The sequence below is a fragment of the Gavia stellata genome, chromosome 4, assembly GCF_030936135.1.
Source record: "Gavia stellata isolate bGavSte3 chromosome 4, bGavSte3.hap2, whole genome shotgun sequence".
In the NCBI taxonomy this organism is placed as follows: Eukaryota; Metazoa; Chordata; class Aves; order Gaviiformes; family Gaviidae; genus Gavia; species Gavia stellata.
Window position 1 is genome coordinate 84893600 of NC_082597.1, and position 129385 is coordinate 85022984.

The following is a 129385-nucleotide window of genomic DNA, read 5'->3' on the forward strand; positions in this document are numbered from 1 at the left end:
GAAGAAAGTTTAAATAGTGGATATTCCCAGGGATGCTGTGTTCCCACGGTCTTGTTTTCTTGCCTCTAGGTTGTCATGATTCCTGATTTACATGCACTTTTGTAGCCTCACTGAGCATCCTCTGAGTCTTGTTATCAAGTCCTTTCACCATCCTCATAAGCCAGTACTGAATCACACACCTCTACTCTCACACAAGGCCCTGTTTCCCCTCCTGCAGACTGTGGCTACCTTGGCAGGCCAGCCTTGACAAGGCAGCTCTGCTTCTGCTGGCAGCAATGGCAGTGCCAATTTTCTTAAAGCCTCAGAACAGACCTTAAAACTATAAAGTAGAACAGAACGTCTTGGGACCAGATCCCCTACAGTCCCTACCTTGCAACCTATGGGCAGAGTTACGCAGTTGCTGATGAGATCATCTCCCACTTTGGCTGCGCGTGTGGGCCCAAAGAGGAGAGACTGCTCAGAGTTCCCAGTCCCAGTTCCTCCTTGCAGCTAGCCACCCTTTATTATTTGTTCTTGTCCCACACTTTGGCAAAGCCCAATCAAAATTGGTTTGCCTTGCGGTGTGCTGGAGCCATTGCTGAGTAGTCCTGCTTTAGGGTCTGACCAGCTAATCCAGGCCCATAACTCCCAAAATATTTCTCTCCTAGTGCCTCAAAGGGGAGAATTCTTCAAATTGCATTTAAAGCTTTCTCCCCTCCTTCATCCCTTCCGTTCCAAGGAGCAGGTCACTTAACTCTTTATATCCTGTGATGTGTTAGGTCCCAGACCTGGCAAAAAACCCTCCTATTTTGATGGAGGTGGAGTCAGCTAAGATACTATCGTCTCCCTTCAGGGGCATGCTGGGTTCTGGTTCACTGTTTTTTTCTAGTCAGCTATTACTTTTCCATCCTGTTCTTCTTAAACAGAGCCCATTTACTAAGTAGGTTAGGTGCTTTCAGGTTTTTTGCAGAATGGACACTCTCAAAGGTTTTCTAATGGAGCAACAGACGACAGTGCAGCAAATTTAAGTTTATTTCCAGCAGCTATGCCTTTCCCAGTCATCTTTTGTAGGTCCTGCAAAATAGTGTATGATTTACCAACAGCCTGTTGGAAAAATATAACTGATTTAGATAAAAACATCATACACAACCCCATACATACTGAGAAATTATTTTCCTTCTTTGATCCAGTCACATGCAATAATCATAACCCGTTATACCTCACTATTCTCCACCCTTCATACAGAAATTCTTACGGGATGTGTAACAGAGCTATTCAGGCAATGGAAGCACCACTCCGTCTCCACGGAAGATAAAAGCCCTTCTCCCTGCTCCTGCTAGCGGCTTGGCCTTCTAGCTCAAGCAGTTACGGGTCAGTGAGAGCTCTGGGGCAAAAGAGTCCAGCATCCAACCACAAAGCCACAGCACTGTGTCTGTGTTGGTGGCTGTCGGTCCCCGGTGCTGACCCCCTCCATGTCTGAGACGTGCTGAAGAATTCAGAACCAGTGCCCATTTTTCTGAGGAAAGGCACTGAAAAGCGGCGTTTCCCAGTAGTCAGTTTGCCCAGCCAAGAAACAGGAGAGGGTCAATATTCCAGCCAGCTATTCCTTTGTTGAAGGACTTCATGAACAGTACCTGAAGTGGTGAAGGGGAGGAATGGGAAAGAAGTAACGCCCAGATTAAAGAACATGAGACAAAGTAAAGATTTTGCCTCCCTCTGTCAGGAGCATTAGGGAGTATCCCAGCTGTTTGAGGAGCTGCTCTGTTGAAGGCTTTCACTGGTTTGACTTTAAATTCACAAGCTGAGGTTCTTTCATCACAGATTTTCCTCGTACCTCACTTCTGGGAAGCTTTACCTAACCTAATCATTCCTCTTTAAAATACTCTCCCACTACTTTTGCAACTTCTAATACTTGTTCCCTTCTTAAAGAATTCTCTTCAGCTTTGAATTTTTCTCTCTTTCAACAGTTTGGAAAGTATTATGTTGTCCTCTTGTAGAGCCAACACAGTGCAGGTGGGAGGGTGGAATGTAGATAAAGAGCTTTTCATTTCTTTTGTGTCAAGCTGGGCTGTTACAGAGCTCAGCAATAGCCTTCACGTAATGTAACCAGCCCAGAGGCTGTTTCTCCATTACACCGGTTTCCGAGGCACCGTCTTGGTTTGGTAGAACAAGTTTCAAGTGGCTGTAAAAGTGCGTCTCGGTGTCACACCTGTGTCAAGACCAGGAGATTCCTTGCGGTGGCCCAGTGCTGGATCGCTACGAGAGGACTTTCTGCTTATCCTCTTGCATTCTCACAGCCTGTGCACAGTCTGTGGATGCACAGATGGTGCAGAGGAGGGATGAGAGGCCAAACCTTACTCAGGCAAACTATGCATGCTTCTCTCTCCCCTTCCATCTCTAGAAAAAAAATTCTTTGGGAAAAAAGCTTCCTCTGCTTTGAATTCCCTCCAGTTTTTCTATTTGGATAACAAAATATATTCCTAGTCTTCAAATAATAAGTAACAGGTTACAGTATTTATATCTGTGAATACGTCTGGCAAGTTTCCTTGAAATAAATGTCATCTCAGACGTACATAATGTTTTCGCTCAGCTGCTGGACAGCAAAGTGTGTCCTGCCAGTGAGGTCGGTCAGAAAGTACAGTAGTTTTTGCTTAATTAGGTAATTTGGGGTCAAGTCTCTGTAGTCATCTGCCATAGGGACTAGTTTTATGAAAACACTGTAGCAAACTTGGAACAATGTTATCCAATATGAATACCCCCTGCTGTATACGTATTGCTTGTAATGATTCGTGTCCCATCTGTATTGATTTCACTGCTTGAGCTAAGCTGCATGCAAAGGGGCCTTTTCTGTTTGGCTAGAATAGTTAGCATTGCCACGGAACAGTTGCTGGTCATGCAGCAGGCAATAAAAAATTCCCCCTTCCGTTACACGGCTGCATTAATTACACTAGATGACTTTGGCTTTGTTTTCACAAGGGGAAATAGTATCCACTTTTATTAGTGTGCTAATGCGCACAGCAATGGCAACTATCTTACTCACACTAGAGCTTCTCTGTGCTCATGAAGATGTTTAAAGTAGAGAGTAATTTCTGGTCGGAATATGCTTACCAATAAAAGTATGCAAGAGTCTGAGATGAAGGATAGTTCTGTATTTAAGGCCATGGCACAATAGTTGGAAATGTGCAGTCTCAGAGATGTCTCCTGTGTGTGTCTCTGGATAGTTGCTTTCATTTCACCATCCCTCCACTTCCTATCCGTAGGGAGAACAGTATTTCCATTATCCACTTAGCTTGAGGCTAAGAATGCACTTGTCCCTAACACAGACAAATTTTTTTAAGTCTCTCTATCCTGCCATAATAATAATGAAAATTTTACACCATTAAGGCTCCTTTCAGAGGATGTCCTCAAAGCTAAATACTCAAACAGTAAAACCCAGTGCTGTTAGAGTTGCCTCGAAAAGCTTAATTTGGTATGCATATGTGTGGGCTTATTACTAAAAGCACTTACAGAGTCTTGGCAAGGTGCTTTGAGTGGCTGTCTACAGGCTTCTCTCAAAACCTTTATTTTTTTTATATAAAACAACAACTGCCACAAAGAAATAAGACGACCACTGATATGCTTTTTGCCTGTATCTAGCTAGCTGTAGAATCAGAGCAGATCTCGTCTTGATCAAAATGAAGCCCAGATATAGTCCTCAGAAACTAAAGAATCTCCCCAATGGGTGTCCTTGCCTCCAACCTCCTTTTCTTTGGGGACGAGTTTTACTTTTAGAGTCCTCCAACACATGCTGTGGAAAACTTTCCTATCAGCACTTGCTAGGTGTATTGCGATGTTTGCTGTCATGTTTCTCTGTAAATGGCTTGCTTCGTATCTTAAAATAACTGAGATGAGTCGAATTCTTCATCAGTCAGCAGTATAACTTGCTGAAATTAACTGTAATGACTTCAGCCAGGTCTGTTTGTCAGTATACACAGTCTAAGCCATGCGTATTTGTGCCTGTAGCATGGTTCTGGTTGCTGCAACATGATGTTCTGTAAGCACCTTGACTGGAGCAGTTCTGCCGTAGCAGGGCTGCTCAGACGCTCACACTCAGTTCTGGGGGGAGTCAGCCACTCTAAAGGGTCTTGCAGCCCACCTCTTCTCTCTTGTTCAGGCAGACTTTTAGTTAGAAATATAGCAATTCAAGCGTCAGTGCTCGCGGAATCTTTAAAGACATGTTCCTGTTGCGGCTGGTTCTTCGGGAACACCACCTCAGTCCTGCTTAGTGAATCAGCACCTTTCCTGCATTGTGTTTTCTCCTTGTGGGTAGGTGCAAGGCACAGGGCTCATCCCTTGTAAAACAGTCAAACCCAAACCCTGAAAACAGTGTTTCACATCCTTCATGCTTTTCTGCGGTACCTGATCATTTTGGCCCAGCCTTAAACCTGAGGACTGTTGAATCTGTGACTATGATGGTCCTTATCCAATCTTCTCCCGTTCTTTATTCTCTCAAACAGCCTCAAGGTGCGCCAGGGGAGGTTTAGATTGGATAGCAGGAATAATTTCTTCACCAAAAGGGTTGTCACACACTGGAACAGGCTGCCCAGGGAGGTGGTGGAGTCACCGTCCCTGGAGGTATTTAGAAGACGTGTGGATGTGGCGCGTAGGGACATGGTTTAGTGGTGAGCTTGGCAGTGTTAGGTTTACAGTTGGACTTGATGATCTTAAAGGTCTTTTCCAACCTAAATGATTCTATGATTCTATGGCCTCTGAACCCTGTCTCCATTTGGCTCTTTGAGTCACCTTCTTCTCATCAAGGTCTTCCTTCCTAACGTCCGCTCCCTGAAGCCCGGTAGAAGTCCCTAGGACACAAGAGAGCTCACGTCCCCAGGCTCAGCTGCTGGCAGTCGTGAAGAGCCAGTTCAGAAAGCAATCTCCATACACTCCAGCAAGTCTGTGCTGGAGCACGTGCTGTACTAAACAAATCTCTTCTCAGGTTTTAGTTGCCAACTATGTCTCTGCTAGGGATGCGAAATAAATTTTTGTAAAGAATGTTTATAACAGCCAAAAATTGGAAAATTTTCATTCAGCTCATAAAAAGGGATGCAGCAAAGCCAAGGAGGACACCCTGACAAACTCCCTCCACAGCAGGGAGGCCCTGGGTCTTTTCAACAAAAGGTTTGCTACAAAATGGGGTTTTTTTTTAACTTGAGCAAAACATTCTTGTGCTGTCATTTACAGAAGCAATTGGGCTGATTGTTTGAAATTTGGACTTGATGATCTTACAGATCTTTTCCAACCTTAGTGATTCTGTGAAACGAATTCCCTGTGCTCCCTGCCCCTTCCCTCCCCAGTAGAACAAGACTAGCTCTAGCTGAGACTGACATGCAGTATGACTATCTTCTGCTCAGACAACTGAGGATTTGATGATGGACTCACCAGCACAGTACCACTGCTAGCACAGAAGCAGCTTTGTGTACACAACGGACGCACAGTGACAGGTTGACAGAGGGATGTGTTATGACCCCAAGGATTTGATGGATAACAATGATGGTTTAACAATGTAATTTTATTTTAAATTATAAATACTGGGTTCCTTTGGTTTCTTAGCCTTTAGGCTGCATTCGTACATCGTATCACCCAGCTGTTCTTTGCATTCTTGCTGGCTAGGCCTTGGCAAGAATTGAATGACAAGTGAGATTATCTCATGATCTCCTGACTCCAGCGATCAAGATTTTAATAAAAACAGCAAACAAATCAAAACTAAGATTCAGCTATGGGAAATGGCAAAACAGCTCTTATCGTTGTAGTATGCCAGTCCCACGGGTATGCATAGCGGAGTGCAGCCCATCAAGCGCTGATTAGCTACAGGGTGGAGCTCCTGCGATCAGACCATTCTGTGGCATTGACATCATTATTTCCAAATACTTGGAAAAGCATGTTGATGCTGAAAGCATCTTCAGTGATCCCACAAGTTGCAAGTGATGCGCTTTATGGTGTCAGTTCTGCTGCATTCCTGACCTTTCTCCCCCTCCTATTGTTGGATGCTAAATACATCAAACACTGTTAATTGTCCAAAATTTTAAGGCCACATTGTGATTTGAATTCATAAAGGAATAACAAGGGCCCCAAGTGGCCTTTGAAGCAGAAAAAGAGAGTGATTAAGACATGTAGAAAATGAGAGGAGGGGCTGAGAGGGAGTGGGTGAAGATCTACAAAGAGCAAGCGTATGATGTGCGCCAAAATTATCTAGCGGGCAGGGTAGGGGTTTGGAGGCTGGGGATCATCCTGGTCTGCATGTAAAGACTTGGGGTTGCGGAGGGAAATGTAGAGACACCTGCTCTCCCGGGAGACTATTTCTGACAGAAACTCTGCAAACATGAAAGCCTTGTTCAGAGGCCTGGCAGGACTATTGACGACCTGACACACGGAGCACCATGTTTTTTCCCAGCATCTGAGTCCTAACCTGTAACATGCCGCCTGTCAAGAGAGGGAGAAGTAAAGGAGAAGACAGGCACTGCATATGGAGCAAAGATGAAATAGGGTGTAGTCATGGGGAATCTGTGAAAGAGAGAGAACTGAGTGTCTAAATGGAGAGACAGCAGTAGCACAGATTATGTATGGGCACTTCCAGTCTACAAGAAGTAGCCCTAAGAGGATGACAGAGTCCTTGACAACAAATATTTGTATTAAAGTTTCATGTATTGTTGACTTGACAATGCCTGAAGCAACTCCTCCTCTAGTAACCTCTCTGTATGTAACAACAGCTAAGCAGGCAAAACGTTACCTGCCCTAAAAAAAAAGCTTTTCTAAACTGAAGCTTAAGGTGGAAAATGCATGTTGATAATTCAGGACAGATTATACCGCAAGAATCTCATAACTACCTCTAAGTTGAGTGTTTCAGGGCTTAATAATATGCATGCATTATCCAGAAGAGAAATTGCAGCTGGAATTCCATATCATTCCACAATCCAAAACAACTTGGTGCATAGACAAACATGTAATCTTCTCAGGACTCAGAATAGAAAAAATATAAGTAAGTAATCTAAACATGTTACTCCATGAGAAAAGCGAAGAGTTGAGATGGGAACTTCTGGCGTGTTGTGTAATGATATAATACAAACCTTTGCCTTTATTAAAACTTACACAAAAATACATAAAAAGTGAAACAATACAGGACACCAAGAAAAGATACCATATTGGCAGTGAAAAATAGTATTCTATAGAAAATGTCAGCAATATTAAGAGATCCCTCTGGTGTCCAGTGAAGATGAGGGGTTTTTTTGTCCTGTTGGAAAATTGGTTTATCCATCTTCCAAACAGTCCTGGCTCTAATCAGCTGGTCTCTTGTTTGTAACCACAGATGAATATGACAAAACTAACCTTCTACAAGTTACATTACTAAATAAACAAAGGCCCTATGGGCAGCAACCTCCTCTCCGTCCCTGAGAAGGTAATAGAGACCAACAGCAGGGAACATAAGCCATCCGTGTCTGACTATCCCTTAATAATCATTTGTGATGACTGTTTTGCTTGGCTTTCTTAAATAACGTCATTAAATGTTTCTGGTTTTAAATAGGGTACATCAAAAAAAAGGAAGCAAACGTGGAGGATAAATAATTCTGATGATATTTCTTCTGCGCAAACAGCTTACCAGTGTGCTCTTCATAATGACTTCCCACAGATTTTGAGGTGTGGAATAGAATCTGCTTTGCATAACCTCTTGCTTGTATTGGTAAACGGTGTATCAGGGTATTTATCATCTTTATTTTTCCAAGAAAAGTTGTAACTGAAACTCAAGGACAAATGTGTCATTTGAATTGCACCAGCAATTCAGATTCATGGCCTTTACGTTCTAAAACTCTGCTTGTATCACAGCAAGAAACCAGTCTGAGATGACTAGTGAAACAGGACACTTTCTTCTTAACCTCAAGGCAGCTAATACTTTGTTGTACCCTGAATATTTTTTTTATCCAGTTGTAGCTCACCTCTGCTGGGAAAAGGGGAGGGAGGCTATTTCTGTTCAGGAGCAAGCTCCCATTTTTCAAGCCTGTCACTTTACTCTCTGAATCCATAATGCATTTTAAAGGGGAAGTTGGGTATTCTACTAAAAAAGAAATTTCCACCTTCGTTTGGAGCTAGACTGCCCTCTGGTAGAAATGAAGGCCTGACACCCTCACACAAAGACTGCTGGGTTGTAAAACAGGGTCTCTTTCTTTCATATGGGGAAGGGCTCGAGTTCTTCCTCCCCCAGCCAAGTTGCAAAAGCAAAACGGTGGCGATCATCATCTTTACTCACCTCCTGTCAGGGGGCATCCAGTCCTTCGCAGCTGACAAAATGGAGTAGGAGGAATCCCACTCAACCGTGAAGAGGAATTACCTTTCCTTTTGCGTCTGTCACACTTCTTGCCAGGCATAGAGCCGAATTTTCAAAGGAGCGGAGCATCCACAGCACTTGCCGGCTCCCTGTGGATTTGTGTGTCCCAGATCCTTTGAAAATGATATCTTAATGTTTTCTTTCACTGGCTGGAAGGTGTTAAAGAGGCTGCTCTGTTATCAGAACTCAAGAACAGTCCTGGGATTCTCCTGCACGTTACTCAGAGAAGACAGGGAGAGTGCTGCGCAAAGGGTGCGAAGAACTGTGCCTACCTGCTCTTGAGCTACAACAGGTTGATGAGAAGACAAGAAGTATAGCTCTGCTCTTACTGAAGGAGGATGGACAGAGGCATCCAGCACCTTACGAGATCACACCTCTAACTACAGTCCAAATACTGAGCCTGCAGAGGGATGGGTGACTCCTGCCTTCTGGCCTCTGTTCTCCCTCTGTACACATCTCCTCTGTTCTGAGCCTACTTTATTGCTCTGCTCTCAAACATACAACTCTTCAATTATTTGCCCGGTTACAACGCCCCGTGCCACACAGACCTCCTGTTTCCTGTGAATTGCCAACTTGACACTGCCCTGACACTGTTACCCCAAATGCCCAAAGTAAAATCTTTATTCACAAAGCCTTAACTATATTCCCCATTCTTCCTTACAAAATACTTTATTTTCCCTCCTGCTATTACTGTCATGTGGCAGCCAAGCCTTCTACCTGGTTACAACCATAGATCTCTTTTGAGAGACGCTCTTCTTGACAACACTGTCAAACCGCTTCATTGCTGTCGCTTGCTGAGCAAATGTGACTTGATATGTCCCATCTTATTCCCAAGCCTGACTAAAGCTTCAAGTGAGCACCCCAGGTCAGCAGTAAGGATGGAGGTATGTGGTAGAGCTCCTGCAGGGAGGATATCGGAATTCTTTTGGTCGGGGCTGGTTGTAAGCCCTGCACCTCTGCCTGCTCACAGGCAGAAAAAGGGGGTAGGTGTACAATTTCCAGAGAACCTCTGATTTCAAAAGGTACAGTTACTCACTGAAAAGGGTTGCATAGGGAGACACTGGCAAAAAGCATGGCTTTTTCCTATGGAAATGCTGCTGCTGGTGTAGTGTTGCCCAAGAGCTGTGCTGTTTTAAAGCAGAGGCATAACAGGACCGTGTCTTTTCTTGGGGAAGGTTATCAATAATCTTTATTCTTGGACGATGCTGCTGTGTTACCTGTCCTGTCTGTGCCAAGAGCTGGGGGGGGGGCACTTTCCTTCCCATGACGCAATTACCTATATGCTTCCACCTGTCTGAGTCCCCTGTATACAGTGCCCCAAACTCCCTAAACTTTAGCGTATGCTCTACTCCTGTTGCTGTACCTTTTCAAAACGTAATGCTCCTACCCTGCAGCCCCGCTTTCACTGTTCCCACCATGACCTGGCTGCATATGCCTCTAGCACTTGCCCGAAAGCACAAAGTGCTTGAGTTCCAGCTGTCTTACTTGTCTGTCACTTCACGCCTGAGCAATAGCACCCCTGAACAGTCCAGTTGCTCAAATATAGGATACCTAAGCAACGACCTCCAGCAACAAACTACCAATTTAATCCGACATCCTTCAAACAGCTGCTTTGCCGAGCGATTAGAAGCTCAGCTCCCCCCTTCTCTGCCTTGTGCCACGCTTGTCTGCCTTTCAACAACTGATCACATTTAATCTTGCAGTTCTTCTGCGGGCTAGGCCTGGGATATTAAGAGCAAGTGTCCTTTTCCCTTTGTGACAACAGAGTTGTGAAACTTCTTACTGCTAAAGATGGAAATATCCTTGACTTCCACACTCGAACAACTTTTCTTCATAGTAGTTTCCGCGCTGCAACAACTCATTCCCATAAATAGTGACGTGTAAATACCAGTGGGGAAAGAACAGAAGGAAAAGCCAAGACACAATTTTCAACAAGCTGGCTGCAGTCACTCAGACACTGGTGTGATGGCTTTATAGCTTTTTGTACAACTTTACAGTGGCGACTGGACCAGGATGAAATTAAGGAAAGGATCCAGGCAGAATATCAGGCAAACACTTACGGATGGAGAGAAATAAAGTAGTCTTCTTGAAGGCTGTGATGAAATCCTCACCAGCTGGGGCTTTGAATTAGGTTGGGCAAAACACTGGGAAATCTGCTGTGGGAGCAGTAGGTAGGACTGCTTAACGGGATTTTTTCTGTTGTTCCCCCTCCTTTTTTGATATAACTGCCCTCTAGCAGGGCTCCCAGTGGAATACTCAGCAGGAGGGGAAACTAGTCTTTGGCACTACTATGTTCAAAATATAATATGAAGCGGCCATCAAAGCACCTCAGCTGACAGGGACAGCAAGGGATCACCCACCTGGAATTGACACCATCCCATCATCCCAAGGACAAGAGCATTTCATAACCTGCTGGAGACATGATCCTTAGCTGGCTCTTGGATGCCAGTTGTGTGCACGCATCCCCTCAGGAGCAAGAAGTGAGGTGAAAGGGAGATAGGATGTCTTGAGAAACCCAAGTAGAGTGTTGATGGCTGTGTAACATGTACTAGAAGAAAGTGTGCCACAAACCACAAAGTGAGTCTCTTCTGCAGCCTCATGACCACAATCTTGCCTTCTGTCTGCATCTCTTCTTCCCCCTGAGCCTAGATTGAGGTTTATGGCTTTCCCTTCAGCTCTCCGCCCTGAAGACAGATGTGCTGTGTAGTTTTAATCAGTTTTAGCAGCAGCCTGTTACAATTTCCTGATCACAGAATGATGATTTCAGTCCAGGCTGGAGGACGTGAACTACTTACTTACTAGAGGACATTTGCACAGAAGAAGGAACCAAGACCTCCTGCCCTCACAGGCAGTATTGGCAAATCAATCCTAAACAAAATACACTTAAAAGGTTACTGGCACCCAACAGTTCTTAGTCCTAAAGCTTCCTGAAGTCCTTTCTTATTTCCCATGTAGAGGCAAGGAAACACTAAGACTCAATCAGAAGTGATAGAACTTCAACTGCTAATCACTGACAAAAATAGTCTGGTCCAAAATTCACACGGCAGCCTAGTAAAACATTTTTCACTGTTGGCCTCAAGCTGAGCAGTCGTTTGCACTAGGCAGACAGAAATGCATATCAGGGAGTCCCATATTTCTCCCCCAAAACCTGAAATAATAATCATCAACACAAAGTGCTTGAAACATCTTCTGAGGGCAAATAACCTCTAACTAGCACATGAGAGAACAGCAGTTCTGAAAACCACACACATCTAAATCTGGTTTTGTGTTTATAGGGGAAGGCAGAAATACCGATTTATGAACGAGACTTACTTCGCATTTACAAAATACAGAAACTAGTCTGCTGGTGGTGTTCTGAAGTTTTAGACTAAGTTAGTGTGTTTCTGACTTGTAAAGTCAGGATTTACCCATGAACAGCCGGAAAAAGTATATTATATGAACCAGAGGGTTGAGCAACCAAAACTAACATGGTATGGCCACATAGCCTGAGGAATACTAAAAATGTCCTAATGGTCACTTACTCAATGATCACAGAACACACACATATTAGACAAGCAAAAATCAGTTGTTCATGCTATGGTCCAGCCTGAGCACACTGCTAAGAGTGAAAGAAGTAAAGACAATACTCGGCTGTGTTCCCACAGAAGCTTTATTGAGTATGTAGATACATGAGCCTTCATTTGTCTGCAAGCAGAAGGATCAGGTCTTTTCCATGGCAATTTCCTCTTTTGACAAGTGTTCTACAGAACTGGGAGGAGTTGTCCTATTGCACCAAGAGAAACATGCCTTGTGTTTCCGGAGGTCACTTTTCAGTGGAAATATCAGCATTTATTTTATAGGTTCTTTTTTACGTTTTCAACTGACGATTGTAATGAGGGCAACTTTAACCATTCAATAGAAGTCCATCTTACTGCAACAGTGACTCTACCTAGTCCTCTAGATACATAATGATAGGACTTTGGAACCAGAAGAGCTATACAGCTTAATCCAAGCTGTTCTCCATTCCAGCCTGGAAAAAGGAAGCCAAACCAAGATTTTTATGCTGCAATCCAGATAACAACCTGTTCCAGTTTGACTCGAGTCACATATAGGTGATGTTTCAGATCTTTGCCCCAGCAACCTTCAGAACAGCCTAGACCAATGTGTTTCTGAAGTCAAAGAAGAAAAAAAACAAGTATTTTGGGCTCTCATCTAGGGTAGAAGAATACAGGAGATGTGGAACATATGGACAACACTAAGTCAAACCCTTTACCAGCCCAAATGCTCCCATAACCCTACAAGAATAAAATTATTATTATAATTAAGGGCTAATTTAAGGAATGTACAGTATTTACAGCCATTAAAACTACACAGATGGTACTAAGTAACAGGAGAACGAAGTAAAGGGAAGTAAGGACAGAGCTAGGAGGAGGTTCCCTGGCTCTTACCTATTGTACATAACTGAGGAGTACATCCATACCCTCTGATAGCTTGAGTAGCAAATGCCATTCAGGGCCTACCTAGATGTTCTCTTGATAACCTCTCTCCAGGGACTCTCATCTCTAACACAAGGTTAGAGAGGTTCTATCTTGTTCCACATAAATAGTCTATTGCAGCTTATAAAGGGAGCTCATAGCAGCCAATGGGCCTGTCTCCCAGCTTAGCAGGAGTCAATAATGCCCTCTGTTCCCAGGGATGTGGGAATCAGTCAAAAGTCTTCTTAGATTACATGAACAGATCTCAGAAGAGTAGAGTGCTTTCTGTAATATCAGAACAAGCCAAAGTCAACCCTCAGGCCAGTTTACTTCAGTTCGGGTATGAGCTGAGACCAACTAATGTCTGTTCCTAAGTTTTCATCCTCAAGACCAGGAAAGCTGATATCTAGAAGGATTTTGCTCAGACTGTCATTCATGGTGTCCAGGATCAGGCCCTCCATGAGTGACCGGTTTTCAGTAAAGCCAGAGGCTTGCAGTTCAACAGACGATTGCTTAGTAGACTCATGAATAAAAGCTGGAGAGCTCGTAAGGGGGACATGCACCATGTCACTGGATTCTGTATTGAGCAGTTCCCGAGGGGACTCAAAGAGGGGATTTTTAAGGGGTGTGCTGTTAAAACCCAGCAAGTCCTGGTTCTCCTGGAGGGGTGTGAACGGCAACTGAAGGGTTCTCACTGGACTGAAGTCCAGCTCGTGACTTTCTTTGGCTAAGGATGCAGACTTCCAGGTATCGAGACCCCCTAGGGGAGGGGTAGTAGTTGCCGAGACTTTGCTGGGAGTGGAAGAAACCGGCAATTTGCTGAACATCTCCTTGACTGGTGTTTTAAAGGGCCCCTCTTCCCCCTGCGAGCAGCTGAGCTGTGATACATTCTCAAGAGGCTGGCTTTCCTGCAGGAAGGGAGGGTCTGCCCCTAATCGGAAAGGGTCAAAGCTATTGCTTTCTGGCAAAACAAGGACAGGCTCTTCTGAGCAAGGCAGTGCTAGGCGTTGTTTCCTTCTGGATCTGCCTATTTCCCGCCTTTCCCGCCTCTTTATAACTAACGTGTCAGAAACAGCCTTAGATGGTGACTTCAGCATGGTGAATTGTTTCTTCTCCTTTGTGGATGAGACTGGGAGGAACAAGCCTGGCTCTTCCTTTACCGTTACAGTTGAGGCAAATGGGGACAGCCAGTCATCCAGCTGAGAGCCTTCTTCCTCCTTTATACAGACGCTCTCAGGGAAAGAAGCTGATTCCTCACCAGGCTGGGAGCTGCTGTCCTTTAGGGAATGGGTTGGGGAAAATAAGCCTTCATCACATTGACTCTCCTCCTTGACAGCAGCCATGGGTAAAGAGGATGACTCTTCTGTAGAGAGTGACATCTACAAAGAAACACAAGTGATATGCAGTCAAGTAAGCAAGGATCTAACCCACCCAAAATCCAAATGAAAGTGGAAGGAAGAAAAGACAGACTGGCACTTAAGGACAGCAGAACAGGTAAGAGGAGGATCTTCAGAAAGCAGTAACTGTAACAGCAGATAGAGATTGATCTCTGTGTGAAGTTGATACAAAGAAGCCTACAGATCACATGGGAAAGATTTTAGCTAAGTGACTGGAAGTCGTGCCCTTCAGAGCACTTGGGCTATGAGGAACTTCTAGGAGTACTGGCAGAAGAGTGCTGAATATTTCTGGAAAATTGTAACCCCTTTGATTTCTCCTTACACTATCTACATGTGAAATAACAAAATGAATGAGGGCAGTTTTCCCAGAAACCAAGGAAAAAGAAAAGAAAAAGACTGAGGTTATCAAAAGAGCACAGGGGAAATATAAATCGTAGCAGGAGAGAACATAAAGCAGCAGGCACACAAAGGAAAACAGGATTATGGTTAGACAGGATGGAAGAAGTTAAAGCTTTACAATGTCTAAGCATCCAAGAGCAGTCAGATGCCAAGAGAAAGACCTGTTTAATAGTTGTTTTGCTTGAGCCCAGAATAACTGGGAACTCCACAGAATTAGCAAACACCAGGTACTGAAAACCTCTGGGAGGAGACTACATGCAAATAAAGGCTCTTTCAGAAGTTCCCTATGTTACATGTCTCTTCAGAGCTGCCAAAATCTGAATGTTTTAAGGGCAGGACAAAGCCATTTCTCCCATTCTTATTTCTTCACATCCAAGCAGTAGACAAAAATTGCCTTGACCAATCCATAGAGCCCCCTCCTCCAGTGAATTATAGTACCATCCTTATAGCAAGTCAACTAGCAGGTAATAGTCATCCTAGAGACAGAAAAGGACAGCAAGGTTTGTCACTGGCTAGTTCTTTATTATGAGCTTAGAGTTTCAGAGCACCTAGTAAAGATGCACAAAGGAACCATATGAAGAACAGGGTCCACAAAAGGCAAGAGCTATAGAAAAGAAAAAAGAAAAAACCCCAACCAACCAACACAAAACCACACCCCCCCCCCCCCCCCCAAAAGAACCAAACAAAAAACCCCTCAGAAAACAAGAAACCAACCTTTGGAGCAATGCGCACACGCTTATTGCTCCGGAAATTCTCTGAGCTGTTGAGGGATGCTCCCTGTGCCATGGATAGAGGAACCTTCATAGAAGGCTGCAAGACAAGAGGCTGACTCAAAGGAAACTGGATCGGAACCAGGTAGGAGTTGATGCGAGGAAGCAAAGGCTTCATCTTTCGGCCTGGAAGGGAAAAGAATGGACTCACTAGCCTCTTGCCCTTCCTCTACTCCCTCTTGAAACACAGGCATCTAATAGGAAGCCCTTCAAAATACCCCAAAATAAACATCCGATCAGAGACAGGCTCACCTGCCTCCTCTGCTATTTTGAGGATACAAATCCCAAGCCAGAAGGCCTGATGAACAAGAAAACAGTCCTTCATACAGATCCTAGCCCTCAAGTTGGGGCAAGCTCTGCTCTCACTCCATTTGAGTACCCAATCCCCTCCATCTCCCCATCATATCCTCTCTCAGACAGAGCCATAACACCTTCAGCTCCAAACCTGACAGCAGGAAGCCTAAAAGCTGGCAAACCTGGATAAGAATTTCCACTTCTATTCCTAAGGGAATCTGTGAGAGTGCCCCAGATTTATGGAACTGATTCTCTTTGGCCTAGGCTGATGTTAGACACTCACGTGCATTCTGGGGTTCAGTTTTGCTGCTGCTGTTGCTTCCCGTGTTCTTCTGGGGATCAGGAAGATGTCGCTTTTGCTGCTGCAGTCATTGTGAAATAAGAAAGAGAAGAAGGAGGAAACAAAGAGATTTAAAGACAATAATCCGTCTTTATTCTGCTGCCTCAATCAGAACTGCGAATCCAGAAGCCTGTGCTGCACTAATACAGAGAGCAGCTGTTAGCACCCAGCACTCATGCCGGCTCGATCTCTGTGCCACTTGCTGTTTTGCAGCCATGCCACCTCAAAGCCAGCTGCCAACCAAAAGCTGTGTAGAAAAAGAGATGGCATGACAGAGCTGCTCCGGCTGCAGACTCTACTGCAGAAGTGACCTGGTTTCGGTGTCCTCAGTGCTTGAGGAAAGGTGAATAGAATAGCTTTATTGTATATTGTATCTCTATACAAACCATAGACCAGATAGATGTTCAAGTAGAATAGCAGAGGCAACAGAGGAATCAGAAGTCTAAGCAGATGGAAGGAAGGCCAGGGCTGTAGCCGTGACAAAAAAGCGTTTGACTGGCTGCTTGCAAATCTGTCATTGTTAAAATTGCTGAATGCAAGAGAGACAGCAAACAGGTTCATCCTTCTGAGAGTCACAATGCAGCTGGGTTCCAAAATGAAAACGGAGCACAGAGAGATCCCATTCTCTCTGGATCTGAGCCCCAGAACAGACTGGGACTGCTGCCATGGAGATGAGGATTTTACCTGAAATCTCTGTCTGGGCTTGTTCTCCGAAGCCTGTCGGTGCCCACTGCAGCCTACCTCAGCAGTAAGCTTCTACTTGCTCAAAGCTATACAGCTCTACCAGCTGTAGAGAGAGCACACCAGCTGACGGCAATCAACCTTTGGCTCGACTCCTTTCCCCAAAAAGGGTGTGCATGGAGCTGTATGACTAGGTGCAGCAGTGACCCAGTCCCCCTCCCCAAGCCTCTTGTCCTTTCCTTCAGTGACTGGCAAGAGGAGAATGGAAGCCCAAGCCCCGAGCCAGAGGGTAAGTCTTACTGATTCAGAGTGCTCAGGCGATGTTGGTGACCCCAAGTCCAGCGGCTGGTGGCAGCAAGGCATTGAGAGGGAGAAAAATGAGATGAAGTTATCAACCAAAGGGGGAACAAATGGGACATTGTAACCTTGTATAATCTGAGCAAACAAGAGTCAATCTGCCCACCCACTGCAGAAAACACAGAAGAGTCTAAACACACCTATACCAGACTCACAAGCTGTTTCTCCCACAAAATGGTACTTCCTAAGATACCTAGCTGGGTAGGGCAATTCCATCCTATGACTGTCTAATCAAACAGCATAGGAACTCCTGGTCAACTTCAGTGGAAAGCTTCTCACTAGGCATTTGAATCAGGCCCGTGGAAAGAGGTTGAACAAGTTCACTATTACATTTGGCACACCACCTGAAGAATAAATGCATCCCACAGAAGCTCCAGTTCATATGCATAGCCACAGCACCTTTTCTTTCAAATACAGAGCTTGTCTATTTGTCACGAGAAGCAACTGAGTCCAGCTTATACAAAAAGGCTGAAGTCAAAGCAGCTTAATTTTCCTGTTAAAATAAGGTGCATCTGGCTAGTGTGGCATTTAGGAACTGGAGAGCCTGTCCCATTTTCTTTGCATGAGGCACTCACCTTAAATACCTGGTCCAATGTTAGGCAGCGGTTTGCATCAGGGTGAATAGTCCAGAACGAGATTTTACCATTAGCAGATGTCTCACGGACAAACATATCATGAAGGGACAGGTTGTGCCGAATGGAGTTCTGCGGAGAAAGGAGCGAGGGGGAGGTTGAAAAGCGGTAGTTTTGTTATCAGCACAGCAGGGCCTACCTGGGACATGACTGCCCTGGCAGAGGGATTACATTCCAAAGTGCAGGCAACATGGACCTTCATATTCGCTGCATACCCAGCCAACCCTCTCATCAGTCTCTTATTCTATTTACTCTTGAGATCCCTATTCTTACTCCAGTGATCAAACATCCCATCATCTTACCTAAGTGTAATGAGAAAAGGGATACAAGAAGTGGAACAGGGAACATCTGGAATGAGAGGTGGGGTGTTAAAATTAACTTCCATCTTGTTCTGCAGACTGGGGAACAACTTTTCATTTTCATCCAGGTTACGATAATACCACCCTGTGGCCCACAGCAACTTGAGGGCCTGCTTGTTACCTTCCAACCTGGCTTAGCCACGTGTTTAAAATAGGGGAAATGATCCTCAATCCAGGTATAGATGTCCTTCAGAGTCATACGCTTCTTCTCAGTGCTGTTGATGGCAAATTGAATCATGGCCATGTAGGAATAAGGAGGTCGTTCTGATACTGAATCCTGCCATGAGGAGGAGGAGGTGGTGGCGGCAGTAGGAATAGCAGCAGCAGCAGCAGCAGCATCTTCTTCAGTCTGAGAGACAGAAGGAATGATACATGAGCGCTCACAAAGTTGACAAGGGCGGCCATGGAACATCCCTAGATCCTCCAGGTTCTGCTATTCAAATCAGTAAAGACCAAACTCAGGTTATTTAGAGATGGTGATGCCTAGTTCTTGCAAGTCTTCTGATCCACACGGATTACTTCCCTGTCAAAAGTTTTAGCGCACGCTCTGTTGTCTTCTCCTACTTACCTTGATTCTTTCCCGCAGAGGCACCTGGTTCTCTTTCTCTGTGTCTTGCTTCACAGAACAGGGACTTAGCCCATCAGATCTCATCTTCCCCAGCCACTGGATGTTAGTGAGACTATTGTCCAACACAGAGCCCATTGTCTCGCCACTGCCTGTTGGGATAACAAGCCCATAGCTCTGCTTACTCACAAGTAACCTTCTTCCCCCTTCATCTTAAGTGCCAAAAGGAAGGCACTAGCCACACTTCTAAAAGAGGTACCCCATCTCAAGATAGGGACAAGATGGTATTGCAATGCTAACGTTTCTTGTGGAAGGAATTCAACCTTGGATTCCTGATTTCATGTGAATCTGTCCAATTTCTCAAAAAAGCTGCAGCTTTAAAAACAAACATTCAAACCAGACTTGCTCTCAACCAAAACAGGACAATGTTGATCCAGTACTTCAGTTCAAGTATTTTTAGCAAAAAGATGAATCTAGTAAGCAGAGGCCAAGGAAGGTGGTGACAAACTCCAGCTGAAAGACCTAGCACAAGACCCAAGTCAGACGCTTAGGTGTCTCCAGGTTTTTGAACCACAGCAATGAAGGCTAACAGAGTTTTATTATTTCTGATGAGGCTAGTTGTAGCAATGCAGCTATTGCAGCTGTCTATGGGTTCCTGTCAGACAGTACTTTACTGTGGGATAAGATTTACTACAGCCCAAAAGCTACATAGCTAATTTAAGTTGCAAATACAAATTTGATCTGAGCAGTGTTTCAAAGTAAAATCCACCCCACTTCTAACATTTTTTCAGCAGCTTCATGAGACAGCCACGGAGGACTCACCTGTTAGTTACTAAAGGATGGGAATCATCTCTTTTTGAAAGCTCTAGGCCTGTATGTTTTGTCATTGACTAGGGTACTCTATGTTAGTCTTGAATTCAGCAATAATCCTTTTGCTAAATGAAACTTAGTCTTTCACTCTTCTAGACTTGACTTCCTCAAGCCAACCCTTCTTTTTTCCCCAGCACTAAAATTTTGCTTTGCTATACCCTTTTGTATGTCATATCTTCCACCAAAAATATATCCACCAAGATCCTTCAGGTTTCACTACATATGCATAGCTATGTAGATTATCAGAATCAAACCCATAGCTATTTTGTAATTAATGAAATAGTTTTCATTACTGCGTACTGACATTCAAGCACTACATTCATTGGCCCACTTCACATCTCTTTGTCTGTCAGGACAAAAAAAAAAAAACAGATAAAGATTACATACTGTTGCTCTCCTGTTCCTGTCCAACCATGGAATCAATTCCTGAATGCCAGAGCATTGTCCCTCCTGCAAGGCCAGGTGTCTGTGTAACATTCTTGTCTCTTTCTTGACCATCTGCAGCCTTGGTCGCTGCACTGGGTTTCTTCTCTGATGGGAGATGCTGCGATGGCGTTGGACCTGCTGAACGGGACGTGCCCCCACTGCTAATGAGAATGAACTTGTTGGGCCCATTGTTGCCACATTCTTTTCCTTTTGCTGTCAGCGCCTCTATGATGCTCTGGATATCAGCATTTGTAGGGATGGCCACCACTTGTGTGTTGGGCATGGTCGGATGGTCAATTATCTTTATCCCTGCTGGGAATTTCTGCAGGCCACAGTCTGTTTTGTCTCTGGGTTTGCTGTTGTGTTGGTCCTCCTGGCTCTGCTCCTGCTTAGGAGCCTTTTCCTCCTGACCACTGTTCTCATCTCTTGCTGAAGTACTGGATGCATCCTTCTGTGGGAGGGTCAGTTTCCGTCTTTTGAGAATTAAGGGCCTGCGAGGGCTGGTCCTCATTATTGATCTAGACAGTCATTCTCCATTGAAAGGGACCAGAACAAATCCTGCAGAACAAAAGATACAACATAAGAGTGCAGGGGGCAGGAACAGCTAGGAAAGGTGCAGCAAATCACTGCGGGCCTCCCACAGAGCACGCATTCTCCGCAATTGCTACAAAGCTAGAAACAAGGACGGAAAATAAAAAATGAAAGCATTAAATAAGGTTGACGAGGCTATTGGAAAATGGTACTGGACCTCCTTTATCCACACCTTGTGTAAGCAGGACAGGAGAGAGACTTGCAAAGTAAATAATTTGCATCACAAGTTGGGAGCCACAGAGTATATAATAATGAGGGAAGTACGTACAGGTGCTTTACAGAAAGGGAGACTAAGACTTAGCTGTAAAGTGACTTGACCAAGCATGAGCCAGCAAGCTGGAGGGGAGAGAAGCTAGAACATAGAAATAGCAGTCCTGATTCTTATATCTCATTGCTGTAACCGGCAGATCACACGACCTGAGAGAAAAGGGAATTTAACAGATGGTTTAAGATCTGGAAAGCAGAGGTTGTCCTGAACACCACAAAGGCACACAATAAATGCAGCAGAAGTTAGGTGCTTTAAAATAAATGTAAAGTAAATGCTCTAGTCATTCCTTCTGTAGATTTGTCAAGAACCAATAAATTCATCATTTGGCAGCACACAGTTTAAATATCAAACTTTTAGACAACAGACAATTTAGATCATAAAGCAGAGGAGATAAAATTCAGAGAGACTGCTTTCAGGGTAAGATGCAGTGTGTCCCTTCTGAGAAGACCACATATAAGTATCGCGCCATTCAAGAATTAGGTGGAGGCTGTCTCTTGCAGCAAACTGTACCAGAACAAGAATACACAAATTGTACTTAATATCATTAGGGATGGCAGGCAGAATAGAAACAAGTAACAAAAAAAAGAGGCCTTTTGCATTGGTAGATTTGACTGGGCCAGCTAGTAAACAAGAAAATTCTCAGTAGGAATCATCTGCATAGGTACAAACAGGGAAGAGTCTGGCAGATAAAAAACTGAGCTGATACCCTCCGTGCAGGGAGCGGGCAGCCCCGCGGTCTCCCGCTGCCCAGCCGCCGGCGAACACCGGCAGAAACGTTCAGCGTTACACACGGCCTGCAGCACCCAGGCACACACATGGCCCTTCGCGATCTGCTCCACTCCCTCAGCGGGAGATCCCCGTAAGACAACGGCAAGAGTAACCTTTAGCCAGCCCCAAAAGGCCGCATCCCCCACGGGAGGGAGCCACTTCCTAAGAAGGCCTCGAGCTGCTACCACCAGTCCAGGCCCAGGAGCGACCCTGTGTACGCACGGCCCCGGGGGTGGCAAAGGGGGGAGCGCTACCGCGCTCCTAGCTCCTTCTTCACCCAACGCCAGCCCTGCCGCGCTCGCCGGTAAGTCCGCCGGCTCCCCTGGGGCCTCCCCGCCCCAGCCCGGGCCTAGACGCTTCCCTCTCCCAGCCGCCCTACGCTCCCAGCGCGGCTCTCACAGGGTTGCCGGCCCCTGCCTGCAGCCCCCGCGGGGAGACACCGGGGAGCGGGAGGCTGTGGCAGGTGCCGGGCGCAGGTCGCGACTCACCACCTCCCCGGGCAGGGCGGGGGGCTCGGAGGGAGGCGGCACCTCCGGCGCTTCCGGGCTCCGCCGCCGCTCGCGGCAGAGATCCTTTCCCGGTTTGAATTTGGCGCCCGGCGACTCGTTAGCGTCACGTGCCGGCCTGGCCCAATGAGAGGTGACAGGGGCGGGGCGGACCGGGCCAATCAGCTGCGGCGGCGGGGGATACGGATGTGCCGGTAGGCCGCGGGCGGGCCTGCGCCGGTCCCGGCAGTAGGGATCGCGCTCCCCCCACCCGCCTCCGGCCGTTCGCTCGGCTGGTGCCTGGAGCGCGGGGCCTGTCCCGGGAGCCGCGCCGCCTCGGACCGGGAGCCCCTGCCGCGTCGCCGGTGGCTGGTCCCGGGTGGTCCCTCGTGAAGAGCCGGGGAGTTCCACCGTTTAACGGGTGTCACGGCTGTATCCGGCCCGGGGAGCTGGCAGGAGGCGCGGAGGAGGCTGCGCGTCGGTAAGCAGGCAGGCTGGTGCCCGCTGAGGGCGTTTCTCAGGAGCTGTTCTCTTTAAAAATCCCTCGTCCGCGCTCAGCTGTTGTCGGATGGGAAATTAAACGCAATGTCCTTCCGGCTGGAACTTATTCACCAGGTAAAAAGAAAAATCGGGCAAGACATGTAGAGTGCAGGAGAGAAACGTCAAGTATGCTCGGGATTTAAAACCTTAAAAATTCCCGAAATTAAATAATACAGCTAGTTAGCAACTAGAAATGGAAAGATTTCTGGTTATCTTGGCCCTACAATACACCTCTGCATTACAAACCAGTTTTATGGATTAAATTGAAAAAAAACAAGTTTTTCTGACTTCAAATTCCTAAACCATTCTTTGTGACTAGACTAGATATTGAGCTACTGCGAGGAAATTATTTCTTTAAATTTTTCTGATAGCTGACTTGACACAGCTGGTTTCGTAGGCCAGCTACTCCCATTCCAGTTTTTTTCTTCTTCTCTCCCAGTGGTCTGAATTTCCTTAAAATTTCAGCGGCCGAGCCTCTTCTAAACATAGTTGGTTCTGTATTTCAGTATTTTAGTCAGGCCTTATCATAGATGGATGTCTTCCAAATTACTTCTAAAACATTTTTATGAAGAAAAATGCCTATGTGAGTTTGCCTGTCTTGGCATTTAAATACGTATTTTCATAAGAAACTAATTTTTCCAGTAACGTTGAGTCTTGCCCAAAGGCCAGTTGAGAACTCCTTTTGCAGCTGGGATGCTTGTTTTGTTTGTGTCTCTGTCTCCCCCCCGATGTATTTGGCTATCAGCTTTCGTGAAGCTTTGGAGCATTTATCTTTTCTGCTGTGCATTTTTAAAGCTACCTGAAATTCGACAGAAGGTTCAAAAACTACTGGTAGGAAAAAGTCTGCATGGAGATGTGTACACTGTACTGTTGCATAAATGTTTTACTTTTGTTAAAAACTAGATCTGAAGTTTCCAAACAAGTTTGTCTTCGTGTCCATTTGTTTGCCTTCTACAGATTTGAGAGCACTTTAGCATCTCCTTGGGGTGCCTTCCTCTTTCTCCAGCTGGCTCTAGCAAGCATCATGAGGTGTCTAAGCGGTTTTTCCATATCTTTTGATGCCTCCGAAGAAGAAATGTCCCCGCAAGGCCAGGAAGGCAGAGCTGGCATTCCTTGAAAGGCCGCGAGAGGGGCCCGTCCACTGCTATGATACTGCGCTACCTTTGGCCGAGAATCCAAGACGTGTTCCTACAAAACCTGTAGACCAGAACACCTCAGCTGCCTGGGTTAGTATAGATTATCCTTCCCCCGGCATCCCACGGCAACGGTTTTCAAGTTTCTCCTGTGTGTCTCAACAGAAAGCTACCTGTCCTGGATACTGAAAATGAGTAGCACAGACCTGAATTCACTGTAGCTGCCTAAGGCATAAATAAATGCTTTTGAATTGCTTCACATTCTAACTACAACCACTAAGGTCTTGGTTATCTGAAGGAATAAAACTGTGTGCAGTGTGTACTGATTAATATGGCTATTTGTCTTCTGAAAAACTAATTCTCATCAGGAAAATGCTGTTTTCTATGGCAACCGAAAACCCTGCACATAATAAACATTAGGGGGAATTTTTTTATTGGCTTGCTACTTGAAATTACTGCTGAACTCTAAATATTATACATTAAAGTACTAGGTGTTTTGTTTAAATCTGACACTGCTAAATTTAGAGAACGTGGGTTTTCACTTCAGGATTATTTGTTCTAACCTGCCCTCTTTTCCATTCTGTGTGTTTTGAATAGTTTCTCTCCATATCATTCTTCTGATGGGCTCCTTTTCTGGTCTGAAAAAATATGCCAGGGACTGTTTGCAGTGTCCTAAGATACTCCTTATGTCATGTAACGCAAATATTTTTTTTTTTTTAGCAAACAGGTGCTGCGAAGACAGGCTGTTCCTACACAACAATAGTCATCACCTAGGGGAGCTCTGTTTAAGCATTACTGCTGCTTGGCTCTCTGTTCTTCACAAAGCAGGCTCGGGAAGCGTGGTTTCACACCTGCATGAAACATTCCTTTGTTCCCAGTGACCTGGAGTTATTTTTGTGATGCCTTAAACTTGAAGTAGAACATGTTCAATTTTTTCCTCTTTAATTTTTTTCACATGCTTGAGGCAGTTAGCTCTATGGCTTCTGAAACGCTAAGTAAAATAGCTGCTGTCAATAAGCACTCTTTTTGTTTGGAAGAGGTGGAAATATCCACACTGGTACTTAGCTCTTCGATTCCAAACATACAATGATTCTAAAATTTGTTTAAAGCTATCAGCACTGAAACTGTTAGATATTTTTGCATTTGAAAATCCTGGTAGGTTTGTAACTTCTTGAAGCATCCTCTGCAGAGCTTCTGTCAACTTGTTTCAGTGGCAACTGATTTTCTGCTCCTGTCTTCTTTGTTATCTACATTTTCATGCCTTCCTGACTGCTAGGTTCCTGCACTGGTAAAGCCTACCCTACATGTTTTCTGAAGCCAGGAAGTCACAGCCTCAAAGTCAGTGGTTCACAGATGTTCTTTTAAGTATGTGTCAGGATACAATTATCAGGGAATCATTTCTCTTTTCCTGCACAAAGTCTTTGCATTCAAACAGTTCAGTTGTACAGCAGGCAATTACTGTCCTTAATTAAATTGCACTTAGTTTTTTGAGGGACTATGTAGTAACTTAGGAATGCTGAAAGGGGTCTGTAGTTATCGTAGCTAGAACCCAGTTTGGCGTGCTCTAGGGAAAAGCAAATTGCAAGAAACGGAACCTGACTCTTTTTGTTGATACCCAGAAAGATAAAGAATACCGTAATAGAAGGATTTCCAGGTTTTGAGTAACAGTCCAGAATCTTTCAAAGAAATACAGATTGTTGAGCTTTGACCATCTTCTATAGAAATCGGATTTTAGAAGTGGCTTTTGGGTGATCTGTTACTCCAGAATACAGAGATTAACTATGTTTTGAAGTAGAGATGTTTTGGGGGAATATTCTGAAAGCCTTATTAACATAATCTAAGGTGATGGATCTAAGTGGGCATCCTTTAAATAATTTTTTATTGCTCCCAGTTCGACTCATTCAGGGAGACTGAGGATGTAGTTCATTGAATCTATTCAGAGTTATGCTAAGACACAGAAAGAAAGAGGATCAAGTTCTGAACTGTTTTAAATCTGCAGGGGTTGCAGGAGTAGGCACCAGCTAGACTTTTCTTTAAAAGCCAAATCTTGAGGGCTTTTTAAGTTGCCAGAGAATAGGTCACTTGCACCCCGAACACCTTCAGAGAAGAGCGGCAGAACATAATGTTGAAGTTCAGCGGTCTCTCCTGCTTAGGTGATTGGTTACTGACTGATTTGCTTTGCTGCAGACCAGATTTACCCACTTAATGAACACACTGAAAAAAGATGGGATAGGTGGGGGAGTAGAATCAGGTTGGCATCTCCAACTTGGAGCAAATTGTTGTTGCTTTCTTATTACTATGTCTTTCCCTTCAGGTGTGCCCACAATTTGAAACAACTAAGTCAGTGGTGTTGAAAGCATGCCAGAAGCAGCATCGTGGTCCTCACAAACCCCAGAATCAGGATGCCAACCCCAGTTCGTTTCATGCGGGAGGAGCTTGTCGAAGAGCCGTAGCCTGCAAATTTCCTCCTTTAACTTTTGAGAATCCAGAAGGATATGCAGTCCACGCCTCGGATCGTCTGAATAGCTCGAGGAAGAACACACAGCGCTCTCGCAGCCAGCCCAAGAAAGGGACAGCAGCAAAAGCCACCATCCAGGTGAACAGTCCAGAGAACTGTGGAGAAATAATTTCATTACCTGCTCCCCAGCCTGTGGAGCCAGAAGTCTTTAGTCCACCAGATGTAGAGACTCCACAGGTGCCTTCCACCAGGAACTGGAGGTGCAGCCGCACTCTGCCACAAACAAGCAGCCATGCCTGGCATCCAGAGGAAGAGCTGGCTTTCGATATTGATCCCTGTGGGAGAGAGGAGTCAGCAGCAGTACTGGTTACGGATACCCCCGAGCACGAGTATGGAGTAAAGGTTACGTGGAGACAGCGGCCTCAGCTGATGAAATACCTGCGGGAGAGAGGGAAGCTGAGTGCTGCCGACATACTGGTGAAGGTGAACCCTGAGCTCCCATGGAGACAGGCCGACGTCTAACGTGGCGGGAGCAGTAGTTTCGTTACGTGCAAAGACACGGCCAAGTAGACAATGCTACTGTCAAGGACGATGAGGGGAGACGACTTCAGCCAAGCCCGGTGCTGCGGCGGGCCGGTGCTCCCGAGAAAGGCCGCCCAGGCGCGGGGGACGTTTGCTTGGGGATGGGGGTATGTGGGGCCGGGCTTCCGTGGGGAAGGGGCTGGCTCCGACAAGCGCTTTCTAAGCGACGTGGCTTCTTGTAGGGGCTGCTACTCCAAGCCCGGAGGAGGTGGCGGGTAGGGAGCAGCAGGCCCGGCCCCGGCCGCACCGGGGGGCCCGGAGGCGCGCGCGGGAAGGGGGCGGGACTGGGCTCCGGCCCGGCGCCAACGGCCCTCCTCCTGCGCATGTGCGGGGTTCGTCCCTCCCCGCTGAGGGGCGCCGTGGCCAATGGGCGGGCCGCGTGCTGCGCCTTCGGCCAATGGCGCCGCGCTTCAGTACCGAGTTCCGTTGCCAAGGGTAGCGGCGCGGCCGGGGCTGGGCGCGGCGGCCGGGGCCCCATAGCAACGGCGCGGCTGGGGATGGAGAGCGCCAGGGGCCGAGGCGGCCCCGCCGGCGGCAGGTGAGGGAACCTGGTGCGGTGCGACCGCGCGAGTGCCCGGCCTGGGCGCCGCACCTCGGTGAGGGGGGTCCGGTGCGGCGTCTCCCGGGCCGGTTCCACCTTCCGGCGGGCGAGCGCGGTTTACGGGGAGGCGGGGGGGGGGGGGGGGCGCGGGGCGGTGTCTCCGGGAGCAAAACGAGCCGGGCCGGGGCCGCCCGGCGCTGCTCACCGCTCTGCCTCGCATCGCATCAGGAGCAGCGCCTCCGGCCGCGGTTCGCCCGGCGCTGGGTTGAGCGGCCGCGGCGGGGCCCGGGCGGGCGGGGCCTGGGCGCACCTCCGCGTGGGCCGTCACCGGTACCGGCCACGCCACGGAGCGAGCACCTGCGTGTCACGTCGCGCTGCTCGGCTGGGTGTTGTGGCGACGTGGCCCCGGTGACATCTGCTTCAGCAGGCTGTGTTAAACGTGCTCAACTTCTCAACGTTGTATATGGTGCATGGTGCCAATATTGGTGGATTAAAGAGGTTTTGTGGGGTCTCGGTCCACGCTGCTCCTTTCTAGGTGTTGCTGTGAAGTGGTTTTGCAGAGTTACTCCGCTCTTTGGGTCCTAATGAGGCTTTTGGGGTATGTGGTAACATACTCTGTGTGCCCTTAAGAGGGAAAGAGAGGAATAACTGAAAGGAACTTAACTGATACAATAGGAAAAAACGGGTGTGGACTTCGGAGAATAGATTTTTGGAAAGAGATTATGCCCGTGGCACTTGAATAGCTCAAAACCAAAATTATTTGATATTAAATGTGGGGATAGGGGCAGGTGGTGAAAATGGGTTTTGACAGAAGTCGTGTGATTGTGAAAACCCAGGAAAAAATATCTTTCATGCCTCTGATGTTTGGATGGGGAAAGGAAAAGCAAGTAAAGAGAGAAACCTAAACTTCGGTGACAAGTGATAGGCCGCACCTCGAATCCCGTGTTCAGTTTTGGGCCCCTCACTACAAGAAGGACATTGAGGTGCTGGAGCGTGTCCAGAGAAGGGCGACGGAGCTGGTGAGGGGTCTGGAGCACAAGTCTGATGAGGAGGGGCTGAGGGAGCTGGGGTTGTTCAGTCTGGAGAAGAGGAGGCTGAGGGGAGACCTCATCGCTCTCTACAACTACCTGAAAGGGGGTTGCAGAGAGGTGGGTGTTGGTCCCTTCTCCCATGTAACTAGCGACAGGACAAGAGGAAACGGCCTCAAGTTGTGCCAGGGGAGGTTCAGGCTGGATATTAGGAGAAATCTCTTTCCTGAGAGAGTGGTGAGACACTGGAACAGGCTGCCCAGGGAGGTGGTGGAGTCACCATCCCTGGAGGTGTTCAAGGAACGTGTGGACGTGGCACTGCGGGACATGGTTTAGTGGGCATGGTGGGGTTGGGTTGGGGGTTGGACTTGATGATCCTACAGGTCTTTTCCAGCCTTAGTGATTCTGTGATTCTAGTACTTGAATTATAATGACCACAGTGTAGAAGAGAAACAGTATTTATTTATGACATACACTTGGTAACTTTAGTTGAGGGTGAAAAGAGGCAATAGACTTAGAAGGGATCCCGTTAATCGCTTGGGTCCACCAAATATGCTGTGGAACATTAAAAGATGACTTCTTTATGCAGACTTTAAAGGCTGAGGTCTTAATACCAATTCTGGAAACAATTTTTGAAAAACTGGTGACCAGATGCACATAAATTTCCTTGCATAGATAGTACATGTTTAAGTTTGACAGACTTGAAGCTACAGGAAATGATGCTGCTTTTCTGATAACGATTGTACTAGTATAATTTCTTTCTGCTAAGAAAGTTGTTTTGCATACTTTTATGGGTGCCTCACAGAAGTAGCCTAACAATAATGGCAGCTTATGTGATAGCTGCTTCCCTCCCACCCCCAGTTTATTAAACAAATAATCCATTTCCTTAACTTTCTTAGTCTGCGTGGTTAAAGTAAGAAAACTAGAATATGTGAACCTAAATAAAAATACGTAGTTTTTAAATAGATCCTTAAGGCCTGTTATTTTTAGGGGTCTGACTCTGACCTTAGATTGTTCAGCGGCACTATACTAAATTTCAGGAAGACAAAAGACTGTATTCTTAAGAAGGATCTTCTTTTCTTGAGAAGAGAATAGTAAAATTATCCATAAATCACTAGTTTAGTCATTAGAACTCTTGTTTGGCAAAAGAATTGTCAGTTGTCCAGTGGTATGTATAGAAAAAGTAAATATGATACATAATAACTGGCAGTTCATAGCAATGAAGATACTACCTGTAAAGTTTAAAAAAGCTGTACCTGAGAACCAGTTGGCAGCTTTTTTTTCTTCTTTTTCTTGTGGTTTGTTTTTCCTGAAGTACAATACCTTTACTGTTGAGCAATACGTAAACTACACATTAAGATATAATAAGTATTTTATTTCTGGTGGACAGAGGTGAAGGGAACAAGTCACAAATAAATGCGTATAGTTTTGTAAACGTGGTGTGGGATACTTGATGATGGATACACAGTTGAGATCTTGGCTTTAGGCTGTCTCTGAAACAGGCTGTCCCTTGAAACTATGGCGTTTCTATCCTATCTTCCATCTGACGTGGCTGCAACTGAAATTGCTCAAGTTCATTTTGAAGTTTGATTGACTTTCAGGTAGACGTGGCACAACCGTCAATGCTTTAGAAAATGATGAGGTTGATAGTGCTGTTTCATAGTTTTGATAAGTGCTATACCTTTTCTCTTCATTTGGGAAAGTCCATTTTGAGACTTAACATGAAATTAATAATGTTGAATACAGTAGAAACATTCAAATAAAAGTAATGCTAAATCATTGTAAGCTTTTAAAATACTGAGGAAGGAATTTGGTTCTTATGGTATTATGTATTTTATAATCTTGGAGACGGAACTTCACCTTTTTGCACAATAATTGTCCAGCATACAGGAATACTTAAAACTTCCCACATGCCGCCTTCCAAATGTGCTTCAGCTTCTGACTTGCAGATGTCGTGTATAAAGAACATAATTTTCAAGGTACAAAAGTCTTGAGACTACAAAACTGGGTGTCTACTAGAGCAGTCCCTCCCATAATTTGGGTGCTTCTTGGGTGACTAGACATCCATGCGTTAGTGGTTTTCAGTTTGTGAACTCAGGAATTCTGGGATACTTCCTCAGTGTCTTCACAAGTTAATGAAGAAAAAGGGGCTCTTGTCAATAAACTCAATTTTCAAAATATTATGAGCCCATGGACTGAAAAAGCTTCAAAAGTATCTTCATGTATTGCTGTCCAGCCAAAAGCCCCTTCCATATTGGGAAAATCTTAGTGTCGTTGAGGTTGTCAGGAGTCTTGGTGGCTGCTGGGCTTGACTGTTTTGGATAGATGCACCTTAATTATAAACTTAGGGGGCAAAGACAAAATGCTTTGCTAATGATTTTAGCTATACTTGTAATCCAGAGAAGACAGAGAACTTTAAATTTCCTTTTAAAACCCTATCAGCATCTCTGTTAGTCCTTGGGTATTTTTATTTGGCCATGGTGACCTTCTTGAAATGAACAAGCACTGTTTTGTAAATTCCAGGGTTTATAATTCTGCAAATCTTATCCTTAGATAAAAGAGAATTAACTTAATATCCTGTTTGCTTCATCCCTTTCAAGTCTGAACATTATAACCAAGAAATCTGTCCAAAATGAGATAAATCTGTAAATATTTTAAAAATGCGGTTGAGATGTACTTCTAGGAGTACAGTTTCGAAAGAAAAGAAAACCTTTTGCACCTGCAATTTGATGCCACTGCTGTCGGTGTGAGTGAAGAAGGAATCGCCTCGCTTCCTATGTGAACAGCAGTGGCAAGAGAGAAAAAGGAGCAACACTGTGACATCTCCCACTAAAATTTCCAGATACAACTTGAAATGCACTTGGTAACTGCAATTGTTAGAACAATGAAAGAGTTGTCTTAAAGTTGAACCTTGTTTGAATTTTCTCTTCAGTTTCTAATAAGTTCTTCTCCCATCTCTTACCATTTAGAAGTCAGGTTACTGATGACCTGTCTTTATAGAGACAACCATTATTTTTCTCTTCTCCTGCCTTTTTTTTTTTTCCCTTTTTTATCCACTGTTGGTATGGCATCTGTAGGAGGGACAAGTGCCCTAACTTCAGCATAATTATGACTTGGTATGCGTGAAAGCTTTCTGCAACAAGACTTGAACTGGGATAGCTCCAGACTCTTGTGTTGTCACTGAGGCACAGTTGGGTAATCTCCAAAATAAAACTGTTGATTGTGTTGTAATTGGGTCATGGGATGAATTCTTTTCTGAGTGCATTTGTGGAGACGCCTAGAGCTGTTGTCTTAGACTAGAGCAAGAACACTTAAACAATACTAGGAGTAAGGGTGAAACATATATTCTGTGGGGTGTTAGAACTCCTAACTGCCTGTGTTACTGCTATAGAAGTCTGTGGTCACTTCTGCACTCCTTTCCCATTTTGCATTCTTATGTGAAATCTGAGGCAAAAAAAGAACAAGAATCTAAATTTAGCAGCGGCATCTTGCTGAGTCACCTAGTCTGGGATGGAAATTAAATTTGGCTGTTTCTATCTCTTTAATGGCTTCTCCTTTCAATCTTTTAGTCCCAGTCCAGTTTTTTATTTTTAAAAGTCCACAGTCAGTTCTAGAGTGTCAGTTCAGAAAATTGCATTTATGTTCCTTCCCCCGTTTTTAGTTTGAAAGACTATAAAACAAGTGCAATTTGTGGCATGAAGTGTGACACATTTATTTTCAGGGAACTTTGAGCTTTGTTAGCTAGTCTGGGTTAAGCATACTGTGTGCTATTTAACTGCTGACTTTGTTGCTAGGAGAGAATAGCAACTGCTTTACATTTCACTGATTTCATGTTGTAATGGGGTACGACGTCAACAAAAGTGACAGGCAAGGTTTAATAATTCACAAACAGAAGATCATAGGAGTCAGAATTCTAAGTCCTTGTAGATCTTGCTTTGCTCTTTCCTTGGGTAGAGCATTTTCTATAAATGAAATCACTCTGGGGATTTGGAGTGTGTAGTTGAGAGGATGTTAAATAGAAAGCTTGTGTTCTGCTTATGGAATAGATATCTTTCTTTTCCTTAGCAGAAACTTAAGTTTCATTAAATTCACCTAAATAAACGTGGTTTTGGAAGCATAGCATTCTGCAGTTGTATTGGTGGTTAAGCGCTGAGAAGTCCTTACTCAAGCTGTGTTGTGAGTTTGTAACTTCCCTGTTACAGTCAGGATCACTGGGAGTTACCAGTTGTGAACTCTCGAAGGAATGTGCCTGGCAGGAGATTCCTTGTCTCCCTTTTCTTACAAATATTGTAATAAAACCCCAGTTTAAACCCCCCTGTTTGACAACACACTTAAAGATAAGTTTATATGCATAGTCTTATTCTTATGGCTGTCTTCCTCTGTGCCACCCTCCCAGCATCCATGATGGCTTTAATGGTTAATGGCCTGTGTAGATTTCTGGCTTCTTTTGGCCTTCCTTCCAGGAAAAGAATACTCCTTTCACTTTAGGTATGCTGTAACGAATTACTTGAGACTTTTCTGGCTAAGGAAAACACAACTCTACTTTCTGTTCTCCCAGTATAGTATAGTAGAGAATGACACAGGCTTTCATTTGCACTTTTCTTTATAGTCCAGATAGAAGATCTGCTAGCTGCTTTATTTTCATTGCTCTGTTCCCTTGTTCCAAATAGGAGGAGCTAATCTTTGGCACTTGGTGAGTCAGTTTTTGGGCGTATGAAACACTAAGCAGTACAGTAGTCAAAATAGTTTTGAGCTCAGAATTTAACCTTTTCATGATGCTTGTGTTTCTGTTGCATTTTCTTGTAACAGCCTGTGTTCTTTATTGTCATCTAGTTTGTTCCCTCAGACTCGGGCTCTAAACTATCTCCATTTATCTTGTGATCTCCAGAACCCAAACAGGCAGAATCACGGAATCATGGAGGTTGGAAGAGGCTTCTTGAGATCATCCAGTCCAACCCCACTGCTCAAGCAGGGTCAGCTGGAGCAGGTTGCACAGGACGATGTCGTCAGGTTTTTAATATCTCCACAACCTCCCCGGGCAACCTGTTCCAGTGTTTGGCCGCTTTATCAGTAAAAGTTTTTTCTTGAGTTTGGATAGAATTTCATGTGTTTTAGTTTGTGCCCATTGACTCCTGCCCTCTCAGTAGGCAAGAGGCACTGGCTTCATCTCCTTTACGCTCTCCCATCAGGTATTTATACACATGGATAAGGTCTCCCCTGAGCCTTCTCTTCTCCAGGCTGAACCATCCCAGCTCTCAGCCTCACATCATATGAAAGATACTCCAGTCCCTTAATCATCTTTGTGGCCCCTTGATGGACTTCCTTTAGTATGTCTATATCTTTCTTGCGCCGAGGAGCCTGGAACTGGACACAGCACTTCATGTGTGGCTTCACCAGCGCTGAGCAGAGAGGTAGTGTCACCTCCCTTGACCTGCTGGCAATGCTCTTCCTAATGCAGCCCAGGATGCTGTGGACCACCTTTGCCTTGAGGGTGCGTTGCTAGCTCGCTGTCAACTTGCTGTCCCTCAATCCATTTCTGAAAAAGGAATCTCATCAGACAGCATGTGCTTTATTCTTTGTTTTGCCATAATTCAACTTTTCTCCCATAGAGCCTTCATTTCTCAATGTTCTGTTCCTTTACTAGCAGGTTCCTGTTTAGTTCGCCTGACAATCTCCTGCCACATTAGTTTTTCCTATTTGAAGGTGTGTTTGTGTAGGTATGTAATAGTGCAGAGCGTATCCCATTGCATTTGTGAGATAGTAATTTTATACTAGGGTTTTGTGCTCCTACAGATACCATTTTGAAACTGAAGACGGGGTGACTTTTCTTTGAGTGGTCATTTCACCTTGCCTACACCATTTCATTTTACCTTACAAAATCACTGGAACGAGTACTGTAAAGAAAAGGGAAGTTTGTCTCCTGTACTGATAAATACTCTTCTGCGTTAACTTAGCTGCAGTCAGTCAGTACTAGACTGCATCATTATTTACCTAGTTACATTTGGCATGTGAACAGTCGCCCCAAAACGGATGCGTTTTCAAAGGAAATCCTTTAGGCCAAATGTCGTGTGTTCTTGCTGAGCTGTTTTAACGCGAGCAGCCTGTTGCTTTCAGGTACACTTCACCTGGTATTAGGGCATTGTGCATTTAATGGCGTTATTGCATTATGTAAGTATGGAGAACATGGTGCTGCAAGGATAGGTTTGGATTAAATTCACTGCTTTCTTGGTTTTAGCCGACAAAAATAATTATTAACCTGTTCATGTTTTACAACAAAAGATTTTTCTGTAGCACATGTGTATCTCAGATTGTTTTTTCTTGAATTCTTTTCTTCAGCACAGTATCCCTATTGCTCTGCATTGTTGGGACAGCTGTTTTGCCACAATAAAGGCAAAACGTATCCATATATATATTTATATACATGAAGAATATCTATATTCTTCAGAGCACCATCCTTTTTGTTGTGGTTTTTGTGGTTTTTTTTTTTTTGGGGGGGGGGGGTGTGTGTTTTGGTTTGGGTGTTTTTGGCACGCTTCTAGTCCGTGTGACTTCAAAGAAAAGTACCTGATAATTCCACAGTGAAGTTCCATTTTTAAACTCAGAGGCAGGTAGAAGCAGAAGATGTAAAGGACTAACTTGCCTTTGTGTTTCTTTAGAATCTTCTTTAGTAAGTTGTAAATCATTCAGAGAGTTGCTGCAAGTTATTGGCAGGAGCATGCAGTGCCTAGAGGATTCAGGTGTATTTTAAAGTGGAGTAGGACATACAGATCTAGATGCTTGTCCTTCTGCTCCCCCACCCTGGTCTGGCAGTTGACTTTATTGTTCTTCGTCACTTTATAATTCTTTTCAAATATTCAGAGATAAGTCTTATTCAATCTGTATCATGTGGGACATAATTTGTGTATTAAAGTATATCCAAGACAGTCTTTATTCACGATAATACATTCACTCATTCAGAATTGCTTCCAAAATTAAGTGTGCACTGTTGCCATGTCATTGTTCCCATAGTATATTGAGTAGGTGAAAAACTTGCCAAACAAATTTTGTGAAACCTTTCTCAAAACAATATGCTATTGTCATTAGAAATCTGTGCGTGTTTCTGGGGGTGGTGGTGGTGGTAATCCAAGGTAAAACTGATTTCACTGGAGAAAGGATACTTTTTGTAAAAAAGCCAGACAGAGGCTAAAAGTTGCCCTTGCTGAAATATCAACCGCTTGAAAATAACTTACAACTGAAATGTTGCTGCAACCTGAGCTGTATCACTTAGAAATGGGTGTGGTGTTTCATGGCTGATTCCCAGCAGATCCCGTTTACCTTGGAAGACTTACTGGTAGTTAATTATGAAGGAAAGAATATCCCGTGTTTGCAAAAAAAACCCCACTCTTCCGCCGTGGGGGAGGCAGAAGAATTTGATAATCTGCGCTCCTATGGATGCGATGTTACGCATTTTCCCAGAAATGAGCAATTCCAGTTGTGTCAGTTGCAAGGAAAGCAGATGGGACTCCTCCCTTTTGTGGGTCGGAAGGTGCATTACAGATAAATTTTGTTCTTCAACCACTTTTCCAGAGACAGTATTGCAATTTTTGTTTGGAATATAACTTTTAAAAGATAAGAACCCTTCTTCAAATGATCTTTTTTCTACAGCTTCTGTTTTCCTTCATAGCTGTAGTTCAGATGAAGAGGACAATTCCCAGGGAAGCTCTTTGGAGAGTTAAGAGTGAAAACCCTTTCATACCAGCTGACTCTGCATTTCTTACTGAAGTTGCTTTTACTTGTGCTTCTACAGCTAAAAATAAAATCTAGTGGACAGAGATATGTGCCACAAGCCACATTCTTCTCATTCCATGAGTCTTAACTTCTGGGAGTGTTGCTCAGAGATGTAACCGCTGCTACCACATTAATAAACTGTCCTGAGTTACGTGAGCTTTGTTGGACTCCTGATGGAAGCAGCTCTCTGTAGAGTGAGAAATGGAACATAAGATATTGGGAAGTTTGGGACATTTGTGGGCGAAAGTGGTGTTAGTCGATTGGGCCTTGGAGTTCCTTTAAAGGAAGTAGAGCAATGGAAACAGCTAAAAATGTGACGATCTTGATTGTTAATGTATAGGTTCGTACTCCCATAAATATTGAAAGATGGTGTTTGTTAACAGAAGGATTTATGTGTCAGACTGATATCAAATATCAAGCTTTTTTGTAACAAGGCGCAGTAAACTCAAAATCTAGTCCACTTTAAAATGAGCTAAAAGTTTCTGCTGGACACTTTCCCTGAATCTCTCTGCCAAACTACGGAGTATCCGAACTTTTAGTATCTTCCCTAGAGCTGTGCACAAACAGGCGATACTTCCTGAGTTTTTCTCAGCAAGAATTCAGTGCATATACAGTGCTAATATATGCTTTAAAGAAGCTTAGAACCGTTAAAAAGCAAAACAAGCTCTCTTTCCTTCTCTTGGGTCAGATTTTCTTTTAAGGTTGGGGTGGGGTCCGTTTCTGTCAGCTAGTCTGACCTTCTGCTTAAAAGAGGCCAGAGAACCTTACTCTTTATTTATCAAACCTGTACCTACTTGAATTGCAGAATAGCTTTAGCTATCTGGGAAACTTAAATCTGTAAGGCCTTGCTACATTGCTTGTTTAGGAGGAAAAACTGAGCAGAGTATTTCTTGAGTGGCCATAGGAGGAACGTACCTATTCTGTTGAATGCAGGAAAAACGATCGTGAGGGTTTTTTTTTTCTGTTTAACATATTTCAAATCTGTCTTTCCAGTGAATTCTGGATCATGTAGAACACTTTCTCTCTCCAGGCTGCTCTTCCTGTGGCTTTTCTTGCTTCCTCTGCTTGTTGCCTCTCACCGCTGCAACCAGTCGATTCCTTGGAAAACTAGTCCATAGCAGAGGCAACCTTTTATTTGCCTCTTTACAGCTTCAACAGTCGGTATATAAAGGGGACTTAATTGGTCTCTTGATAGAACTTGAAAGAAGAATGCCTAGCTCTCCCATCTGGGATAACCACACCTGAAATCTGAGGTAGACCACAGCCTTATTTACTCCATGACAGCCGTTTTTAGCATAATAATATTCAACCTTGATTAAAACATGTTGTTTCCTGTTGAAAATCCACAGCTCCATGCCATATCCCAATGGTTAATTAGTCACAGCGTTAAATAAAAATTTTATTTGCAGTCTGAATTTGTTTAGCTTTGGTTATGTATGACAGGATTTTGTTGTCTTCTCCCGTCTCACCAGTAGTCATTTGTGGCCTGAAATCCATGGAATACAAGGGAGCGTATTGATTAATTTTCTGTTGAATAAACTGCAGGATGCATTCAAATCTTGCTAAGAGGCACATTTTCCAGTCCTTGGCCAATGTATTCAGCTTTCTGCTGAACCCTCTTCAGCTCTTCAGAATCCTTTCTCTTGTGTGGGCCTCGGACAGAATGGGAAGACCATTTTCAGACTGGTGGATTGTTTTCTTGCCTATTTTCTATGGTCTCCTGCTTTAGTATCAGGGTATTTCATTATTCTCAGAGTTGCATTATACTGTGAGTTTCTATTTGGCTGATTCAATGGTAATTATTGCCAAGTGCTTAGAACATAACTATTTGGGGTTTTTAAAAAATAATATATTCAGGAACACAGAGAAGTTGCAATGAAAACAAGAGTGTTAACTCTGGCTATCCATATATACGCTCTACAACAGAGTTTGTAATTCCAAAATTGTAGTGTGTTATTGAAAAATAATAGTCCATTCTGAAAGAACTGTCAATAGATCTGGCGTGCCTTTTTTACAGAAATGAAAATAAACTGCATAAAAATGAAGCCTTAATTGCATATATGAAGATCTGTTAAATAACTTGTGAGTTATCTCTTCATTGTGGTTAGTTTGATATTCTGAAAATGGTTAGGAAAGACCAAATAAACACATCTATAATAATTTGTCATTCTTATTCCTATTGCAATACTTTAATTTCTCCTTACGATATGAAAACAAGGCTAATTCTGATTTCAGCAGGAATTTGAGGTGGTATCAGTTAAAAATAAAACATTTTGCTTCACGTTGGACTACATTGAATCTGGAAATGGGTCTGTGAGGAGGACGGGATCTGTGAACCCCTTTATGTCTCACTGTCTTCTCCCCCGTTCAGACATGCTGTTGTATCTTCTGAATTGAGTGGTTTTGTTAAATAGTTGCTTTCCCACTCTCATTTTTATTCTCTGTCCTGGATAATCGTTAGTCTTCACGTCTATGTTATGTTCTGCGTCGTTTTTCCTTTCTCTGTGGCATGGGTTCGTTACCCATCACGCAGCTTTGGTAGGAGAGCTAGTAGCAGAGGACTTGGTGGGCAGGGTCTCATGTAGTCCGCTCTGCCGCAGTGGTTGGGAAGAGGAAGATCGTGACAGGCTACTTGAATGTTTTCACTTCTTAATTATCAAAGGGAAATGGGCAACTGCTTTGGTGGCGGTTGGTTTTTTGTCCTGTTTTGAAGTGCGTTGTTGTAGCTGTGGAAATGCTGCTTATTTTTCCTGTTCCCGCTGGATAGTTAATTCCTCTTATTGGGCGTAAACCCGTCAGATAGAAAAGCATAGCTAAGAGCGCAGTGGTTTTGCGTGGGCATGTCCAAAGAGCACTTAAACGTACCGATCTGTGTAGTCAGTCCGTCTGAAGGAGGATTCGTGTTTGCAGCCTGCAGCTGTGTTAGCACACGACTTGCGTTCCGTAGTGCTGAGCTGTGGGAGTGACTCTGGCACAGCCTTTTCCTGCAAGGTCTGTAACAACACCAACCCTGCTGCGGCGGGCGGAAAAAAGTTGGAAGTGTGTGTATGTGTGGGAAGCTCTCTTTTGTCTGGTTATTATGTTACGCTTTCATGATGACCAAGTGCTGGAAGTAGGGTTGCAGGAGGAGTAAATAAAAATAGTGCAATTTTTTAGCTACTCTCAACAGTGCTACAGTGCTCTTGGCTTTAATAGTTTCTTTTTATTTTGCTCCTTGTATGAATCCTTGCACTCTATAATGGGAAGGATTGATGGCTGCTTTCATTTTGTGGCCTGCTACAATTTTGGTGTGTTTGACAGTAAATTGTAAAAGAGAACACTCTTGTTATCTTTTGCCTTATCAAGCTCTGTGACCTGTTAGAATCTTCATGTATTTCAACCATGTTTAAGTCTCAGTTAAGCGGTTGGAGGTCAGGCATTGTGTTGGTCCTGTTACGCTCCTGTTCCAACAGTCTTCAGACTGTTGACGTTACATAACTTTATTCCGGCGTGGGTAGAAAATAACTTAAAAATACAAAATAAGTAATTTTAATTGAGGATTTCCGCAAGGCTCATATGTGAGTCCTAATATTTCAGCATTTTGCCATCTTCCAGGTAAAAAGGAAAACTTGGAAACTTATTTCCAAAAGTGTGGTTTTATTTTTATTTTCTGAAGAAGAGACTCAAATTGTTGGGGATGCATTTTCTATTAGGAAAAGCAACAAAACCACAGACAGTAGCTTGTACCTACACAGGACACCTTTGTAGTTCTTTTTAATTATATAAGAATGTGCCCGTAAATCGAATATTGATCAGAGCTACATAGATTGCTTTGTAACAAACTCTTGACTGCAGTTAACAAATGTCATCTCTTTGTTAAGTCAGTAGGCGTATGAAAAGGAACATCCCCCCCCCCCTTTTTTTTTTGATCGTGAATATTTTAACTGGAGCTTTCAAGCATTTTTCGGACTTTGCCAAAGATGGCCTTTTCCATCACCTATGCTTTAAATAAAAAGCATCTCACGTTTTAACTTTATGTTGAAGTTTCATGTGGCAACTAACGTATATCTTGCTGCAGTCAGTAGATACATCTTTGCATGTTTCTTTCTTAAATTGTGGATGTTTTCAGGTGGAGACAAGTGTATTACTGTAACTGTTGCTGCAGGGACACCCAATAGCTCTCCGTCCCTCTTCAAGAAAGACGTTAATTTTTCCAGGCCCTCCATTCCCTTTGAATCCAAGGTGCTCCGTATTACTGGTCCATGTAAGGAGTAATGTCAGCTTTTAGAAGCAAGGTGTTTTCGAGGCCTTAGACCTGTTATGTGATGATACTTGAAATACATTAGGAAAAAATTACAGAAGTAAGGAAAACTGCAAAGTAGAAAACAATGGGAGTGGTAACCTGCTTTAAAATACCATTAGTTGGGCAGCAAGCATCCATTTTAGAGTATACAAACTGTTAGATATGATGTACGTATACAAAACTTCTGCATATTTCGGCCTTCCGGACCAGGGCCTATGCTGACTAGGGTAGTCTGTCCATAAGCACCTCTGATCTGTCATCTGCTTGCCTGGAAGTTGAGTCAAATGTGGATTTACTAGGGGCTAAGGGAACGCTGCGCCCTTTTTCCTCTTGTTAGCTCTATGTGCTGTGGTCCAGTTTCCATGGCATGTGTTTTGCAGAAACCCCACCCCACCTCTCTCCCCGTCTCTCCCCATCTCTCCAGTTTTCCTTGTTAGGGTTATATTCCGCACTGCCTGCCCGCTTGCGACTTCACGTCATTGGACATTTCTGCATACCTAGACCAGACAGAGAATTTCCTGTTTAAATGGAAATTTTGGGTAGCTCTGCTTTTCTGCGTGCCATCAATAAAATATATAATATTTGTTTGTTTCCTGTAGTAAGTATCTTCTTCCTGATGCTTTCTCACTTCCAGAGAGGTCTTTGTCAAAGCTGTGTAGGAGGAAAGTGCACAACTGTGGCAGGCAGAATATGTGCTTACTTTTCAATTAATTTTTCCCCTTTGTAGGGTTAACTGCTCTAAATTGCACTTTGTGTAATAACTCATTATCGTACAAAAGGAAATGGGAAGTCTATATGGAACACAACTTCAAATGAAAAACTGGAGTTCTTATGAAGGTCATCTATAAAAAATAGTGAAATAATTATTTTGTCATCTCTGGTAATTAATATCAGGTGTTGCAAAATCAGATTCTCTCAGTTATTAATAGTAGTTCTGGGAAGTCTGGTAGGAGGAGAAAATGGTGTAGGTTTGACTCCAAGAAAAAACCTAAAATTCTGAGTTAATTTGCAATTGGGTGTTTTGTGAAGGAGACAGGGAGTTTACTGAATTGGTTTGAACCGTTTTAAGCCTTCAAATATAAATTGCCTCATAGCTCACCTCAATAGGGGCTCATAATCCGTCCATCAGTAATGAAGCCTTTTTTACTTACAAAATGTTTTCAGAACAGCTTACTAAAGTGATTAAAATACAGTTTGGCTGTATTTATGACAGAATATGAAGTATGTTTTATTTTTTAATGCCTTGTAACTTGGTCTTCTCGTGGGATAGAAGTTATGTCTTACAGTTGCTTTAAAGTCTTGATGTTGAGGTTGTAGTCTGTGAATATCCTGTGCTCTTATAATGCAAACTATTTACTAGCAATAATTAATTTGTTTCTTTTCCTTTCCCAGCATCTTTGAGGATGAAAGTATGAAACTCCGACAGCTGAAACTAGAGAATCAGGTAAATGATAGTGCTGAAGCTGGTAAAAGTAAGTATAGGAGAGCAAACATTAGCCATTTTATTGTATGAAAGGAGGAGGTAAACGTGTTCGTGTTTCCTCTTTCTCTTACGTGTTCGTGTTTCCTCTTTCTCTTCCTTCCCCTCCCTGTCCCCCCACTTTTCCTCATGATGGCCTGGCTTCTTTTTGTCATCTACTTTGTGATTTCTTGCCCAGAGCTACAGAAGGTATATGGCAACAGTGAATCCAGCCCACATTCTTCAACTTCTGTTCTGATACGCAATGTCAGGGAGACTTGAGAAATGGGGGTGAAGTGCTAAAAATGCTCGGTCTAAAGAATACAAACAAGAACTCATTGCTAACATCTTTCTTTAAAGAAAGTTTCACAACTTTTGTTAGTTTAAGTCAACCTTGTTATGGCTTGTAGGCTTGATTTCTTTGATACATTTATTTTGCATCTGTCCTACTTGTTTCATTGGGATTGAGTCACCACAATGCAGGAATGAATCAAAAGAGGGGAAGACTGCAGGCACTTATCCATTTTAAGCATCAAAGGAAAAGAAAAAATTTCCCCGAGCTATAGAAAGATCTGCTTAACACTGCTGCTGAGAGATTTCCAGCATCTTTTGATTTTTTGTCTTTCCTATAATGAAAACATTTACAGCCAAGCATTTGTCAAATATTAGGTTATAGGTCTCAGTTTTTAAAGCGGTGTTTGCTGGATGCTTACATCACCATATTCTTCAAAGCAATAAAGTATCCATCCTTAATATTCTTCCTCTGTGAAATTTGAAATGCTTATAAATAGATTAGAAGATGTGAGATTACAGTGATTCTCTGGCTGGCCATTTCACATGGACCACAAATCACTGTCTTGCATTAAATTCATCTGTGTTCAAATTAAAGTATGTTTTTTTAGAAAAGCTTTCTCTCAGCTGAGGATCTTTAAATCCAGACACAACAGTCTTCAGGGAACTGTTGCAGTGGATAATAACCCTCCTTACCGGAACTTGTTCGTTATTTCTAGTCTGAGTTTGCTTAGCTTTGATTTCAGACAGTGGATTTATTACCAACTTTATTTGTGTGTATATAGGCACTTACCTAAAACACTTCAGACAGAGTCAAGGAATAAAATTTATCTTTGGTCTTATTTGTGGGATCTAGGATAATCATAGAATCGTTTAGGTTGGAAAAGACCTTTAAGATCATGAAGTTCAACCGTAAACCTAACATTGCTAAATCCTTTTTACCTGTAGGCTATCCAGTAACACTTGTTTCAAAAAGAAAAAAAAAAACGAAGCATTAGTTCAGGTAATCAATAAAAGAGCATTTAGTGCCAAATGCCACTCAGTAAGAAGTTCCGAAACTAAGGATGGTCGAACTGCTTGGTGATGAACCTCAGTGTCTATTTCGGGACTGTTGTCTTGGGTCGTAAGCCAGTAGTAATCACTGGCTCCTAGTGCTAGGCACTGTGGTCACTGTATGACTAGTTTCAGACCTTGCCATGGGGGTGCATTGCTGTTCTACCAAAACAAAGCTGCTGGGCTGGATGGGATTCCCTCAGAGCAGTTGTCAGTTGAATCACGGAGAGGTGAGTTTAAAGAATTCATACACTTTCGCAATTTTGTTTCAGGCTTTCTTGGATTTGGTTGAGATTGCAATCATCTGCTAAACCAACAGCTAGAAAATGTCACTAAAATATATTTTAATGCCACCCCCCTCCTTGCAAATGATATTTGTTGAAAAATGCTAACAGTCTCTAATTCAGGATTGTATGTTTAGGTTTGAATATTAACTTTTAAAGTCTACTTTTAACTTCTACATGAATAGTACCATGCCTTCTGAAGACATAAAGGTCAATAAAAGATGACTGTCAGACACGGTGGATTCATTCTGGTTGTAGCTGATACCCCGCTCGATTAATTTGTCCTAAATGTTTTTAGGAATTGAGATAAAAAATGCAAAATGTTTTAATCCAGCAGGATCGTGTTTAGAACCTTTGGCCATACAGAGAATCTGGAATAAGCATTTGCCACAGCAAAGACATACGCCAGTCATCCATCTTTATGATGGGTTTGGAAACCCTGTAATTGCAGTAAAATGTTATTTATAATAATGCATGACATCAAGTTCCATCTGTCGGCCAGCTCTGCCTGCCAGGATGTTCTTAGCTAGACTACTGCCTTTTCCTTGAGGAGTGTGCGACTGCTCAGGCAGTCCTTACTTCCGCAGGAGAAGGTGTTTCCCTGTCTTTTGAGGCACCTGCAGCAAAAAGTGCAATGATGCCACCTCCCTGTGGGCAGAGAGCATGAAGCCAAAGGCGTATTTCTAAGTGCACCTGGTATGGTACTTACTCTTGGCACAGAGTTTCATTAGTGCCATCGTCACTAGCATTGTCACTGCTGCCTCAGCATGAACTAAGGAGGAGCTGGAAGAGTGGAGAGGATGTTTCAGGGTTAGGATCCATCCCGCATGGCCTACTAAGGTAGGAGCGTGTCAAATAATAAGTAGTATCATATTGCATCTTCAAGAGTGGAGTGGTTGGAAGCTCTTGTATACCATCTTCCTGTTTGTCACAGTTGTAGAAAGAACACTAAACTAGCTGTCTTGATTAATCTGCTATGATACACTCATCTGACACATCTGACTTCTTAGCTTGTTGGAAACTCATTAGAACCGGAGTTGGTGGTTTGTGATCCTTTAATCATCCCGTATTCTGATGTTATGCTTTTCTGTGGTGCAAAGAAAATGTTTCTGAAAGTATTTAATACATGGAGTTCACAAAATCCTGAATGAATCATGATAATCTGTATCTGTTATTTATTTAATGGGTTATGTGTTCTGGTGTCCTGTTCATGAACTGTCTAAATTTTTTTGTTGTAATAATATATGAACTTTTACTGTAACACACAGCTGGGAGGGTGTGCTGGTTTTGTCTAGGCTAGTTAGTAGACAAAATGAAGCAAAACACAGTTTCCCTTTTTCTATTTTGTCTTAGTGGAATAAGCCTGAGAATACATAGTACTGAAGGTAAGGCTGCTCTGCCACCTTATGTAGAGAAAATGAACTGCTACTATTTGTTCTGTCAGTGGGCTTGGAGATTTTTTTCCATTTCAATAAGCAAAGTAGTAGCGAGAAGCCTTTTCTAAAACAAATGAAATTACTATCAATTTTTGTAATTTTGGTTATACTGAAGTTCTTGCAAAAAGAAGGTCGGCCACATCTCCCACCAATAAAGTATATGTTTCAATATAAACCAGTATGATCCCGTTGGATTGGTGAGTCCTACAAACTCTTTGATGAAACAGAATGTACTATAATAAGAACAAATAAACTTTTAGACTGCTGAGCAGTGAAATGTCTAAAAAAATCTCATCTAATAGGATAATCAGTTGGTAGCTCTGAAAGTTATTATATTCTATATTGATCCCAAATTCAATTTCCCATTCTAGCAGTAGCTGTGTACTTTCTTACTGCCTTTAGGATGGGTCTGTTTTCTTTTTTTCTTGTCTGTTTGTCAGGTGGAGAAACCTTGGCAACAATTTTTCTCAAATCCTTATTCTGTGTATAATGTTTTAATTCTTGTTTTCCCTCTCTCCTTTTATTCTAACTAATACAGATTTATAAACTATCATGATTTTATTTTCTTTTCCTCAGCATTAATTTAAAAAACAAACAACAAAAACCAATGTAAATTCTTCTGGAGCATCTGACTACCCTTATAGAAAACAAATTTTATCTGTGATTAGCATTATCTAAGAAAGTGACTTCTACTGCTTATTTTTCTTTTCTTCTTCTAGACCACTGTGATAATCTCTTTGAAATTCTATGTAATTTTTGCCCTGTGGGACAATCCTTGAAATAATTCTGCAGTAACGAACACTACCTGTATTGCAGCCCAGTCTTCAAAGTGTAATTTTAAGTTTAAATAAAAAAGGTGTTTTGGGCTTGTTTTTTTTTTTGTTTGTGGTTTTTGTTGGGGTTTTTCTGCAGTTTGGTTGGTCGGTTAGTTTTGGGGCTTTTTAGATAAGTGCTTGAAAAGCAGAAAGAATAAAGGACCAAGGGCTCAGTTGTGTTGGAATTCCTCAGGGAGAGGTTGCCTGAGAAACTAACCTCACTTGAGATGATAAACAGCCTAACAGGAGAGGAAAGAACCAACAAGAGAGAGAAAAAGCGTAACAGGATAGGAAAGGGTTCCAAAGACATCTATGTCTCAAGTGGATTGAATTGTTGGTACTGTTTATGTGATGGATCCTTGGGACTGAAAAGAATTTGATGGAGAAAGGGTTTTTATCATCAAGAACAACTTTCAGGGGGTGTTTAAAGTACCTAAGAAGCAGGCATGGATAAACTGCATCTATGGCAAGGGGCTTGCACATCGTTTGCATAGTGGTGCATTACAGAATATTAGAATACGATTTTTCATTCTTCTTCATGCATCGCCTTAACTTTTAAGGATTAAGCGTGGCTTTCTTTAAAATGGTGCAATGTCTCCGTTTGCCTCGATTTAAGTCTAGAAGTTGTTTCTATTCTCATTTAGTAGGAAATCATAAACATCAAATGTATATGCATCTTGGAAAAGTAATGTTTTATTTTTTAACATTTGGATTTACCGTTCTTTCCTTTCAATCCTGAATTTCATGGAAAAATTTGGGAAGGTAGATCAATTTTCCTTTTACTGGATCAGTCCTATTTTAATGTCTGTAATTTTTTTTATTCCCCCCGCCCCCCTCTTCTCTCTCAACATTGGTTTCTAGGAACTATTTGTTTTGAGTTCTCTCTGTAAGATGATAGCTTTTGAGCCAAAAGCCTTTTGCTTTGCAAGTCCCAACTTGCTTTTCCTGTATTGTGACAGCATTTATAACTGCAGTAGCAGAGTGAGCCCTGATTAAGGATTTTTTAGAAATGTTATGCTAATATAGTAAAAGACTTAATTGCCATATAATGCGTAGGGCAAGGGCTCTCCTCTTTGGCATTTTCAGATAGTCTTGGAGATAGTTCTCTTAATACAAAGTTAGCTTAATTATACAAAACGGGGAGGAAAAATTATACGTTCCCTGTATGGACAGGAAGTTGTTGTCCTAAACGCTGGAACGTTTAGTCCAATCATAACCGCAGTGGAAAGAGCAGAGTCCTTGTGAGCTGTTTTGTCTGCTCTATCAGCTTAAGTAAGTAGGATGCAGGAAGTAACAAAATTGCGTGAACATGCTGTATATTATAACATTTACTCTGTGAAGTGTTTCATATTGGATTATAAATGACTGCTGAATTTGTCTACTTATATTAAGTATTGCTGTAGTTTGGACTGGATGAAAGGAGTTAGAATTGTCTGCTGATGGTCTCAGGATAGATCAGAAAATAAGCAGGTGTCCACATCACCCATCAACCACTGATGGAGAACCAAAGACAATGTCTCATTCCAAAGACACAGTGATATCTGTGTCTAGGATTTTTGTAAGAGATTACAAGAGTATTTCAGGTTTATTGGAGATCCTGATCAGTGACATGTCATTGCCAATGGCTGAGGCATGGTTTCTGCCTCTCTGGATGCGGTTACTCATCCTTATTTCACGCTTTTTCTTTATTTCACAGAGAGCTCTTCTAGAGAAGAAGCAGAGGAAGAAACGTCTTGATCCCTTGATGGTACAGCCAAATCCTGAGGCAAAGCTGCGTAGGTCAAAGCCCAAAGGGTGTGAGGAGCAGACTCCTTTGGTAGAAACTCCTACCCCTTTCCACAGTGATGTTATGTTACATGGTAAGTAATCAACCCGATTGCAACAAGGTTCCCCAAAATGCCAGTGGATGCATTTTGCGTCACAGATGGGCACCTACATTGCTGTGACAGTGGTCAAGTGATAAACAAGATAAACGTACCTTTCTATGTACTGAACTAGAATTGTAATACAGTATGATTGAGCAATACTGAACTGTAAAAACAAACAAAAACCTTACTTTGGATTTTGTGACAGATGAGAATCTTCACGTGCCTTTGAGTAATCTCTCCCTTGTGTTAGGCTAAGAAGAACTGTAGAATGGGTTAGGAACCTTCTGTAAAGGTAGGAAGATACAAATCCAAAGTAAGAGTCTTCCGAAGCTGTAGGATAAAGAAAAGGGAGTAATCCAGTAGTCACTGCCTGTACTTGCGTTCATGGTGTCATGGTATACTCCATCTCAAGACTGTGTATGACTGAATAGTAAAGTAGACAAGAGCAAAACAAAAGTCTTATGAATACTGAATGAAGTTCTTGCTGGTTTTTACTTCATCTATTGTTTTCTGTGGGCTTCAGGGAGACAACTGAAACATGACAAACAAGCTATAGTGGTCCAGAAAATCACAAGCACAAAGTGATATCAGAGCCAAAGGCAATAACTCAGTGGTCTCAAAACACTACAGTAAAATAGTGACCATTCTGTTTGGAGTGAAAAGAAATACAGTAGTGAGAGCCTTAAGACTTCTATGTCACTTTCAGGGAGGAAAAAAGAGCAGCAATGAAACCCTTACATTCCAGTGGAAGTGTCAGGAAGTAGTTTATGAGCGCCAGAATCCCATCAGCCTGTCAAGAAAGTAACAGGAAACATCCTAAGGCTTTGAGACGCATGCTATTGCAGGATGTTGTAATACCACCATGACATTAATAGGGAATTAATGTGTAGAATAGAATTTTAAAACACCGAACAAGCCAGTGTTACCTGGTTTGAAGATCACATTTGGAACTACGTTACCTCCTGTCTTCTGAATGTTTTTCTTGTTCTCCAGATGTCTTTCAGGATCATAGGATGGGGAGGAGAGTGGTGATGTGGATGGTAGCATTTATGTGTTTAAAATCAGGTGGGAGAAAGCTTCTGTTAAAAGACACTTTTAAGTCAAAAAGAGAGTGAGAGAAAAGATTGATATAACTTCTAAGTTAGGGAACTTCAGTCGTACTGAAACTGCAAGAAAGAAGGATGAAAACTAACTGCTCCCTCGTTAGCTGCCATAGTTCTGAAGCTTCCTCAGTACAAACGAATCCTGTTAAGAAGTGGTAACAGCAGTAAATGTGTCAGAAATCTGATGACTAGATAAAGCAGTAAAGTTTTGAGAATGAAAACAGTGGGAAAGCAAGAAATCCAAGGCTGGAACTACACTTACATATTGTGTGCTACACAAACGTCTATTAAGTTTTTAACAGACCCTGACATCAAGACGTGTCCACCGATTACGAAGTGCAGTGCACAGCTGTGTTGCATGTTTAAACACGGAAATTTTCATTTCTACCAAAAAGCTAGAGGGCATCCATTTACAGTTTTTTCTGCCTGCGGCTGTAGAAATTTTTGTCGAATTGATTTGTGATGCTCACTGTAGAGCACTCACTTACTGGCACAGGAACAAACAAGGAACCTGAAGGAAAAGAAAATAGAGTAGTTGCCCATAAATGAATTGAAGAATAGTAATGTGCATGACAAATACAACTTGTTTTAATTGCTTAAGCCCTTGTAAAAAAGTAGATACAAGCACTGTATTTCTAAATGGAGAAACTGATGCCTGATATTTTTAAAGTAATAGGCGGTCTGTACCAGAGTCAGGCCTGACTCCTCCCAAGTCTTCTGACAAAAGTTGGAGTGAACAAGTATGTGTCAGTATTTTAAAGGGATACTTGAGCAAGGGAAGATGAAAAGAACCACCATCCTGGGATGCGTCTTTAGTCGTAAAAAATAGACTTCAGCGTTCTGTTTCCTTTTGGCCTGCAGGCATTGATGGACCAGCTGTTTTCCTGAAATCAGAAGTGCAAGATTTGGGCACCAAGCTCCAAACTCTCTCTGCTGGATTTTCCAAAACAGAAGACAATGCAGATCAGGAAAATAATGGCGAGGCTCTAACAGACACAGCAGGCAAGCCAGATCTGCAACAGATCTTACAGAAACGAGGTAAGAGTTGATAATGGGCAGAGGTTTTTTGGGGGGGCTCTTCTACTACTTATAATTTTTTTCAGTAGCATTAAAAAACCTAAAAAATAGGAGGAATCATGAAACACGTGTCTGTAGGATATTACTTCTAAATGCAGAGCTAGTAGATTCCACAGCATGTAGAAATGCAGAACTGCACTCCCTTCCTCTGGTATTAATTGAAATATACCAGTTACGTTTTAAAGGTTTATCAACGTGCTGTATAATTTCCGCCCTTTCCAAGGAAGTTGCTGACAAAATGCTATACTTCACATTTGGCTAAACTTTGGGGTATTTTTTATTCCAGGTATATTGTATCTGGATATGACACTTGAATGTTTTCGCAACAGCATAACCCTCTATAGCCAGTAAATGCCGTAATTTAACCGTTTAGGAGACTAACAGGAAAGGTGTTCTTCCTGAGCCAGAGGCTGTCACAATCAACAGTTCCAGAGTTTCATATTCAATAGTTATATCCCATTGAGTAGTTTCCCAGAGGAGCGTCCCCCTCTGCCAAGTATCGTATGTTGCTGCCAGTACCACAGGAAACCTTTTTTGTTGCATGCAGCCTAAGCACTTTGCAGCAAGATAATGGCTAGTGTTTAATATGGTCCACAGCTTGTTTTTATTTTGCAGAGCCTGTCTCCCAGAATGTTTCCAGTACACTTTATATATTAAGGTACTACCATATGTAGAAATACTTCCATGCAGCTTTCAGATGCAACAACTGCTTACCTATGGATAGCAACATTACACAAGAGTTAGGAAAGGAAACAGGAGAGAATATCCAGAAACTTCAGGGGAAATTAGTGGAGGTAGAATATAAACAGTGAATTTTGAAATTGGCCGGAGTACTAGTGTTAACGCCTTTCCTCTTTCCAAATGTGCTGTGGGAAGTTTACTGACAGGTTGTTAAGACTACATGTTTCTGTTTCATCTGAGACAAAGAACTTCCAGCAGTGCCCCTTCTATGCAGTGCCATGTTGGAGCACTGTTATAATATTGGCTCTCAGAAAATAATTCAGCTTAGCAGCTGAGTGTGTTAATTTTCTATAGTGCTTTATGTGTTTTTTCCATTCTATGGCCAAATTAAAGAATGGAGTCACAGAACAAAATGATGCAATTCCAAGTGGAAGGAAACACCAAACAGTGATGTGTACGGAAGCTCTTTATAAACGTCTTTATCCAGAGTTATTTTAGTTATATACCCACAGTCATCTCTACATAACTGTGCTTAGGTTAAGATTAAATCAATAAGTCCTGGAACTACTCGGTCTACACTTCCATTTTGAAAATTAAATCATTAGTAGTATTCATGAGACCTGAGTTATTGCTACTGATGTAAGAATAGGAGGGGCTCTTGCTGAAAAAAATACCATACTCCATTTCAGTGTGTATAAGACTAAGGGGAAATGGTACAGGATGTAAACTGTACAGAGTCCAACTTACAGGATAGGTGTCAGCATATTGATCTGCATTTCCTTTTTTTGTTCTTAAGACATGGAGGGCTTTTTTGCGTGAAAATAGGCAAAATTAATTCAATGACAGCATACATTAAGCAGTATGTTATATCATGTAATATCACGTAAAATACGTATTAATAAAAGCCTGACAACTGCTTAATCATCTGCACAGTGACAGCTGCAAAATGTCACTGGGGTTTTGAATTACAAGGCTCGGGAAGCAATATAGCACAAGAAGAAAATCAGCAGTTGAAACAACAGAAATTAATGGAAAGAGCGAAAGCAGAATAGCTATGTGAGAGTCATATATGAATTAGTGATGCCATGAGCTCATGACACCTTCTTTCAGAGGTTACCTGCTTGATCATGTATTCTGACAGGAATTTCAGGCAGTTTGAATTTTGATGAGGAGGACGCAGAAGAAGAGGAAGAAGCTGGTAAGAGACCAGCATCTCCTTCACTGTATCCTGAATCTGAGAGGCCTAGTTCTGCAACCAGCCGGAAATCTTTTGCAGTAAGTGTCTTGAAATCCATTTCTGATAAGGGCTGGGCACATGCTTGATTTTAGTACTAACCCCTTGAGCACTGGGTTAAAATATAGTAGTTGCAACTACAGTAGCTTGCATATTAATCCCTGAAGGCAGAAGGAAGGTCATGATTGTCAGGTTATCTGACTGAAGGGCCATTGAGTTAAACACAAAGACGTAGTAATGATCAAAGGAACAATGGTGGGCGGAGGAACCCAAGTAGCCTAATCAGTGAAGATGGGAACACAATGAATCAGCTACTCCTACGACCCCCAAAGGAGACAGATTAGGCCATTGTCTCGGGTGTAAAATCCACCAAGATGACTCAGAGAAACTCTGAAATGCCATGCAAAGTTAAGACGGATCACTGCCTGAAAGTTTATAGCATTTATGGTGGGATAGGAGGGGGAACAGGATTTTGGGATGGAACAGAGAAGTCTGAGATTGGACAAAACTTTTTATGGGGTGTTTAGGGGAAGGGATTGAAGAGGGAAAAGAAAGGGGTCAAGGTGGGTCAGGGAGTAACAAGCAGGGGAAAATAGGAAGTAAAGGGGGCAAAAGGCACCAGATGCATGTAAACAGCTGCAAGACAGTATACGTGTCTGGCCAAGCCTTGTGCCTGATTACTGCAGCGTGTTCTACCATCTTCTAAAACTCCATTTCTAACTATTTCCTGTGTGAATGTGTTCTCCTCTACGTGTGCTTGTGTGTGAGAGAGATGCATACATACACACATACATACATACGCTGACCAACTATATGCTGGACTAGCCAGTGAGTTGGAAGAGACCAGCATCAGGAAGACACAGGCTCTGAGCTAGTGACCAGATAAAGGGCATAGGGTTTGGGCGTGGATGCTGGACAGCCTTAAAAGTCCATGCTGCCATTCAAAAGACCCGTGTGAGTGTATTTGTGAGGTGACTGTGCGTATGTTGTGCTACACTAGTGGGTGAGTAGTACAGGAGGTCTGGGTGTTAGCTACTTGGGAGACTTGGGTGCCAACTGCTGGCAATATCGGGGGGCGGGAGGGTGCTGGAGGTGGGGAGGGGTGAGAGCAGCTAGGGAATTTCAAGTCTCTGTGTGTGTGTCTGTGTGTATTCACTTAGACTTCCTACTGGCTATACCTGGGAATGGGGATAAACCAGCAACCGCATCTCCAAGGCCCAGTAAGGAAGGAATCTCCTGGGTTCTACAATCCACAGGATTCAGCTACCCCTAAGAAAAAATGACTTTAATGACCTATACCAGATTTCCATTAGAATTCCAGTTCCTTTGGTGACCGTACCTTGCATCCTCACTGTACGCCTTGTTCTAAGGTTCCCCCAACATTTAGTTGGGATGGTTCCACCATCAGCTTACTCCATTTCTGCTACTGTTCTGAACAAACATAATCTCAGTGATCATTTCAGTCACAAAAATCCCAGCCTGTCTTACTGCAGCATCCATCAGTCATGCTTATCATGCTGGCTTATTTCCCACAGAGTGTTTGAAGTTCTAAAAGCAGAGAGGCCCTTTGCTTAGAATATTTAGTGTCTCATCCTATTTTCCCCCTCCTAGCAATTCACTCATCTCTGGTTAATGGGTACTTTTTCTCCCCTCCCCTTGGAAGGCTAGTCTTTCCTCAGAGTAAAAGTCTTCAGCCACTTTCTTCAGAGAAAGGAGAGACCACCTGTGTTCAACTTCCCTTTCCCAAATATCTTCTTGAGGCATGACATCTTCTGTTTCAACAGACCTTTCTTTTCTTGGGGACTACCAGTGCCTCTGACCTGATATTAATTTGCTAATATGATGGTTCTTCCCACAGGAAACAGGTGCTTCCTGTAGTCCATCCCCTCAGGCAGATGCACAGCTGGGAGAAGTAGAGAACTTGGAGGATTTTGCATTACGCCCTGCACCCCGTGGTATTACAGTGAAGTGTCGAATCACTAGAGATAAGAAGGGAATGGACCGGGGCCTCTTCCCTACTTATTACATGCATCTGGAAAGGGATGACAACAGAAAGGTACTGGAAGCAGCACACAGTATCTTGGTGATTGTACTCCTACCACAGGGCATTTCTGGTGTAAGGGAGAGCTTCTGGTCAGAAAGCAGAAGCTGAGGAGAGCCAGCATGCAGATGGGACAGCTTATATTTGGCCAAGGCACTAAGGAAGGAATTGGCAGGTTTAAAAGCCATAATACAACAAAATTAAAAAAGTATAAAAATGTCAGGGATAAAGAAGATCAGGGAGACTGAGCTGTTCCAGAAGAACAGGAGGGAAGACTAGAAAGGACGGTTGCATTAAATCTAGACTGCTGAGTGAGCCGATTGGAGGAATAGGATTTCAGGGTGTGCACTTGTGGAAGAGATCAAAATTATGGAGACAGTAATAACAGCACAGAACAAAAAGGGGAATGGTTGTGGGAAATGGAGAGATAAGTTTGGATAGCAATGCCTCTGTATTCTTACAAAACTCCAGTCCTGATCAACGTTTTGTATTTCCAGACATTCCTTCTTGCAGGGAGAAAACGAAAAAAGAGCAAAACATCCAATTACCTCATATCAGTTGACCCAACTGATTTATCCCGGGAAGGGGAAAGTTTCATTGGAAAACTCAGGTGAGAACCACAGATGACAACTACAGACGGGAGAGATTGGATTTTCATTTTAGCTGAGTTGGAGTTATGAATAGCAATCTGGTATCAATTCAGAGAGAATGAACTCGTACCGTCCTGCTTAATGTAATCTGTATTCAGCTGGGTTGGCAACCTTTCTTCAGCGTTAACATTCACCGTGGCAATTCAGAGAAGGAATTCTGGCTTGACGCTTTTCCAGGATAGGTTCAAGGCTCATGCTTAGTTCACCATGGGCTCTTCGTGAAAGCTCCTTACTGAGCTGACAATAGGAAGATTCAGATGGCAGATGTGTGTTTTCACTGTGCTGTACAAATACCTTCAGAAGATGACAAAACTTCCCACTGATGCCTCTCTCTTTCTCTGTCTTTCCATAAACTGACTTTAGGTCAAACCTCATGGGAACTAAATTTACAGTCTATGACCATGGAGTTAGCCCAGTCAAGGCACAAGGTCTAGTGGAAAAGGCTCATACGAGACAGGAGCTTGCAGCTATTTGTTATGTAAGTAGTGCCTCCTCCCTTTTGCTCCTTTCTTTTTTGTTGCCTCCTTACTGAGAAAGCAGGGCTTACAAAATCATGCTGCATGGCAGCCTCCCCCACTTAACTTTGGAACCAGCTGACCACCTTCAACCAGATGCAACAAAGGGCAGAGGCCTCAAAGATAAGTTCTTACAAGTTGAATGAAAAAAAAAAAAAAAAATCAATGCCGGGGAGGGAGAGAGACCCAAACTAACATCCTGATGACCTTGTTACCTGGCCCATCGTTTGGCGTGTGGCCAGTCAGCATATCCTTTACATGGAGCCAGCCACAGCATGAACTGCCTCTTGCCCAGCCGGTATCTGGTGGACACTAAGAAGGAACTGGGAGTACCCTGTGGAGTTTTTTTTTTTTTGCAGAACCAAAGGCATTTTGTTGGATAGGAAGGAGCAGGTATTATTGCAGTAGCAGCTTGTTGTTGGTAAGGATACGGTTCCAGGGGAAATTGTGATTCACTAGCTCTGTCCTAGAGAAGTTTTCTTCTTCTGGTCTTGTGGATCACCTTGGTCTAGGCTTCAGAGTGGGAAGGCACTTGTGGCCACTCTAGAATTATGTGAAGGTGCTCATATCACATTGTTTCATATTCCAGTCCTAAAGTTTGAGTAAAATTTGAAGTTCTTTACAAAATGATGGCCAGTCAAGTGGAAGGATTTTTACTTTTATTGGAGGTACAGCAGCAGAAATTTAAAGGCACATTAGCCTACTGGAGCATGACCTTGATTTTTCTGCTGTTAATCTTAATGGCACTTGGGAAAAAAATTGATGTGATAATTCCAGTACTAGCCTGTTTACAGAAGTATCACTGGATATTTTCTTTGTATACAGTATTCTTCATTTACCTACCTAATTGTACACAGCAAGGTGTTAAAATGAGTACAACAGATATAAAGTCAGCTTTTCAGATTTCTGAACTTTTATCTACAAAAAGTTCATAAAGTTTATATATGAATAAAATCAGTACCCTCATTCTCATATGTGCCCCGAGATTTTCTGAAGTGAAATAATAGAGGTTGCAACTCCAAGGACCTTTGTTCTGCGTCTGCAAAATGCGCTAGCATGTTAGGAGAAGCTGTATCACTTCTATCAGTTCAGTACTTCTAAAAGATTCTGGCTTTTTACTTGGTCTTTGGGAATTTTAAAGGTTACCACTGACATTGTAACAGAACACTTTAAATGGGCCCTTGGATTTCGGTTCACATTATTAAACGGATGGTTTGAGAATGCCAAGACTTTTTTCCTCTGCTTTTTATACTCAATCCAATTGGAGCAGTCTCCTGCAGTGCTCTGGAAAAGTCTGCTTGTCTTAAGATTGAAGCTTGGACAGATGCTGAATACTTTGCCTTCTGGGTTTGTTCTTAGTCATTTATAAAAGAGCATGATTTGAGAGAAAATTGTAGGTATGCTCTTAAACACAAATAACAGCACCTAAAGAAGAATGTTGTTCATTCTTCTGGAACATTTTAGCCTAAATGGTGATACATAGATAACATAGACTCAGGTCAAAGATATTTGTCTTTTATCATACTTAAGGCTTGTTTACTAGCAAGATTTTAGCACGCTTTTGCCTCAGATGCAAAAACTTATGCCTGGAAATTGCACTTGTCTGATTTCATTATAAATGTTTCATTAGGATAATACATATGTGCTCCAAATTAGGTAATAGTATGTATGTCTTAACATAATTCTTAAAATGGGAGAGAAAGCTATTTTCAGTGATTGAACACAGTTGCAGTTAGGTAACTGCTACTGCAGTTGTAGCTAGCAAATCTCTAAAAAACAATATAAATGTGGATTTGAGTTCAGTTTTTGCTGTCTTTTCCTTCTTTGAGATGGAGTATCTCATTTACTGAAAATAATGTCTTTCCTTGTCTTTCAGGAAACCAATGTGTTAGGATTTAAGGGTCCCAGGAAAATGTCTGTGATCATTCCAGGAATGAACATGAATCACAAGCGAATTCCAATCCGGCCACGGAATGTGAGTTGTGGGGTTTGGTCATGTTTCAGATTGCAGGAAGAGGTTAAAATTTCTCAGAGAGGTCTGGGTGTTACTGACAATCATGGTTTTTAGAGCAAGGTTGTTAATATCCAGGGCTTTAGCAAGTCTTATGGAGAGTAAATGCAATGTACCTTAAAGGTGTTGATTAATTTGTTCTTGCCTCTTACGTAATTTGTAACCTTCTGAATGTATTTGTATCCTTACTTGTCCTTTGTTCAGCCTAAATATTATTTACTTAGCTATTGCATTGGCTGGTATGTTGTTGCTGTTGCACCTACCACCCTTCCTCGTGGGGGGGACCCTGTTATGTTGAGAGTTGGATGAACATGGAACAAACTTGCTTCTCCCAGGAGCTTACATTCTTAGCCAGTATATAGAATCACAGAATCATTTAGGTTGGAAAAGACCTGTAAGATCATCAAGTCCAACCGTTAACCTAACATTGCCAAGTCCACCACTAAACCATGTCCCTAAGCGCCTCATCCACCCGTCTTTTTAAATACCTCCAGGGGTGGTGACTCCACTACCTCCCTGGGCAACCTGTTCCAGTGTTTGACAAACCTTTCAGTGAAGATATTTTCCTAATATCCAGCCTAAACCTCCCCTGAAGCAACTTGAGGCCATTTCCTCTTGTCCTGTTGCTAATTACATGGGAGAAGGGACCAGCATGCACCTCACCACAACCCCCTTTCAGGTAGTTGTAGAGAGCGATGAGGTCTCCCCTCAGCCTCCTCTTCTCCAGACTGAACAACCCCAGCTCCCTCAGCCGCTCCTCATCAGACTTGTGCTCCAGACCCCTCACCAGCTCCGTCGCCCTTCTCTGGACACACTCCAGCACCTCAATGTCCTTCTTGGAGTGAGTGGCCCAAAACTGGACACAGTATTCGAGGTGCGGCCTCACCAGCGCCGAGTACAGGGGCACAATCACCTCCCTACTCCTGCTGCCCACACCATTTCTGATACAGGCCAGGATGCCGTTGGCCTTCTTGGCCACCTGGGCACACTGCTGGCTCATATTCAGATAGATAAGGTGGTATTCTGGTGTAGTAGCAAGAGAGTAAATAAATTTTTGACCAGAATATTGCCAGTCTCTTTGTAGGAATCGCAGAAAAGGAGGATTCTTTAGGGAGAAAGTGGAATGAGGAGAAGGATGGAGTTTTGTGGTGCCTATTTAGTGAGGATTTCTCATACATATGGGGAACGTCATAGCCAAAAGCTTACAGAACTGTATCTGAAGATACATTAAGGTGTTTGATGAAAATTGTTCAGTTCCCTTGATGGGGGTTTTATGTTTGGTGTCACAGAAGACCAAAAGGCAGAAAGGACAGCTGCCAACTGAAAGACATGGTCAGTGTTTTAAGCTAGAAAATGGTATTTGCAGACATGTTGTGAGTAGATAGGAGTAGGACAAAAGTGTATTTGTTGAAGGTCAGAGGAAGAAAATAAAATATCTTCCAAGAGTGGAACTTCAGAGTCATGAGAGCCTGGAAAAGAGGTTTAATTTTGTGAATGGGCAGGAAAATGGTATCTGGAGGTGGTCATTTATTCATCGTCTTTCAATTGGTATTGCCATCTCCCTCGTCAGTACAGTAGTGATTCCCTTTGTTTTTCTCCCCTATTTTCCCAACTGTTTTGCTAGCAGGCAAGCATACTGACAAGGCTGAAAAGCTGGCAAAGCTTTCAGGATAGGAGTTTGACTCTGTTTTTGTCTTCCTTTTCTGCAGTGCAATGCCTCCAATTAAGCAACACTGCCCTCACTTTAGAGGAGGAAAAATTGAATCTAAATGCACTTTGGTGCCAATTCTCAAAGTTCTTTTTGCATCTTTAAAAAAGTAAATAAAGATAAAAATAATAATATAAAGTAACTAGTTTAAACTGAACAGTAAGTTTTATTTAGATTATGCTCAAAATTCCAATATCGTATCTGGATACAATACTAAAACAGTTACTATAGCTGTATTAGTCAGACCTCCAGAACAGGTTGTTTTCTGATAATTTTTTCCCATGAAATAACTTCAGTTTGGATTCTTTTTCTTGGGAGTTTGAGCATATATTACTTCAGTTTGAATTTTATTTGTTGCAGAACTTTAAAAATTAAATCATATGTCATGTGTTTCACTCACTACTATTTGCAGCTCCTTGTAATTAATTCTGTTTGTCAAATTTAATGTGCTGTTTTATCTCCCTTTGGTATCTTTTTGGTTTTATTTCTCTCTGTTTTTCATATTGTGCATCACTTGCTAGATCCAATAGGATGACATTTAGCCTACTTAAGGCATACTTACAGCCCGCCGCAGCCTTTGGACTTTCTACTGAAGCACCCCAGGGCCTGGCACTATGTCGTTAATTGTAGATTATTTTATTTTGTTTCAAAGTTTAGAATGTTAGAAATGGAAGTTGGATCCAACAGGATGAGGGAAAGCTTGTAAGACTCAGAAAGGATTCCTGCCAGCAGGGTGGCAGTCATCTGTGGCCTGTGCATTGTTCCCTTTCCTGTACACACACTTCCTTCTCTCTCACTCTTTTTTCTCTTGTTTGGATGGAAATGTGGTGATAGCTTATTGAGTGGGAAGGAATGCTTGGACTGAGAATGCATGAAAGTATCTTCCCTGGTACCTGCAGGAAATTTTCAGTAGGACTGAGTTTAAGTGCTGTCATTGTGTTTCATTAAACAGGGAATGACCTTCAAGTGACAGAGTGCACACTCCTGAGAGCGGCAGTATTCAAAAGCAGAGCCATTCCAAATCTGATAAATATATTTCTTTCTTCTGAACAGGAACATGAGAGTCTGCTGTCAAAATGGCAAAACAAAAATTTAGAGAACCTCATTGAGTTGCACAACAAGGCTCCAGTCTGGAACGATGATACTCAATCCTATGTTTTGAACTTCCATGGGAGAGTCACTCAGGCCTCAGTGAAGAACTTCCAGATTGTCCATGACAATGACCGTAAGAGTCTGGTGGAGAGTGTGCGGGGATCATTCCAACAGGGAGAACCTGATTTATTTCATGAGGTTTGGGTGGAATAGGACACCCTTCCTGGAGAAGGGAGACTGGGTGGAGGAATTCAGCTCAGGATTACTGGGGACTTCTCAGCTATCAAGAAAATTATATAAGGCCTCCCTTTTTCTGGGGTGGGTGGAGAGACTGCTGTCCATAGCTGCAGCAGAAGCGGGGGCAAATGCGAGCTTCCTGAAGGGAAAGAAAAGGTTTAATATGGCATCTTCAGCCCAGCAAAGGAGTGGTTTGAGCCTTGGTTCTGAGAAGAAAAGTAATCTCTAAAATAACACAGTCACCCTAGAGAACAAATTTCAAGGCCACTCTGGTGAGAAAGGATGGATACACCAACCGCATATATTTGGGACTGCCAGACACGTGTGGTTTTTTGTTTGTGTTTTGTTTTGGTTTTTTCTTTGCTTCACTGTGAAATTGTTCGTCTCTGAATCTTTCTTTTCTCCCCAGCTGACTACATTGTGATGCAGTTTGGTCGTGTAGCAGAAGATGTGTTCACTCTGGACTATAATTATCCTCTCTGTGCTCTTCAGGCCTTTGCTATTGGACTCTCCAGCTTTGATAGTAAATTGGCCTGTGAATGAGAGACAACAGACTTGAAACATGGAACTCACTCCCATCCCTGCATCTTGTTGTAAGAGTTCCAGGTGGAGCAATGAAAAGCACATTGGGGATGGAAGGGAACTGGACAGACTTTTGCAGGCTTATTAGAAAACAAATACCAGGTCTCCGAGCATTACGGTAGCTGACAGTAGACCATCTTAGGAGACTGTCCCAAGACTGAGCAGTCTCTGTATGCATTGTGGAAGAACAAGGACTATGGGTGATGTTTTTGTTGTCTGTGTTGATTCTGCTTTCAGAATCCTTGTAACAGATGCTGCATGAGAGCGGGCTAAGGAATTTAGCCCATTAATTGGAACCCCTTGCAGCTAGGATTAGGAAAATAATGGCCTAGCATTCATGTACCTTGGAACTTCCACAGTGCCCCTGGAGATAATGCTACTGATCTCATCGGGAACTCAAGAGTTCCTGATCAGATGAATTCAGAAAAAAGGAGGACAGTTATTGGCATGTGTTTGCTTTTGCCCTGCGTAGCATTTTGCTGTCTGTTACAACAGTCGGACATGGAAGGATTCAGGTTATGGCTCTGTGCAGCTGTAGGTAATGTTCAACAAATACAGAGCTGAAATGAGATACTGGCTCTAATAAAACACTTTTACTCTGTGGGATGATTCTCTGTTAAGGCTGATAGTCCAGTTCCCTTTCATTATTCTAATTGCTCCATATCCCTTGGCAGTCTTTTTACCAAATAAAGAATCAGATTTCAAACGTTCCCTTTTCAGTTGGTGTTATTATATCCACTACTGTTTCTGTTATTCTTAACAGTGTGAAAAATGGGACTGAATAGATGATAGAATCTGACTGAATTTGGCGGAAGGTAGTATTGTAACCATATACAGTAGTATTCCTGAAAAACACTGTTCTGACTGAATCTAGACTGTAAGCTTATCAGAAATATTTTTTAATTTGTCCATTGTTTGTAAAATTTGCTGCATTTTTAGGAATAAGTTAGCGACTGATTTTAATTTTTTTCCAATGTGAGATTATCTCAAGTCATGCCATATTAAAGTAGATTTTATATAAGTAATTTTAACCTGACTATAAGGAGTTACCTCAAAAGGAGATTACAGGTGTTTTCAAAGGCATCAGTAAGTTTAAAAAAAATAATAAATGCATTACGGGGCTTTGCAATGCATCCTTCCAGTGTTCTGTTTTTAATGCTGGATGTACAATGTGGAGACGGTAGGTCACAGCACCGAACGCTTCTTGATTCATACGGCCTCGATTCATCGGAGTGAATTGCTGCACGCTGTGACATGCGAGCCTGGGTAGTGTACACATCTGCTGTGTACTAAAGCAGAGAAACAGTTACTACCTTGCCTGTTTCGTGGCCGGTACACATATTCATGATGATCATGGAAAACCCTATCCCTCCATTGAGACAAGAATAGGTGTTCTCCAGCTTTGGATACTGTCATTGTCAGCAGACTAACTCTGTTTCAAGCTCCAAAGAGCCAGATTTATTGCTTTTGGTCTCTGGAGTCTTTGCAGTGGTAGATAGCACTTGCTCTTTCAAAATAATGAAACTTTGTGAAGACGTTTTCTGATACTGCCAGGAAAAAAAATTATGGTAATCATGTGTAAACTCTGTATTTAACTGTAAATGACGAATTGATGCTGAGAACTCCAGCTCGCCCATCTCTCGGATGCCCATTCTGCATTAGCTGGCGAGCCATTGTCTTGAGCTGATCTCATCAGCAGAGCAGTCCCGAAGAGAACTTGAATCACGGATCTCTTTGTGCCTTCACGTACTTCCTGCTCATCAGGCTGGGGACAAGACCTGGCAGTGTTTTCCAGTTGTGCTATTCTGAGTTCTTGGCTGATGGCTCTGCATTCTCTCTACCGATCCCAAAAAACTAAGTCAGTTTGTTACCTGTCTGGTTATTTTTCTCACTAGGACTGTATGAAAGAAACTGCCTTATGTTAGTTTGGGGTGACCCGAAGGTAGAATGCTAATTTCCAAATCAAGATGATTTTCTCCGTGCTCAGAAGGCCACAGTAGCATCCCTTTACTCACCCTTTCAGTTCGGCTTGTCAGCAGTGGCTCTTCAAGCTATTTGTTGACGTCAGATGATCCTAGCAGGGTCAGAGCCTCTGCGTCTCGGTCAAATTATGCAGACAGATGAACTGATTCAGTGCTCTTTTATCAGATATTGTTTTACATGAGTTGTATTTATAACTTTTATATCTAAATGAAAATAAATAAACTAATTTATATATTAAAATTCATTTAGAATTAAGGATTGTTTCTTTATAGGATTTCGCTGTCACTTGTGGGTGTTCTTTTTGTTCCTCCTGTACTAGATACTACCTCATTTTATCTCCTGTCATCTGGCATCTCATCTCTCTTCTTTCTCCCCCTTTCTTTGTAATTCTCAATTCTCTTCCTTTGTGGTGTTTTTTTCATACACTTAGAAGTAGTCTGGGAATAAATGTAAGATTAGTGTCTCTAATACTTCCTCCCCGCCCCCCCCCACCTCAGCAGGTCTTTCTGTATAGTCCTCCTTTCCCATTTCATGCTCTCTTCAAGCTAGTTGCACTTCTCTGCCCTGTATGTTTAATGGTTCTCCCACCGTCCAGTTAGGGTTTTTAAGATAGTTCCGTATGCATTTTCCTACCGTCCATCTGAACCCGTTCTACTGTTGAAGTACAATACCATGTATTTCTGAATCGACTCTACTGTTGAAGTACAATACCATATATGTCTGAATCAAGACCTGAAATAATACAAGGCCAAGAGGAACACCAAGTTGAAATGGTTATTTTTTTCCTATTTCCTACGGTGGTTCTGATAATCAGTAACTGACACAGCTCTCTGTGTAGGCCCTATTCTTCACGCTGGCTGCTTACCACCTCTTTTTTTTTTTCTCCGCTATTTCCATCTGAGCCAAATTAGGTTTAGTTAGGAGAGAAAACTGAGCAGGAAATACTACTGGGCATTTGTTCTTAGTACAGTAATACTAGTTGCATACATGCAAATGTAACACTCTTGAAATCCCAAAGAGATCTTAAAGAAGGAAGGTTATTAAACTGTTAAATATGAATCCTAAAGGCAGGCCTAGCAGACTAAAACAGCTCCTAGGCTGCTATCAGCTCCTTGGCTCACAAACGTTGAATGACGGTGAATAATTTCTTGTTCTTTAGGGCTCAGTCCCACTCTCATCGAAATTTTGCTGCTGAATTTGGTAGCAGTAGGACGAGGGGTTTTTGTTACTGTTGGCATAATAATTATATTATAGTTTACTTAGTGTGCTCCGCTACTTGCTGGTATTAACAGCTCTGTAAATCTCCCAGGTGACATTGAATTAGGTTTCCCGTCCCCAGTACGGAAGGCAAACAAAGCCTTCCCTGCGATGTACAGGTCAAGAGCGAGGAGTCTGCGTGAAGTCTTGTGACACTGAACTACGGACAGATTCCTTCTTTGACAGAGTCAGGAATCTCATCTCCTCTGCCACAGCGTCACACTGCTGTGCATAACTGCAGTTTGGAACTACTGCAGCTGAAACCCAGAACTAAGAAAGATGCTTAAGGTATCGTAGGGTCAAGAGGTTTGGCCCAACATATAGTTATGAAGACGAGTAGAAAAGCAACGCTGGTGTAAGGTCTTCCTTACTGACAGGGAAAACGCCTGCTACAACTGTGAAGTGGTAAGAATGGAAAGCCCTGTGCAAAAGGAGGCAGAGCCCCTGTACCCACTGTTGCATCTCTTGAACTGTGCAGTCTATAGTTTTTGTCTTCTCATTCTGTCCCTTAAGATGTTCTATATGGAATTATTCTTTCCCCCCCGGAAGCTGCAGGTTGCTTCTTTGGTCCCAAAAAGGGAGAAAAAGCCAGAAGCAAATTAACCTCACCAAAATGCATTAAGGTAAAGGCTACTGTAACCTACTCTGGTAATTTTACGTTTAATTTAGACAACACACAAATGGGTGAATGTACTCTAGAGGACAGAATTGGTGATCACAGAATCATTAAGGCTGGAAAAGACCTGTAAGATCATCAAGTCCAACCACCAACCCAACACCACCATGCCCACTAAACCATGTCCCACAGTGCCACGTCCACACGTTCCTTGAACACCTCCAGGGATGGTGACTCCACCACCTCCCTGGGCAGCCTCTGCCAGTGCTTCACCGCTCTCTCAGGAAAGACATTTTTCCTAATATCCAGCCTGAACCTCCCCTGGCGCAACTTGAGGCCGTTTCCTCTTGTTCTATCACTTGTCACTTGGGAGAAGAGACCAACACCCACCTCCCCACAACCCCCTTTCAGGTAGTTGTAGAGAACGATGAGGTCTCCCCTCAGCCTCCTCTTCTCCAGACTGAACACCCCCAGCTCCCTCAGCCGCTCCTCATCAGACTTGTGCTCCAGACCCCTCTAAATTAACATTTCCAAACAAGGTGAACCATTGCACTGTCTGCGACAAAACTGCTTAAAATTAAGAAAAGAAGGGATGGATTTAGTCTGATCAGTTTGCCCAACTCCCTCTGCTTTCTGTTCTAAGCAGAATAGTTTGCTTCCACATGACAACCCGAAAAGAAAAAAAGAAAACCACCAAACCCCCACCAAACCCCCTCTGTTCTCCTGAGTGGGTTTCCATCTGTAATTGACTGGAGTCCTGCAAACAAGTTCTGTGATGATTCACAGGAAGGAATAGGTTTTAATTCCTTCTCTTTAAGCTATGTTGATTCTGCAGAGAAATGGGAGCAAAACAATCCGTTGGTCATGTAATCATGAGACCTGGCCTAGAATTCATGGTGAACAGATGTGATGAGAAGTGAGCTACCTTTAATATGTATTCGTTTTTCATTAAATCACGTGTTTTTAAATGTGGCTTAGTGGAAACAGTGAGTGGCTAAATGAGGTTATTACAGGGCTTTATATAACCCCCCCTCAAATAATTTCATTGAATTTTGTAACTTCATCTTATTTATACTGTATATACTCTCGATTCCTACAGTTGTATCAGAAACCCTTTTTTCTTAAGTGTTCAGAAAACAAACTTAGTGCTGCATTGCCTTACAAAGAGCAGTAATTGTAAGCGGATTAAAAAAGATTTCCAATGTCAGTTCTCTTCAGCACTGCCAAACTAAAAAAAAAAAAAATTTAAAAAATTTAAAAATTTAATTTTTAAAAATAATAATAATGATAATAATAATAAAAACCAACTTTGGTCCCAAGACTGAGTTGACGCAGTTGATGGGATTTGCCACCGGGTTCCTGAGGCCTCGGGGCACATGTCGCTCCCGCTTTCAGTCTTTTCTCCGCAGCTGAAAGAGCTCCGAACTCTTTCAGCTTTGGGTTCTGACCAAAGGCTGAGGTTCTGCTCAATCCCTTTCCTCCGCGTACCCAAGTTCTGAGCGGAGCCGACCGTGCCATCCACCACGGGCGGTCACGGTCCCACCGCCCGCCCGGGACAAACTCACCGGGCGGAGAGGCGCCGGAGTTGCCTTTGCCGGGCTGGGCTGGGCTGGGCTGGGCTGGGCGCAGCTGCTAACGGGGCATCGTTACCCCGACCGCACCGCCCGGGTTACCGCTGCCGGGGTTTCGGGGATGCGGCTCTCGGGCTGCTGCCGGCGCTTCCCAGCGCAGCGCGCCGGCGGTCCGCGGGCGGGACGGGAGCGGCTCAGCCGCGCCACCGGGGGCCGCCGCGCAGGACGCGGCCGCGCTCGGGGCTCTATTGCCGGGATGCTCCGGGGAGGGTGAAGCTGCTGCAGCCGCTTCTGCCGCGCCGGGCTCGGCCGCGCTGGGTGGAAACCCCACGGCGCGCCCCCGCGGGGCTTCCAGGAGGTGCCCGGCTCGGAGGGGGAACCCGGGCGGGCTCCCCGCCAGCGGAGCCCCCCCCTCACCCGGCGCTCGGCCGCGGCTGGGCCGCCCCCGGGGAAGCACCGGCCGAGCGGCGGCGTTGCTCTGAGGCCGGCCCGTCCGGCCGCCGACTCCCGACTCCCACGTCCCGGTCCCCTCCACCCCGCCCGGAGTTTCCTTCCTCGGCTCCCGCCGCGCGGGGCGGCCCACCCCCACCGCCACCGCCCCCTCTTCCGGCCCTCGCCCGCGCTCCCTCCGCCCCGGCCACACGCGGCCCCCGGCCGGGGAGCGCCCGGCCCCGCTGCGTTTTCTTCCCGGCTCCGCCTCGGCCCTTCCCTCACCGCCCCCCGGCAGTCCCCTCCCCAGCCCCGTCGGTAGCCGGCAGTCCCCTCCCTCGGCCGCGTTCATTTCATACCAACTCTCATTCCTCGCATTCCTCACTTCCTCCTCCAAACTCCAGGGGAAATAAAAACCCTCCCTTTTCCTCCCAAACTCCTGCCCGGCTGCGGCCGCCGCCGCACCGCCCCCCCCCCCCCCCCCCCCCCCGCCGCCGCCCGCACTCGCCGTCCCGCCGCCGGCTCCGCGCCCCGCAGGTGAGTGTCCGCTCCGCTCCCCGGGACGGCATTGTCCGCGCCGGCCCCGCCGCTGCGGGACCCGGGGAAGGGGCGGGGGGGGGGGGGGGGGGGGCAGCCGCGGCTCCCCGGCAACTTTCCCCCTTTCTCGGCGGCGGCGGCGGGCGAGGAGCGGCCCCGCCCGAGGCCCCGTTCCCCGCCCTGCGGGCTGGGGGGCGGGCGGGGGCCGACGCGCGGTAACGGCCCCCGTCTGCTCTCTTGGCAGAGAGTCCTGGAGCGGGAGGAGGAGCGGAAGCCGGTCCCCGCTGCCCCCACGGAGCAGCCGCCGCTCTCGCCTCGCTCAGGTCGGGACGCGCTCGGTCGCGGCGGGGTGGGGGGGGGGGGGGGGGTTGGGGCCCCGCGGGCCGGCGGAGGCACCGGCGTACAAAGGAAGCGCTGGGAACGTCCTCGATGGAGGCTCCGGCGGCGTCTGCCCCCGCCGGGAAGGGGCTGCCGGCGCTGGGACGCCGGGAACCGGCCGCATCGTGCAGGAAACTACCGGCGCTGCTGAGGGGAGAACGGGCCCCGGCCCGGGGGTGGTCTTGGGCGGGCGCGGCCGGGGGGGGTCCGTACTCCCCGCGGTGGATTTTGATGTCAGGCGCGGAAAGGTGTTTTGGGGGAAAAAGGGAGCGAAAAAACCCCCCGTGGGTGGGAGGGTGACAGGGCACGGAGCGACAGGCGAGGGAAGGCTCTTCGCCCGGGTCAGCCCTTCCGAAGTTAGGGGCGAGTTTCGGAAGCTGGGAAGGACTCAAACGAGGAAAAACCCCAGCCAAACGCCACAGAAAAAGCTTTCCCGAGTCATCTTTTACCTTACGGAGGTAATTCCGCTTAAACGAGTCCTTGCACGGGGTGCTGAGGTGGGGCTTTTTTTTGTAGAAGGGGGAAGGAGCGTAACTCAACCTCTTTTCAGGACTTCTGTGAAGTACTTTATGCTGAATAGTCCTATAGAAGTAAAAAAAGAAAAGCCAACCGCAACTGACCTACTGATTCTGGTTTTGTTTAACCTAAACTTACACTCATGCCACTTTCTAACCCGGAGAGCCGAGTTCTGCCCATCCTGTGCACGTAAACAACGCAAAACGTTTTTCAAACGCAGGGGCTGGGTGGGAGGGAGGGAGGGAAGGAGCTTTGGGGTTGGGGTTGGTTTCTTTTCCTCTCGTTCCCTATTACTTGGAAGAGATCGGCTTCCCCTAGACGCGATTGCCTCGGCTGCGCGCAAAGCGAGCGGAGCATTCGTTCACCTGTCTGTCCGTCTGTCTGCGTAGATGGAAGAGGTTTTATTGTCCTTCTGCTCCAAAGGAAGCGGGTGGCAGGAGGGGGCATGGAGGAAGAGCGGGAGGAACGAAGCGAGGGGGAAAGCAGCGGACGTGGGTGTATGACAAGTGCTGGGGCCGGGTTGAAGCTGCTGTTTTGTCACTTGTGCAGTTAAAGTCTTTTGGTCTCCATAGCTTATTCTCAGGACAGAGAAGAGACTGGACCGTGCTGGGCTGAATACAGAGCGGCTTCTTCATAAGGGCTGTTGGGCGCTGGGGGACTCGGTAGCTTTCTTTGGAGCTTGGGTTGGCAGAGCAAAGGGCGGCCGAACTATGGGGTTTTCCAAAATCCCGGTCTGGATGGCTCCCTCAAACTCGAGCATGCGATACATCGTCTCTGAACTGGAGTATCAGCTCATTCTTCGTATCTTCTCGGAGGTGATCTTGGGAGCAATTAGCGTGCGTGAGAATGGGTGTTGGGACCTCCTCCACTGTCTTGGCTCCTGCTACATCTTTGGGATTTTTTAATTAATTTTACAGACGGCTTTGAAGTATTTTAGGTTATTACTGTGACAAGTGTTTTATTGTTAGTGTATTACAGAACATCTGTGGGAAAACGGTATGAAAATAGTGCTGCCAAGTTTCTCTCTGAAGAGAAAAAGGGCTCCACGGCACCGAACCTTGCTCATGGTTTAAAATAAAATCACGGTGGCTGTTGGTTTTCTTACTTGGGTATATGTTTCACAGAACTCAAATACAGCAAGCAGAGTTTTGAGAAGGTTGCTGAAAAGTACGGTTCCCAACAGATGCTGCTTGCATCTCTGGAGTGACGTTACGCTCGTGCTCGGCTTTCCTGCCGTAGTATTATGTGTCTTTTTTCTGATTGTCTCTTGCAGCTCTTGGTTCTGTCACAACACAGCTCAAGGGGTGGCTCCACAAAGGCTGTAGGCTGGCAGCGCTGCAGACGGAGCCTGGCCGCATGGCCTCAAACCGTCCTATTTCCCTACTTGTCCCACCTCTGCCCTTTGTCGCTGCCGTGGGTATTGGCGCTGCTCTTCGCCGAGCCGGGGACTGGTCCGGATGAAAAGTACCACTCTCTTTTAGCAAGTTAGTTTTCAGCCGCGTCTGTTCTCCGGGCGGTTGATCAGCCGGTCACATCTGTCTTTGCCATCTTTTCCCACCTTAAGTAGTTCCTTGGACCGCGTCTACAGTCGCTCCTGTGATAGTGAAATGATTGTCTGTCTTACCTGGCCATGACTGTATCTTAAGTAAGTGACAATTCAGTGTTACCTTTTTTAAAGATCTATTATACTTTCCCTATAGCTCAGATTTGTCCGTTGTTCATTTGTTGGGGGTTTTTTTCCCCCACAAATGCTACGCAACAGATCTTCCAGTAGTTTTCTTGGGCAACTTTTCCATCGCCCAATGTACTTCCACATCAGAAAAGTTTTCTCACTCTACTGCCAATAGTTTTTTGCCTTGGTGTGTATTTCTGTGAAATGATTGCTTATTCTCGCTCTCTGCATTTGCATCTTCAAAGTTCTTACAAGCTACTAATGCGACTAAAGTTTTAATGTTTTTCAACGTCTATTATTCTAGGCCTCTTCACTTCCTCCAGTTTATCTGTGTTCCTTTTGCAGAATGAGATCTGATACTCCACACGTTGGAGGTGATTCATCTCTCTTTGTTGCCTGAAGTGATATCTGAGCACAGGCAGACAAAAGTTACGTTGGTCATTTTGTAGAAGCATTTGTTTTGCAAACAGCTCTCTCCTTTGTTCACCCTTCTCTCTCTTGCATGTCTTTAGCTCCTGCTTCTGGCAGGGCTTTTTCCTTGATTTATCTCACGGTTTTTCCATTGTCTCTTCGGTTTCTTTGCATCACTGTTTCTGCGTAGTCTTATTTGCCCCCCCTTGCTTCTCTTGTTTGGTTTTGAGCTGTCTGAATCCCTTTGAGTTGTTTTCTAGCTGCTGGTGTTTGTAAACTTCATTCTGTATCGCCTGCAAGTTTCATTAACGCTCCCTTTATTCAGTCCTCCATCTCTAATTGAGATGTCAAAGAAATCGGGACTGGCAAAGACCCCTGCAGCAACCCAGCAGATGCCCCCGGTACCTGTTGGTATATATCATTACACTCAGTTTTGAAGCCGTTCGTTAATTTTCTAATAATACGAGCACGACTCCCCAAAGCCAATTTGAAGTACTTCTTCGGCTACAATTTCCTTGGAGAGTAGCAAATGCTATTCTAAATCTAAACCTATGACATCATGCCCTGTGTTCTTTTCATCCCTTAACTTCATGGCAATTCTATCCTTCTTTGAAGAGCAATCAATTTTGTCGGGGTTCGCAGGAGCGTATGCTCCTCTCTCTCCAACTTCTGCGTCGTGCCCACCGCCGTGCTAAATAAATGCCCGACGCGCTCCTTTGTAGAGCCCCGTAAAAAGTCGGGAATTTGCACGCGTGGAGCTCAGGACAAGGTCTGAGACTAGATGGTTTGAGAGAGTTCTTTGGGGTTTGGAGGTGGTGTTTTGGGTTCGTGGGGGTTTTGTGTCTTTTTGGGGTGGGTTTTTGTCGCTGGTGTTGCTGCCCCTTGGGTCCTCCTCTTTCTGGAGATGATGCGGTCACTCCTCTTTGTTTTTAACGCCGTATGAATTGGACGTTTTCCTGCTAGGGAGGGGCAGGTTTTCCAGTTCCCGGTGCCACTGGCTGAGTCACTGGCTCTGTTTTTCTGTTCCGTTGTAGGTTTATAATTACCTTGTCCTTACCTTCGTTAGAATCTGATTGCCAAAGGGTAGGTGGTTTACTTCGCTGGGCTTCTGGGATGTGGGTGCCAGTGGCTTTCCGAGCCCGGATACAAGCCTTTGAAGCATCTGCTTTGCTACGGCTGAAGAGAAAATAAATTAGCGTAGTCCTTAGAGTGCCTCCCTTCCAACGGTGCGGTAACCATTAATGACAGCTGTCCAGGCAAAGTCTAATCTCTTGTAACCAGGACTGCTTTAACGGGAGGAGGAAAAGTCAAGAGAGCGCTGAGCGTGTGTATACTGAAATGGAAAGGGAGGATTTGCTGATGCGTCTTGAGTTCACCTTACCTGATCGTACTTCTCCGGAGCAGGTCCTTGAAATACAGCTCAGCGATACGCGACTTAGCAGGATTTAGAGAGGTTCTTCTCTTGGTTTGAAAATCTTGTCAGCTGAGGGGAAAAAAAAAAAGAAAAAAAAGAGAGACGTGTAAAAGGTTTGCACAAGAAGATTTTTCTCCAAGCACATTCACTGCACTTTGATGGGTCTTTCTAAAAATAAATAAATAAACTCCTATTTATTTCCCCGCCCCTGTTTGTTTGGGAAGGATCTACGTGAACAGCAGACAATAACTGCGCGGGGGAAACAATGTGAATCGCTGTTTCTATCCAGCCGGGAAGCTAACTGAAATGTAGCGAAGCAGCATCTCTTCCCACCGTTTTTGGTCACAGGTTTTATTTGTAAGAACATGTTTTAAAAACTGGAGTCAAGTCTGTGGTTGGCTGTGTCCCTTTAAGACTCTGGTTTTGCTTGGCGAGCTGCCCTTGTTCCCCTGCAGATGAATCCAGCAGAAGGTATATAACCTGTTGACCTTCCTGGCGAGAAGGGTCTGGAAGGGCAAAGAGATAAATTGGAAGGTTCCTGCTTTCCTGTAATCTCTGGGGGCAAGTTTAACCTGTGTTTTTCGGTTTTTGGTGTTTCTTTTTCTCTCTCTCTTTTGCTTAGTGAGCCCTGTTTGAGGGTTGGGGTTGTACTTATAGGTTCTCGTGATTTTTTTTCACTTGCTTTCTGTGAAATCCCTGTATGTTCAGCAGTTTGGAAACGACAGTGTGTTCACACCACAGTTGAGAGGGAAAAGCTTTGAGCTCAAAATTATACCAGTTGGAGTTGAGGGCGGCTCTACCGTCTCTCGTATCAAACTGGTGGAATCCAGCTAAAATAGCTGGCATCTGTCTGTCTGCTAGGAAATCTCAGACTCTTTTACAGAAAGACAAATCTGGTGGACTTTCCTCAGTGTTGGCCCTGAAGAAGTGATCGTCTTAGCTGTGTGCAGTGGATGTTCACCTGCCGCGTGTTCCAGGCGGAGCGTCTTCTCCAAAACTGAGCTGGGCTGGTTTCTGAATACTCCAAGAGAGTGCGGCTTGGGCGGTGGCCATGAGTAGGGTTCGTTGACGTGATGCAGATGTTTCATGTTGTTCTTTACTTTACTTAGGCATTGGTTTATCAAAAGTATCCAACACCTTTAAGCTCACGTCTTAACTACTGCTAAAATCAAGGCACGTGCTTAATTGACTGAATTGAGGTCCCGTTCTAGATACCTGTTCTGCCTGTTTGTGGTTTGCTTTTGTCTTGAGGCTTTTGGAAAGGGCTTAGCCCTGGCCAGAAGGGTTGTGCCCACAGCACAGACCACCCGCGAGCACCGCAGATGCGGAAATCTGCCTCTTTGTGGGTTGTGTGGTGGGCGCTTCTGTCTGTTCTGTTGTAAGGCTCTTAGCCCAGGTTCAGCGATTTCTTTTCTTGGAGACAGGCTCTAGTTTTGGAGCGAAATGTTTTCACTGCTTTGGATGAGGTTTGCAAACGTCCGTCTCCTGTCTGAGTTCACGTGAAATCTGCCATTAGTCTCACGGGAAGCTAGGTGTGCCACAGTTGCGAGGTTTTTTGGGACACCTACTCATGAGTCCTAGACAAGAGGTTGAGAGATGTCATGGACGGGAGGCAGGATTAGGAAATGAGAATTCGATTTGGGTATCATAAAATGGGCTTTATGAGTCTCAATTTTGTGTTACCTGTCAGGAAAGACTCAAAAGACGCCTGATTACCAGACAGTGTTAACCGTGAGCCCCTCTGAAGTTACACCGCTTGCAATCACAAGTAATTTTTAAAGTCCACCTTTGCTTGCCTTGAAATTCTTGTCTGGGTTTTGCCCCCAGTCTGATTTTGTCACTGGGTGGTTCACTTGGGTCTTTGTGCTATTGCTTTTTCCATAGGTAAAACGGGGGATTTTGAGTCCGATGGTGAGATTTTCGGGACGACTGACTTTTACTGGGTTTAGGAGCAAGGCTTTTTTTAGGACACTGTTAAAGGTTCCCTGTCCTTTAATCATGAAGTGAATAATACTCTTTGGGAAAATGCTAAGCATGATTTATTTCTGTCTCTAGCTTGGTTTGGTAAGACCCGAGTAATTTTAATCAGTCAATGTCTACACTTGTCTATACTTGAGGAGACAGTTGTGATTTAAACATGTCAGCTAACACCGCTGGTGGTTCTGCGATAGAAAAGGGACATGATTATTGGACTTCCTCCGGGTTCCTTGCTTTCTAACCAGCTCCGTGCTTGTCGGGAGAATGACTCCTGGTGACTTCTGCTGCTAGCACGAGGGTGGCTAACCATTTTCACCCTGCCACAACCTTCATCTGTCTGGGAAGCTGTGAAACGCACGCCACGTGTCTTGGAAAGCCAGGGAGAATGGGAGCTCTGGGAACAGTCCCCGCATGGGAGATAACGGTGACTCCCCAGGAATTGCACTGTTGTTTGAGCGCTGGGGCCAGCCCGGTGTGTGGCTCAATCCCGGGGCAACCTGGCAGTGTCAATCTCTGCTGCCCTCGCTGGCTCGGTTTTCTCTCCAGGCTGAGCTGTAAATCACGCAGTAGTCGTTTTGTCACTCCCGGGCGGGCAGCCCGTAGGTGGGAGCTGCGCGAGTGGCCTGTGGCTGGGGATCGATCCCCGGGTTGGCCACCCCTGGACTCGTGGGAGCAGGACCAGCCTTTGGGTTTTGCCGTTGCTGGGTTGGGTGTTATTTTTTTTCCTCCCCTCCGTAGGGCAGCAAGGCTCTGTGTTCTGTTTCCGTTATCACAAATGGAACTGATTGGGTGGTGTGCAAGGCCACACACAGCCTTATCTCATCACATCCTGTTTGACTGCATTATCCAGGGCTGCACTGATAGACGTTCTTCTCTCTCCTTGTTTTGATTTATATCGCTGTGCTGGACACTACATCCTCTCTCCGTTTCAGCCAGAGCTCAGCTACTGCAATGATTTAAGAGTGTTTTGCTTTGCTCAGGAAGTCAGGTGCCTTTTGAACAGCAGCTGCTGCAGGCAGTTTCAGCGTAGCAAGCGAACCAAGCTTGAGTTCGTGCTAGGCAGCGTGATAAGCATTCAGCTGGAGCCCAAGCTTATGTTGGATGCCATATGAGGCTAGTAGTGCCTGTTCCTTTGTAAACCAGTCTTAGTGGAGGGACGGAGACAGAAATCTCCCAACGCAGCCTGTAGATGTAATGATTATGTTATCTTGCCCAATACACAGAGGGAAATCTCAGTTCTCCTTTCTTCCTCGCCTGGCGCTGCTGCCTGTTAAGAGCTTTTGCTTTACCTGCAGCAAGTAACACTTGCCTGAACTGGTTTTATTGACAGGATTAGGCGGCATTGCTCCGGTGTCCTGGGTGGATAGGGATATTCACAGGGAATAGCCGGCATTGCTCAGGGATTGCAGGAGGCCCAGGGCGAAAGGTGAGGTTGTATCCAGTCCCACCACTTGGCGAAGTTGTTAGGGAGTGCTTGCGTTGAGCCCCCTCGAGAGGCTCCGACAACTGCACCCACCCATCTCCACTGTGGCTGGATCAGCTCCAGGCTGATCTACCGGCTGGAGTGCAGCTACTGAGCAACTGGTTGCTGGTTGGTGCTGCGAAAGTGCTGTCGCCTTCCTAGGCGAGAGTGCTAGTTGGTCTTGCTACCGTTGCATCTTCATTTTGCTCTATAGAGACCCTGTAAATACGTTCATGATGTCTGTCCTCTTGTGCCTGCAAGCTTGAACGGACCTTAGTTATCGTTGAATAGCTGCTTGCCCACCTTTTCCCTTTCCAGTATGTGTTTTTCCTGCGGTCTTTGAGTTGCACCCCCTTGGAGCTACTCCTCCACTGATTGCACTCATTCTTCTCTTTCAGAGGAACTGAGCTATTATTGTAGTGTCCCGTAGAATTTCTCAGCCTTCTTCCTCTGGTAAGTTTGAATGCTGTCTTCCATCGTGCCTTGCGCCATAGATTTCGAAGCATTCCAAACTGTTGCTTTCCTAAACCCAAATCTCCTCGTATGACTGCATTGTGTAAGGTCACTTGTTAGCGCGTTCTGGATGGGAGTAGCTGACTGGTTGTTGCTGTTTCCACGTTCTCTTATTGTTATAAACTACTCTGAAGTTAGTTTGAGCAGCAGGACATCTTACCTTCTGGCCAAACTCATTCTTTTTTTGAAATTCTCTGTTTGACTGCTGATCAGATCAAAGAATCACTAAGGTTGGAAAAGACCTGTAAGATCATCAAGTCCAACCATCACCCCAACACCACCATGCCCACTAAACCATGTCCCACAGTGCCACGTCCACACGTTCCTTGAACACCTCCAGGGATGGTGACTCCACCACCTCCCTGGGCAGCCTGTTCCAATGCTTCACCACTCTATCCGTAAAGACATTTTTCCTAATATCCAGTCTGAACCTCCCCTGGCGCAACTTGAGGCCATTTCTTCTTGTCCTGTCGCTAGTCACTTGGGAGAAGAGACCAACACCCACCTCCCCACAACCCCCTTTCAGGTAGTTGTAGAGAGCGATGAGGTCTCCCCTCAGCCTCCTCTTCTCCAGACTGAACAACCCCAGCTCCCTCAGCCACTCCTCATCAGACTTGTGCTGCAGACCCCTCACCAGCTTCGTCGCCCTTCTCTGGATGCGAAAACGTTGTGGTCCAGATCCTCTATAGTAGGAGCATTTGGCTCATTTTACCAAGGTAGCGAATACTGGAATTGTTTGGTTTTATCTGCATTACAGTAACATCAAGGAATACCTTGCGGTTCCATTCAAAGAGAGCAAGGATGAAGGGACATCCTTGGTGAAATGAAGCGCGGTTCTCCGACTGCAGCCAGCTCAGAAGCCGGAGCGGAACCGCACTGGCAGATGCCACAGGGCTGTGCTGGCCGGCGCTCCTGCCTGGGAGGGTGGGTGGGTAGGGACGTCTCTGGTTAGCATGTCCTGCTCGATACCGATTCCAGCAGGGAAAGGGGGTGGCCGTGGAGTGGGGGGAGTCTTTTTTGGACAGAGCAGCTCTAAGAAAACGCAACAGCTGGAGGCAGCTGGCTGCAATTTTTCAGATCCTCAGGAAAGTATGATTTTTGTCGAGCAGCTGCCACAAACACTTAAGAGGGAGCTGTTACCGGCAGTAATGACGGAGGGATTGATATTAGAAAGCAGATGTGTCAGACTACGGAGTCTGTTCAAGATGTGCTCCCTGTCAGCGAGACCTCGCTGAAGGGCTCTTGGCAGCTGTCTGGCCCTGCAGGACCTCTGAATCTCAATGAGATACCATGTGTGAAAGGAAAGAGAGTTAGCGCTGAAATTACCAGCGTCAGGACAATTAAACCAAAGCTGCTGGAGCCGAAAGATTTCTGTGCTTTCTCCATGGTTTTGCTTTCCTCTGACCCAAAAGCCTGCCTTTGTGAGCGACTCGTTAAGAGATGGGCCGTGGCGGAAAGAAGAACCGGGACCAAGAGTGAATGAGAAATGGTATTTGGACAGAGGGAAACATAAGAAGGAAGCAGACATACCGTGGTGAGGAGGTGGAGGTGCGGTGAGGGGCTTGTGTCTCTGATCCTGGGAGAGTATTCGTGACTGGACCCCACAAAGAAATGTAGTTAATCATCTCTCCGTAGAATAAGAGTGGGCTCAGAATAAGAATCTCTGTAAGGTACAATAACATCAACACAAGAGCCAAGAAGTGGAGCGTGAGTTCAACTGGAGGGAATGTGAAAAGAACAAACGCCAAGCCTGGGACCTCTGGCAAAACTTCCTCTTGTGAGAATGGGACTACATCCTCTGATCCAAAGAGCTGTGCCTGGCGAGGGGGTTCAGGTGGGGAAGGAATTGCCTGAGCGCGCCTGGGAGCTGGGATGTCTGGTTAGTGATTTCAGAATCAAATTCCCTCCACATCAGAAGAAAACTTTGTGATTACAAGCCCTTCCATAGGCACAACTTTAAAAAAAAAAAAAAAAAAAAAAAAGAAAAAAATGTACAGGTACTAAAATATTTAGTGATTTTACAAGACTCAGTAATACAAATGACCATTAAAGTTATGCAGCTGTATGTGTATAGTTACTATTGATTGAATGGGAAAACAGAAGTAAACCGAAAGCTAGGTATTAACCGAAACGTTTGTGTTTTGTTAAAGTAGTTACTAATGAACATTATTCAAACCTATCTTATAAATAACACATTCAACATTAGCACGTTTCTGAAAAATGCTCTGGTTTTGACCAGATTGCTTTTTCAATGCAAAGTGATTCCACTGACCGTTTTTCAACTTGCCAGACTAAGAAAGCCATTTACCATGGAGTTTAGCCCCCAACTTCTCTAAGCTTTGCTTAGTTTAATAAATGGCCACTTTGGCCACCGGTGAGTTGAGAGTTCAAACCGACAGCGCGGGAAACGCCTTGAAGTGTTCAGCCAAAGAAGAGACCCCCCAGCTCAGATAGCGCCTGACCAGGACTCCCTGTATGACTGTTGGTTGCCCCTGAGCACGATGTATCGCCTGGGACTGCGCACGGAGCTTACTGTTTAAGCAACGTTCTTTAAGAAAACTTGGCAGGCCCTTTAAGCCCTTGGCATCTTGCTGAACTAGAGGCATAGAGTTTTCATAAGGTTTTTCATGATCATTTCAGTCTATGGAATTTCTTCGGCAGGTATCAAAAAAGAAGACCAGTTTGTGTTAGCGTCTGGGTGATTACTGAGGTTTCAGCTGGAGATGGCCAAGCATCCTTGATTTTTATAGTCTGTACAATTCCACTTTTCTCATCATCCATCAGGAATAGCTTTAGTGCCAAGAAGGGAAAGCTGAATCAGGCCCCAAGGTGTAGAAAAGTTGGGATTGGCCACGATAGCACATTTCGGCGCCTGCTGACCTAGCTGGAGCTTGGGATAGGACTAACATTGCTGGTCAAGGCACAGAAAGTAAGAAGCATTAAAAAAAAAAAGTACCTAGTCACTTCAAGATCAATATAATTTCTTCTCTCATTGCTCTTATGTTCCATATCTACCTTGATTCGACCAATGTGAGATAAGGCTCACATACTCTGTCTCTTGCTTGGTGGGCTTCCCCGAATACGCAAGTGACATCTGCTCAAGTTGGTGCAACTTTTCTTTTGTGTTTGGAGAATAGAGTCTTGAGAGTTGATGCTGAAGTGAATACAGTGTGTTTTCTCCTCCGTTTATTCTGGAGCTTGGATCAGAAAGGACCCAGAGTTTCCTTTGTCACCAAAGGCGCTTGGTGCAGATGTGAAGTCTTGTAAAACATGAAATGATCAGGCAACAACTCCGAGGGTTTGGATGCGGGGTGGGGCAAGTTATGCTTTGGTTATATTTGCTTAGTTTCCAACATAAGAGTGTGCCATGCTGAAATCATCTGCTAGGTATTCATCTGTGTCTGCATGGGCATTAAGGAGATGAAAGTAACTGGATTCAAAGTAGGTGCTTTTTATGGTTATGATGGCCGTATATTCCCTAGGAGACGACTTTGTTTGCTTGTATGCATTGCTAGGGGATTTGGCTTGATAGCAGAGGTTGTAGCTTCCAGTGAGCATGGCTTTGGGAGTCATACAGTTGAGCAGTTGGAGTATGGTTTTGCTTGGTGTGGAGCCTGCTGGCTGCGTGAGACTTGCAGCTCCGGTTCTCCAAGCCTTCCTCCAGTCAGCTGATCAGAGGCATCTTCATCCCTACCTCATACATGCAGGTTGTGTGCACAGCTTTCATTTTACTCTGTGTCAAGGTGGAGCTGAAAGGAATTTCTTGGAGGTGGTGGAGTCACCATCCCTGGAGGTATTTAAAAGATGTGTGGATGAGGTGCTTAGGGACATGGTTTAGTGGTGGACTTGGCGGTGTTAGGTTAACAGTTGGACTTGATGATCTTAAAGGTCTTTTCCAACCTAAACGATTCTATGATTCTAAATGCAGGTAGTACTATGAATCCACTTGCTGTCACACCTTAGGCTTCTTTCTCAACCCCTCCATTTCTCAGTCTGTTGGCCTAAGTTAAAACTAGTCTGTGCCTTGTGTTTGTGGAGATTTTAATGTGCATTAAATACGAAGGGTCTTGACAGCCTTTGGGGACTAGGATGCTTGGGGAAATATCGAAAGAAGAACAGATAGCTTCTGTTTCTCTCTCAAGAGTCTCCCTGTGGAAAGCTTACTCTTCCACGTTGATTCCTCAGCAGGACAATCTCTTGAACACACGTGTGATTTTTTTTTTATTTGTTTGTTTGTTTTTTATTAAGCACCTGCCAGTGCAAGGGGATGTACTGGTGATAGATGCGTGGTGAGGGAAGCAACTGTTACCGTTCCTTTCAGGGTCTCGGAAAGTCACATTGCCTGCTTTGGTGCCATTCACAGTGTGCTTGGGATGTCTGTCCCAGTGGTAAAGGCCAAGCGCGAGTTCCCCTTTCTGCTCCCCTCCCGTCCCCTCCCATTTTATCCTTTCTTCCCGTGTTCATTAGAGCTCTGAAAATGTGTAGCACGGGTCAAGAGGATTGAAATAATCTAATGTAGGGGCTGACATGGATGGCTGGACAGCGGTAGGCCATTCCAGTGTTCATGTGTTCCAAACGTTCTCATGGGAAATACGTTATATACTGGGTTTTCTAAATGTCTGTGTGAACCACTTGTTCAAGTGCTGCACCGTGGTGTACGAAGTATACTCTGTCTAGAAATTACTCAGATGCCCAGTATTATCGTATTTGTTTCCCGAGCTTTTGGTGGGTTATGGAGATGTAAAATAGGTATCAGCTGCTGTCTAAAGTCATTAAGGAGCAGCAAAACCTTCTGAGAGCCCGTGTTGTCAACTCTTTTTACAACTTCAGCTTTTGAAATGATAAAATTCTTAAGAATTTCAGCTTTTATTTAAAAAAACCCAAATCTAGTCATTATGGGCTGGGAGAAGATTTTGTAAACATGAAATCCAAAGAGGTAAGAAAGCAAAGAGAGACTTAAAAAGGAGTGCGTGATGTAATGGTTTTTAAGTTGATGTCAGAAATGTTTCTGGAGCCATGAGCCCTGAGTTTTTGAACTTCTGAAGTTGAATGAATGGACCTGCTTTTCCTATTTACCAACAAGGGCATGGCATAACTGCACAAATTTTGCTGTAGTTAGTTTTTGACGTGCCCAAATTTCTCCTCTGTCCTCCTTTACATTATCACTGTGATATTTCTGAGCTAGTCTGACTTGGCATGTCAGAGCTCTCTCCTTACTCTTTTGTTCAGTACAGGTTTGATGGTTCTGTTGCTCTTGCAAAAAAAGCCTTATTCTGATTTTCTTGCTACCCAGCTCAGCGTGGTGATACGCAGGGAAGTTTTGAACTCTCTCATTTAACTGGATTCTCAAATGGTGGCTTTTGAACATTCTTTGTAGCTCAGATAACGAAACTGTTAAAAAGGTAAACGGGGTTAAGGCAGGGGGATGATCTTGTTCTTTAGAAGCCATTTGTCTTCTGTGTGGTTGACTGGAAGTGTCTGTGTGGTCTGAAGTTGCTTTCTGAATGAGTGTTTTAGCAGCTCCACTCAATGACTTCAGCCTCTACTGTTGGTGTTTATGAGCAGACTATAATTTATCGTAGTTTCCAAGAGCTAGGAGCTGCCTGCTTGGGTTCAATGAGAAACCAATTTCTGCTCCTGCCCAGTGGCAAATCTAATAGCCTGAGACTGGTAAAGGATGAGGGGGCAGAGAGGCACAGAGAACTGAAGGAATTTGCCCAAGGTCATTCTGAAGATGGGCAGTAGAAACAGGCTGAGCGCCTAGGATTCTTGACCTGCCGCCTCGTGCCTTTATCCTTTTACTCATGGTGCCTTCTGCTCCTGCCAGGATGTAGTGCTGAGATTTGGGAGACCTTGCATTAAACTGTCTGGCTCCAGGAATTGCTTTTCAGAAGTGCAGCTGATCCTTGAGAAGAAGAAATGTCAGTGTTAAAAATGACACCGACTATTAACTCTGATCCAGTGAAACAGTATCTAAGAAAATTTCAACCCCAGTGCTCAGCAATGACTAGATAATTCATTACTACTTGATTTTGTATAGTCTTTCACACGGCCTGAATCCCGTATGCATGCTTCAGAGAGTTAAATAACAGTTACACAGATAATGACAGCAGAGGGGGAAAGAAATTGGGAGGCAAAGACACAGACAAGAAGACGGAGCGTCTGAGGAGAATTGGGAAGTGATAGAGAATTAATGAGCCGAAGAGATATGGGGGCAGGCTGTTTTATCAGAAGGATTTATAGAAAAGGTTTTAATCTCAACAATAATAGAGATCAAGCATGTGGTTCAGTTACCATTTAAGGTAAACTTGAAGTAGAGCCCCTCCTCACTGAGGTTTTTTAACTTTTTTTTTCTTTAGTATCCTCATTTTCCTAGAGAGGAAGCTTTCTAACTGACAAATGGGATGTGTTTGTCATCACAGGTTCTGAGTCTGCTTCTCTGCGTGGCACCTTGGAGTTTCTAGCTGGCACCATTACCTCCAACGAGTGGAGTTCTCCCACCTCCCCTGAGGGGAGCAACGACTCAGGGGGCAGCGAGGCCTTGGACAAACCCATTGACAATGACGCTGAGGGTGTGTGGAGTCCGGACATTGAGCAGAGCTTCCAGGAAGCGCTAGCCATCTACCCACCATGTGGACGGCGGAAGATTATCTTGTCAGACGAAGGCAAGATGTATGGTAAGGAGAGAGAGAAAGGGCACATCACAACATTCACATACAGAATCACTAAGGTTGGAAAAGACCTGTAAGATCATCAAGTCCAACCATCAACCCAACCCCACCATGCCCATTAAACCATGTCCTACAATGCCACGTCCACACGTTCCTTGAACACCTCCAGGGATGGTGACTCCACCACCTCCCTGGGCAGCCTGTTCCAAGGCTTCACCACTCTCTCAGGAAAGAGATTTTTCCTAACATCCAGCCTGAACCTCCCCTGGTGCAACTTGAGGCCATTTCGTCTCGTTCTGTCACTTGTCACTTGGGAGAAGAGACCAACACCCGCCTCACCACAACCCGCTCCAGGCACCCTGCCCTGTGCAGGCCACTTCCCTTGTGACAAATGATGTTCTGAATGAACTCTTTTCTCTGAGGTGTTCCCAAGTTGATGCAGTTGGTTGCTTCAAGTTGTATTTAGGAAAATCGGTGATGATTTTAACATTCACGGATCAGAAACAATTATAGATGTTTCTTTCAAGGGAGTATCAATAAGGTGGATCCCAGAGTTTTGGGCGTGCTACTGAACTAATCTTTGGATCGGTATCATATAATGGCTTCATGGTGTGATTAAGTCTGTCTTTTATGGTCTCTCTCGCTGGTGTCTACAACATTCTTGTTATCCTAACACCAGAGGTCTGCGTCTCTGGTGCTAAAGGGCAGGTTTGGCACCTGAACCCCCAAATGGCTTTGCTGGTGCTGTGCAAACACCTACAGTTTGTTAACTAGCTACACTCCTCAGATCTTAAGAAGGGCAGAAAACAGACCTCTCTGGCTGCTCCCTTTCATTGTAGTTTGTCTTCTTATAGCCCTGGCATGAATGTCTTTCACCTGTGGGTTCTTCTCAGCTAGCTAGCTAGATACCCAGCCCTGAACGCAGAGAAGTGCTGGCTTGCTGCTGCAGCAGAAGTCAACTTTTTAGGTGGTAGACTCCATTTTGAATTGGATTTTTGACCCATTCCACAGTTAAAATTTCTCTCTTGATTTTGTCCACAAAAAAGCTGGTCTGGGCTGGATTCTCTAGGCCAGTATTGGAAGAAGCCACCTGGTACTTCTGTGCCAAAAAAACAAAGCAAAGGCTGGGAGGGCGCAATATTTGGTTAAAAGTCCCAAGGTGTTAAAACTGTTTCTCAAAGCACTAGCAAGGATCTTATTGAAGGCAGCCCTCTTCCTACCCAGTCAGTGCTTGGTTTTTTTTTCCTGTACCTTGGAATCTGTGTGTCTTTGCAGGCCCCGTCATGGGAGCACCATGCCCTGAAGCTTCACACAGAGCACTTCACAAGTCATTCCGCAGGTTTCTGTCCACCCATCGGGCCATTGTTCCCTGAGCTAGGGAACAGATTGCTCTCACTGGGGGGGCGTGGGTGGGGTCTGGTTTACACACCCTTATCTGCAATGGATGGTTTTACTGGGGACATACATCATTGTATCTGTCCAGAGCAATGTATGTTGAGTAAGGCTGATCACCCTGAGGCTCAGCAAGTGTCAATATTCTCATGTAGACATCAATTCCTGCTCTATGCTGGCACAAACATTTTTTTGTGGTTGTGCTGTGGAACCGACGAGGGAGCTGATCCAGCTTAAAACTAACACAGCCAGAACAGGGGTGGAAAAAGTGGACTTTAATTTGGATATGCCCCCTGATTTGTTTCACTGCCCAGCTGCTTGTGCTGGTACTTAGAGAAGGGGTGAGGAGAGTGGGAATGAGCAGCCACGGTTGAGGTGAGGGTAGAACTGCTTCTTTCAGAGGCAACACTTGCTTAAAATGTTATTCAAACTAAACTACTACTTGAAAATCCACCCCATGGCTATTAAGCATAGATTAGTGACATACTCCTTGCCGCTGTAAGTCTGTACTGGTTTTCATGACCGGTGACTTTTAAAATGACTGGTGAAGAATTAAGTTGTGCTTTAAGACTGTCTTCATAGAATCGTTTAGGTTGGAAAAGACCTTTACGATCATCAGGTCCAACCATTAACCTGACACCACCAAGTCTGCCACTAAACCATGTCCCTAAGCGCCTACTAATACTTCTGCACAGTCCCTGAGGTGCTTCACCTTTGGAGTGAATGTGCCAGAGCAGGGAGTGACATGGATCAGAAAAGAAGTGAGAGTGAGAGCAAAAGTAAAAGCAAGGTAGAACGGACTATAGAAGCCAAGGACACTTAGCTGGAGCCTGACCTAGCGTGGACTGGGGTTTAGTGGAAAGTCTCTCGTTAACTGCACCGGTGCGCTGCAGAAGGTAAATAACCCACTTGCAGGGTGAAAAGTTTAGTCTAGACTCTGGGAGGAGAAACGAAAAGTGTTCCTGCAAGCCCTCCCCCACGTCTCCAAATGGGGCAGTGTCCCCACTTGCCTTCAGCCCACCTGTTCCCGGCGCGGGCGGCTGCTTCAGTGTGCTCCTGACAGAACCCGAGGCACTGATTTATGCCCTCCTTTGCTTACTCGTCTCCAGGATTCACGCCAAGGAAGAGGGGCCCAGCCTGGGATCTACACAAAGATATGACCGGGCAGGGAGAATAAATATAGTTACTGATTTCATCTTGACTGCTTAGGAGCCAGCTCACGGAACAGGACAAGCTGTGTGTGGAGCTGGCCCGGCCTCCAAGGGACGGCTGTTTAGTTGGCCCGTGACTGACCTGCACAGAGCTCATTGAACGACGGGGCGAGGTGTTGCAGAGAACTGTATATGCCCCTTTCCCTTAACAAAAGTCACAGAATCACTAAGGTTGGAAAAGACCTGTAAGATCATCAAGTCCAACCATCACCCCAACCCCACCATGCCCATTAAACAATGTCCCACAATGCCACGTCCACATGTTTTTTGAACACCTCCAGGGATGGTGACTCCACCACCTCCCTGGGCAGCCTGGTCCAGTGCTTCACCACTCTCTCAGGAAAGACATTTTTCCTAATATCCAGCCTGAACCTCCCCTGGCGCAACTTGAGGCCATTTCCTCTCGTCCTGTCGCTAGTCACTTGGGAGAAGAGACCAACACCCACCTCTCTGCAACCCCCTTTCAGGTAATTGTAGAGAGCGATGAGGTCTCCCCTCAGCCTCCTCTTCTCCAGACTGAACAACCCCAGCTCCCTCAGCTGCTCCTCATCAGACTTGTGCTCCAGACCCCTCACCAGCTTCGTCGCCCTTCTCTGGACACACTCCAGCACCTCAATGTGGAACCATTTCACTCTTTCCCACTGAGGAGTGGCTCGTGTGGTACTGCTTTTTTGGGCATGATGCTCCAGGTCCCAGCATCTCTTCTACGTGCAATTTATTTACTTCTCACCTGTGGTGAGGCAACCTGTTATCACTTTAAAGTTAGTAGCTTTTACCAGCAAACATGTTGAACAAGCTAAAGTGCACCAAGGCAACATGAAGAACGTGCACTTTGTTTGAATACATTTAAAATTGCACAGAAAGGTGTGTTTCAGCCTGTACACAGGCCTCGTGCTCATGTTCCTTAGGCTCTTCAGAGTCAGCTTGCTGCTTACAGCTCTTTAGACGACGCTCTGCTGATTGCTGAGCAGGCATGATTCCTACTTCACCCAAAAGTCAGCCAAGCTCTTCTCTGTACATTGACGATATGTATCTTGATGCCTTTGCTGCCTTCTTTTCTTCCATTATTTTTTCCTCTCCTAGACATGTTCCGTTACTGGAGGGAGCATCCTGACGGAATAAGCTCATACCACAGCACTGCTGCGGGTACAAGCCCTCACTGTCCTCTCCAGCAGTCTCTGCTTACCACCTGCTGAAGGCACGAAAAGCTGTCTTGCCTGACATGGGATGCTATCTTTTCTCCTAATCGTTGTGTTGACATTAGAAGCAGCAAGTCCAGGGCACCATTAACATAGTGATCTGGTGCCTTCTGGTACCACTAAGGTCCTACCGGATAATTTTGTAAGTGTTGCCTGCTAAAATACCATGGGGGTGCAGTATTACAAATCTGGCTCTTACATTTTCCAACTATGTTTTTCCATGGGAGAAATAGTATCTGTAGCATTTGTATCAAATAAGCAATCACAGAATTCGGTGTTAGAGTCAGTATCTCCTGGCATCTTCCGTACTGGTCCAGAGAAACGAGAGGGAAGAAGAAAGCTTAGTATCTTTGTGTGATTTGCATGGAGATGCTAAACAGAGAGGGTCTCCCAACGCTACTGAGGACAGAGAAATAAAAAATTGTAACTAACAAAGTTATACTTACTTTGACAAAACACCACTGGGGCCTTGATTTACAGGTGAGGAAGTATGAGCTTGGAAGAACTGAGCTACCGCCTTAGCTGCCCAGTGCCCCTTCCACTGCATAAACATCTGGCTTGGAGCATCTTTTTGTAAGCAGAGCTGGAATCGGTGGCTGTTTGTTGTTCGATTGCTGTTCTGTAGGACGTGGTAGTTTAGCAGCTGGTTTACAAACAGTTCAGCCGTTCCTGTGCTGAGCAGGGTGGGCAGTCACCTATCTCCCAGGCTGGTGCCATCTGTTCGTGAGTCGAAGCCCTGGTACGGCTGATGGGAAATACCTAAAGATGTGCAAAGCTCAGAGGCTGAGTGATAGAAGAAGGATAGTTAACCTTGTTACTAGTTAAAACCTGGAGCAGGCAGCGAACTGCAAAGACTTGAGTTTGCAACATGAATTAAGCTGGCCTAAAAGATGAGTCTGATGCCAAAAACTACCGTGTCAGAGGTGGTCCGAAGCGACTAGGTACATGTGCAGGATATTGCCTTCATCTCAGAGGGATACGTTACCAGTTAACATTTTCCCCGACCTCAAAAAGTCACTAAAAGTAAAACTGAAATGCAAACAAATAAACCCAAAGAAGCACAAAACATACGCTGCCTGACCCAGTTCACGAACGCTACTTCTTCTTGAGGGGAGGGAGGAGCTTGGCAGCTATTACAAGTATGGAAACCTTCAAGGTGTCAGTCTTCATATGCTTTCTTCTGTATCTGGTTTAGCATCTCACCTGATGACGTTTCAGTCAAAGCAACTGGAACACGCTGAGAATGTGCTCAGTTGACACTGAACTGACTGGCCCGGGTAATCGCAAAATTTGGATTTCAGCTGTGATATCCCTCAGAGAGATACTTCTGCAGTTCCTCTCCCTTCCATTAGTGTGACCTAGCAAAACTCAGAACAGCCCTTTATCCCACAGTTTTGCTAACGAACTCGAATCTCCCATTTTAACACTAGAAGACAGACGAAACTTAGGTTCGTGGACGATTGGGCAGGGTGCAGACTTTTCCCTCCTCTCCTCTTTTCTTGGCGGTAGGAGTGATGTTTTTGGAGTTGCTTAATAACAAGGTTTTGTTTCACTAAGTCAGCTTTCAACTTTGCTTTTGTGTGGTGCTAGTTCTTTGTTGTTGACTAGATGAAGCCAGATTTCTGGAGACCTTTGCAACAGGTTCAACTTCTGCTGGAGTTTCTCAAGTTTTTCCTTCCGTCTCCTTTGTAAGCCAAGTTTCGGGTTCTTCATGTTAAACTGCATGTCAGTTTAACTGGTGTTTTCTCCATGCAAACGTAAAAAGAAATATTTTTCCATGAGTTCCGAGCGTTTGCTGAATATTGAGGAATTTACCACTTTTGAAATGCCAACCAACCAGGAGACCGCTTGCTGTTGCAGTTCCTAGCGTGGATAGTGTGGCATCTTTCCTTAATGTGTTTAGTACTGAACAGAAATATATCAGCAGTTTTGTTGGGTATTACATGTTACCAAAATTATTCTGACTACTTTTGGGGGGGGCTTTATTCTGTTGTTTCAACAAAGGGCACATACTTGTTCCTGTCTCTTTTGATTTTTAGCAGCTTTGTAGTCCCATTTTTATCTGTCAGGCTTAAAACCAAGCGTGTTGTGTAGGGTTGTGTTTTTCTCACTGTATATGCCTGCAGCCACAGAGCTTTCGTCAGGTTCAAGTAGCTTCCTTCAATAGCAACATTGCATTACCCTTTTGGCTCTTCCTCTGACTTTTTCATTTCTAAATTTCAAACGTTTAGTAATTCCCCAAGGTAGAGATGATCTGTAGTGGTGTATTGTCAACAAGGCACTTGTTCCGATTTTTTTTGCGATGTAAATAACACAGCCAGTTTAACTGATTTCTGGTTTAGTAAGATAGCTTTACTCTTTGTCGACGTATCCACTCATCTGCCTTGTGCCTGAGAGACTGTTTCATTTGTCAGCCTTTCTCCTTGTTGCAAGTCATTGTTTTGCTTGTGTTGGGCTTCTGGATAACTTTACCCGTTTCCAGTTGTTTTCTGAAAAGTTTAGTAAAAAAGCCTTTTTACATTTTTAAGAACACTGCGGTCTTTCAGAATTGGATCCAAATATTTCCAGTTGCTAACTTGCTCTTAAATACACAAAATGTTCATTTATATTTCAAATTTCAGATTGAATTCAAAACCTGGGAACAAAATCAGACAGGGAAGATGAAAATTAATACCGTCCACTGGCTTGGGTTTCTTTTTTCTTTAAAACAAGTTCTCTCTTGGACAGGTTTTTGCGAACACGTTACCAGAAAGATCTCAAAAACACGGAGTGAGTTCTGAGAAGAGCAACAAGCATACCAGACTTAACTCTGAGCTCTGGAAGTTGAAGGGACTGATTTAGGAGGAAAGATTAAAGTAGCTAAATATACATAGCTTGGCTAAGCGATGACTGAAAGGTGGAGGGTGGGGGGACACATAATAACAGTCTAAAAATATTTGAAGGGTGTTAACATTTAGGAGGGAGAGGGATTTTATGTGGAACATGTGAGCATGACTAGGATTAATGGGAGAGAAAGAAGGAATATGGGATGGATAGCAGCAGCAGCTTCATGACAGCACGGTGCTCAGTGCTGAGGGATCTCTCTTCTGTAAGGAGTTGGAATGGAAGTGCTGTTGTTGGGGACTTCTAAAATCGTATCAGCCAAAACTATAAGGAATGTATTTGTAAAAGTAGTCCCAAGGAATGGCGCGCGTGTGTGTGCGTATGTGCGTTCTGTGTGAACGAGAGGTGGATTCTAGATGAGATGTACTATGATTTTACACAGAAACAGAGAACAGGGGGCATTAGGTGGTGACCGAAAAGGGCTTTCCACTGTAAATATCTGACCTTTTTTTCAAAGTTGTTAGTATTGTGATTTACACTATCTGCGTTTTTGCGACGTGAGTAAGTTTCATAAACTGATGGACATAGAAACTCTTTCTCAGGTCTGAAACAAGAAGGGCAAACTTCAAGGTAAGTACTAGGAGTGCTTTCTCAGAATTTGTCTCCGGTTGATAAGGCAGACGTTGGGTGGAGAAGGGTGATGGCATTTCTCAAGCAAGGGGGTGCGCATACGTAGAGGGAGCTGATACGTGTCCATACACAGATTGCGTGGAGAGCTGGCATAGGAGAAAAGGAGCTTGCTTTTTTCTATGGTGCACATAAGCAAAACCTGTGACGTGAACTCTCTTTTCAAGACCCTTTCAAAGGCGTGCCTTATTGCTGGAGGGCATGTATGAAGTATAACTTAACAAAACTTTATGAAAGTATCCCTGCACATCCGTTAAGCGAAACCAGTACAAGACGACATAACATTTCCAGGGTCTAGTGCCTTAAGGGGTGCCCCAAAGTGAAGGAAAGCTGCTTGATCAGAAAAAGACAATATTACAGCTAAAAGAAGAGGTAGCGTTCTTATTCATGTAGGATGCAGATACTGAGCACAGGAGAACTAGGACTGTTGGTTTAAACAGTTGCTCATTAGTTAATCCATAACAAGCCCTGTATTGTCTGTGTACGGTGAAGAGCTGGGCAGCAAAACTGGGAAAGCTGTGCGCGCTTTGTGCCCAGACAGATGGTCTTGTAAGTCTGTTGGTCGCTGGCAGAGCTGACTTAAACCTCTGGGGCCTGGGTACACCTGCTGCTGAAGGGTGCAGAGCCAGCAGCTGCTCCGCATTGCTGTCACCTTGAACTTGTGACCCATCTTCTGGGTCCTCCTTCAAATTCTCTGAGGCTCGCTGCATGCACATATACGGGCATGGTCTTGCTCTGTCTCGAGCTTCTTGAGCAGGAAATGGCGCTGTTTTCATTGAAACTTTTTCATGTAAAATGTCTTTAGACTCACTCTTCTTTCCTCTCCAGTGTGTTTGTGCAGTAATTGCAAATCCCTTTCCAGTCCTTTCCAGATTGGCGTCTGCGGACTGGAGCGCCAGGGGTGTAACCAGTGCGTGATGAGATAACCCGATAGGAACGGCCCAAGTTGTTGACTGCAAGTGCTGTAGACATAGGCCTATGTCTAAGCATGACAGTATTACAGGGAAACACACACGCATGGGTGGCGTGTAGCACAACGTTGCCTTCAACCTTGACTGGGCGTCGTGAGCGTTCCTGCGTACAAACACTGCATCATCATCTTTAGGTGTAGAATCATAGAAAATGGAGCCGAGAGGGACCTCCAAAGGTCATCTCATCTGTTCCTGTGCCCGGAGGCAAAGCCACCTCTACTTAAGCTGTTCATGTCTAGTCTGATCCTTTATGGCTAAGATTGGAGGAAAGTGATTTGCCAGTTCTCGATAGAGCAGCTTTCATCTAGATGGTAGTTGAAGCACCTAGATGTTTGCAAATTTCTTTCTGAATCCATATGTGGTTTTAGGGATCTCTGCAGCTTAAATAGTTTTATCGTCCTCTTGTTCCTGCTCTGCTGGCGCTGCCTGAATCGTGGTTGCCCAGCTATTTATCAGACTTACGCTGTACACTCAGTCAGGGAACAGGTGTTTAAAGAATGTGGAACAGAATTGCTCCAGTGTTAGGAGCAGAAAGAGAGTGGGGGGGGGGGAATATCACAAGGCAGTGTAAGGAAATTTTATGAGCTTGGCAGAATTCAGCTATTATCCAGACCAGTTCCTGGGTAGCTACCCGGTTATGAAGCCTGTGTTTCTGCTAGGCTTTTCTGTCCCGCTTTTGTGCTCCCACCCATTAGACTAGCTTCGGTTTCCAGCAGAATCCTTGCTGATCCGTTTTAACTTGCGAAACTGATAGCAAGCTGCTCTGGCAAAACCAGCGGGAGAGATTTTTGCCAGATTAGAGCTGGACTGACCCGTGGAGCGATCTGGTGAGAGGGACTTAGGGGAAAAAGGCAAACACTTTTTCAGCAGCCGCTAACCATTTGTTTAAGCTGAAGCTATAACTTGATGGTTTAAAGTAATCACGGACAATGACTGCACTCTAAATTACGATGGCAAAAACTGAAGAAGGGTGAAGTGGCAGCCATTCCGCATACAAAATCAGTATTCATTTATTCATATAATGCAAGAACAGTCTCTGGGTTCTTTTACTCTCCTTGAAGCTGCTGCATGATTTTCAGTCAGTTGATGGGGACTGGGTCCTGGTGTAGTCTTAGGTGTCAAGTGAAGCAGCCACAACTCACAGAATCACAGAATCATTAAGGTTGGAAAAGACCTGTAAGATCATCAAGTCCAACCACCAACCCAACCCCACCATGCCCACTAAACCATGTCCCACAGTGCCATGTCCACACGTTCCTTGAACACCTCCAGGGATGGTGACTCCACCACCTCCCTGGGCAGCCTGGTCCAATGCTTCACCACTCTCTCCATAAAGACATTTTTCCTAATATCCAGCCTGAACCTCCCCTGGCACAACTTGAGGCTGTTTCCTCTTGTCCTGTCGCTTGTCACTTGGGAGAAGAGGCCAACACCCACCTCTCTGCAACCCCCTTTCTCAGGTAGTTGTAGAGAGCGATGAGGTCTCCCCTCAGCCTCCTCTTCTCCAGGCTGAACAACCCCAGCTCCCTCAGCCGCTCCTCATCAGACTTGTGCTCCAGACCCTTCACCAGCGTCATCGCCCTTCTCTGGACACGCTCCAGCACCTCAGTGTCCTCCTCACAGGACTAAGCCAGACCAGGCCAGATGCCTTGAGAACTGCATGGTTCTGTGCTGGTCACGGAGCAAGTGGCTGAATGGATCTCACAGATGCCTTTTAGCTCCCAATTTCTGTGATAGTTGAAGCTTGGAGTACTTGGTCAGCCTGTTACCTGGGCACGTGCACAAGCTTAGCACTTGGGGCAGAACTCTGCAAGGAACAGTATAACAGAGGCAGCTGACTGCAAAATGAGGAGGAGAGGTGCGGAAGGTTTCGCCATCCTTTGAGGCAGTATCACTGAAGCGCTATTGAGAGTTGCGTTCAGATACGCTGCACCTTTTGGAAGTTACTGAAACAAGCAGGCAAGACATTTAGTGGCCTAAGGAAGGATTTAGCAGATGTCTGGGTCTGTGATGTAGAACTAGAACTCACGGGAGGTGGAGGATGCTGTTATAGTTCAGCATTAATTTCAGTGCCACCCTCAACGGTCGTGTTTTTCTGAACCTGGGCCTTAGTGAGTGATCTATGTCTGTGCCTGTAGAGTGTTGTCATTCTCAGGTGTCCTAAGAGACCGAAAGCTGCTAGTTTGACATGCCTTTCCACGTAGGATTGTTACCTGAGTGTGTCGGGTGTTACCTGAGAGACACTCATATTACCACATGCAGCTGCTTTGGTGTGACTGGAGGATTTCCCAGCCAAACTGAACCTAAGCAATTTCTGTAACATTCTCATCAGTCTTACTCTGGGAAGCACCAGAACAAGTCCCTGCTCTGTTCCTGTTGCAGCCCTTAATGTGTATATGGAGGAGTGTATATTGGATGGATTATCTTACGGTTTCTATGGCCCGAGGTGATAATGTGGGAAAACACAGCTGATGAGGACATTCGATTTATGCGCTGAAAAACTGTATTAAAGGCTGAGGGGTGGTGAAGAGCTGCATAGCCTGGAGCTTCCCATTAGGCTGATGGCAAGGGATTGCTGCGTGCATACATTGTTGTAAAAGCTCATCTTTACAAGGAGTAACTCCACACGCCTTTGGGGCGGTAATTAGGGGGCACTTTGACTCCGTCTAGCCTTTAGACAAATGATGCAAGCACAGGAAGAGCCTCACCAGTCTGTGTGTGTGCGCGGGTTAGGTGGAGAACAGTCCCAGGCTATAGTTTCTCTGGTGGCAAAACTGGTTTAAGAAGTTGGGCCCTGATTCTTCCTCCGTTCTCTCCGCTGTGCCAATGCCACGGTTAACGTGTCCACAAAACGAACTAGTTCACCAATCCAATTAAAAATAGGCTGATTGGGAAAAACAAAACAAAACCAACAACAAAATCAAAATGGGGGGTGGGGGGGGCTTATTTGTGAATTTTTGGTTGTTAGTTTAGAGTGGTGCGTGTCAGTCCTTCCCCTCTGCCCCCCCTCCCCTTCTTCCGGCAATTTAATCAGCACAGCTGCACACAGGAGCTGATGGAATATTGCAGGAGGAGGAACAACCAGCTGAGGAGAGGGGAACCTCTTCAGGTTGTTTTGCCGATGAAGAATTTGTTGCTGTAACTACACCCAATGTGACTGGCTTTCCATTTATCTCCACTCCTTGTTTGGAACCAATAAGAAGCTTCCCAAAACCTGCAGGGTCTGGAATTATTATCCCTCAGTCATGCACTTTGGGTGAAGCATCTTAAAGTGGCCAACAAGAAACAGCAGTTTCTAACTGGGGTTAGCACGTCTTGCGTTTCTAGGTGTGAGTTTAGGTTATACAGTGGAAAAGGAGAGGAGTAAACGCTAACCTTCCCAGCAAAAGGCCTTTTACACAAGACGAGGTTTCAGCATTCAGACCGGTTAGTAAACGCGACGACTGAGTTTTATGACCTCAGACAGCGTGATCACCCAACTGCCGTTTCCCCACGTGAGGTGCTTGACTGGCACATTCGGCCCAGCAAATAAAGCTTCAACTTCTTTGTCATTTCAGAAGAGGAAGGAGCTCAGCGCTTGCACAGTCAAATGATGAAAACAGGTATGTCAGGGAAGAGCTGACGACGTGGTGGTGCTGATCACTTCAATATCGTGTTTTCAGGGATCTGATTGCTCTGCGATTTTTCAGGAGTACCGGCTCAGCTTTCTTTGAGTCTTCATCTCAAAATCCCCTTATTGTAGGGACTGCATGAGCTCAGGGAATCTTCTTGTGGAAGGTTAATACTGAGCAAATTCGAGCATGGGATAAATGATCAGAGTGAGGAAGCTTTCTTCTCACAGCGGAATATAAAATTCTCTGGTATGTGTAACTGTGCTGTGGGAACTCGAACCTGGCTGACTGAAGTTCTGCATTGGTGGGGGGAGATATCTCTTCATAGGATAGGCCAGTGCAGTGAAATACAGTATGGTTTTCTGTGCTCTCTTTCATGGGAAGTGATCCCAGTGTGATGGTCATAGTGGTGTATTAAGTTCTTTCATTGCCTCCTGAATACAGTTCTCTGGATTCAGTGTAGAAGTTAGGAATAAAAATACAGGTTGTTAAATTTTTTTTAACAAAAAAAAAAGGAGCCTTGAAAGGAGCTCGATCAGAGCGAACTTTGTCGTTATTAATATATCATTTAAAGAGTTGTCTCCAGCTCCTAACTAAAAATAAACATGCTGCTCTTGAGATTGTCCACTGCTGTTGGGGCTACTTCCCACAGGGATTTGCTGTAGTTGCAGTCCAGATAAATGGGATAAACATTACTTGCTCAGTATGTTTAGCTGTTAGGTACCAACAAAGACTGAAGACCAGTGAAGAGCAAACAACAGAGTTTAGAGATTAATAGTGGGGGAGTGGGGGTGGAGGTTCCCAAGGAGAGGTGGAAAGATAGGGATGAATAGGGAGATTGTTATTGCAGAATTTTTATTGACTTTGGGGATAACCTCAGGTCTGGTAGTGGAATTAATAGTAAAAGTAGGAGCTGAAACAGAGGGAGGGAAGGACTGAGCCGTTGAAAGAGTTTGGGTGCTGAACATCATCACTGTATTACATAAGTTGTATACTAAGACAAAGCTCAGAAAGAGGAAGAGATAGAGGCCAAAGTCTAAAACTTCATAAACAAGTTTCCTGAAAAAGAGATTTTAAGATTGAAAGCAAGCATGCTAAGTAATCAAGAAAGATGTGACATTAATGATTACCAAAAGTCAAGGAAGATAGGAAGGGATGAAGGGAACCCAGGCCAGGAGGAAAGGTCATGTACTGCATTTTCCTCTTACCTTGAAAAAGCTGGGCTGGGAAGTTGGGAAGCTAGCAGAATCTTCTCACCAAGGCTTTGGTAAGAAAAGATGGCTTGTGATGAAGGGAAAGTCTAATAAAGATAGCATTAAAACTAATGTTAAGGATTGTATCAGTAAGAGTTGAGTGTCTGTGCGTCTTGATGAGAAGATGGGATTAGCCATCAGAAAGACAAAAATGTGGTTTTCGACACTGTTTCTGGAAAATGGGATGCCCAGGAAGGCATTTCGCGTAGCTGGGAGGAGGAAGCAGTGGAATGAGGGATTGAAAGTAAGGAGGTATGGATCAGGGCAGACCCCGGTGTCAGTTGGTCCCATATTGTACGTGCACATGTGAACGTAACACACACTGCTTTTGCCTTAAGTATCATTCTGGTAAGCCTTGCTCGGCAGTTAGTTTTGCTTCATATGCAAAGAGAAACATTGACATTCGGTGGGCGGCTGAGGTGTCCTTAAATTCCCTCTTGTGTTTAGATTTATTTGTCATGCTGTCTGACGCACAGGGTTTGTTATGTTTATGTTGATTGTAATCAACAGTTAACTAAATGAACTAAATGCTTAGCAAGTTCAGGAGACAGCCATGTCCCAGGAGCTATCATTAAGTGACACAAAGAGATTGAAATTATAGTTGAGCTGGCTTCCTTGACCTTGCTTTGATTAACTGTTCACTGGGTACAGCTGGATAGTTGTTTCTGTAGTTCTCTTATCTTTGCTGCACTTCACGGGTACGTGCATATATTTGCTTTGGGTACAGAAAAGATACCGCTACCAAGAAACAGATACTTTCATGCAGTTTCCCACTGGAAGGATTTAACGGAAATCACTGAGTTCTTTGCTCTCACCCATCACAGAAGAGAGGCTTTTGGTTCTTCTGCTTCCTTTGGCAACAGGTGTGCGAGGAAGTATAAGGCTCAAAGAGATGCTTTATCTTGTACAAGCAGTAGTATGCCATTACTAGCAGAAAGCCAGCTTTGAGGTAGGTCTGGGAAATGTTTTCTATGGCTGTGGGAATTTCCTTGATTTTCCTCCTTCCTTAGAGGCAGACGCTTCTCTCCTCTTACATTGAATGGAGCATAGCATAACTGCTGAACACAAAATTTTGCAGTTTCGTGTAAGACAGAGTGGGAGCTAAACTGGTGCCCTTGGAAATTTATCTGTTAGGACTGAGAGGTAAAGAGCATAAGAGAGTATCTCTCTACTCCTTTTTTCATGCCATGCTTCCAAGGGGAAGGCTACAGGGAGGATAAAGAGCTTTTGGGTGCTGCGCTGCAGTTGGTATGTTGGCTAGAGCTTCGTGAAACCCAATGCGCAGTTTCGACAGAGGAGGCACAACTGTTGGCAGGTTCTGGTGACCGTGGCAAGCCTCAGCGGGAGTTATTCTAAGAACACAACATATGATCAGATTACTGAGGGACACTTTACATGGCTCTAAAAAATGAACCATCTGACGGTTTATGACAGCTCTGCCTGTTCCAGCCAAGTGAGGAGCGTTAGTCTTTGCTGACCCTGCAGCCAGGGTTGTGAAACAAAGAAAGCGCTTTCCAGAGGCTGCGAACCTACGGGCTTCCAGTCGCATAATACCTGCTTGCGTCTAACTTCTGACGAGAAAAACAAAAGACATTTAGGACTTGCTTCTCTTGCAGTTTTGCTTCACAGTAATTTAATATGTTCTTGCTGCCGAGTTTACTGGGCTTGGCAATTTGCATAGTTCTACCTTTAGTAATCCCCGTGATGCTACTGTCTTTGTAGCGTAATCTGTTTTTTTTGCTACCAGTATCTTTATTAGCTTAATATCCCCTGCCACCTTTCTGTTTTTCCCTGGCTCTGTGGGGACACACTGCTGGAAGAGGAAGGCTGTATGAGAGGTGGTGGCAAGTGGGAAGTGAATTCTAAAACTGGAAATTTTGAGGATCCGCATTTGAATGCTCTCTCTAGAGAATTTCCCTCCAGAGAATTTCTATACCAGCTTCTAATATGCGTAATTTGTACAACAGTTTCCCCTCCCTCTAGTCTTCTCCAGTGAAGTACATGGCCTGAGAGAGCTTTGCAATTTTTTTGTGTTAAACACACCCTTAGGGAAACACCTCCCACTTTCCCAGGCTCGATTACAGTTTATTGCCTCCCCTCCCTGCTTCCTAGTCTCAACTTCCCTTCTTGTATTCTCTAGAACACTCAGTCCCTCCTAATTCCTATGATGAGGTGCTGGGTGGCACAGGAGGTTGGGGTCACTGCGTAAAGGTTTCTTTCTGCCAGTCCTTGCTTTTTAGGTTTTTTCCCTCTGGTGCTCCTTGCTTCTTGCTCTTCCTCTGCTCCTACATGGGTTCTTGATGGGCTGCAGTCCGTTCAGGGTTGTCCCTGCTCTGGCATGGGTCCTCCATGGCCTGCGGTTACCTCCTTCTGCCATGGAGCACCTCTTTCCAAGAGTACTTCTCCAGCCACATCCCCAACAATGTCCCCTACCACACGTCTCCTTTTCTCCTTCCTTTTCTCCAAATGTGTCTTTTTACATATCTTGCATTTCTCCTTCTGTGCATCCTCACATGTCTCCTTTTTGTGGTTCCTTCTATGTGTCTCCTCATGTGTCTCCTGCCCCTAGTGACTATTGCCCTTTCCAAAATACGTTTGAGCAAAGGTAGCTTGCGCCTCTCTGACTGGTTGAGGTTTTGATGGATTGTTGTTTTCATCCATTTTGGAGATGGCTGGAATCGCCTGTGACTGGCACGGAGCTGTTCATGGCATCCTCTCGCACAGATCACCCCTGCAGCCCTCTACGGCTGAAGCAGAATAGCGCTCTGTCAGACTGCTCGGTCTGTATAGTTGCTTCACTTTCATGGAAACACAACAAAGCCAAATTTGCCCCATAACATTTATTATATCTGGTTGAGAATCCATTGAAATTAGTTTTGCAAGGATGACCCATATTTGAGCCAGTGTCTGGAGAGTTTTCATGTGTTCAAATTGTCAGTATAGCCCAATATGCACCCTTGAAAAGTTTGCCTGAAATTCTCCACATCCACTTCTCAAGGCTAGTTTTTCCTCTCTCTTCCATTAACTCATTCCCCTTGCCCCTCCAAGGGTCCTCTGGGTGTATATAAATTTTCCTTCTTGTTTCTTTATAGATAATGGGGTTTGAGCACCCTGTTTTGTTCTGCACATTTCCCACTTCTGATGTGTGTCCTGAAATTTCGTATATGCCGGCACCTGTGCGAGAAGAATCGGTTCTGTTGTTGCTTTCCTTTCAAGTTGGATCCATGTCCAACAGATGGAGGCTTTGAAAAGCCATAAATATTACTCTTGGCACTAGAAAAAGGTGGCGTTGGATATGTGTCGCTAGTAATTGGTCTCGGCTTTGTAAAAATGGTTTCATTGGTTGGAAAAGCAGCCAGGTGGAAGGTGGCGTAACCTCATCTGCTCCCATCAGACTCTCCTGGGCATCTCACTGTGCTAATGCTGAAACTGTGGGAACTGGAGAGGTCAGTGGTTACATGCTGGGCATTGTGTTTCTGGCACAGAAATAGTTCCTAATTTGTGTATAGAGGAGCTGGAGCTGTTTTCTTTTCTCAGCTACAGACCTGATTCTTCTCCCAGGGGAACAAGGAGAGCTTCTGTAATGACACCATTAGGAAAAGATTAAGATCTGTAAATGTAAAATGCTTTCCTATCTCTGTGCATGCTTTGGTTATGTTTCATGAACACGGCCTAAATGCAGTCATGGACATTTACATTCTCCTGTTTCAGACACAGATGGAATTTACTGAATTTACTGCAAACCCAGTCCTGTAGGGCAGTCTTCAGGTAGAATATGAGTTGCTGAAACTGTCCCCCAGATTTTTGCCTCCCCTACACCACGGTCAGTGTGTCAGTATAGGTACATTAGTATCAAATCCACAGAAGCCACCAGAAAAAAACTTCAGTATTTTCCCAAGCTGTGTTACTACTTTGTTGCATGATTCCTGGTAAAGCAACCTAAACCACTCAGACCTCGTATTTGCCTTTAAATGTAGGGCTTATTCAAACCCAGGGAACCAAAGCTGGAATTCAGAATAAGCCAGCAAATGAGCACTAAATTACTGGGCAATGTAGTTGTTATCCTATATTAATCAGCAGCTTTGATTCATAAATCATATGTAAAACAACAGTGGAGTCTCACAAGAGTTTGAGTGAAAAACAGGAGCTTCCAGGCATGTCCAGAGGATAAGCAATGGGAATGATACAGTCATTCTCGATCAGGTTGCTGTTTCTGAGCACCCTGGGGCTTGTGACAAATCCAGATCAAGGGTGGAGGGAAAGGGACGCCATCCAGAGGGACCTTGACAGGCTCGAGAGGTGGGCCCATGTGAACCTCATGAAGTTCAACAAGGCCAAGTGCAAGGTCCTGCACGTGGGTCGGGGCAATGCCAAGCACAAGTACAGGCTGGGCGGAGAATGGATTGAGAGCAGCCCTGAGGAGAAGGACTTGGCGGTGTTGGTTGACGAGAAGCTCAATGTGAGCTGGCAATGCGCGCTTGCAGCCCAGAAAGCCAACCGTATCCCGGGCTGCAGCAAAAGAAGTGTGACCAGCAGGTCGAGGGAGGGGCTCTGGTGAGACCCCACCTGGAGTACTGCGTCCAGCTCTGGGGCCCCCAGCATAAGAAGGACATGGACCTGTTGGAGCGGGTCCAGAGGAGGCCACGAAGATGATCAGAGGGCTGGAGCACCTCTCCTATGAAGACAGGCTGAGAGAGTTGGGGTTGTTCAGCCCGGGGAAGAGAAGGCTCCAGGGAGACCTTCTAGCAGCCGTCCAGTACCTGAAGGGGCCTACAAGAAAGCTGGAGAGGGACTTTTTGCAAGGGCATGTAGTGATGGGACAAGGAGTGATGGCTTTAAGCTGAAAGAGGGTAGATTTAGATTACATAGAAGGAAGAAACTCTTCACCATGAGGGTGGTGAGGCACTGGAACAGGTTGGCCAGAGAAGTTGTGGGTGCCCCAACCCTGGAAGTGTTTAAGGCCAGGTTGGACGGGACTTTGAGCAACCTGGGCAGGGACACCTTTAACTAGACTGTGGCAGGGGGGTTGGAACTAGATCATCTTTAAGGTCCCTTCCAACCCAAGCCATTCTGTGATTAGGAGCTTTGCCAGCCCTTCCCTGAAGGGTTGGGTGGTCAATCTCTAGCATAGAGTCCTTCCTCACATTCATTTTTTTCATTGAGTTAAATGATGATTTAAAATAAAAACAAGTGACTACTTTTTCATGGAATATTAAACGACTGGAATAAATATTGCATCTTTTTTTCACTGCTTGCTTTTTTGATGACTGTGATGTCCTAATGTAAAAGTTCTTTATTCAGCCCGTAAACTTTCCATAGAAAATACTGGGGTTTTATATTTTTTTTATTAAATTAAATTCACAAGAGCTGTGGCTTTGCTTCCCAGTTTATTCCTGCTTTGTTCCTCAAATACTTGCAGCCGTACAAGATGTCTCATATCTCACAGCCTTGCACTTCCCACTCCCAACTTTTTGTTGAGATACCGTATCGCTACTAGTGTGGTCACCACAAATGTATTATTTTGCAGAGCCTGGTCTTTCTGTCATGTTTTCTGCCTTGAATCAGCCTAGAGTTCAGATGTGTAGCTGCTGCTTTTCTGTTGCTGCTCTTTATTCCTCCATCTCCAGGAAGAGAATAAAATCTGTGTGTCTGCTTAGATTTGGTATGTGGGAGCCAGCGTATGGAACCTACATAGTCTGCCTCATGTCTTGGTGTCCACGCTCCAACAGTTCTGTGGTGCTAGCTGTGAATCGGGTCTAATCTTGCTTCTCCTGTTCACTGCCGAAGTTGTCAGTAGCTCAGCCTTCTCTGCTTCGCGTCCTGATTTTGAAATATTGGACCTGAATCTTCTGCAGTTTCCTGCTCTCATTCCAAGCAATTCCAAATTCTGTACCAGTGACCCTGTAGCTTCACGTTTCGTTAGCCAGTTCATTCATGTTGCTGTTAACACCATTTCCCTCATCTATCACCATGACCATCTTTTCTTTGCATCTCTGCACTGGCCTTTCCTCTCACATTGAACCTAAAGCTACTTGTCTTCATTTCTCTTGGCCCTGAAAGGCATAATTGCGCTGTGTCATCTTTTAAAATCAAGGCGTAAAACCTAACTGTCTTCAGTGCCTGCAATGTATGCTTGTTCCATAATTGGACAAGGATTCCTTCACCTCTCCCAGCCAGTGTCCCGCCTTCCTGTTTACGGGAGCTCCCCATAACCTTTCACAAAGCTAAGCTTCCTTCTCTATATCTCTTCTGAGGAATGTTCCTTTTTTTGGGATGCCTGCAAGAGCCTGAAAGCACTTTTAATTCACTGTATCATGCCACACTGATAAATTCTATGTAACTGTTTTCATGTACTTTCCCCCTTGTTGTTTATTTTCTTGTACTTAGATTCACAGAATGACAGACTCGTTTGGGTTGGAAGGGATCTCTTCAGATTGTCTGCTCTGGCCTTACTGTTCAAGCAGTGTCAGCTACGGCAGGTTGCCCAGGATTGTGTCCAGTCAGGTTTTGAGTATCCTCCAGGGATGGAGACTCTACAACCTCTCTGGGCAGCCTGTGCCAGTGTTTGATCATCCTTACAGTAAAAAAGTTGGGTGTTTTCTTTTTTTTTTCTTTTTTTTTTCATTGTTTTCAGATGGAATTTCATGTGGTTTAGTTTGTGCCTGTTGTTTCTTGTCCTATCGCTGGGCATTACTGAGAGGAGGCTGGCTCCCTCTTCTTGATTGCCTCCCATCAGGTATTTATATGCATTGATAAAAACTCGCCCCGAGTCTTCTCCAGGCTGAACAGTCCCAGCTCTCTCAGCCTCTTCTCCTATGAAAGATTCTCCAGTCCCTCAGTCATTTCTGTGGACCTTTTGCTGGACTCACTCCAGTATGTCCACATCTTTCTTGTGCTGAGGAGCCCAGCACTGGACACAGTACTCCAGATGTTGCCTCAGCAGTGCTGAGTAGAGCTGAAGGATCATCTCCGTTGGCCTGTTGGCAACCGTCCTCCTAATGCAGCCCAGGATGCTGTTGGCCCTCTTTGCCATGAGGGTGCATTGCTGGCTCATTGTCAGCTCGCTGTCAACCAGGACCCCATCCATTCAGCTGGTTTTCAGTCCATCTCCTCCGCTTATCTGACCCATGCTTTGTCAGGTTGCCTGTGAGGATGTTATGGGAGACAGTCAAAAGCCTTACTAGAGTCACAACATAGACAGCTCTGTACTCATCTGCCAAGCTAGTCACCTTGCTGTAGAAACTATCGGGTTGGTTAAGTATGATTTCCCATTCGCAAATCCATGTGGACTGCTTCCAATCACCTTTTTGTCCTTCATGTATCTGGAAATGGTTTCCAGGATTACAAGCTCCATCACTTCCCAGGGATTGAGGTGAGGCTAACTGGCCCATTGTTTCCTGGATTTTCCTTCTTCCCTTTCTGAATGTTTTAGGGTGAGTGGCTTTCCTTTTTCTGCTTTGTACTGGCAATCTTGACCCATGTTTACAGCTTCTACGCACTATGGTAATGTAATTATTAAGCAAAGCATATGATTCTCCCTTTTATTGGTAATTTTAAGCTGTACAAATGCAAGCTGGGAAATAGAATTTGCAGCCCAAAGTTCTGCTCCTAAAACTCAGACCTCTACCATGTGAACTACTGAGTACCTTTTTAAGATAGAAAGTCAGGTGACAGAGTATCATCCCACTGCTGATCTCTATAGGTAGATAATTCCATTGTGCATCTTTTCCCTGGGGTCCTAGCTTTCTAAACTTGTATTTGCATTCTTTCTCTGTTCCAGGCCGAAATGAGCTGATTGCCCGCTATATTAAGCTGAGAACAGGGAAAACACGCACAAGGAAACAGGTAAGTGCAAAGTTTTCCCTGTAAACTTTAGGTTCTTTGGACCACTAGACATGATGAGGGCTTATAAGAGCAAATCCCTTGCTGTCCACTTGCTGTTAGTTTCTGGCTTTGCTGGAAAGAGGTGGTTGTGCTGAGCTGGTTGGTAAGAATGGCAGGAACAGTCAGCTCAGGCATTTGACAGTAGGATTGTAATGCTCACGTCTCCCAACCACATCGTCACACACAAATTTTTCTACTGTTAAATGCTGTGTGGTTGTATTTGGTCTACTAATGAACGTTTCAGTGAACATCAGTGGTTCTCTATATGAAGATTCTTCGTTCAGCCCAGACAGATGGACAGCAGTGGTGATTTTGAAAATACCTAGCACACAGGATGAAAAAGGAATCTTTGTAATTTAGGAATGACAGTCCAGGCTATGCTGGACAAAGCACCGAGCAACCAAGACCCGCTTTGGGTAGGGAGTTGGTGGACGACATCCAGAAGTTCCTTCCAACCTAAATTATTCTATGATGCGTTTCAGCCCACATTAAATATGGGGAAGCTCTGAGAGTCATTATATAGCAGCCAGGGATATGGACATGAGTTTGCATTCTCCCAAGAGGAGGCCAAGATGGGGAGCAAAGAGATCAGAACTCTCAGTCCCTAGATTTAAGGATGGGTTCTTTAGTTTTAGAGGAGGTCTCTGGCTTGATAAAGCCATTTGATTTGGAAAAGGCCTTAAGGGGCCCATCTTTGCTTGTTCCTCACCTCATTTCATGACACTTAAGTTATGTTCAGAAAAGCATCTCACCGCTACCTCAGCCCCGCCTCCCCGCAACTCCTAAATAACTCTCTGTTGCACAAGGTGCCTAAACTATGTTTACTTCTGCAAGCAGCTACCAAATACTCCTCTGGAATGAAGATGGATTTTGTCTTTCAATGCAGGTATCAAGTCACATCCAGGTCCTGGCAAGGCGGAAAGCTAGAGAGATCCAAGCCAAGCTCAAGGTATGATGGGTATCCTTTAACATATCACGCAAGCCCCCTGAGTAAGCCATTCCCTCATCCATTCCCTCTTTGAATAGCCTTAAAAAAGAGTGAGATTAGCCACTGACTGTAGTAAGCTGGGGAGGAAAAGGTACTTCCCAGGAAGTGTTGTGCAAACACTTGTATTGTTGTAGCTCTGTGACGTCTGGAGCAATTCTATTTAAAGAATAAAGAAACAATAACTTTAAATTTTATGTGTCTGATTTCTACCTCCGGTTTATGCTGCTGCCATCCGAGTCTGAAAGACCCTTAGACCTGGGAGTATGCAAAGAGTGTTTACCTGAGAAGGAGGGGTTTATGGTTACAACTGCAGAGCAGTAATCAGTCCCTGGTGTTGCGGTGGCCTTGGGAAAGGGTAGCCTTACAGTTACTGCAGTGCTAGTTCCACCTCTGCTGGTGGCAGTGATGTGGAGTTGTCCGTGAGAAAGTGCTCTGAGTTGGCATTACCCACTGAGAGGAAGCAATAAAGCCAGCTGGCATCTTCTCAGGTAAAATGGTGCCAGCTGAATAGGCTTTGCCCCTTGATTAATTCAGAACTGATTTGAGGAGGCCTGGGCTAATGAGAGAGAAAATGGTTGACTACTTGCTTGAGCAAATCCGTGTTTTCCTTTCTATAGGAAGAGCTCTGAGATCACGCTAATGAACTGATACCTCTTGACATTTATTTCCACTCAGATTTGAAGCAGGGAGATGGTTTATGTGTTCAGACTGCATTGCCAGAAATGTCAAGAAGGTGAAGTTTATGGGTGACAATTGCACGAGAGGGTGTCCCCTGTTAGAATGCGAGACATCCAGAAAGGGCTCGCCGAGCAGGATGTCAGGTCCAGTCCTTGTTATGTATCACTGAGGCAGCCAGAGAGGGAAGGTGGGTGCTGCCCTTCCTGGTTTGGTATGGTATGGCAGTCAGTGTCCTGGAGGGAAGTGTGTTTGCTTCCCCCATCTTCCACGCTTCAGGTGGTGATGAGGATCTCGACAGCCCAGTCCAGCCCTGACTGTTGAGCGGACGGCTGCTGGCATGTGCTTCCCCTTGGCTGTCTGGGCAACTCCTCGCTGGGCACCAGGAGAAGGGGACTGTCTGCAAGGGGACTGTTGGCACTCAGTCTTGACCAGCGCTGAAGTGCATGCATCTCCGTGGCAAGCAGTGACTACCTCGAAGTCATGACTGCACCCGCCACGTCCCATCCCCAGCTCCATTTTAGAGAACGGTGTTGTGTCTGTCGTTAGCCTGTTGTGTTTCCAGCTGCTCTGATAAAGAGAAGGAGCCACAAATTACAACCATCTAATTCAGTGCTTCTAGGCAGGGCTGCCTAAGCTTGCAACCTGCGGTGCTGTTAAGTGGTCAATGCAGGTGGAGGCCTGCTGGAGAGGCAAGTTAGAGCGAGTAGGAAACAACAACTGCCCGGGGTGTTAAAAGATTTACTGCTGCTTATATCGGTAACCTTGATTCCGTTCCTTGCATGTCACAGCTCTGGGATTTGGCATGATTGAAAAGCCACTCAGCCGAGCCTGTTTCCACTTAGCACACAGGAGCTGGCCATTTTTGTTCTCGGGGAAGGAAGGTGTCTCGGGGAGCTCCACGGAGCCATTGGTTGTTCTCCTTTTACACCGCTCCCGGCCATGCTGTGAGCTCTGCCCAGCTGCCTGCAGTGAACCATTCCCCAGTACCCGACTGTTCCCGCCTGCCTGCAGCGGCAAGTCTGTAGCGCTGATTCAACTCATTTACTTCTTTGCTTTCACTACTTATTTTCCTAGAGCAAGGAAATGAAATCACAAAAGCTGCTGCCCTTCTTCCAAGTTCCTGCTGATCGCTATGCGTTCTTCTATCACTGTTGATTTTCCGTAGCGAGTATACTTTTTTGTATTTATAGCCTAGAGATCAGAGCAGCTACACGCTGACTTTTCAGAGCAATTACTGTAATACTACCGTCTCCGCACAAATTGGGGTGTCTTCTCTAAGTGTGCACTGTGCCTGTAACAGATAGAGGTGGGAAAGTAGGGTAAAGCTTGGAGAAGAATCTGTTCCTGGTAGTTTTCCATGTCCTGGGTGGCTAATAGATATCACCTGTACTAAGGAAAAAGAGGGAGATTGTAGTGGAGGAATAATAATAATAATAATAATAACAACAACAACAACAACAACAACAACAATAATAATACATTTTGAGAATAATAAAAGAAAATACAAACATTGCAAATGTTTGGTAAAAGTTTTTGTTTACTTCATTTTCTTTTTTTTTGTACTGGAAACACGATACAAGTGAATACAGAAGTGTTAGCCAAAAGAGAAGGGAGATGTCTTTTACAAAATCATGCTTTTTCCAGCAGTCTGTCAGGCATTTAAACAAAACCGAAAAACAGAACAGGGGTTAATAGATGAAATCTTTTCCCTTCTTAATTGTTCTTTTCTTTTTTACTCTAATACTTCCGCAAGTAAATACTTCTTCCCCATAAACTCAAGTAAAAGCTCAGGCAGACAAATAGGATTCTTCCAGTAAGAAAATAAGGGGACAAAAAAAAATTCTTTTCTGCAATGGCAACTGGGAAATGGTCCTTATGTGTGTCATGAAAAACCAGAAAAAAATTCTTACCCTTAAAAAGTGTTGTAGTTAATCCTTAAAATATTCCCTAAAGCATCATTTAAACTGGATTCTGAAAAAACTTTCCTGTAGCTTTGGAGAATCTTAGGAACTTTCTCAGCAATTCAAATGTTTCCCTTCTGTACGCTTGAATGGTACTAAGAGGGGGCACAGATACTGTAAAAAAGAACATATGTTTTTCCCACTCCTACTGATCATTCCACTTAAACGTTATCATTTATTCCTGAGCTTTTGTTATGCCTCCTCCAAATGTTTTTGTGTTAGACACATCAGGATCCCTGGGCTTTGAACTTTAGAAAACCTTAGAGAAAGTGAAGGGGTTAGAGAGAACGGAGACCCGCGGGCGAGAACTTACTGCAATGCAACGAATGCGAGTGGGGAGTGAGAATCCGACAGCAAAGGCTTACCTCTTTCAGCAGTTTCTCCAAGCCATGAATTCACCTGCGGCATTGCCATTATAATTATAACGTCACAGATAAATGTGGAGTGTTTGAAGGATGACGATTAATTGTAGGGGATGTAGAAAGAAAGGCAGAATGTGGGGAAGTGCTTCTGTTTGTCTGTTTATTCCTTGGAAGAAGAGATGAAGAATGCTATTTGTTTTAAACATACATCAGCCGCCCTAGTTGTTGCACTGTCATTGCCTGTAAAAATGTGTGCAATTCCACAGCCCTGTTAAAATATAAAAAGGCATGTCCTTGCATATGTGCCCTGGGTGGTTATTAAGATTTCCTCTTTCCCCAGGGATGGGAATAAAATGATCGGCTCTACCTGACACTAATGCAGTCCCAAATTGAGGTAGGCTTTTTGCAGTGCTGATGACAAACTCCTTGTGTGAGCTTGTTTTTAGAGCGTTTTTTTGATTAAGCAAGAGTCTTTCCCATTGAATATTCTTACCAATGATTAAAACACAAGAGTCAATTAGGATCCTACTTTCCCTAACAAAACATTTCAGCTGTGTGGCTGAAAGCCTTCAGACAGAAAGGATAAATGTTTAGCAGTCTCTAAAACAGTGATCCCAGCATTTCAGAAAGGACAGTTAATCACGTCTGAAGCTGTAGTAATGGGTGAAAGACGTACATGCTTTGAAGAGTTCTTAGGACAGTTATTGGTGAGTCTGCTGCCCAGGTTTTCAGAGATGCTTTTTCCCTACAAAGAAGCTGATGAGAATCCCGGTTATGCAGCATTAGACCAGGCAACTTGTTTATCATTATAATAATTCTGTTTTTTCTGTTTCTACTCTTGCCCATAGGATCAGGCAGCTAAAGATAAAGCCATGCAGAGTATGGCTACAATGTCATCTGCCCAGATTATCTCCGCAACTGCCTTCCATAGTAAAATGGCCTTGCCCGGTCTCCCACGACCAGCCTACCCTGCTGTTTCTGGGGTGAGTGAACCAGTGTCTTGGAGGAGCTGGCCTGAAGACGCTCGAGGGTGTTGGGAGCTGCTCAGGAAAATCCTGAGAACAGCAGAAAGAATGGGCCAAAAGGCGCTGTCTTTGTAGAGCACATCTGCCGTATGGCTTCAACAGTTTGGGTCTGATTCTTTGCTCGCACTGATATAAAACAATAGAGTTTCACTATGTGCTTTTTTTTTAAAAAAATGGAACAAGTGAGAGAACAATCAGATCCTTTGGGTTTTCAGCTGCCTGAAGTATTTTTAGGTGTCTGTATGACTTTCTTAATCCAGGATCTTGTTGGATTAAAACTGTTCGGGCCATCCTGACCCTTTCTCAAGCTTATTCCCAAGATCATCCTGAGTGCTTAGATCACGAATTGATGGTCTTCATATAAAATCCTTAATAGAGGAGGCCTGTCAGCATCCCCTGACCTTTGAGCTGGGCCTAGTGAGCTTTTGCTGAGCATTGCTTTCTGCCAAAATACTCCCGTGGAGCTCTCCTGGGGAATATGCTCCCTCCAAGAGACTGAGCATCGTTAAAGCTTAGAAGACAGAGGCACAAGGTGCATACATAGTATTTAACATTAAAAATCACTGTTGGGTCAGTTGCTTGCATGTCACTGGTAGTAGTGTGTAGAAAGAAAACGAAGAGCAGTCAGCACCTCCACAAGGATGAAACCAGGAAGGTAGAAAGAAGAGAGATAGCTCAGTCACATCTTTAAAAGTCTGTGAGCTTGCAGTTTCTTTCCTTAGAAAGGAGCAAGCCTGGCTTTTCTTCTCTGTCCAAAGAGTGGTGACTTTTCCTTGTCTGTTGTTCTCTTGCAGTTTTGGCAAGGAGCTTTGCCAGGCCAAGCTGGATCTTCCCAAGAGTGAGTATTCCTTCATGTCAGCATCCAAAGCAGGTGCTGCTGCTGCTTCCTCTGGGCTGCCTGAGGAACACCAGTAGCTATTACAAGATTTATAAAACGCTAAGATAATGTAGTCTTTGCTCTCAGACAGATTCCCTGATCGTGGATCTGAGACTTAAGGCCCGTGGTTGAAGACAAACAGAGTCATGAGAGACTCTTAAATAGATAAAACCGTATGTCTTCATATGGTACCTTCAACATGGATGACACTCCTTTAATGTGTCCCACGAGTCAAGCAGCCTAATTCTTATGTTAGCGAGCTGCTGAATCTAGCAGCCTGATAGAGGCAAGGCTGCCGCAGCTCCGTGCTCCCGAGTTAAACCAGTAGCGAGGCTGAGCACATATTCCCGATAGGCACATGCACAAATACGCACATACATTACACATACGCACATGCACACAGGGCTGGCCATGCAGAACAGCGCAGGCAGACAACGCTCAGCGCTCACACAAATACAAACAGCACCAACAGCCTGATGCTGTACCCCTCTCCGGCTGATGAGGGTGAAGGTGTGTTAGCGGGAAGTACGCGTGCACTGGGGTCCCTTGTCTCCCTGTGTGCTGGCACCCACGCAGGCGAGGACCCCGAGGCCACAGCTCCGCTCCCGTTGCTGGTGCAAGCCTCTCGCTCCCACGCACAAACACACACGCATGTGCACAAACACACGCACGCTGCGAATCTCTCCAGTAACTGGGCTTAGATACACAGTCCACCCAGTAGCTGGATCTTCGCTTTCCCCGGTCTGCCTCCCTCAGAGCTAAACACACACACACGAACTCATCTTTCAGTCGACCTCCAGGCTCCCCGGCCTCTCTGTCTTTTAGTCTGAACCTCTTGGTCCCTCTGAAAGCGTCCTTACCCCTGGAGACACGCGCAGCTGGCTTCCCAACCATCTACTTGCAGGCTAGTCTGGCTTGATAATCACTGGTGCTCACGCCTCACTTGCTGCTGGTGCTCCAGAAACAAACACTCACTCACAGAGAACGGAGAGCTCCTTGTGCAGGAAAACAATTAGAAATAGAATTTAGTGAGAAGATAGGACAGACTGCACTGTCAAGGTGCAGGGCATGGACAGACAACTCTACCGAGCTTCTCACATGCAGCTGGCACCTTTTATCGCCATGTTCTCCCTAAACATCCCCATAATAAATCTTGTGCAATCCTGAAGTGCTCTTCCCTTGCATTCCGTGATGTGTCCCGTACCATCTGGGCAGTAACCCCCTCCGTTTGTAAGGTGTCTGGGTTGGTTTCGCACCCGGGCAATGGGGCTGAGGGCTCCCCTGTGACGGCCCTGGCAGGGGCTCTGTTTCTCTGAGGGGGTTACTGGGGCTCCCCCGCCGCAGTGTGGAGATCAGCCTTTGGTGGGCTGATCCTTCACCCGCGACGCCCTGGGTGTAGCTGTGTCAGAGTATTATTCAGGTTGCTCCGCCTGCCCTTGTTCCCCTGTGCTCCTTTCTTTGTACGGGGACTCACTTTTTATCCCATAACCTAACGGGAGCAATTGAAGCCAACTTAAGGACAAGCAGCTGGAAGGGAGCATGCTCTTCACGCAAGCCGTGTGTTCCTGCTCTCTTGCAGTGCTATTGCTGATGTTTGTGGAGCAGATCAGGGAAGAGATGCTATTAAAATACCTTGTGGGGAAAAATGGCTAGTAAAAGAATGGAAGCCATCCTAGGAGAAATAAAAAGTACATTTTATGCCTTTAGCTTGAAAGTGAATGAGGAAGGAGCCATGTGAGAGGTTCCTGAAGTATCTGCCACCTCTAGGGTCAGATAATGTCTCCAGATCCTGATTTTTCTTACAGTGGTGTTAAAACGGAGCTGAGCTGCCTTGAAAGCTAGGGTCAGCTGTGGGTGTTGAACATGCTGAATCTGGGCCTAAAAGTCTGAGAGGCATCCAGCCCAGACGTACATCCACTTGCAGAAGTTTAAATCTATCTGTGGTTGAAAGAAAAGGATAACCGAATGGGCACCAGTGTATTAACAGGCTGATAAGGATCTCGGAATAACAAGTCTGTAGGGAGAGCCTGCTGAACACCTGCAGGGAAGTCTTATTCAGTCCAGTCCTGGCCCCTTTCTCTTTTTTGAGCCTTTATCCATGACCCTTTCTTGCCTACATAGAAGGAGAATTTCCCAAAGACACTTCACCGAATCGCAGAATCACGACGGTTGGAAAAGACCTGTAAGAGCATCAAGTCCAACCACCAACCACCACCACCATGCCCATTAAACCATGTCTCACAGTGCCACATCCACACGTTCCTTGAACACCTTATGCCACTTTCTCCCTCAGGAGAAATCCTTGATCTAATCTGTGCAAACCGTTGGTCAAGAGTCTTTTTTTTGTTGTTTTGGTTTGGGGTTTTTTTGTTAACCATCTCTCTTTGTGTACTTCTGTAGCGTGAAACCTTTTTCTCAACAACCTTACGCTGTACAGCCTCCGCTGCCATTACCAGGTAGGTAAGGAAGTGTAGTTCTTTGCTTTGAAATTATATTCCAACTTCAAAAATAGCCAGCACTTTAAAAAGTTTAAAAGTTAACTTTTTAAAAAATATTTTTACCTACTGAAATATTTCAGGGAGTGTTTTACTTTAAAAAACATTTTTTCCTGGTTTAGGTTGGTTGTTTTGGGGTTTCTTTTCCTCCTGGCTCAGCAGAAAATAAAAGTTTATGGATCTCTACTGTTCTTCCACCATGCTGCATGTACTGGAACACTGTTTTCCATCATAACATGATTGCCTTTCCCATTTCTCATTAAGTGGAACAACAAATGTCTTTTCCTTCTCAGTTTCCCCATTTGGAGAGGTTAATGGGCACGTTAATGGTGATGCTTCATTCTGATGCTAAAGCAGTTTATTTCACTGCTCATTTGGGGCTCGATCTAGGTCCTCTTAAAGTTGTTGAACATGTTTTCTCTGGTGTCAAAACCAGGTAGATGATTGTCTTTTACATCATTACCAGCCCTGATAGTGCTGTCTTAGCAGAGGGTAACTGACAAGTCATTTAGAGCACAGGTAGAGTGAGGACCTTGTGAATGATATTTTTGCATGATGACTGAAGTCATAAGAAAATGTAATTAGTCAGCTTTGACAACAGGTGCTCTACTGGAAAGCTATTACCAACTTTTCTCTTTCTAAATTTTGTTATGTAAATCCTGTGTGCTTAGGCTTTGAGTCTCCTACTGGCCTCTCGCCTTCCCCATCAGCACCAGCTTGGCAAGGACGAAGGGTTGCTAGCTCCAAACTTTGGATGTTAGAATTCTCTGCATTCTTGGAACAACAACAAGACCAAGACACAGTAAGATACGCACCTGACTGCCACCCCTCATTAATTTTTGGTCTTCGGGTAGCTCCTGTTCATCATGGATATGTTACGCTACTATACGTGTATGGAAATACTTGCTTCATTGCTCTACTGAGACTAGAAAGCCACCTTTGGGAAACACAAGATACGCTTCTCTTAGAGGATAGAATTGCCTGTAGCGATATAGCCAGCTCTGTGCCATGTGCTTCTGGCCTCCCTTTCCAGGGTCACGGATGTTCACATACCAGAGCTCAAGGCACTGAGGTCATAAGACAGTGGTACAGCCCCTGCCGGGCTATTCTAGCTGTCCCGTTCAGCCTTGGAGGATAGACCCAGAATCAGATGATGGTAAGATCACACGAAGCCACGTATTTCTCTGGTGTGCTGGGACTTTAAATTTGGGGGCGACCGGGTTGAATTTGCATCTATGTGTTTCCATGGTGGCACCTATAAGATGGGAGGAGTAAGATTGGCCTGTCTCACTAAACCTTGTGATACTGCATCTTGAGAGGTACACTGGTGACGGGCCAGTTACGTTTGCTCTCTCTGAGATAGGAAAGTTCAGAAAAGACTATAGTATTTGGCTGGTACCTTGCTGTGGGATTTCAGGCGGCTTTTCATAGGACAGGAGTGTTGATGTTTGCCTGAGTGACCTGTGACAGGTAACACTCTGTATCTCAGGTTATTTCAGACTATATAGCAGCAGCATGAGGCAATGATTTAGGATTGAATATAGGAAAAAAACCCCAACAATAATGTTTCAGAAGAAGCAAGAAGCATGAATGTATTGATAGGAAAGAAATAACAGCATGAGCTGATATTAGCAGAGATATTTCTGCTGATACTTCTGCTCTTTTAGAAGGTGCTATCAGATCTTCAGTGACTTCCAGTAGTTTTAAGAGTCATGAATGCTCAGTATGTACTGAACGGTACTGAACGATTTCCTAATTCCATGTTTTTCCTCTTCTTGCAGTATAACAAACACCTGTTTGTACACATTGGGCAGTCAAGCCCCAGCTACAATGACCCCTACCTCGAGGCAGTGGATATCCGGCAGATCTATGACAAGTTCCCCGAGAAAAAAGGGGGCCTGAAGGAGCTCTTTGAAAGGGGGCCAGCTAATGCCTTCTTCCTTGTCAAATTCTGGGTAAGGGAAGGAACCTCCGTAGGGTACCCATTTGCTGTGAAGTTCTCACTTTAAAAGCCGTGGCCTTGCTAGCTGTTAGAAGACTTCTGCTTCCCAACACATTTTCCCTGTGCAGGCAACTTAATACAGTCACGACTGTCACTGGAGATCTTTCCTTGGCTGCACAAGGCCCTCGCTCTGGCCTGGAGCAAGACGTATCTTTCCAAATATCATCTGCAGAGTTGTTCTTGACTAGTGTCTGGAAATTTTATTTGCTAATGGTGACTTGGTCCTTTGATACTTTATTTATGTATAAGAGAAGAATTCAGAGGAAATTATTCTCTCCGTACTCTTACGTGTTCACTTCTCTCAGTGTTGAGTAACTTCTCGGTCAGAGGCAACATTTTTCCATCTCTTCTGTCTCATTAGCTGCATTTTGCGTTATTGAAGTACTAATCATTTACAGATGCATATTTACTGCAGGCACAAGGACAGACAAAAGATAAGAGAGACATATAATGAAATTGGATTATGCTGATAATATATTACTGAAGTGACTTCTGGTAAGTTGGTAGAAATCAGCCTGGCAGAAGCCTACTCACTCAATTTGGATTTTTGTGAGTTAGCTGAAATTTGCAAAACCTGTGCCATTGTGCTTCAGGGTGCAAACAAAATAGTTTTGGTGATCGATATTATCATAGGTATTACAAGATTAAAAATAATAGCAGCTTGGGGCAGTTGCATGCTAGATGGCTGAGGGAATGTGTAATGGGATTTGGAGCCTTTCACCTTGAGTGTACCACTTATAATTCAACCCCAGGACAGGAGTGAGATGATGAGAAATGAGCTTTCATATCTTGTACTCTTCATAAAAACTGGCACCAGAAAGCCTTTTAACTGGTGCTTTCAGGAGAAAGAAGAGTTAACTTAAGTGCCTTGAGATGCAACTTCCCAGCTGTCCCAACCAAGCTTAGCCTTTGCAGAACTAACTTGGAAAACGTTGGCTGGGAGTCTGCTGGTCAAGTGTCGTGCTTAGAGCGTTAGTTATTGGTGATTCGTGGAGACACATAATTTTACTACCCACAGACCGTGTGCTACTGAGCTAGGTCACCCATGGGATTAGCCTCTGTCAGAGTACAAACAAAGCCTGCTTGGGAAGGTCGAAACAAAAAGTAAAAGACCAGCCCTGTTACGGGTGGAAGAGGAATACTTGGGAGAGACAGCAGCACCTTGCTGAGAAGGGTGTCCTTTGGCAAAATCTGGGTAGTGATTGCCCTGCTAAGAACTGTCTGGAAAAGGAAACAAAAGTCTGATGTGACAAAAGAAAGGAAAAAGAGTAAGAGGGGATAGCTCCGAAGAAATGGTCATTGGAAAGGTAGGAGCTGCGACAGCTGCTTCCCGCTGTGGGGTAGGGATCCCAGGAAGGTCTTCATGTCGAGGTGAAGAGCGCTGGCTCCTGTGTGGTATCACTCTGAAGTGCTCTGGAAGTTTCAAGAACCAAAAGGAAAAGCTTGGAGATGTTATGTAGAGAGAAAAAAACACTTTGAATTCCTTGACTTAAGAGGAGAGAAATCATAAGGAAGTTGTGATCTAGTGCAACTGTGATTTTATTTGTCACAACTGTTAGTGTGCTTTTGTGCTTGTGGGGTTGGGTTTGGTGTTGGTTTGTTTTTAATGTCAGAAGGATAAATGTGGCCTATGCATCATGTCAGACCAACTCAAGTTAGGCTTTTGAAGGATTTACGTGGTGGGATGTCATTAAGTTGGACTCTTTCTGGGCCCACGTGAGGTGGCTGGGGTTCAGAGAGTATCAACTCACTGAAATTTGGCTTGCATAAAGAGATGTGACATAAGATTTGAAACACCTTTACTCCAGCGTGTACATGATGCCCTCGGGCTCTGCATCTGTACATTTGTAATGACAGTGATATTTCTGGGCTTGGTTTAGTATTTTGACTTTCTGATTCTTTTTTTGGTACCCTTGCCTTGTTGAATCCCCTCTGGAGTTAACATCAGGTTTTGTTGGTGGAAACACTACAGGCTGTCACTTATAAATAAGCTAAGCTTACAAGTCAAGTCATTGATTGAAAGGGAGCTGCTAAGGCTTTGAAGAAGAAAATTATTTGGTCTTGTATTTGTTTCTCAGTGTAGACAGTAGTAGGGGATGAAAACACCATTCCTGATGCCGTATTCTGGATGAGAAAGGATTGGGGCACTTTTATGATCTGCGCTGTGCTTCACAGGAGTACTTACATTAATCCTGTTGTAAGATTTCATCTAGTATCTCTAAGGCAATATAACTAAAGCAGTTCAAAAAAACTTCTGCTCCAGAAAATTTGGACTTTTTTGAGGAGATCTCCAAACATTTTTTTTGCAAAACTTTTGTTCTCAATGTGCCTGAAGTAATTCAGTCTTATACTTAAACAATGCATGTGAGCCATGCCTGTAATGCACCGCGCTACACGTGTCATGGGACATCCTGAGTTTGGTGTATTGCAATAGATGGGTGTAGTGGACCCCCCCCCCCCCCCCCCCCGCAATGAACACTTTTCAGAAGTAAGGCAATGTGATTTAAAAAAAACAGTTTAACAGAAGAAAACTAGATTTCAGCTGAGATTTTTATACCCCTCTGCATTTTTATAACTCTGTAACAGTATATGCTAGGGTGCTTTTACATTTTGCTCCCTAATTGCTCTGGACAGCTGTACAAATATACTGTTGATGTCCTAAGTTGTGTTGGATAAAGCAATTACTACACTGCTGAATTTTTAGCATCATTTTAGGATAAAAGTATTATCCAAAAGCAAATTACTGATAACCTTAAACTTGGTGAGTAGAGTTAAATACTTGAAGGGGTGTTTTGACACATGGAGATGCAATTGATTTTTCAAAGGTTCTCAAGTGAAGTGGTGGTTGCAGGTGACCAAGACTTCAAAAATCAAGGCATTGAATAAGCTGGTTTTGTATATTTGTAGTTCTAGGCTTGAAGAACCTGAGGCAGGAACCTGCCATTGCTGCACTAAGCATTGAATATGCCAGATGATCTGTTGTGCACCCGAAGCCTAACTCTGAACACCAGGGTTGGGGTTTCTTGACATCGCTGATAACACTTAGGATCTAGTGTGACCGAGAAAGAGATGTTCATGTTTCTTCAATGGTGCTTTAAATTACTTATACAATAGCTCCAAGTCGATCAGTTTGAAACATAAGCAGTGTTTGCAATCCTTCCTTGATTTTGGCGTTGGGAGTTCGGTACAATGAAACTAACTCTTGGACTTGGGTTGGCAGGTTGTGTGTGACATCTGTGTGACATTTCTCTGTGCTCCAAGTGCATTCTAGCACACGACAATGAATGTGAGACATTAGCCTCCCAACACATGGGCAGTGGCAGCTCTGCTCTTTTCCAGCGTAATATTATCTCTACCACCTGTTACTTGGTTCTCCCCATGAACTCCTCCTATGTGCATCGTTATTAATAGTTTGGGGAAGAGGCGTTTTCAGGGCTTTGCACATTAGTAGAATGGTGCACTTGAATCTTATAACTTTCAAAAGTTGTGAGACTCTGGGTGGAAGACAGAAGGAAAATGACAAACCAGGAATTCAGGACAGGCAATACTTTGCAGTGGATCGGGGAAATTGCCTGAGAGACCTTTCCTGCCAATGATGAAGACACGCAGTAATTTCTTCTCCTCGGTGACAGGCAAGCTGGTCCAGTCAAATCACTGAGTGTTTTCTTTCCAGTAAACGAATTACACTTTTGTGGAAGGGGCTGAAGGGGTGGGCTGGAGACTGCTGTCCTGCACTTGGCGTCTCTCCTGGACCAAGCAAATCCAGTCAAAACAGCAGCAGCGCAGGTTCCCCTCGGCACCTTGCCCTGCCCACTGTATGCCCTCAATCCTGACCTGGCAGAAGCTGCCTGGAGAGCAAGGAGATGGTAATTTGGTCTCCACGTCCATTCTGTCCTTGGCACTTCTTCTGAGGCAGCAAACGAGACAGCAGCTAGCAACAGAGATTTTTATGATCTTTGCATGTTTTTTCTGCGAATGGATCTGACAGCCCATTAATTTCACCACCTCCTACCAGTTGCTGCCTTACGTAAGGGGACTCTGTCAATGGCACTTCTTTCACCAACGTTATTCCCCACAGTATGGAGATTGTTGGCAGCAAAAACCAGATTGGAAGACTGAATTGCTGAGGGAATCTGTCTGCTGGGTGTCAAAATAACAGAGTCCTGGGGGGGGCTAGCTAAGTCACAGCTACCTGTACTGTTGGCAAGGCCTTCTGCTATCTTTGGCTAGCTCAGAAACTCTCCCCTTTCCCCTTTCTTGGAGGCTGAAGCTGTAGTGGCACAAGTTTTGGACTGTTCGTAAAGAATTGTTCAGCATATGCCTTTCTGTTGACCAGGTGGGACCTGTGCGCGAGGTACTGGCAGGCTGTGGTTTCTCACGGCATGTAATGCCATTTGGACTCTTGTCTAGTCATTGCTTTTCAAAGCCTTAGATAAGCTGAAGACTGATTCTCAAAGGTCACATTTCCCTCTGTAAAGAGTTCCAGAGAAATTTTGATTCACAGCCTCATCCTAGCGGGAATGAGGCCTTTCTTGGTAATCGGTTGTGAAACTCACTCCCACCAAAGATCAGACAAAAATCTTGGCTTAGTATGTGGTTAGGACAGCACACAATGCCAGCTTTTCTGTAGCTGTTTCTTTCTTGCAGTTGCAGAAGTTGAGTGATACACACAAGCTCATCGGAGGTGTTTTCAGCAGAGCTGCTAGGAGACTCAGAACCCCAATATGATTTAAATAAAAAAAGTAATAGTAGCTTGTTGAGGGTTACTATGCCCTTCCCTGCACAAATCCTTTCTCTTCCATCTAGAAATTTTGTCCTGTAGGTATTTAAAAATTCTGCTTACTTCTCTGGAAAGGAGGAAATCTCAGCTGTTTCCCCCAGAACAGGCAGATCAGTTCTCTTGCATGCAATATGTAGATCTCTGAGATATGCTAGGTCACAGATACCTCAGTGACTGTAGTTTTAGTATGTTTGGAAGTCATCAGGCAAGCTATGGACAAGTACATCATCTGTGCTGAGCTTGCACAGTAAGTTGAATGCATCCCAGACACATCAGATTGCTGTTACGCTAGAGTGTGCACAGCTTTTGGCATCTAGAACTTCTTGGACAGAAAGCCGGAACCCTGACTTGGTCAGATAAAGTAGTATGGTCCAGGTGGTGGCTCATGGCTCAGATTTAGCGTGTAATATGCCTCAACTACATGATCTTCTACCTTTGCCCTTGAAGAGACAGAGAAGAGCTGTTTGAGTGCTGGACACCACCCAACCAACTGAATGCTGCTTCTACCCCTGCTGCAGTCCCTGTTGCTAGCAGGGGCTAGTAGGAGCCTGGGGGACAAGGCAACTCAGCCCGTTGGCTGTGGGCTTTCCTAAATCCTGCCTATGTCTCCTTTGGCTGCCTAGGCTGGGGTAAGGAACGTGGTCAAGAGTTATCTCACTTGTTACTGGACATACTAGTGCATTTGCCAATGAGGAGCTGAGGCACCTAGGTCCTAGTCTCCAGGTCTGAAACACATTCAGTTATGCGTTCAACAAGTCCAGGCATTCCCAGACTGTAAAGTGAAGATTAGCCTTCCTACTTGATGAAGTGCTAGGAAGATGAATTTCCTTTAAGTCACGGTCACTATTATTCCCTTGCATCTTTGAGGGATGGAATGTAGCGGACAGAGTAAAGCAGACCTTTCTCTGCTCACCTTGGGTGCTCACCCCAGGATTGGATGTGCTTTGACACAAGGTTTTCTTAAGAGAAAGAAACTCTGAAAGTGAAGAGAAAGGAAGAGTCCTTTCCCCAAAGCAGCAATGTGGTTTCTAGTCCTGATGGCATATGCGTTGGCAGGAGCTCATAGGAGTCAAGGCATGGAGGCTGTAGCGGTTTTGGATGCTAAGTTAAAAGCAGTAGCTCTTTTGGCCATTAGAGACCCCATGACGTGCGGTATGATTTTGTCCTGGTGCAATCCTGGGAAGTTTAACTGCATCTGTTAGTGATTTACCTCAGTGTCCAGCTGACGTTTAGAAGTTAATTTGGCGATGGCAGATAGCAGTGTTTTTCCTCAATTTTCTGCCTTCAGGAGGTAATCATCTCCCTAGCAGGGAAAGCTAACAGATTGGAGTTCCACTCCCGAGCGGTTCTTTGGTCTCGTATTCATGTACATCATTGCCGTTTTCAGTTTACATGAATAAACCAGGTTGCAAATAATTAAAGAGCAGATATGTGTATGCTAAATAATCTCTGGTACGCCGACAGTAACTTCCACGAGAGGCTGGGAACCGGCAGCTGTAAGTAAGTAAGCTGTAACTGCAGGGCCAGCAGTATCTGTCTGAGGTGCTGCAGCTCCGTTCTCCTGCAAACGTGAACTCTGGAGCCCTCAGCTCGCTGCTGCTGTCGTTCCCTAGACTTGGCTGAAATTCCATGCATGTATGTTTATGGGCTGAGATCTTCAGAGGTGACAGAAGGAGGTGGGTGCCCAGCTCCTGTTGACTGATGGCCCTAAGACATGTCTGCCAGTCCTAGCCCATAATATGGGACGGGCTTTAGAATACGAGGTGCAGTGTGAACGTCAGGGAGTTCCAACATGACCCCATTGCTTCACTGCGACAGGGCTTCGCAGAACCTGATTGTACATAATGTTAGTGAACAGCAATGACTGCTTGAGTCAAACAGTATTACCATAATTTTGCCTGCTGCCAAATGGTTTAATTTGGATTAATTAGATGTTAACTAGCTGTGAAATTCTACTGTCTGGTCTTTTGATGGGAGACTTGACAAATTGTGGAAGCACCTAGAGTGGCTTCTTAGGGCTAGTGAAGCTTTTCTTATGAAGTGGAACTAGCACCTTTCTGCCTTGCCTTATATTGACTGCATTTATTTTTTAATTTGCCGTTAAGAGTTTAGGGGAATGTAACCTTGACTTTACTAGTGAGACCCTGAAAATGTTTGTCTGATTCTGCAGTGAGGGCCTCCACTATGTTTATGTAGCAGTGGTCCGACCAAGCTTCTGTAGCCTTGACCCTTCATTCTTTTGACTCAATGGGACAATTTCTTTGGAAAAGCAGAACTGGGTCCATACATTGTGTTTATTACCCCCAAGGGAAGTAGCTGAACACTATTGTGAAGGAGTCCTAGTTTAGTTCCTCTTTGGAGAAGGGAAGGAATTAATCTTTATTCAGCCAGCTGGAGTGTGGGTCAAATAAACAATACAGTTAGTTGCACTGACATGTAAATGAATATTACAGTAACTCAATTAAAACCTAAACCAGACTAGAGTAGCGTTGCTACTATCTAATATGTGGAAGCAGTGGAAACAAAGTAGCTGCATAACTATAGTGGGGAAAATTTGATAGCAAGGACTTCAGCATGACTGTAATAATTCACTTGGCAACCTGAATGATGATAAAGTCTGTAATGGCTGTGCCTTGTTCCTATGAGTACGTGTGCCACCAGGTTAAAGCTAACTTGGATTTGCCCACATACGCTACTCCGGTGTACACAAACCATCGGAGCATAACACTGCATCACAGTCGTTTAGGTGGTCGTGACAATGTAAAAGCTTCCAATCCTCCTCCAGCTGTTGTTCCCAAGTCTTGTGCAAAAGTTATCACTACCTCAGTGGTGCAAATGTGAATGACGTAAAATGATTTTTTATAAAAGTTTTAAATCCAAATTGGTTTGCTGATATATTTTAACATGTGTGGCCAAATCTGTTTTCAGCTCAGTGAGGAGTCAGAAAACTGTCGGGGCAAAAAGGCATAAGTTGTTAAGAGAAGTCAGGAACCTATTCAGCTGGATAAATTGTTTTGTGAAGCCATCTTCTGAGGAGAAGCAAACGTGAGAATAAAACAATTGCCAGCTTTGTACAGCTATCTCCTGATAAATCAGAGGATGCTCTTCAATATACAGTATGCAGGAGATGACAAATTTAGGAAAACATCAAGGGATGAGTGCACAGCTGGTGTAAACTGGTGTGAATGTATTACGCATGTAGGGCCAAGTGTATTCACGAGGGTTGAAGATCTGTTACTACTTCAGGGGGAGGGATTCTACTTAAAAGGGGGAGTCCTAGAGAAGAAGGCAAGCCATTCGGTCAAATGGACTTTCTTTCATCCATAAGCTGTGGTGAAGATGGTACAACTGTTAAGGATTTTTGTAGAAACTGTGGGAAACAACACAGTCGTTTTGAAGAGTGATTTGTGATCATGTATTTAAATACTGTGCTGTTATGCTCTCCATTAAGAGAAGGGTGAGCGGAATGAAAGCTGTATGTCCATCCCTAATGCTGCCAGTGTTGATGCAAACATTGGAGCAGTCTGTCATCTTGCCTGGACTGAATCTTTGTCCCACTAGAATTATCTGAATGCTACAACTGCTAGTCTAGGAGATACCCCAGGAGATGCATTGCCCACTGTATTTCATGAAAAACCTATCCTAAATCTGTCTTTCACTTGCTTCTGAGTTTGTACTGTGAAAAAAAAGCATGGTAATTGGATTTTGTTGGTTTGTTTGCTTGGATCTTCTGTGGCATCATTTATCTAATGCAAATGGTAGTTTTCCTCTAGGTGGAAATATGTGTGCACAATGGTGCAGTGGCAGCAATGCCCCAGGGTTGTGCTAAATGGAAAATGGAACTGTTTTTTCTGAAATAAATGGGGAGATGGTTTTATTTTATTTCCTTTGCCACCTCCTTCACACACCTGAAGTGGCAAGTTAACAGCCATGGGAATTGGATTGAATGGAAATACTGCACATTATTACATGGCTGCTTTTCCTGCTTCTGCTTTTGGCACCGCTATTGGCAAAATGATGAATTCTCCTCTGACAACAACTCTGTGTGATGGTGAGTGTTGTGGTACAGAGGTGGCCCAGCCTGACTGTCTAGGGGCAAAACCTTTAACTTGAGAGGAATGACAACAAAGCGTGGCTGCTAGCAGGTTACTAGTTACTGCTGTAGTTACTCAAACCCAGCATTCACTAGAAGAAGCAGTCCTGCCTTCTGCTTTCCCTATTGCTGCCCATCCTCCCAACACATGTTCTTCGTCTGGACACACACAAGTGCTTCTGAATCAGGTCAGGGAACTGATCCCACTGAGAACTAGCTGAGCAATTCCTCAGTGAGTCTCGTAATACGGCTACAGAAACATTTGTGTCGGTGCAGGCGGAATGGGGAGGCAGGAACTGCTGCGGGACAGTGAGCCTGCCCTCTCGTGGTGTCAGGACCAGCCTGGTGTCACCAAACTACAACTCTGAGGTGCAGTTTCCCAAGAGGCTCAAGCCAACCTGGGCGTGTGTTGCTGTCAAAGCAGGCAGCCTTTGTGCCCTCGGTGCCCTTCGGTGTGTGTTCTCACCTCTTCCAGCCCCCGCAGCTTTGTGGGCATCCAAGTGAGCTTTCTTGTCTGACTGAAAATGAACCCACCAAAACCACAACGAAATCTGGTTTGGCTGAGATCAGCTCTCTCGTCTGGCTAACCAGAGAGTTGTGCAATTGCTAATGGTGGCACAAAGACCGCGGCAAGCTTGTCTGGCTACAGATGGGGAGAAGGCTGGACTGGCACTTTCTAGATTGACTTAAACCTCTTGTGAAATTGCTACTTAAGAGAAACAAGCTAACAGCATTATCTCGTGGCAGAGAAGAGGCAGGTATTTGGTACGGCAAAGAAAAGGGGGATTCGTTATTGAGGTGGTCCAAGGCTAGCATTGCTTGTCCTAAGCGCTGCTCGAGAGCTCAAATAAAAAAACCTTCACTGACATCGGCTAAGAAAGCCACGCTAGAATGACATCTAACACGGTCCTATTCACGCTGTATCCGCTGTAGCAGCAATACACTTTCTTCAGTTTCCTGTTTCGCTCAGATCAGCAGGAAGAATAGAATAGTCTGAAGTAGCGTATGGGAAGGGATCATTGCTTTTCTGCTGAGGTAAGCTAGCACCTGGGCTTGGGGAGTACAAAGAAGCTCTACCCTTTTAGTTTTGAAAGGGAGGAAGCCGAGCTGGGCATTCCCACACATCCTTTGTGTTTTCAGAGCTTACGGAATGGCCTCTTCTTTTCCTGAGTGTCATTTGAGTGACCGGGGTGGAAGCTTCAGACGGCCAGGGTTTCTAGGTGTTAGGTCCCAACATGAGCCTTCAGCTGGCCAACCGTACGCACCTGCATTTGAAACCTGTGGCTGCTAATGGAGAGGGGTTTGTCTGCAGGTGGGACTGGGCTGGATTCATCAGCAACCTATATTCCTTACGGTGCATCCTGTCTACTTATACTCTCCATAGAATGCGCCTGAGGTACCTGAGCCTAATGTGTGTGTGTGCTCAGACATTCCTTCTCTCAGCTCGGTCTCTTTCCCCTTACCTGCATATCCAGGGTAGAAAAGCTTTATTACAGTTGCTGTACTCTTATTTTTCCTCCTCGGTGAGGCAGCCCGGTCTAGCCTGGCTGTTGCATTGCTCTGTCTCTACAGTGCCCTCTTGTCTGCTCTCCACACGCTGTGGGAGTACCTCCGTGCTGTCCTGGCACTCTTCAGTTATGGTAAATATCAGCTAAGGCAAGTGGCTGGGTCATGTGTTTTTAGTGGTAAGAGGATATTCCACCGGATTTGCCCAATATGTATGCAAATCCCCACTGCCATTTTCTGAAGCGGGAACTGGATTTCAGTGCATACTCTTCAGATTTCCCCTGCTTGCTTGATGCATATTGATCTGCTTAAGGAGCTTTGGACACTTCCAATACCTTACAGTCTTGGCTACACAAGACCCCTTTAGGTAATGATGAAAAACCACCACAACCATCTATTGATAACCATCTTTTTTTCTTGCCTTTTTTTTGGCAGGCTGATTTGAACACCAATATTGAAGATGAATCCAGATCTTTCTATGGCGTTTCCAGCCAATACGAGAGCCCAGAAAATATGGTCATTACCTGTTCCACCAAAGTGTGTTCCTTTGGAAAGCAGGTGGTGGAGAAAGTGGAGGTAGGGAGCAGACATCTGGGTGCAAGGTTTTCTCTGGCTGCTGTTTTGTCACTTCAAGCATTTGCATCCTGCGTATATCTCAAGGCAAAATACATCCCGTGCTTGTCAGGGAGATGAATGCCATAGATTATTATTTCTGGGACACGCAGGTGTGAGATTGCTCCAGGCTGCAAAATGGCCTTGTCTCAGGACTTCATTGAAAGTCTGGTGGCGTTTGCTTTTTTTTTCCTTAAATCTCAGTTTCTGAAGACATGTGACATATGTAAGACTCTCAGCTCTGGCGATTCTCTGGGGTTTTTTTGGGGAGCAAAGAAAAACTAGGAAACCTGGACCCTTGTTTTATTGTCCAGAAAGGTGAAAACAAATAGGCAACACCTCACTCTCATCAGTGTTTTTAAACAGATCATGTAGAGACTATAGCCATTAATTAATAGACTGTAGTAATTTACAGACTATAGTCTTATGATTTTATGAGGCTTATCTCAGTGTTTGTACACTTACAGCTTGAGCAACAGTGGAGCTGCATAATTATGCATATAGCTGGCATTGAAGAAATTCTTTCTGATGCCACATTCGGCTGCTCTGCCCTGCGTCCTCTCTTTCTCAGGAGCCTTTAGCTGCAGGAGGAGCGGCTGTGTGCAGAACACCAGGTGTTCTCGTGTCAGCTGTCAGTTCAAGCTACATCCTTCCCCAAGACCCGTCTCCAGTCATACGATAGACATGCCTGAAGTCTGGTTATGTATTTGCATGATGGGATAGATAGGCCAAAGAAAGGTGTCATGGTTCACAGGAAAGGAGACCAAGCTCTTGGGGTGAAAGAGGGTAACAGGCATTTAAGGGTCTGCTGTGAAATGACAGAATCCAACCTCAGCTTCTGTTCAAAGGAAGGTGAAATATACAGGAGCTAAGATGTGAATGTGAACAAAAAAATCCCTCTGTGCAACGTTGGGCAGACCCTCTCCTGAGGGGGAGCAGAGATACTATGTTCTCTCTCACAGATACCAGAGGGCTTTAGTCCTGTCCAGCTGTGAAGCATCCTGAGCATACGATTATCATCATTGCCAGGAGCTTCCCAGTCTTGCTAAAGCAGTAGTTTTTAACTTTTTCAGTTTATCCACACTTAATATTTTTCCAGTAGAAATGCAGACCATAGTATAGCTGACAATTGGTCTGCTCCTCTTAGTTACCTTTCACAGCTCCTTGGCAGTTTGCTGCTCGTAAACTGGAACCCACTGTTCTAAATTAAAAAGAAGTCAGTCCAAAGAAATTAGAGGGCTCAAGGAGACAGACCTTGGTGCGAAGTACTGTAGAGGAATGATTGATCAGCTCTTTACTGCTAGCAAAATGACTTGAAAATGCCATTGTAATTTTTCTGTGCTGAGCCCATTTATGTGATTAACGCTACTAATGTGACAACACGAGCCCCATATGCCCCTTTTGTGTTTTACGTTGCAGACAGAGTATGCACGCTATGAAAATGGACACTATTCCTATCGCATTCACCGTTCCCCTCTCTGCGAATACATGATAAACTTCATTCATAAACTCAAGCACCTTCCTGAGAAGTATATGATGAACAGTGTGCTGGAGAACTTTACTATCTTACAGGTGGGACTTTCAACTGTTTTCGTTGGAGCTTGGAAACATGTAAGCCCCATGCAGGAGTTCATTGTTGTGAGTCAAAGCAGATTTCCTTTTGCAGCTCAGCATCTAATTGAACTTAGTGTCTCTCACCTGTATTGCACCTCAAGACCATTTGTGGAGCTCTAGAGATAGTAACTCATGCAGAGAAGCAGCAGCAGAATTTGAGAGACCTGAGTAAGAAAAAAAAAAAGGTAGGTAAGGGAGAACTCATGAGGCAGAGAGATAAAGGAAGGAGAAAGATGCAAAAGTCAGTGAATGAAATGCTCATTCTACTATTGGATGAACGTTGAGGGCCCTTCTGTGCCCTGGCCCCTTTTGCAAGGTAAAAAAACCAAAAAGAACACTGTTAAGTGGCTATATAATTTTGTCACGGGACGAGTTCTTCACTGACCAGGTAGAGGGGAAAAAAAAAAGTTGTTTCCTCAGGACCATCCTGAACCTGGAAAGAATATGGAGGCACGTAAAGGAAGGGGCATGATGGGGGAAGTTCTGTGACACCTTCATGAATCACTGCAACCTCTAGGTAGGGCAGTACTGCAAGGCTACAGCAACTAGATTTGCATTAGTGTCTATGTTATACCAGGAGCCTTTCCAGGCTCGGATGCAGCCTAAATTTGGGAAGAGGGCAAAGACAGCTTAAAAGGTGGATTTTCCTAATGGACTGAGTTCTGTGCTCGCCTCTCTAAGACGCGTCACAGATCTTCGCCCAGAGAACCTGAGGTTGGGTAAGTAGAAGAAGTGCTAGAGGCTGTATGAAAGAATGGAAATCAAGTGGTCTTCATTCCATCCTCTGGAGATCTTGTGGGACTTCAGGCAACTCATTTCACTGCTCTGTGGCTCAGGTACCTCAGCTGTTAAACAAGGTTAATAATGTCCTCACATTATTAACCTCACACAAGGTTAATAATATACCTCATAGGGCTTTAGGAGGCTTTACTCTTTCATGTTTGTACTAAGATCTTTAGCATCTGGAAGAAAAGAGTATAAATGCTGAGAGTTTTTTTAAATGGGCAAAAGCATGAAGGAGACAGGGACAGAGAGATGGAAGGCCTGTGTGCTGTAACCCACGCTGAGGAACACTGTAACTGCCTTCTGCACGTTTCATTCCTCGGTCAGGCCAGCGCTTGCTATAAATTTTATGAACAAAGTTGTCATATAGTTATACTTCCTCTGGGGCTTTATGTTTTGAGTAATCTCACGTCATTCCCTTACCCCTGTCACAGAGAGGCATCTCGTGTGGGTGCTGGCACAGCCTTTTATACGTCGCCTTGCAGTCCTGCTCCCTGAGCAGCAGGCTGAGCATTTTCCACCCCCTGCTCCCTGCTGGGGAGCTGAAAAATGGTCATGCTTAATGCAAGCATGCTGCTAGTCCTCAGTCCCCACTACCAACTTCTGAAGCAAGTCTAATTATATTTTTTCTAGACCATTTCATGAGCTTAGATACCTCTAATCTCACAAGCATGATTTATGTCGCTTTGCACGTTGCTCTGGATCTAGCCCTCCAAGATTTCACAGCCCATTTTTCAGAAGAGGCTCTGCTCCCTTACCACACCTGGATGCGTGTAACTCACAACAGCGTGCAGAAGAAAGGAGAAGGGTTAGTTCAGCTGCAAACCCAGTCATGAAGTAAGAAAAGAAAACAGAATAGACCAAAATTTGGCTGCTAAAATTAATAAGCAAGTTTGAAAACAGCTATTTTCTTTCTGTTTTCACAAGAACGGTTGGGCTTTGGTATGGTTCAAGCCCCCAGCTTGTGTTTTTCTTCTGCAGTTGACTTGGTGCTACTGCTGATGAAAATGTATCTCCTCCAGCAGAAGAGAACTGCTTGAAGCTTTAGATATGGCACAAACTCAGATGACAAGAATGTGCAAAGTTGTGCAGTGACAGAGAGAGGGAAGCTGAACTAGGAGCTCTGGGTGTGACATTTTGCTTGTTCCTGCCACGTAGTGTAGGCAGTGCATGCTTCTGAAACTAGGACAACACTGTTCCATCGCCATGCTGCTGACACTGAGTCACGTTGAAGAGAAGCTCAGGTTCCTGAGGGAACATCATAGAAAAAGACATGGAAAAAAGGAGCTTCTGTGAGAATGCATGAGTGTAGCAGCCATCCTTCTCCTGACATCTACAGTGTATGGAATGGGAGGCGTAATGGAGTCAAACCTGTAAGTCTCCTGTAAAATGAGTTATACTCTATAATCCTCATGGTCTGTGTCTACCACCGACAAGCAGGAGCAGACGGAGGGAAAGAACTGTTCATGGCTGTGATATATCAACACGCACGTGAGCAGGAGTGGATGTGCGACAGGAGGTGGCCTCTCTATACCCAACAAACAGAGCAAAAAGAGATTTTCTATGAAACACCTTCTCTCTGCTGAAATCTGCAACACCAGGGGGTGGGGAGTAGAGGACCTAGTGGACCTTCTTCCACTTACGTGGTCACTGCTTGGTCACAGCTTTCTTTTCTCCACAGTGGACTCTGCTCACCTCCCTGTCTCTTCACTGCATTGTAGTCCTGATGTTGTGAAAGTGCTTTGCTTGGGTGTGTGGGCACCTAGACAGGGGGTTGTGGTGGCCGAGCTGTGCATCATTCCTGGGCTTCCCTGTTCTTTGCCTATTACTGGCTTTTTTCTCTGTGTTAAATGTGTCGGAATGTGTAAGCAGAGAAACAGCAGTTGCCATCTCAGCTTCTTCTCCTTTTCTGTCTAGGTTGTGACAAACAGGGACACACAGGAGACCTTGCTGTGCATAGCATATGTTTTTGAAGTGTCAACTAGTGACCACGGTGCCCAGCATCACATCTACCGGCTGGTGAAGGACTAGAGACTCTGCCCTGAGTCGTCCATGGGATGCATGTCTAAGGAAAAAGCCCGTGCTTGAACAACCCCTGACCCCTCATACCAAACTGAAAAATAAACTGCAGATATTGTGTATTTTCAGAAAAGCACCTCTGAGCTGTTTTGTGATTGACAGGGTCAAATAAGTTTGTATCTCCAGGTTTGTGCAAATGGGGAAAAGACTTGGAGTCAAAGATACAGGCAAATAACTGCTTAAGGGTTTCACCACAAACAGCATCCTCTGGACCGTATTTCCCACAGATCGCACACAGGGTGTGATCATACGCATAAAAGGAGTGGTATGCACCTGAGCGTACAGGTCGGGCAACGGCAGCAGCTTCCACAAGTTTGCCCATATACGAGCAGGTTGAAAATGTTCATGCTGCATCTATCTGGTCTGAGTGTGTGCACTCATATACATTGATTTGTAGGTCAATACATGCACAGACAGGCTTACCATACATTTGTATAGGTGTCAGTTAGACATGTGTGGGCACATGCATGTGTATAGAGATTGAACATATAACCTACATATCTGCCTGTCTAGCTGTCCACCTTAGCAGGCGTGCAGTCACAGGCTCCTTCAGCCCTCCTCCCGTTAGAGCCTGGATACTGTTTCCCTCTCTTCTGTGCATGATAGTGAGAGACCAACCTTTCTTTTGCCTTT

At 44.6% G+C, this 129385-nt stretch overlaps 4 protein-coding genes across 4 annotated transcripts; 3 read left to right on the forward strand and 1 right to left on the reverse strand.

Moving 5' to 3' along the window:
* Positions 1–12655: 12655 nt before the first annotated feature.
* On the reverse strand, positions 12656–20390 carry FOXM1 (forkhead box M1). The gene is made up of 8 exons (XM_009810305.2): positions 19841–20390; positions 18587–18735; positions 18140–18367; positions 17603–17731; positions 16971–17015; positions 15933–16011; positions 15300–15481; positions 12656–14168 (listed from the first exon to the last, which is right to left on the reverse strand). Exons 1-8 carry the CDS (start codon positions 20388–20390, stop codon positions 13116–13118), a joined length of 2415 nt encoding a protein of 804 aa, XP_009808607.2. The 3' UTR covers positions 12656–13115.
* A 3143-nt stretch (positions 20391–23533) lies between these two features.
* On the forward strand, positions 23534–26644 carry RHNO1 (RAD9-HUS1-RAD1 interacting nuclear orphan 1). The gene is made up of 2 exons (XM_009818392.2): positions 23534–23757; positions 25979–26644. The coding sequence occupies exons 1-2, from the start codon at positions 23590–23592 to the stop codon at positions 26642–26644; spliced, it is 834 nt and encodes a 277-aa protein (XP_009816694.2). The 5' UTR covers positions 23534–23589.
* A 14448-nt stretch (positions 26645–41092) lies between these two features.
* TULP3 (TUB like protein 3) lies at positions 41093–60671 on the forward strand (the record flags this gene model as incomplete). The annotated part of the gene is made up of 11 exons (XM_009808563.2): positions 41093–41140; positions 41713–41766; positions 47357–47519; positions 49493–49669; positions 51531–51664; positions 53482–53679; positions 54162–54274; positions 54678–54792; positions 56706–56804; positions 59602–59773; positions 60287–60671. Coding segments are annotated over 11 exons (1407 nt in total), but the record flags the coding sequence as incomplete, so codon positions are not given.
* A 42121-nt stretch (positions 60672–102792) lies between these two features.
* On the forward strand, positions 102793–128817 carry TEAD4 (TEA domain transcription factor 4). Its single transcript, XM_059816222.1, has 10 exons — positions 102793–102858; positions 103784–103846; positions 107735–107869; positions 108706–108749; positions 111189–111244; positions 111955–112085; positions 113065–113238; positions 124100–124240; positions 125696–125848; positions 128591–128817. Exons 3-10 carry the CDS (start codon positions 107759–107761, stop codon positions 128702–128704), a joined length of 924 nt encoding a protein of 307 aa, XP_059672205.1. The 5' UTR covers positions 102793–102858; positions 103784–103846; positions 107735–107758; the 3' UTR covers positions 128705–128817.
* Positions 128818–129385: the final 568 nt, after the last annotated feature.

Bases quoted from the DNA above. Each gene is read 5' to 3' on its own strand.
- RHNO1 (XM_009818392.2), top strand. From the start codon at position 23,590: ATGCCTCCGAAGAAGAAATGTCCCCGCAAGGCCAGGAAGGCAGAGCTG. The intron at 23,758-25,978 runs GTTAGTATAGAT...CTTTCCCTTCAG, and splicing joins AGAACACCTCAGCTGCCTGG to GTGTGCCCACAATTTGAAAC.
- TEAD4 (XM_059816222.1), top strand. From the start codon at position 107,759: ATGCAGAGTATGGCTACAATGTCATCTGCCCAGATTATCTCCGCAACT. The intron at 113,239-124,099 runs GTAAGGGAAGGA...TTTTTTTGGCAG, and splicing joins TCTTCCTTGTCAAATTCTGG to GCTGATTTGAACACCAATAT. The intron at 125,849-128,590 runs GTGGGACTTTCA...TTTTCTGTCTAG, and splicing joins AGAACTTTACTATCTTACAG to GTTGTGACAAACAGGGACAC.
- FOXM1 (XM_009810305.2), bottom strand. From the start codon at position 20,390: ATGAGGACCAGCCCTCGCAGGCCCTTAATTCTCAAAAGACGGAAACTG. The intron at 18,736-19,840 runs GTATGTAATCTT...TTATCCCAACAG, and splicing joins ACAGGAACAGGAGAGCAACA to GCAGTGGCGAGACAATGGGC. The intron at 16,012-16,970 runs GTAAGACTTACC...CAATGACTGCAG, and splicing joins CGCCTGAGCACTCTGAATCA to CAGCAAAAGCGACATCTTCC.